At 45.8% G+C, this 144,179-nt stretch overlaps 2 protein-coding genes across 2 annotated transcripts; both read left to right on the top strand.

The window, feature by feature from the left end:
- Window positions 1–23,682: 23,682 nt before the first annotated feature.
- On the top strand, window positions 23,683–121,730 carry LOC142586223 (glutamate receptor ionotropic, kainate 2-like). The gene is made up of 14 exons (XM_075697474.1): window positions 23,683–23,776; window positions 63,978–64,193; window positions 75,763–76,026; window positions 82,052–82,236; window positions 82,937–82,990; window positions 87,182–87,358; window positions 88,561–88,725; window positions 98,727–98,831; window positions 102,932–103,045; window positions 104,503–104,706; window positions 105,726–106,249; window positions 114,519–114,717; window positions 118,223–118,436; window positions 121,333–121,730. Exons 1-14 carry the CDS (start codon window positions 23,683–23,685, stop codon window positions 121,611–121,613), a joined length of 2,796 nt encoding a protein of 931 aa, XP_075553589.1. The 3' UTR covers window positions 121,614–121,730.
- Window positions 121,731–129,025: 7,295 nt separating this feature from the next.
- LOC142586222 (uncharacterized) lies at window positions 129,026–130,303 on the top strand. The gene has a single exon (XM_075697473.1). It carries the CDS (start codon window positions 129,065–129,067, stop codon window positions 130,301–130,303), a length of 1,239 nt encoding a protein of 412 aa, XP_075553588.1. The 5' UTR covers window positions 129,026–129,064.
- The last annotated feature ends 13,876 nt before the right edge of the window (window positions 130,304–144,179 follow it).

Genomic DNA, 144,179 nt, shown 5'->3' with positions numbered 1-144,179 from the left:
ACACAGGGCGAGCGTTTCCTGTTATCATGATTGAACTAATTTCATTGCTCTCGTCATGAAGAATGGCAAAACAAGAAAGCCTAATGCTTAGAGACCAGCTATCAAATGTTCAGAACGGCGTTGATAAGAAGTTGCTTGTCTTACGCTGCATAAGCGAGTAAGAAAAAGATCGACACTAACAAACGCACCAATCGAGCGACCTACTATGGGGTGATTTATTTAATGGCCGTGGCTATTGATGGCCAACGAAAGCTGTTTCGAGCACTGCAAGTTCTCGCCGGCTTAAACGGCAGCACTTATTTATTTTTAAATGGTTATACTTTTAACCTTGCGGAAGGAAAGTTCAAGAATTCGAGAGTGCCCATTATTTTCCCTCATCGCAAAGGCCATACTGGAAATATTACGTACGCTGATAATTTCTTTTAATTAGGAGGAAAGCATGAAGTCGTTCTGGATAAAACACTTTGTTCTAATCCTTGGCCGCTTTAAAGCAATCATGTGCGTATTCATGCTGTAGCATCAACATAAAACAATCGACTCTTTTCTCCCGCATTTTTTAACTATACGCACTTCTGTGCTATTGGCCAGTCTCCCGAAATTCCTGGTTTCAATATTTATTTTACTGGTTGCCTGGGTAGACGGCAAAAGTTGTTTCCAAATGTGAAATTTTGAACGTAGACAGCAAGAAAAAAACTATTGTGGCCATCAGTGTTTATTCTAGCATAACAGAAACAAAGTGATAGAAATAGCAATTGCGTAAACGGCGTAAAACATTATTAAAACCGCAGTTCTCGTGACATCCCTGCGTGGACGCTCACACCGCGAATCGACATGAACTGGTGTTTAAATTTCGGCAGAGCTCGTGAGCTGAGCAATGCACATACCTGAACATTGCATCATATGAATGTAGTTTCATGTGCCGGCGCAACAATTTAGGATTTTTTCACCTCGAAGTGCAACAATCATTTGCCGTATCATCAGCGTCACCGTCATACTACTATCGTCACCTTGCTGCGGTCGTCGCGCTCACCCTCGAGTGACACACGTAACTGCTCGCCTTACGCAACCATGTTCGTTCATCTTCTAGCGTTTTGCACAGGCCCGAACAATCATGAATAGCGAGATAAATGCATGGTGCTTCGCATACAATTGATTCCCACACTGCACAAGATCTGCACATTACATGCGGTTGTATATGTATTGCGTATGATAACAACAGCAGTGACTGCAGAAAATAACTAGTATTGAAAGATTCTCACACCTCCCACCACATGACTGAAACACGCAAACACATCTGCGTTGAGCACACAAAAGAAAGCGCAAAGATTGACGGTGCAGCGTTTTAATAAGTTCGAGTAGACTGCAGTACTCCCGAAAACACCGCAGCCTATGCCGCGTGGAAATGAGCCCATATTGACATATAAAATAAACATACCTCTTTCGCCCACCGTGAAGCAATCGGCTCAAGAGACACATATCCTGTCGTCTCTCAGCAAAAAAAAAAAAATCCTATGGTCAGCAGTGTAACGATTCCGAGATAGTCTTTATTGCCGATGTTCAAAACTGTCAATTCTTTCATATCTGACCAATAAGAGAAAAGGACGTGACAGACAATCATCCATGCCGCTATTCTACTTCCCTGAAATGGGTTTTTCGGAAAAAATACGCTTGTTACTTATGGAATTTTCGGCTGGTCGTTTCTGAGCGCTCTAGAGCGCTCTGGCGAGCGGCGTTACCTTCGGCTAGTTCAAAGAGGGCGGACGCTCTGCGTTCAGCTGGTTCTTCTCGATCGCTCTCCTCCATCTCCTAGCGGTCTGAGACGTCCGATCCCTGTCATCGGAGCAGTCGCCGAGATATAAGCGTTTGCCACAACGTCATCTCAGCACAACGTCGCTGCTGCTGGCGACGGTCCACCTCAACCTGGACAACCTATGTCACTGCATGCTGGCGTCACGATGAACGCTCGCCCCACGACACGTCAGCCGGGAGTTTCGGATGAGCGAAACATTGGAGGTTGTCAGTAGTCACGTGGTTTTGCATCTGCCATTTCCTCCTCCGAGAGCGAGTAACACGTTCGGCTTGCGCGCTTGTCCTCTATCTCAGAGTTCGGGAAAGCCGGATCTCCCCGACTCTGCTTCAGGGGATGGAGGTGAGCAGCCGAAGATACCACTAGATTGTTTTAAAAGCGTTAGACTTATAATAACTGTAATGTCTCTTATACTATTCCAGTAATAAAAGAGTACCAATTTACGTCTAAAGTATGTCTAAGTTTCTCATGTATCTTTTTTATGAGTGACACGACGTCTTATTCAAATATGTGTGCTGGCGTTCGTCCATTTGGCAGCAAAGATTATTACGTGTTCAAAGTGTTTTATTCCTTTGGAAGTGTAAATGTTTCCAAGAGTTCCAACTCAGGCTGCCGCCTGTTACCAACCGGTTGCCGTAACAAACACAGGCGTCCCCAGTCCCTACATTTGGCTTCCATTACCGGATACCTGTCCGGGTAACTGAGTCCACGACATGAGATTCCGGCTGAACATTGCGAGCATTTAAAACCCGTGAACATTAACGTAATGTCATGCACAATCTCTAGCTGATTCTTTGTCTTTTGTGCAGAAGCATGTTCACGGCCAATCATGCCTTTCCTATTCCGTGGTTTTTGGTACATTTTGTGATTTCGTTCTGTTTGGCACACGACGAGTACAATAGGTAGCCCGATCAATACAGGCCTTCTTCCTTTTTAAATCACATCACTAAAATAAAAAAGAAAATCTTAGGCGGCTTGCGGGTGCCTATACCGGTAGTACAAATATGTCGTGAATGTTATGAACTCCTGTTGTAAGCGTGATGTCTAGAACGTTTTCCGCATGTGCGCAAATTCTTAGTAGCGTGACACTACTCAACCACAGCAACTGCACAACACGTTACCTCGAAAGTTATTTGAAATCGTGTTGACTTGTTGTTGCTCAATAAAGAACAAGGAGATTGAACTTTAAGGCTTAACAACCGAACCAGACCAAACATACTCTGTTTCCTTCAGCATTTTCTGTACGTTTGTTTTCGAAGAGAATCCTACCCGTGCCATATGAGTTTCGGTATCTTCGCGAAACTGCAATTTCCAAGATAGCTTGGTTTCTCTCCCCTCGCAGCCGCCCCTACGCCCCTCACCCTCTTCTCTTCTCAGGCAAACTATTCCACCGGCGCTAATGAACGCCACGCGGAAAGACAGTTTTCGTGACGGCATTTAATTAAAAGAGGCGCGTGTCACTGAAGCAGTGGGCCCTGCACATCCGAAAACAAGTCGCCGGCAGCCGTTCTCGCCAAGTCATTTGCGGCATTTACTCGAGCAGAGTACGTGAGACACGTGCATCGAAAGGCTCGTCGTTAATCGTTGCGGTCGCACAGAGGAACGAAGATGCACCCAGAGTGGATTCGTAGCACTTAAGCGAATGCTAGTCTAAGGTCGCGGTCGTCCCGGGCGACGCTATGTGACGGTCCCCTTGGTATCTTAGTTTAGGACGAAAAGAAAGTTTGTCGCACGGACACAACATCTCGTCTGTCGAGCCACCGCTCGTGTGAAAATGTTTTCCGGGCGCCTGGAAAGTACACTAACGTAATAATTAGGTTAGTCTCGATAATTATGTCTCACGCTTATGTCGTACCGTGTATGTGACTTTTCCCGAAATACATGGCAACAGCTGCCCGGGACGTGATAGTCGCATATTGTTATCTTATCGTTATTGTTCATGGCATGCCCCAAAGCAGGGCCGGAGCTATTGGAGAAGCCGTTGTTTAAGTCTACGGAATAACTTTGGCAACATGGTTTTTGAATTTAAACCTAAGTGCACGATGGTTTTTGCGTTTCGGTCCTATCAAAACGGAGCAGCTGTGGCCTGGAATCGAATAGCCATTGAGCCGTCATGGCGGGTGCGCCGATTGCGGGAATGCCTCTGGCCACGTATTTTTGCATATACGTATTTTTTCTTTTGTTTCTTCTGGACGAGTATGTTTCAACAAATGATAATTTTCATTGGAATTTTCAGCATATATTTCTTTAAGCATGGCTATTGCTTAAAAAGATATCTGCTCAAAACAAATGTCTTGCTTTCTCTCTTACGTTCCACACGATTGGCACCGTTTTTATTTCATTGGAAACGATTTAAAGTGCGTGCGATTTTCAAGTGAAATTATTTGGAATGGCTTGTATAACTGAAGGCAGAATTGCGCAACTAAAGGTAATTTTTAAGAAAAATGTCGAGTCAACTGGAATGTTACAGGGAATTTAGGAATTCGAAAGGCTCTGCTTTCAGCCTCGTGTAGCAGCATGCCTTGAAATTCGTAGCAGCATGCCTGGGTATTCGGTAGGAGTCCACTGCGCATTTCCGCATTTCCGCCTCTGCTGATTGGCCGGGGCTGCTCGTACAGCTACATCCAATCAGCAGCGGCCGAAATGGACAGTCCACTAGGTGGACTCTTATAGAATAACACTCCTCCCCCCCCCCCCCCCCCCAGGAAAGGTCTTACGAAATTGCTGTTTCGTAACCTACTCACAACAGGCAAACTGAGTTATATATCGCACGCCTAGATGTAAAGATAGCGTGTTCGCCCTTCCGTGATTGATCGAGTCTGTTGAAAGGAAATGAAACACGCTGATGGGGCGAGCATCAGCTCTGGAATTCAGTTTGGCACTCGGCGTACCACTGCTTAGCCATAATTCTGCTCGATTCACTGATTGGACTCACATAGTTGTCTACATCACTGCCTAAATCTTTGGGGCAATTTAGAATACTGCATACCTAATAGAGCACCGCATGGTGATAGAGCTGCCAGCGTTATTTAAGCGTGAATAGTCATTTTTCTCTAATAATTCACGATTGCTCGCTGTTCAAAGACATGATAGTAATCATTAGGAAGCGCTAATTGAGAAGATAACTAAGAGCAATTGTTAGCCGCTCGGTAGGATTACGTAACGCTAGGTTCTGCTGCACCGTTAAAATCGCAATGAAATCTTAAAGGAACTCCTGGTCGGCATTGAAAAATACAAATATTGGGAGCTCACATTTTTCTTCACTTGGTAGACTTCGTTAGCGCGGCAGAGTTATGCTGGTACAATTATTTGGGCTCCACGGAAATTTTACTGTGGGACGTAATGCGGGCGGGAAACCTCCGTCATGATTTTCTTTTACTTGGTCTACGTCTTTAAGAGGAAGCTATAGCTCGAGTGCTCCTACTTAAATACATGTAAAAGGAGAATTCGTTTTTCTCGGCAACCACGGTACCAATTTTGACGAGGTGTGCTGCATTCAAAAGAAAAACCTAAATCTAGTGACTGTTGGTTCAAAACTTTTCATTTAGGTAGTCAATTTTTTATTTAAGAGTGGCTAAAATCGAAAATTTTGAGACAACGAAACTATCATGTTTGCAACTCTGCAACTCAGCAATGAAAAACAATGTCACAATTAAATGAATCGAATCTAATAATGCATCTAAAGCAGACAGAATTTATAATGTGACACGTGAATGTAAAAAAATCTAGTAATATGAAAATAAAGCTTTTGCATAACACTTGTACACAACGTAACAAATTCGCGTAAGATATAGAAAGACATCAAATTTGTCCGCTTTCAATGTTCTAGTGGAAGCCGTTTACACAATTGCGATAACTGTTCTTGATTCAGCGCTATTAATTTGTAAACTTCGTGCTTCTATTCTTTTTCAACCTTACGAATTTTTGAAGATCTCTTTAACAAAATTCAGGCCCTAAATCGAAATTCCCCTTTCCACAGTCACTATAATTTAACTTTCTTTCTCGAATGCAACAAATTTAATTAAAATCGGTCCAGGGCTTATATTAGAAAAAGGTTTTTCCGTTTTACATGTACCTTAATAGGCCTTGTAGGAGTTGGGCCGGAGCTAAAGCTTCCTGCACGAGCGAATTTGGGACTATTAGTGAAGCTGCGCGTGGGCTTCTGGTCGCCATGAATGGCAACGTTCCTATCGACTAGGAGGTGCGAATTTTCTTTAAGCTAGAGTTTATTACGCGTCTTTACAATGTAGAAAGTTAGAAATGATTTACACCGACATGCTGCCATGCTTTCGCCCAGCGTAAAGAAAAACGAAAAACTGTAATAAAGAACCCCGAAACGAGCAGATGGTGAAATTTACTACATATAAATCACGCAGCCGCAATAGCCACCTAGTCCTACATTTCCCTCCTACGGGTGTACCTACATAAATGTTGCTATACTTTGGACGATGGAGGTGCTTTAGCGCAGGGAAGGTTCTCGGAGGAGTGCGCCGTATCTTTCCTCTCTTCTTTCGCTCTCCTAAAAGTATACGCCCGCATAGACAATGTGACTTAGTGGTTGAATATATCGCTGCGAACACAAATCGGCGCAGAGAGCAATTTTTGCGCAGTAGATTGCAGTGGCCCTAGTGGACCACTTGTCGTGGCGTATACAGTACTCACAGAATGAAATGGGACAGTCGTACAGTGTCGCCACCAATATGTTCAGTACCGTCCGTTATCGTATGTGGAAGCAAAGTGTTCCACGGCTGTATATCGCGAAGGGGAATGTGTTTTTGGAGCACGATTGCTATTACCGCTCGAGGGCGAGCGAATCTTATATTTACCACAAAACCGACTGCTGTGACTGTCGCAACTGTCCTAATTACCCCTTTGTCGCGTTCCATTCGGTGACTGCTGTACTCTATGTGCACAAGTAGGTTTTCACGTAAAAATAAAGATCACCATCTACAGCTATGCGGCTCATATTGGTGTAGGGTCCTCTGCTCGGAATAAGCAGAGCAGAGGACAGCAGAAGCCCCTACATCACGTTAGTAGTGTATGGCTGCGTTATAACCGTTTAGTGTATGACATGTCTTTATCATGCGGAAGCACACACACATATGCCATGCTGGTAAATGGATTATCGTGCGTTTAGGACATTACAATTTATCTTTTACCCATGATAGAAGACGCAGGAGCGGTAAGAAACGAGACGTCACGTCTTTTTCTCTTCCACGAGTTCATTTTGAGGGCGCTGCTCTCATTGTTAAGTTCGAACTCGTCCAATTTGCTAGCCTTGTGCCAATCATTCACTTTTAAATAAATAATAATGAATTGTCGATGCCCGTAAATTTCCGCACGTGCGGCTGCTATTACAAAGTACAATGAAACTATAATTCTGCTTCACAAAAAGACAATGCTGCCTGAATAATTAAAAAGAGTATTCCAGCTTTGCAAATTGTGAAAGACTTAAAAGCCCTTTATGTATTTTATTGCAGTACTGGAACATATAAAAGAGAATTGGGTAATTAAATAATAAATGTAGGCTGATGTTTTTTTCTTATTACGAAACGTAGTTGTAGAATAAAGTGCATTTATTTTGGCCTACTCTGCAGTATAACCACAACTTATGGCATCCAGTTTTTTTTACTGTAAAAAGTTTGTCTGCTGACATTGCAATATCCATATCGAGTGAGCACATGTGAACCTTACTCATAAATCTCACCCATCGCAGGACTATACAAAATTCACCATTAGGCCGCTAACATGAACCATCAAACGGGTGGATAAAATTTTTCCGCTTGCAGACACAAAAAGCGAGCGTCTTCAATATTTCGTCACAGACTCCCCACGAGTGGCCGAAATGGTGCATTCAGTAAATGAGCTTTGGCGCCCGCAATGATTGTGGCAGTCCGTGCAGTCCAGGACGACATTTCGAAGAGACTGCGTGACTCAGTGGCTATGGTGTGGGGCTGCTGAGCACGGAGGTCGCGGGATCGAATCCCGGCCACCGCGGCCGCATTTCGATAGGGGCGAAATGCGAAAACACCCGTGTGCTTAGATTTAGGCGCACGATAAAGAACCCCAGGTGGTCGAAAATTCCGGAGTCCTCCACTACGGCGTGCTTCATAATCAGAAAGTGGTTTTGGCGCGTAAAACGCCATAATTTTTTTTAGTGAGACCGAGTCACAATAGTCACTAAATTAGGCGCAGCGGTGTTCAAGCGACGATGGCCGTTGAGCAAGGCTTCTGTGAACATTCATCAGCTGGTATGGCAAGGATTGACAGAGGGTATAAAATAAAATCGTGCATGGCAATGGAGCTGTGGAGTGCCGTCAACAACTCGTTATGAGTGTTGTCATTTTATCGATTTTGTCGCTAGATTCATGAATTTTCTCGTAGGTTTAGACTTCTTTTTTTTCAATTGAAAGTCAGGCGACTTATTTATCAACGCTAGATTAGAATTGACGACATTTCAGCGATTTCAATGCTAACAATGTTGTTTCTTCACTGTCTTTTTAGAACACTATATAATATTCAAAAGCTAGATATGAGCAATTGAAGTAAGCTGGAGGAGAAGTAGGCTTTGTGACTATAATGAGGAAGTACTTGCCTTCACAAATTTTTGAAGTTGAAGTTTTTTTTTACCACATGCGTACACTGATGTATACAAAGGGGTGTTATGGCAGGATAAAAGCTGCATAACGGCACCTTGACTAGTCCCACCTCCCCGTGAACAGGAGGCAGCAACATGGCAACATATGCCTTGTACATACCTGGGGCACCGTTGATATATATATGCAAAGACACACACACACACACACACACACACATATATATATGTGTGTGTGTGTGTGTGTGTGTGTCTACGCCGATATCGGCCCACTTTGCTATCGCAGTCGCTTGCCAAAGTCACCCATGATAAAGGCGGCATCATGACGAATGCATGACGTTGACGCATTGATGATAGAATGATATCGATAGGAAGAGCAAAGGATGTGACTCTTGCAATCTTTAAAGCTTGTGGAAAGATACCCGTGTTCGGGGTAAGGTTAATAATGTGTACGAGAACATCGCATATTAACGGTGATATACACTTAATTTCTATGCGACCTGTGCCATTGATAACAGCTACCACATTGTTCTTTAATTTCTCAATAGCCTGTGCGATTGCTGCGGGGCCAGTCGGTTTTAAGAAAAGAGAAGATTTTATGGGAACAATATCCACTGCAGAACTGGTACACATATCATTATTGCCAACTGGATATACGCCCGAGCCGATGAAAAAGTCGTTCATACCGTCCGCCAAAGTCTGACCGTTTAAAATGAAACCGTCTGAAGTAGCTATGGTGAGTTCATTGCATTTTTGTTTGCTGTTTCTGGTCAGGGTGTTGACAACCTCCTAGACCTGTTTACGATTGTCTAGTATTTTTCAGAAATGTTTTGGAAATATTCTTTTTTGGTTCTCTTCAGATCGGAATTCAGGGTGTTTCTGTAGTTTTTACATTTGACAAGTAAGCCTGGATTTGGTGTCTGAAGGAATGTATGATACAAGGAGCTGTTCTCTTTGAGTCGTTTACGAAGTGCGGAATACATCCAGGGCTTTCGGTACATTTTGGTCTTGCGGTTATCTATTTGCTGTGATGGGAATTGCTAATGTTACCAACACAAAGTTTGTTCCTCGGCATGCCTCCAGTTTCATTCGTTTATCTAGATTGACTCTGCGTGGCTATCATCCCTTGGGCTTTACCTTATGCGTGCTCAACAAACTGAAGCTCATATTAGCATACCTTCGGTGCATGGTCGACACCTCCTTATTTGTCGTTTCACCGAGTGCAATGCATGCACAAGCAACTTATAAAATGAATGAATTTAGTACAGTACTATTACTCACTTTATTGTTCTCTATAAGCATTTTAAAGTTTACATGATGCACACTGAACGTGTATTAGACTAATTTGTAATTTATTGCATTTCACACTAAATCACAGGAAAACGCCCCCCCCCCCCCCCCCCCGCTTTCTTCCTCTGCATTGGATTGGCGTGGCTCGCTACGTGATTGCACTCGCATTTCCGAGCCCAAATTGGTATGCGGCTGGTTTTCACACTGGGCTTTCAATAGATGGCACGTTATTCGTACTAAGGCAAGGCTACGAGACGAAAAGAGCGCCGCTTAGCGCAGAATTGGTTTGCTGCGCGCTTACCATGCAAGCACGCCGGAATGTCCGAAAACCTTCATACGAGCAAAGGTCAGAAAACAGCGCTTTATTTTCCTTTACTTTGTGATGCACCTTCATACCGGGTGAGGTGACGAGGTGGCGCTTCACTTTTTGGCAATAACTTCTATTTGTTTAGGGTGAGCGCCCGTGATGGGGTCCACAAAGTTCACGCTGTGGTGGACCCTCTCCCATTGCAGATTGAGGCTCCCCCCGTTAGCATTCACTAAATCTGTGATACAGTTGTATGCGGCCCATTCGTTCTCGGTTGCACACTGGCAGCGGTAACGGGGCCTGGTATCGCGGCGCCTCGTCGGTCGACCTTGAAACGTCGCACCGCCCATGTGGTCACGCAGACCATGCCGAAGACCCGATGTCCACGATGTGCAACACCGCGGTAGTTTTGGCGGCTCGGTAGAACGTCGTCGCCCATCATTAGCCGGACTCGATTGTATTTTTGCTTGCCGCGAAGAAGGCACTCGTTAATTCGAACTATCTTCGAGGGGCTACTGAATGCAGGTCGCGCCAACAGCTCGCTCCTCAGGACCACATGAGCGTACTTCCTGCGGTCGGCGTGGCGGACTCCGACAGAACAAACAAGTCGCCTGTAATCTCCTTCGAAAGCCACACGTCTACGCTTTCACTCGCGCAGTATGTGAGCTAAATCACGTGCTGCCTGAAATAGCGGAACTTCGGTCAGCAAATGCGGTCCGTGGTGTAGAATTAACTTCCCTCGCCTCTCTGACCGTGCAGTGCAGCGGTACCATGTAACTGCAACAATTGCTTTTGGCACCTGTTGCTATGGAAGGCCGTCCGGCCTACCTTCTGAGTCTTCCCATATAATGTGACCCCTTCGCAGGCTGGTAGGTTCGGGTTGAACCCCGGGTCCTTGCAGGTGATCCAATACTACGATGACGTCGCCGGACCTGGCCTGGCGTTATAGGGAGCGGTGGACGCGCGGCGCTTGAAGCCAAAGCGAGCGCACAAACTCTTCTTCCGCAGCCCCGTCACGCCACTTTGTGCTCGGAAAGCGTAATTTGCTCAGGTTGAGGACTGGGCGTGTTGGTATAGCATATTAGAGGCTCGAGTGGGCAACATTTGGACGACACACACCACAGAAGCGCTCCGTGGTGTGTGTTTCTCTTCAGTGTGTCGTCGAAATGTTGCGCAATCGGGTCTCTAGTAATTTGCCCGCCACGCTGTCTCCGCAAACGATGGTCTCCGTCTAACTCGTCACATAGCCAGCACACTGACGATTTGGAAAGGCGAAAATGACGCTGAAATTCTATGGCAGTCATGCAGGTGAACGGGTCCAGGCAGTAATATTGACGCTTCCTTGCTGCTGGATGCAATAACCTAGGCTGCTGCTGCCGCCACCATATTACCGAGACAAACTCGGGGGAGGGGGGACTTTCGCGATTGTACGAGTTTGGCACGAGTTCGCCTTTCAATCAAAACCATAGGTCACGCCCCACGCGACCTATGGTTTTGTACGCGCAGCCGCCACGGTTGTACCACAGTTGTACCACCACTCTTGTACGCGCAGCCACCATGGTTGGGCCACACCCAACTTATATTCGGTGGCAGTGACGCGGTGCTTAGCTGAGAGGCATATCTTCACCGCCGGAATAAAGCACGCACAAGGCACTGTCATCCGCAATGTACTGAGTACCACTATCAAAAACAAAGCGTCGACAATCGCTGGCTTACGCATATATCTTCTCGGGCTCTGATGGCCCCACAACGCGGTTTTATTGCCTGCATTGTGGCAACGTAGAATACAGCAAATGATTATCGGCATGTCGCCGTTACTGCTTGCAAGACGTCGATGCAGCGTGGTGGACGACGATGCTGAGCGCATAGTGTTCTCGAACGACAACGTATCGCATCTGTCGTTTGAGAAGGTTGCTCTGTCATCGGCGATGTATTGGAGCCGCATTGTCGCAAACACGGTTACCACCGAGAATCGTTCGCTTTTCAAGACCCAGTGCGCTGGCATTTCTTCATCGCCAGCACTGTGCACTAAACACTTGCAACACCTTCCTCCGCTGGAAGCCTCATTTCAAAGCTGTACACAAGAGCACTCACCTGCCAAAATCAGTTTGCTTCGGCGTCGTTACCATATCCATGTGCAATCGCTGTTAGCTCCCGCAGAGGCAATCCGAATGCAGCTTGGAGTACAAAACACTAAAATACTGTGTACGTACATGCGCACACAGGCACCCTCACTGGTCAAGCGATGACAAGCGATGAATTGCGTCGCTAAGCAGCACGCCCTTATCCGCAATGAATCTCTGAGGCTTAGCGCACGCAAATAAACTGGTGAATTCTCACTGTGCTGCGTCACTACAGACCCAGAACGCGTGCCATACCGCCATCTTGCAGCGACAGCCGTTTCTCCCATCTATATGGATAGAGCATTGTTTTTAGTGCATAAAGCGGTGGCCTTAATAGCCTCAGTGAAGCGCCTGCGGTGAAATGCCATGCCGCGGCGCTGCGTTGCCATTCCCCTAATAAACATAGAATGAAGCTCTATTCTGGAGACGCTTGGCGGCTGCGCGGCCGCGATTATCCGCCATGTTGACTCTTTTACTGGCTTTCGAGAGCTCACGTGTCTTGAAGTTCGTGCCGGGAAACAGAAGTTTTGCAAAATGCAATTTTGCGTTTTCACCAAGATGACGAAACGTGGCGTACAGCTGCAAATTTTATCGACCGAAAAATTTCCTACTCCTTGGCAGCTATATTGCGACGTTAGCGCTTCAAAAAGAAAGTGAGCGGTAGCGTACACAAGCCAGTGCAATGCACCTGCCATTTCGCGAATATGTGGTGGCGATTGAAGATAGGCGCCATGTCAGCCTGCTCCTTGGCTGAAGGAATATGCAGTGGGGAGCGTCATAGGAAGGGCAGTTTCGTAAATATCAGTTTGACGTTGTGTGATGTTGCGCTGGGCCGCCATTGCAGAGATTTTCCGCCATAATTTGTGGTGCGACGAGCCGCGCGATGTATGCTAATCAGCAGCCATATGCAATGGCGACCGAGAAGAATGCACATCGCCACATTTTTCCCGTCGTTTGGGGCCATGAAAATCTTGTGTTCATAACGCGTGCTAATAGTATTTGCATCGATATCGGGTGGTGTTGGCATTTGTGCTTGGGACCATCACTCCTTTAAAAGAACGCGTTTATATGAAATAATATCGGTTGAAGATAAGTTTTCTGCAACGTTGTCCACTTTTCACTGCTGCGTTTGTATTGTAATCAAGATTAATTCCTTTTCGCACAATAAAAAGCTATGACAACGGCGTCTATTTAAATTATAAAAAGAAATGTACGTGATGCGGCGGCTTTGAAGTTTCTTCACGTGGTGCGAGTAACCAGCGAAGTGAACAAGAGAGGGCAGCGCCGGCGCTATAGCATCGCGCAAGCGGATATCTCTGGCGCGCGCAATTCTATCGGTGATATTCGGCCTTCGGCCTTTCTCAGCCAGCCGAGTCGAGCTGAGTACGACACGTTCATTTGAGCGATCGCCGCGTCGGGACGAACGCATACAACACGCGCTGAGAAAACTCCGTAGTGCGTAGGCAGAGTCATATATTCAAGGAGCAAAAGCCCCCTGATTTGCTCTCTCGCGCCCGCTCTTACTCGCGCCTGCGCACAAACCTCGGGCGATCCCTCAAATTAACGTCTCGTGGATTTAGTCACTTGCGTTTCACGAGATAGCGATAACGTGGCCTAGAACGTGCGCGCATCACCGCTGGTAGGCCGCATATGTTGTCTCAAGTTAGAAAACAAGCGCGTTGGTGCCATCATACGACGACTCATTCCGTTTCCCGGGGACACGCATCCTAGCTAATGAAGCAGACGACGGCTTTTTCGAAGCGTTTTTCACTGAATAATTACGCACTTTGAGCTAGCTGCCTTGTTTTTAGTGCGGAGGAGAACTATTTTGCTTTACCGAGAACTTTCGGTTCGGTGCCTTCATTTCAGTTTCTTAGGAAAAACGTCAAGTTTGCGTCGCTTTACGAAAGCAAAATGGAGCAATCAGCCCCATTTTGTCACGAATCGAAGACAATGGCGGAATGTCCAGAATAGAGCCCATCGTCAGATTATTGTCATGACAGACTTATCGAGAATTGCGCTGCAGCACCCCTTGCGAGTGCTGCATGTACGAGCTCCCTCGCGCGTACGATCCTCTAGAATGTATCCGGTTGTAAGCTGTCGCCTCAGTGCCGCCACTTGAGGAAAAAAGTTGCATAATTCAATAATTCGCTCGATCTCCATTTGTCATCAGCAATTTATAACATTCGAAACGAAAAACAGATACCTTAAGAAATGAGATGGTTATTATTTTATTTCTTGTATTTAAACGCATTCAATTCAGGGAAAGTGCGGGTACATGTTCTGCATGTGCCCTGTTCGCACTCGATGGAGGAAGCATGATGCCCGAAAGAGGAGGTGCGCCTCTGACGTGCCCGAGAAAGGCGTGGCAAGCGGCTCACGGCATTTGTGCAGACAGGTAGCCGGTCTGTCACGGAATCGTAAGTTGCGATAACACTTTGATAACAATACGTGGCGTTGGCACGTTTTGTTGCGCAGTCTTCTGTGCTTGAAACGCGGAAGCAGTGTGCCGTGCAGGGTGCGCTCATGTTATCATAGGCGACTTTTTCTCGCCATTTCTTTCGCCCTGCTTTCTTTTTGCGTTTTCCATGCTATCTCCGTTCCCTGAGTGCCGTCGAACAAACTCGGGCAAAACTCGTGCGAATGAGAAACTAGGCGTATCCTGCATAGCACACCTGATGTATGAGAAATTGCATTCATGACGTTCGGCGGCAGATTACTTATAGTGAGCCGGATTTGGAAATTACGAAAATTACGTAACTGATTTGCGAACATCGGTATCTTAATAAGGAGCATGTATCGTAGTTTATCTGACCACGTTGTAGCCTTTGTATTACTTCACATTTTTGTTGAGCATGTGCTCAAATAAAGAATAAGATCAACTCACACGTGAAATTGCGATGACAGTAACTCTGTAGGAATGGTGTGAAATGGGGCGTTTTGCTTTTTCTCACGCACGCAGCATTTGAAGACATCCATGGAATTTGAGCCAATAAAGAATATCACTTTTACAAGAAGGAAACGCAATTGAGGACAAAAGTGAAAACTCACTTTGGGCAACTGCCTCGCGTCTGTGCACACAAAACTTCAATTCACGGCACATTGCTTTCAAATTCTCAGGCACTACGAAAGCATTTGAATTCATGAAAGTTTTAGGAATATGTAAAATAATTCAAGGACATGTTAAAATGTCGCAGAATGCGAAAAACAGAAATCTACGTTGGGCTACATCGACAATAAACAGGCGCTGTAAGTGGCATGCTAAGCAGAAGAAAAAATAAGGAAAGAAAAGTACACATTGTAACTTTGTTTGCGGCATACGATTGTATATACGGTTAACTGCGGCTCTTCGGCACTGCCCTCGGGAAGTATAGCTGGTTGCAAGCATGAACAAATCCTGCGTTCGTTCATTTATGCACGATGTTATTATTGGAAAGCATAGAACGCTTCGCTCACTTTGGAATCCGCCGATGTCGAAAAGCAAATTGCTCCTTCTGAGAATTGGAAGCAATCAAGGCATTGATCAATGTTTGCTCTGCCGCGACTGAGTTTCGTTTTGTTGCTCAACAAAACCAGTGGCTGTTTTTTCAATGGCTGTTTAGACATGCCCGCGTGATTACCCCTCATATATATAGATACAAAAAATCGAAAACTCATCTCACACCCGAAAAAAGTAGGAGCCACCGCACAGTGTCGTAACTCATAGCCACCAAAATGTAAAAGAGGTACAGAAACAACGGTAGTAAATTTAGTCGCAGAGAATTTTTTGCACAAGGCATCTGAGTCCTCTATGTAGTGCATGAAAAAGAAATCAAAGATAACTTGCAGCAACCAGCTAGCAGTTAAGGAACTGAAAAATGCATTTATCTCGTTGGTGACTTCGACTTAACATGCAGACACCATCAGAATAAACGCATTGCTTCAGCATCTTAGAGCTTAGGCTGGTGAACCAAATAAATCTAAAAATAAGATAAACACCCAACATCGAAAGCTTTATGGTCATTACGAATAGCAGCATGTTGCGAAATGCTCTGACTTCTTCATGCTGTTAACTATAATCCCTTCGGGTATAATGTTGTTCGAGTTTTGATTGCATGCCCGCCAGAGTTAGGAGTCAAAGAAGCAATATCACCTCCATGGCATATATATGTTCCGATGTGTCCAAAATTTTGCTGTGGCTTTGTCCTTAGTGAAGGAGTTGTAGAAGTTTTATTACAGAGCAATCAGTGAATTTTTTCTACGCATGTGACCTACTTTTTTCAATAAATATAAATATCTTGCCACCGCTTTGCTACATATTTGTCAAGTTAGAAGAACCAGTTTTCTCGTTGAGTGAAGTTGCTGACACGCAAGACATACGTATCCTAATTTCGCTGTTATACCAAGACCTTTCTATGTTTTTGGCAGCCACTCAATAATGCTAAATATTAGCAACTCTTCTAACTAGTTGTCATATAAATTCGGCAGCTATGTCATCAAAACTTTGCGAATAAACGAACACCTGCAGCTGAGGCTCGTTTACAATATTTTAACATAGCCAGACTAGGTTATTGATTAGGTACACTACATAATTGTTACATTACACTTTATCTTAAGCGAGAAATGATATGCAATTGGTGTGAGTATTTCTCTAAGACATCAAGGCAAGAAAAAAAAGAAGGACATTTGCAGAGTAACGTAATACACATGACGTTTAAGATCGGTGAGATATCATGTGGGGATAATGAAATTTAAAGCTTTATATGTTAACTTATTTTTGCTAGGAAAGCTTGTCCAGTTTGGCGTGGGAAGGTGAAAATTGAATTTTGCAAAGTATGCAGAGAACTTGTAGGATAATACGGCATGAGACATTATTTCTGTTCGCATTCACGCTTCTACACAAGACTGGCACAAGTATTCTGCAATGAAGCTTTGAGGCAATGTGTTGCTACTTCATGTCAGTATTTCTGTTGCACCTGGTTCGCTATGGGGCACCATCTACATTTCCAGGTGATCTCTATCCTTGTGTTGATGGTAAGGGGTAACATACTTGTATAGATATGCTTTCCGTGGTACACACCAAATGTGATCCATTATTTGCGAAACATACTTGGCGATATGTCTCGAACCTTCATATCTGTCCTGATTTACCCGTTTGTTTAGGAAAAGCGTGGGCAAAAGAACTGCAGGAAAGGAACTGAAATGAATAGCAGTAAATTTTAGACATTTATGGTGCTTTATAGCAGCACTCTAACAGCGGAATAGGCGCTAACGTTAAAATGCACACGCATTAAACAACAGAAGACCACGTACCAAACATTACGTTATGGTTTATGCCCGTGTGTCTTTCACCTACGTGTCCCTTTCCGCCGTCACAGCCATTAGAATATAAATGCCTCTCCTGCACAGGGAGTGAATCCTTGAAATTTGAAACTTCCCAGGGCCTCTGCTAGTTCGTCAGCGAGATTTTTTTTCTCTTTAAACCTTCTTTTTTGGTCTGCGGTAATACTTCAGGTCTCTATGCAAAGGAAGTAAAAAGTAATCATAATACAAATATGCAGCATCAACACACCGCGCTGTTATAACTGTCTACAGACAGAAATCTAATGAGGGAACAATTAACCAGCGTAAAGTAAGTATAGCAAGCAATTCATTGCGCAGTGTGGGTCATGCGCAAACGACTACTTTTTTTCACGACAAAAGAACTAGCCGTCAACTAAAGATGAGAAAAACGAATCAGCAAAAAAAGGGAGGTGCTTTGCATTTCAGGGATATCGAAGTTCTCAAGACTCATAGAGCACGCGTAGCTAGTCAGCCAAATTCTTGAACGTGTCAAAAAAAAAAGAAAGAAAACACAAAAACTAAACACTGCGAGAAAAGTCAGCAGCTTTTACTCTGAAGCAAGCTGCACACTGCAGTTGGTGGCAAAATGACCATTGTATTCCGTTTCGGAACTTTGTAAACTCGTAAACTTGATCTGCCCGTGTTACATCACGTCTTTCATTTGACGAGCCACACGGAATGCGAAGAGCGAAAAAAAAAAAAATGATGCGCTGCGCAGTAACTCTCGCACGAAAGGGATCTTGGCCGAAACGCTGCCTTCCATCAGCTTTAGTATTCAGACAGTTTGCACGCTCTTGAAGCATTTTTATACCATTATTGCTTGCAGGCACTGTGTTTCTGAGAAATTCCTTTATTAACCGGCTTCAGCAATAAAGGGAACAAGTCGCATCCATATAAACCAATTATGTTAATATATCATTTTTTGACAGTGATGTAATAGTAGGAGCCATTCAAGAAGGCATAGGCGAAGCAGTAGTGCAGACGCCAAATTCGCGACGATTGTCGTTCGTAAAGGCTATTCTTCCGCATTGGCAGCATTGACAGGGCACCCTTGCAACTACTACGTAAATATATTAGCTAATGGCGTGTTCGGCATCAAGACCGGTTGAAACTTGCTCTCACGAAAAACCCGGCGTAAGAACTCTCTTTTAAGATGCATTGGAGCCCATGGGCTCAGTATTTTATAGATTATATTTGACTTGTAGCATAATAGTACTCCAAGAGCACTTCGGAGGTTGCATATGCCAACAGTGAAGCTCTACAGCAAACATAGAAAGTCGCCGTTAGAGATTAAAAAAAAAGCGAAAATTTCCCTTTGATAGACCGGCTAGATTTTCATATTACATTATTAAAGCTATCGTTGGCGGATTCTTTTTTTTTTTTGAACTCCCGGAGAGCAGAGAATCGAACAGATCAACATGCCGCAAGAAATTCCAAGCTTTTCTTGTATCCGCATGCAACCATGTCTCGTCGTATAATGTACACTATAGGTAAATTTAGGTATGCAATATATACAGACAGAGATTTCAAAGGCAAAAGCTGTAAAGGTGAGTCCTGTTCCTAAGCCTTACTATAAAACATAAAAATAATTGGTACCACAAACAGCCTATTGGTGCATACATGATAGTAAATTCCTTATTTGTGAATTTCTTCTAATATTAGTTTGAACTGGCACCATTGTTGCAACATAATCGCATAAGAAGAGGTGACCGAGTACCTAGATGTCAAAAGGTTTATTTTTTTGAACACTGAGTGAGGAACATACTTGAGTGTACTTCAAGGCTGAAAATTACAAAACTAAACAGTGCAAATCAAACTACCAAACAGCCGCCATAATTGAGCAGGAAAATAAGGACTAAATAAACAAATGAACAAGTAAAAGGCAAAAAGCAGTTCAAAAGATAATTTATTGAATTCCATGCGCATAAGTTCGTTCTGTGGAAATTTATTTAAAGCAGCAGAAGTAAAACTCGTTTTGTGTTTATACTTAGCATTTCCAAAAATGCATTGTGAATTGTGGGCTCCCGTAATTAGGACAAGGAAATTCCTATCTTCCCCATAAATAAATAAATAAATAAATAAATAAATAAAATAAATATATATATATATATATATATATATATATATATATATATATATATATATATATATATATACCAAGATAACCACATTGTGTGAGTAATGAGTCATTCCTTGATTTCTAGAAAAACTAAAAATGGGATCATTGATGCTCCTGACACTGAATACGCAGTATTGCCATCTTCTTACTGAGCCAGTCGTGAAATGGACAGATCAAGACACTCATATTTGGGCATGATGTTTCTTAACTGCCCAACACGCAAAATAATACTCACGATTACGTAAAGTTCCCTTAAAAACGAAAAAATTGCTAATTTTACGTAGGTGAAGAATTTACTGTGGCAACTTGGCTGACAGGCGCTTGCCTCTTTTCGGTTAAGCCGGGGCACTGATGGTGATAGTGCGCAAGAGTGAATTTCGGCACCAGGCAGACTAAAACTGTCTATACAGTTGTATAACATACACCCGCCAGTCCTGTGCACGGAGCCCCGCTGTGGGCCCAGGCACGCCTGGACGAAATGTTTGTTTCAGGCGAAATGACTTGATTTTTTTTCAGTAACCCGTAGGTTCGGCGGTGGCGGCCGGCCACGCATATTTTGGGATCACATTTAATCTACTTCCGCTAAGGCACCTGACTTATTACGTCACTACAACGACGCAATGGCCCACGGGTATAACTGTAGCTGTGTTGGTGCATGCAGCTTGCGAAGCGTCCAGCGCCGCACGCCGCGTGGACCCGGCGCCTCATTATCCGCCGCGCGAGTGGCCGGCAACGACGGGCGTCGGGGCGCCGGAGAGCGAACACGCGGAGTGTCTCCCTCGGGACTGGGTAGCTCAAGCCAGCAGAACATCGGAAGACACGCATGCGCAGCACAACCGGCGCGGCCAGCGCCACCACTTCCGGCGATTGAAAACATTGCGCAGCGTATCGGACAGCTGCAAGGCCGCGCTGCGACCGCGAAATTCGCTATTATCCGAGGAGTTTTACAATGACGACACACAAAATAGCCAAAAAGAAAAACTTGTACGATTACGCAAGAGACAGTGCTGGCTTTTTGAAGGCCCTGCTGGCCTTCTGAAAAAGAAACAAAGAATTTATGAGAGCAAATAAACTGGACAACAACAGGCGTATGTTTGCTACAGAAAAAAAAAAATTGGAGATGACATGGCACAACTTAGTAGGCGCTTGAACCATTCTGAAACGCTAAGTTTTAAAGTCGATGGGACCTTTTACTAGACGGCGATGGAGATGAGAAGATCGATGAGCAGATAGGATTAGCGTGTTGGTGAAAAAAAAAGAAGGAAGAGACGCCGACTACATCGTTACAACTATATAGAGGTAAATTTCTTTTGGATATATACAGGCTGTTCCAGCTAACATGAGCCGGAGTTTAAAAATATGCAACGACTAAAAATGTGCAAAGACTAATTATCTAATTCGGCGGAATGAAAAAAATATGTAATTTGACCATCTCCAAGTGACGGCAAACAACGTTAACTTTGTTCTGCCTAGCTATGTGGCATCTGAATTTTTTAAAACTCTGGCTGAAGTTATTTGGGACAACCTATATATACTGACCTTACGCCTCCCATCAAGCCTCTGCTCTCAGGAACGTTTACGTGAGTACACTGTAGAGCCCCGAAACGCTGGCATAGCTCAGGCCACGAGGTTCTGTCACCGTGCAGCACCGCAATATTTCCAACGCACACTTTAATTTAGAGGTGTGCTTTTCAAGGCACGCTGAGACCGTGAAATAAACCACCGCCCAGAGCGGTAAAAATTGTTACACAAAGGTGCTTGCACATGCTGTAGGGATGACCCTTGACTGTAAGTTTCCGCCGCCCTTAATCTTCTAAATGAAGGTACTTCGTTTTTCTCATCTCTTGGTTTAATAAAACTCGCCCTGGATAAAAAAGTTTCCCCTCGTGTGCCTACCGCAGGATTATCTTCAAGCCGCGCGTGCAAAAAGTTTTATTATTCTGAAATTTCATTAAAAAAAGGCACAGCGAAGCGTGAAACGGTGCAGGAGAATAAAGGTATTACGCTGGTGGTAGCCGTATATTACTTTTCTTGAAACCAGCAATATTGAGTCATAGATTTTTCGCGAATAAATTTGATGTTGCACTCGTAGTTGCGACAGAGACTTTGGCTCGCAGGTGCAAACTTTGAATGTGCCGCCATCTAGAAATCAGACACAGAACGTCTCGAACGAAATCGTGCAAAAAGTTTGTCCGGCCGCTGCACAAATATAACCACTCGTCATGATTATGTACAATGTTTCATCAGAGACCAGAACTGGAAGGCCGGTTCATTATTACCACGGCGATGAAAAACCAGCAACACATTTCATTCTGACCTAAAGATCGACGCGTTGGAAGGGGAAAAATAGCTAAAGAAGACTTGAGTGTTCGTTGAACGTGTTTAACAGCACAATGCTCATCATTACTATCCTATCTGATGCGGCGCTTTATGACAGCCACGACGTTTTCGCGCTAAATACGAGGACACCGGCTTCAATGCCTGCGGTGGCGTTTAGATTACCTATCGTGGCGCGTCAAATTGAAACAATCTCAAAGGACTTCCTTACAGAAAAAATTTTGAAGGATTTTGCTACGGCAAATCTAATATCGCTTGAATATAGTTGGCGACATGGGCTCCAATTAGTCGGCATAATGTAGTAAGTGAAATAGCCAATGTAAAGGCACTGCTAGAGAGCTATTAACGCCCAAGGGTGTCGTCCACACGACGTGGTGTCACTGAACTCTCAGGGGACTTTTTCCTTTTGTTCACGTAAATAACAGCGCCGAGAGAAAAAAAAAACTTTAAGGAACCTGGAAGTAAAGAACATCTCCTGTGCCCCCCCGTGAATGCGATGAAGTCAGCAAGACAACTCCGTTCTCTCCGGTACCTCGCTATAAGCAGCGCGTTCTCGCAACAACCGCTGGCGACAATAGAGGGCCAGAAAATGTAGCGAGCTCTCGAGTTCGCGAAGACCAGATTCGCCCTCTCCCACGTGAGCGCTCCAAGTCGCCATGATTCTCTGGCGACGCCATTTGCTGCGCCGGCCGTCATATATCACGCCTCCTGTCACGCTGTTATCCACTCGTGCTTTGTGCGCTTTTGACGCTGTTGTCAGCTTCAACTTTCGCGCGACATGTGCGCACCGATTTCCCGGGCAGGGAGAACACAATGGGAAATATTGCCGTCGCGTAAGGAGAAAAGAAACTTATATTAGAAACACCCGTTATTTTGATTTCGGCTTTAGTAGAACGTACACCGCACCCCATATCGCATAGGTGCGCCCGTAGTTTCATTTGCGTTTTGTCGGCTCTTCATCAGTGCCACGTGGTTATTTCTAAAACTTTGTTCTTTCTTTATATGTCCGAGGTGAATTTTTCTTTTTTTTAGAAATGAGTGGGAAATACTTTACCATAATGCCAAATAGTGAACATGTCATCAAGTTCTTGGTAGCTTCATGTATTGGCAAAATTCTTAGTTGTTAAAAAAATTGCATGAGTAGAAAGGGCCTCCGGTGTTTTATAAAGCTTGATATGCAGCCTGCTGTCTCTTGCTCTTTTGTTGTTTGTTGCGCTGTTGAATATTCCGTTATGAATTGAGCAAAGACTCACCGACGCAACTTTTCTACCTAATATGACCAAAATCTGTGAGGGTTCATGCAGACTGTATATTTCCTTACGAAACGTTTTATTGCGCTGAGCAGTTAGAAGCCGGAAAAAATGTGTCGTAGTTCCAATCCTTTGCGATATATGTTAAGCCTAGCCAGGGACAAAAAGTTACGCCTACAAATGTGCTTCCCATAAAAAAGTGCGCCAGCCAGATTTACATTAATGGTACTGACAAACCCAAGTACGTCAAAAGACAGCGAAAAACCAGGGGCACTGTTCGCTGCCTATGCCTTTTCACAATTTACGCACGCTGTGTTCGTAAATAATAGACCCCAACCTGCGCTTAATACCACATTGATGTACTGTGTCATTGAATGTACCTCTAGCAGAGTCGTAAACATAATCTAGGCAAAATATTTCTTGCGCCACGATCACAGCCTTGACATAACTGGTATATACGATTATGCTATTCCCACCTATGCATGCTATAAATAAGGGCGCCGGAAATTAACGCCGATATAAAGGACAAACGATGGCGCACTTATCAAACAACCGGCACAAGATGCTGCATCAGGGCGCAGGCTCCTTTCTCGAAGACTCTCACGACCACCTTGGCCAAGTCATTAGTGGGAACTAATAGGGCAGGCCGAATGCCCTTTGCACGGAAGGAAGGGACGATCGTTAATCGTTGAGGTGTCTCAGAAGAAAGAAGACGCAGGGCGGCGTAGAATCGACGTCGAAGCAGGGTTAGGAGTTACTATAGTGGTCTAGTACTACGAACATATGTGTGTTCTCCCGAGGCACAACCGGCATAGAGCCATCCGTATCTGGCCTTTGTGTCCGTAACATGCCTGTAAGCCTAATGGCTTACGTGAGCGCGAGGGCGACTAGTAATCGCCGTTTCCTCTTGTTAATTTTGCCTTAATGCTAGCTCCTTTGGAAATGATGGAGCTGTGCACGAATTGATGGTTATCCAGGGAAGCCCTGCCACATATGTATAGCTACGTAGAGTCAAGGCAGTTATCTGGTAGAATAGTTGCATATAATATTTTATTCCAGTCGTCGTTGCGTTGCGTCGAATTCCATTCACGTCTAGCACTTGTTCATCACCTCTAGTACTTGATCGTATTCTAGAAGCATTGGTAACTTCTCTGATTCTTTACTTAATTAATCATGCCGGATCACAAGTTGCAGTACATACCACTTCAGTGAACGTGCAGCTTCTCGTTTTTCTTCGCGTAATGACAGCGTTCGCGTAAAGTCGCCAAGGCTGCATCGAGAGTGTGTGTGGAAATTAGGGTATTGCGTTACGACGAAAGTAATTGTCCAGTACTGTGCTGCTGCTGCGCAGCTTTGTATAACATGTGCGGTGCGTCATACTTTTCTCCGTTACTTTGTGAGACAAACGTATCTACTAAATTTTAAAAGAGTGCTTGAAAAATCTCTTACTGCCCATTTATTTGGATTCGCCGATTTGAGGCAACTCGTATGTTTCATACTCCATGTAAAGCTGGATGGAACAGAAAAGGAAAAAGAAAACTAGAACAATTATCCCGAACCCACTGAGCACGCTAATCAAGCTACTATTTAATTATCACAAAAACCATATAGCACCTACTGTCATGAAAATTACAAAAGAATAGAAGATGTACAGTTGACTCTGTACCATAGAAACAAAGGAAATCCAACAATTCAGGCATGCATAACGGAAAGCGAAACTCATATTCCCAAATCGCTCAGCAAGAAATGAAACAACGAACTTTCTATTTTGGCTCAGCGACCTTAATAACCATTCACAAAGCCACTTAAATGAGTGATTCAACCCCAGTGACAGCGCAATCATAGAAGTTCCGTAAACAGGTATGAAGTGCCACTTTTGTGCAACTTATTCTTCACAGTGTGCTCTCATATGTCGGCCGCTATTTTCCCTTTGGAAGCGCATAATCGTAATGTATCAGATCTATGCACATGGAGGCGCACTCCTGATACAGAAATACGGAAATCTGTTCGATATTCAGCCGCGACCCTGGCACAAACCTCTGATCATATATCATAAATAAACTTGTGATGGCGGGCATCGTTGAAGAGGTCTGCTGCGACCGTTACTCCAAAATGCGGGCATCATGCGCATCTTCTTTCACCCTACATTATAAAGGTATATAGATCGTCGCCTATGCTCTTATAGACATTGCTTCCTACCGCCGGTAAAAAGAATGCCTTTTTTTTTTGCACTTCCAAGAACAAGGTGACATCTCGTCGACTTATAAGAAATCTGCTCGGTTGTTCTTTTTTTCTCTCAAGAGCAGTTACACTGGTGGAAAGACGGCGTCATCGTCATGCCATTACTTATTGTGCTTGCTTTTGTGATTTATTGGGATTTGCGATGCATTTATGTCTTTCACGGGAAAAGTAGTAGCCGCCTGCTTTTCTTAGCGGGGAATTTTTTTTATTTATTAGTGTTAAATATAGGGTGGGTTGGGGCTTGGTAGGAGGCATTACCTCAATTATTCCTTAGTAGCTGAACACGTTACAATAATTGTCATCCCTCTAATTGTTCCATATCCTGAGAGAGAGAGAGAGAGAGAGAGAGAGAGAGAACTTCATGTAGTCGCCTGCAGAGCGACACCATGACTAAATGGCGCCGTGACGCGGGCCCTGACGTCTTCTCAGCGGGGGGTCTCTACTGAACTCCAGCGCGTGTTACTCCCGCGGTCGGTCGCCCTGAGGGGCAACGTTCCGTCGGTTTCGCTCGGCTTTTGTCTTTCAAGAGCCGCCGAGACCTGCTGGACGGCCCAGGTTTGACTTTCGTGGTCGTAGCATTCCGCCGCAGCCGCGAGTCGCGGCGGAATCGTTGTACTTGTCGAAGCCTCATTGGGGAACTTGGTGCAATCCCATAGGATGTGCGTCAGGGTGGCCCTCTCCCGCTGGCACACGCGGCACACATCACTCACATATAATTTAGGGCATGGATGAGTCATTAACACTGGGGTGGGTAAAGAACCAGTTTGCAATTGTCTGAACAGCACCGCCTCCGCTCGGCTCAGCCCCGGGTGCGGGGGTGGGAAAGTCCTTCGAGCCAGGCGGTGGAACTGTGTAAGTTCAATGAACGTCGTCATGCGGTCGTTGGCACTACACCACGTTGGACGGTCGGTTGCAGCGGCGTGGTTGGTTAGCGCTGGCGCCACTGCGTGTGCCGTCTCGTTGTGGTTATCGTGCCTCTCGGACGCATCGTTGCCCGCGTGCGCCGGGAACCACTTGATTCTAACATACCGATTCTGTCGTTTCAGGTCAGCCGAGCACAGAACGCGCACAGCTTCACCACACACTTTACCCTTTGCATAATTCCGCACTGCGCTTCGCGAATCGCACAACACCGTCTGGCACCCGGGGTCGGCAATGGCCAGGGCAATGGCCTCCTCCTCCGCCTGACACGCCTCGCGGATCCGTAAGCTCGCCGCTGCCCTCGTCGCGCCGGACGACGCCTCGATGACGGTAGCTACGAACGCCGCGCAGTCTCCCTGGTATTCTGCCGCATCCACGAACCTTGCGTGCTCGTCCTTGGCCTGAGAAATTCGGCACCAGTTGTGGTCTCCACTTCTATGAGTCCCGCAGCACCATTGCGCTGTGCCAGCGCCCTGTTAAAGCACCCTGTTGTAGAATTTCTCTATTTCCGAGTAGATCACGAAATTTTCACAAAGATGATTTATTAAACAGGATATGAACATCAACCTGAAATTTTTTTGCTTTATCAGGGGACAAATATTTTGCAATATCATAATTTCTCATGCATTCAGCTTTGCTTCTATATGCAAAAATGGCGCAAAATTATAGAGTTCCTTCTTTATCGTACAGTCAGTGAAAACAATATGCATACGAACCCATATTTTCACATATTGTTTCCATGCACTGTACCTGTCAATATACGAATGCCTTCGGGAGCGTTGCATTCTAGGCCATTGGCGTTGCACTGTGTTGAAGCAGGTTCGTTCAAAAATGCATTGGAGTACGCTGGCTGAAGTAGCAAATGATCTTCCAAGAACGTTCGCAGCACTGTGACACTCAAAACATACACTTTTCACAATTTAGAAGAAATTTTGTCCATCCATTAATGTATTTAAAATAACGACAATCATATTTTAAAACGCACTATTACAGAATGTAGAAAGAGGTTTCTTTTTAGTAAATATTTCTTTTGCCATGCTCTAGTAATAGCACATCTCGTCTTCCTTCTTTTTATATTTTGTACGCGGACGGACAAATTGCAATGTCCGTCTTGGCGTTCCAAAGGTGGCATATTAAAACCGAGAACTACGCACACATGTACAAAGAATCGTGCCGGTAGTGGGCAACAAGATGTAATGATTGCAGGAGCATATTAAAGTACTGGTTGCCCCTCCCGCCTTTCTTCCCTTCTTCCATAAGGATTCCGACTTCTCCAGATCCCTCCACGTAAAACGGTATAGGCGCTGCAGCATTACTATGTACGGTGGCGCAATGTTTCGCATTTGGCGAACTTAGAACGCCGGTAAAATTCGCTGATCTGTCTAAGCGGCGGACACATTACGTTGTGCAATACTCATTATTCACGACTAAATGTCGGGCGTATGTAGCTGCCTCACCCCAAACGTGGGTGTCTTGTTCTTGTTTGCAAGCAGCGACACTTAATGCTCGGGACTGTATAAACGGCGAGACGTGCATGTACTCCCAACACTTCTTGCGAGAAACGTTTATGATTTATGCACGTGTGCTCAGCCACGTGTCGCAACGTTTTCTGTAGGATTATCGCATTCACGGCATTATCTAGAAGCTGTTCGGTGTGGTTCTTTGCAAGGCTGCAATTTTGTTGTAAGGACAGCGCGTTCGGCTTACATGACACGAGACAAGTTGCATCGGAAGCGGAACGTCAGCAGTTCATTGCTTTATTTTACTTTTAGTTTTGTTCCAGGTATTCTCCACAGCAAGCTATAAGACAATCTCAAAGGATGTTCACGCTAACGAATATTGACATACAGTGTACGAAGACATTCGCTCCCTTTATTCCCACGCTACAAATGTAGCAGTCATATATGTGCCGCATCAGCCGTACACAAACACGCGCGCACACTACTACCACGGACGCCTCATTGAAAGGCTACAACAGGAGTGATATCGCCATCTTTTGCGATTTCGCCTCATTAGTGAGTCCTAATGCCTGGAACTTTTTACCGTGCCAACCAACCAGAACATCTACTGAGAAATGCGAATAATATCATTTGCTTGAACCGGGAGACGTTTACCTTCTTCGAAAACAATATATAGCAATGTGTTGTTCACCGTAGTTACGCGACAACATGGTAAGACATGTGCTGTGCTCAAGATTTCGGTTCCTTTATCATACGTCTATGCTGGGTGCGCTGTTTTACGAAGCGGGGATAACTCGAAGGGCAAGATTCATCTACTGGAGTGTCAAGGACGTGCCGTAAGGAATAGCGTTTTTGTTTTACGCACATGTGAACACTGAGTCAATTTTGAACCTCCCACGTGGAAATCGAAGCTGAACTACTCGTCATTTGTAACTCTTATACTCTTGTAGAGCGTATTTTAAGGTGTGAACCGAGTACATGCTGCTTTCTGATGTCATACTTCTGCTGCCTTGGTTTTTCATTGGGAAGGGAAAATTATAGTACATTGGTCTTGGAACCCATTTGCGGGGATTTTGCGTGCAAAGCTCCCTTCAAGTGAGCCTCAATTCCTACACAAAGCTTCCCGACAGCTGCAATAGATGCCCAAGGCTACGCTATTTCCCCAAATACAATTTTAACCAACACCCAACAAACAGGTTTAAAAGAAGACCTGGAACACTCTGTACCCGTGCATTTAAGAACATAATACAGAGCCTAGAGTGAGGTGTTCATTTAGGTCGAGTACATTCAATGGAATGCAGTCACTTTCGCGAGAATTTACAAGAGTAGCGCGATACGCATTGTCGTCTGTTCGTGAACGCACTCGTGTAACTGTGGTAATAGCTTGGATGGGTTGGTTACCCCCATACACGCCGCCACGTCAGGTGCTGTACAGTCATGAAATTGCGGGAAAACGAATGTATCCTTTAATATGATCGACCAAAAATACCACTCCGGTTCACTGGCCCGCATCACACACCACGAGTAATTGTATTGCTAGTGACCCTCTGATCATATACGAAGCATTGCATGAGTTTTAAACCTTGTTTTCGCTACGCTTTTACCCCACGATAGCGTATAGCTACCACATTTTGTTGCACTAATATATTAAGAATACCTGAAGGAATATAACACTAGCGTTAACTTGAAGTGAGCGTTAGCGAGTTAGTCAAACTTGAGCACATGATTCAGAACCTACTGCAAGCACTTTAGCTTGAAAAGCACGCTTCCCTTGGCCTTACTGATGATTCGCTGGTGCCAGGTACTACATCACTAGTGTCACACACGCGTTAAACTAAACGATGCGTCTGTCGCTGCTGCGCTGCACCGTGCACCCCTGGTGATTCCTGAACTTTGCAAATTTGTCATCTATGCACGGCTGGACCTATCTCTCTGACGCCGTATCTAATCTGGGCATCCATACATTCGAGAGAAGTGTACACTCTACGGAAATATGGCTTCCTGTTTCGTATGCAAGAACTTTTGCATACAGTGCAGACTGTGAGGATTACAGAAGCGAGGAAAGACCATCGAACAAGTTTGTTGTTGTTGTTTCTTTTTTTGCCACTGTCCTCGCTACAGCACACGCACTACTCGCAACCCCACTAGCGCACCACTCTGACCGACCGCTTTCCGGGCTGCCGTTCGTGGAATTCCGTCCTACGCGGTCACCACTTCCGCTCCCTGTTTGCCCGCGCATGTGGGTTTTTCTCTCTGTCTCCGTCCATCTCTGCTTCAATTTCAATTTTTCAGTCTCGTATTACTCCTTCGTCAGAGTAGGGTGCAAAGGGGAAGTTTGACTTCTAATTAGCCTCCCTGCCTTTTCCCATCTCAATTACCTCTCTCTTTCTCTATGCATTGCGTACATTGGTCTCGTGATACAAAATTGCTAAGGACAGTGGATGCTGTTTAGCTTGAATTATCAGTACGGATCACTTGTAATAGTGATAGAGTCACCGAGACTGATATTTTTTTTTATTTTCTACCAGTTCATGCCTCCCTGTGAGCGTACATTTACACGCACCACTGGTATCCTCTGTGTCATTGTACTTTAACTTTAAGGAAATATGCAAGCTGAGTCACCGTAAAACACCGATGAAAAAAGATTCTCGTCAAAGTATTAGATTTACTTGTTCTTGTGGTTCTCTTTTTGTGCTGCCACGTCACTAGGCACTATTTGTGTGTATTGTATAAGCAATAAGTATGTTCATGAGAAGCTGAAATTATTTATTTATGCCATACAACTGTGATATATTTAATAGACGTGAATGCTTTCGTCAAAGTTCCCTATACCTTACGCCACACATTGATACATTTTCAACTATGTAGAAATGGCCGCCGTGAAAAGACACCTGGGAACTGCATCGCCTACAGAAAACGCGATCACGCACTGTCTCGAATGCCTTTGAGAGCAGAGCCAGCATTTACATCAGTGTCATAATGTTCACAATGTGAGACAGTGACTCCTAATGACCATTGGAATGGAATGGTAAGCAACTTTCTTTTCAAGGCGGGAGAGACTAATGAGCTGCGGAAGAGAGCAGTAAGAGAGAAGAAATGTACGGTATCGATGATACGGCACAGACTTCAACTTCATTCATTAATAGGCTATACTTTCGAATTAGAGATCGAGGTTTAATATTTTTTTGGCATGCAGACATGCCAATCAATATTGTTGAAGTGGAGGCGCAGTAGCTAATTCCTGCAACCTGAACCAGATTCTGCTCTGACGCATACTTCTATAGCATGCCTTTGATCTAAGAATGGCACTTAAGATATATGCGCTCGCAAAACGAAAATTTTTTTTCATAAGCTTCAGCAACACAGAAAGAGCGTACCCAGTTCTCGGTAATAATTTAATTACGTTTCAGTTTGCCAGTCTTGTAAGTTTCGGTAGTCTGCGGTTCCTGCAGCTACGTAGGCTTCCTTTAGAAATCTGCCCGTTTCAAATTAGGCAGACGAGCGTCGCGAAAAGGCACGTCGTTAAACCTGGTTTCGCGGTGGCCCCTTCTTTGTCAAAAGCGAGGCGCATCTAATGCTGTACAATGTTACTAGTGGCCACAAAAAAAAAGGCATTTCGCAAGCATGTTGGCGAAGTCATTAGCGCCAGCTAATAGGCGAGACACCGCCGCGCGTACAGAGAAACGGCGCTCGTTAATCGTCGGGTTCTCGGAAGCAAAGTAAGGCTCGGCCCCCTGTGTATTCACTATACCACTTCGTAGGCGCCAAGAGAAGTCAGCGGCCCCTGCAGCCCCAGTGGGCGTCTTGCACGGAGGCACCCGTGCAGTGGCCCCTATTTAGGCGGGGTAGCAGACGCCTATCAATTTAACGCGCAAAGCGAACATCCCACCCGCGACCAAATAGAGTGTGCTTCTTTTGTTTGAGATGACGAGCAAAAAGAAAAAAGAGGAACGTGCCGTTGAGTTATTTCCTTTTTTAGATTTCACACCGTAAGAAAATTAAAAAAGAAAGAAAGGAACAGCTTTCAAATGAAGAAGACCATGAGGACTGAGATAAAAATTTCAGTCTTTTCGGTGTTTTTTTATTGCACTGCAGTTTGCGATTATCTCTTTCTTAATTTCCCTAGCCCCGTAGCATTGGCCAAAACGCCAGTCGTTCCGATAAATAAGTCATTCACAGTTTTTTCATCAACGTTCTGCAACAGAGGAGCTTGGTGCCTTTAGGTGGCCCCGGTTGTTTGTCTCGCTTGGCAAAAAAAAAGAACTATTGTCAGATAATTTGTAACAAATGTAGCAAAAAAGCAATGTAGCCATGCTTCTCCGTTTTTTTTGCTGTCAAGATCCCACTGTCGCATGACTGAAAAAATGAAGGAAGACACATAGACGGCCACGACGTGTGTTTTTTTTTAATTCCTTTTATCACAACTGGTACACCTGGACGAAGAGGGCGCCTAATGTTTTATGATGATTATGACCTTCGTGGGTTGTATAGGCAATGTGACCAGCGACTATTCGCTTAAAACATAGCTTTATATTCATTAGCTGCCGTTTACAGCACTGTTGCTCAATAAAAAAAAATTACCGACGATTACGTTACTTCCTAATGCGAAATTTGAGCGCAGCAAATAAGCTGTTTCACCTTTTGGATAGATTGAGGCAAAGAAATCGAGCAACACATGTATGCGCTATCACATAATTTTTTTTTATTTTTCACACGTATTCCTTTAACAAAGACTCCACTAACAGTTCTTGACAGTCATGAAGGAAGCTTTGTGGTCGGAGAAATAGACTGATATATGTTCGACTTGGTACACCAATGCTTGATTCTCAAAGACGAGATCTATACAAGTGCCTCGCGAGGTTGTCACAGCCGTGGGGGAAGCAGAGGCTAAGCGCCGCCGCCGAGAAGACCCTGCCGTTCGCGCCGCCGAAGCGGAGGCTCATCGCCGCCGTCGAGAGCAACCAGCAGTAAGCGAGGCTGAAGCAGAAGCTCATCGCCGCCGCCGAGAAGACCCTGCAGTTCGCGCCGCCGAAGCGGAGGCTCATCGCCGCCGTCGAGAGCAACCAGCAGTAAGCGGAAGCGGAGGGGGGCGGCGTGTACACCCAGCGGCAAACGATGGGGGCAGAAGCGCGCGCAGCAAGCGGACAACACGATAAAGGGAGGAGGGAAGAGATAGCAGCGACTGACTGATGCCGCTGACGGCGATAGTGAGTCAACCCCAGCTATCCGCCACACAAGAACAGGGGGGGGGGACCCTTTCCTCCTCTTTCTGCATGGCGGCGACGGTGTTCTATGCAGTCACGTTATCTTGACTCTCTAGCGGCGTCAGCGGCATCCAGCGGTATCAGTCGGTCGCTGCTAGCGCTGGGGGGATGAAAGGGGGGCGGAGCTGGTTACGAGGCCGACGCCGACGACGACGCCGACGACGACGCGAAACCCAGGAACGGACGCCGAAGAGCTGCGCTCTAAAAGAGATTCCGTAATTCAACTTTCGCACGACTTGAAGGATTATGTACTCGCCATATACTTTATTATTTTGTAACAGTTCATTTCACACTAGAAAGTTGATGAGCTGACTTTATTCCTAACAATGTTCCTTACAATACATATATTGACTCTGCGACGTACGTACAGCCGCTGCAGGTGATATATGCGTACTCCTACGTTGTGTGTGCTTGAGACTGTAGGTTCGCAATATTTGCCTGAATTTTGTCGTAGTTCTTCCGCGTTCAAGAAAAGTTGTCGAGGGAGCGCCTTAATGATGGCGTAATCGAGTTAGTACATGGACAACTATACGAAAAACTAGCGAACACAGCTAATGCATAACAACCAGTAAGCAGAACAAATGTTGCTCTTTTTTATATATGTAGCTTTTGTAACCAATAGACTTACTACTAGATGATTTACTATTGATTTTGTACTTTTATCGCAGATGTTCGCCCCTCCTCATCCACGTGGTCACAAGTGGATTGTGAGCTGTCTGCATGCCAAATTATTTGCAGAAAAATTTTGCGCTGGCTTAAACGTACCGCATACTGTTTACAGGGTCGTGGTGTCATCCACTGGGCGCGGAATAATCAGTTGAAGCCAAGGGATCATATAAAAAAATTGGGCTGCGGCTTAGCTCAGCTAGCCCTGGACATGCAAAGCGGAAGCTTCGTTTAGCCTGGTTAAGTCTTGATTTTACTTGGTTAACCATAGATTTAGCTGTAATAACTATACTTATGGACACAACCACCTTTAAGCCAGGTATGACGGCTGTGCCTAGGTTGGTGACTAGGCACGACTGTGATTAGGCTTGGATAGGCACGCATCGTTCGACGATGCGACGCCTGTCGTGCCACAGGGAAACACCTCTGCTAGACAGGCAAAGAGACGCCTCGAACATATGCAGCGTCGAAGCACAAACGGGCGGGGCGCGAACGCGGTCGCTACATTGATCGCGACAGTGCGACGCCTGTTGCATTCCGGAGCCTCTCCAGTGAAGTAGCTCGCCGAGCGATCTCCACAGTGTGGTCAGACGCAGCTTTGCGACGACGGCTCAAAGCCTCCCGCTTCCGCGCAACTCTCAGAGAATAGGACCCGGTCTCGTTCTCATCCATGGCCAAGCTCGCACTGACAATGCGAGCGCGGCGATAAAGTGCATGCGCAAAGCCGGCGGGGGTGGCAGAAATCGGCGCGGCGAGCCACGTGATGCATTGGCAAGGCTACGGCGCAGCTGCGGTGAAATGAAGATCCAATTCTTGACGACGACGAAACTCACCTCGAAACGGTTAGTAAAGCTTTCACTTTATTAAATCTGAAAAGCCTGTGTGCTCCGACACCTTCGGTTTAGGGAATTTCGGTTTCACGTCCGGCGTCTGGAGACCACGAGCTGTCTCGGTATGCCATCGGAGGCTGCAGGTAAATTAAACATTGAATCATGTTGCGCAAAGACACTAGCAGGAGACCAGACGCTTTCGAGGGGAACAGACGCGCTCGTGAGTGGCTCCTGCCATGCAGTCATGTATACCAACAATAATAAATAGTTACACAATTGTATGCGACCGTATAATTATCGTCTGCATAACTGATGACTCGAAGATTCGAAAAGCGAGCGCTACAGCGTTCGAAAAATCTCGGACGGCTAGCCAGCTCATAACAAAACTGCAACGATGAGCGTAATGGCGTCCACCTTCGACGCCTTCTCCCCCGAGAGCCGGTGCATGCGGTGTAGTAACTGCGACGGTTTGCGGTTGCCCAGCTCTTGCGCCGGTAGGAGCTGTTGCAGGCGCTTCTGCTCGGAGAGGGTGGTGCGGCGGACAAGCTCACGTTTCAGCGCGTCGTATGGCGGCTCGGTGGGGAGAGGGGGGGGGGGGGCGATGACGTCGCGTACCTCCTTTGCATCGCGTGGTGCTAAAGCCACACAACATGATGAAACTTTGTTTCTTAGGACACGATTCTACTGGTTGAAAATCGGTTTTCCATTTGTGCGAACCAATGAGCAGCATCTGCTGGCCAGAAACACGGGGGCTTCAGAGCGCTGGCTGAGACGGCAGAATATTGCTCGGCTTCGTGCGGTTTTTCCTTCGGGGGAGCGTCGGTGGTCGCCAGGTGCCGGAGGTGAAACCGAAGCTCACTGAACCGAAAGTGCGTGCTCCCCCATAGCTAAAATTTTGATCACATAATTTATCTGCAACTGTAGCTGGAGTCCGCTCTAATATGTCGCATGTTTAAGCTTTCGACGTAGGGAGTGTTCTTGCGATATCCTGCCGAGATCCCTTGAGCATGAAAATGCAGATTGCTTCGTTTCAACGCTTTTGAATATTAACTTCGAAGCAGCTAAATCGCTTCTATCGTGTCTATCCAAGATCCCAAAATGTTCAAGCAATTTGTCATCGCTATTACTAAGCAATTTGCTGTTATTACTTTTTGATTTTTGCTTATTTTTGTTGCTTTTTCACTCCTTTGTAACAACTCAATTACTTTGAAAGTAAAAGGAAATGAAGTTAAAAGAACTAAAATTAAATAAATTGTTAATCCGGATGTGAACTCAGACGTATCCGAAACTGTGTGCTAGTTATTCGCCCACATAGCTGTTACTTTGTTGTCTCTTAAAAGGGCCCTGAAAAGCTTTCTTGTGGAAGTAGAGAAATGCATTTGACGTTAAACTACAATATTTCAGAAATACTTCGTAGCAAAAAGTACCTCAATGGCTTCAGCAAAAGTGGAGTTATTGGCAATCAAGGATGACCTGTGATCCCCTTCGCAGTGCTACCGCTTCTGCTTCAAATGTCTTGCACCGCGAAGGCTACGACGGAGTGGGGCGTGCCCACAAAGCTCCACCCAATCAACGTCACTATGGCGCGCAGTTTAATTGTGGATGCTCACCTTGACGCCACAATCTACGTTCCCACCGCTCGTCAAACGCGGTTGCCTTCAATGACCCACAGCTCTCTCAGCGAAAAAGCTTGTCGTGGTTCGCCGCGGTGGCCGCGGTATATGTGCTAGATAAAAGACTACAGCTACATACAACTGTAGTGGCTATGCCCGGCGTTTTCTTTCTGCAGGACAATGTTGGAGCGCGAGCTCGCGCTCATGTGCTTCAATCGGGTATAGTACTACGTGGTGGGGGCCGGCTTTTTTCTGCAACAACTTGATCGATGGATAGTAGCCACATACAACTTGCGCATTATTGAAGTGCTGTCAATAGCTCAAAAGTGCAAACGTCTGACCTCAAGCGTCGCGCGCATAGGAGCTATTTGAGTGCTCAAAAGCAATGGAAATTAGAGGGCCACAACGGCTACGACTGTGTTTACGGGGTAGCCAAAGTTTAACCCCCGGACAGCTGTGCAGACGTCACAATCATCACAAACTAAGCATGCTGTCGCATGCCTATAGACAGTTAGCGAAACTAAGTTCTGGTGTAGTTTTTATGTTATTGAAGTATACTCGGTATTCGTGCGGCTGTAGTGCTACCATTTTATAGTAGTAACACTTCTATGGATTGCTTCAATGACAAAACTCTCTCGAACACTAATAGATCGTATGCTTTGCATGGTCTCTCTGCTTGCTACGAAACCTCCTGCAACAAAGTAAATCAGTGTGCGCTCTTCATATATATATATAGGTGTGGCGACACAGACGGAGAATCAGAGACAGTTACACGTCAGTGGCACTTCTTTTTATATTTAACAGATGAAATTACAAATCACAAATGACAAACCATTAGGAACTGGTGAACTGCAATAATTTATCCTGACCTGTCCGCCGGCCCTGTGTTATAAATTTTCCCGCCACTTTTGGGCTTTTAATCTTTGTAAGACGGCCCCAAGAAACTCGGAATGATGCAGGCGGCAGAAGTGGAAACTTCTGTCGGTGAAAATTTCTCTATGGCAGCCTCCTGGTACATGCAGGTGTGCAAGACGCGTCGGTGTGAGGCCCGATAGACAGTGCTCGCTGCTCAAGGAGGAGCCACGTTATGTAAAAATAAGTAGATTGCCTACAGAAGTGACCTTGTGAAGGAAAATTAGAATGATCGCACTTGATTTTGCAAAGCTTTCATTTTTCATGCGACACACCGAACATCATATTGCATGTAACTGTAATATGTGTTCACAGCTTTATAGCTTTTATTAGCCCTCTATCTCTCTCTTAGGGCCTTACCATCCCTCATTCTCTCCTCTACGCAGAGAAGCTTGCAAGCGACTCTACACACCTTAGCAGACGACCTCTCTACATTCCAATAATGAGCTCTCTCCGCAATCTGCCAGTAACACACAAGCATTCTCTATAGCAAACAGATCGGGAAACGCGTGGAGATGCGTAAGCGAAGGCACGTACAACTTAGAGGCAGCAATATAACAAGCTCACCAAACACCATAATCTTATGTTATGAGAAACATGCGTGATGACAGAGTAAGATGAATTTAGAAAAACTGTAGTTGCAAGTTTTTCTGGTTGTATTAGAAAGCTCAAGCAACAGTGAAATAGAATGCAATGATAATACTAGTTCGGCTCGTAAGTGCAGACGTGTGTGAATTCATGCAAATAATAGGTGACTTGAGTATACTTGGCTGTTTTCAAGAATCTTCCCTGAACTCTGCTTCTGCCACCCACCTTGTAGCTAATGCTGTTATTATTTACCGTAATCTCTATACCTATAGCGCAAGTAGAGTTAAGACTATCATCACGGGCGATGAGTGAAAAAAAAAAAACATTCACTTGCCATCCCGGCCCTGCGACAGTGGATGTACAGTGGTGAAGTTGCAAAAGCAGCACTACAACTGCGGAAGATGGTATGCAATGCATTATTGATGATTCAGATGCTTGTCTTGAACTTGTTCTCTATTGAAACGTATGATTTTCTGTGTATTGTATGGGCAATTTCATGAATGTATGCGCTGTTCGCTTCACTTTGCTGGGCTCTTGTAGCCTCTGCATTACGAAGGGCGATGAATCATTGCATTTTTTGCTTGCCTAGGGAGAATATGAGCCATTGATGATAACGATAACTTTTGTTCATGGACGGAGACTCAAAATGCCGACCGCCGACATGCTAACAGCTTCGCTATAAAAATGTGATGCTGGAGCTGGAAGCGCCACGCACGCGCTTTGTGGAAGGTGATTTCGTTTAAGGCTGCTGTTGCTGCCTAGGGACAATCGTAGGCTTAAATGTGTTTTCGCTTCCGTGCTGTCTGGGACAGCTGCCGCTGCGTGCGCCGGCGCTACGGAAGGAAGATCATGTGCTGTTCAAGCATAGACGACCGGATTCCTCTGTTGCTTTGTTCTATGTAATAGTAAAGTCGCCCTGAGAAAACATGCTTCAGAATATATAAGCACGCAGCACGCACGCTTCTGCAGAAGAATAAAGTGATGCGGGCATACTGTAAACACTAGACCGTTGTAAAATGCTAGAGCTACCGAGAAAGGAATTTTCGTTTGCAGATAATACAGCACCGGTGTAGTAGTAGGGTTTGTAAGCTTTCTTGAAAGGTTCCGTAATGGCGCGTCGCAAACGCCGTTTCAAAGGAAACACGACGATGACAACTTAGAAAATACTGTGCTTGCCGTGTTTTAGATTGTTGAGAAGGTCTCAGTTTAAAAGTCTATCCTTGATCTTGATATTTCACGAAATGTACAGGAAAATATCTCGGAAGCCGTTTTCTTGTTTGGTGCTACTTCAATATTCAGAAAGAGTAGTAAGTAAGGCGCCGGTAAAGCTGAGTAGTAAAGAGAAGAAACTAAATATCATGGAAACACAAATAAGCTTACCGCGATCTTTGTTGAAGAACTACTTCGCCCACCAGCTAGAAAAGGAATTTTAAGGATGAATTGTTCAGAATCATTGAGCTGAGCTGAGTTGAGCTGCTTTGCGTAAATTTCCATTCACTATAGGACAGGACAAAACTTGCCTTGTGGAGGATTTTAAGTGCACATGCCATCAAAGAAAGCTTCTGCAGTTCGTATTCGTCGCGGCGAGCAGTATTAAACAAGAAAACTTTGAAATGTATCCTGCGGCGTTTATTATTATGATGCGCGCTCCAAATTGCGTACACAATGCGGGAAGAACGTGCCTGAAACAATAAGGCCTAAAAGTATATGAAGGCAGTCTCTACAGGACGTAGTCTGGAGAAAGGTTGCAATTTTGGGCTTCAGCCAAGGTAATTCGCAGAAAATGCAGAAAGCTCCAAATACTACATCTTGGAATGCCATAGACTAAATACACCATACGGCCATTTCGTATGAACCAAGCAGTGTTCATATTAGCAAAAGGGTTGTCAGAGCAATTGACTTTCAAATATCGGAATTCACGTAGATGGTTAAATGTTTGCAGCCGCTCTAAGCCGCTCTTATGGATTCTCAAAGTTTTGAAGGCTTGCTTTTCTTCGGCACTTTCGTGTTCGTTCCACGGGATAGGTGAACAGGGCCTTGTATCGCTGTTCCCGCGGTCGCCCTTTCTATGCGCAAAGATGTTGCAAAACAAGTTTAGCTTGTAATAATAATTTTTTTCAGAAAGTTATCAGAACATTACATGCAAATCGGACTTCTCAATGTCAAATTACACAAAATCTTTGGCCACACCAGTGCTGAAAGTAGCTTCCGCACTTGCTAATGACATATATGTAATAAATTAATATTTCCTTCCTTTTCCTCTCTGAATCCTAATCATGTTAATATTTACCCAATTACAAAGCGGAGATTCGCTTCTGTACAGTTTTAGCACAGGCAGAGAGATATCTCCAAATTGAAAGCAGAGTGTCTAACTGACGCTCATTTGCCTATACGCTCCTCTGCAGTGACTAGACGAAGGCAAAGAAGGACTCTAAAAAAAGCGCGCAGAAGATTTAAAAAAAAATGTTGAAAAGAAGCTACAGGTCTTGTTTTCTTATCGGTGGCAGAGTGACTCTCTAATAGGCTATAAAGGCCATAATATTTCGTGAACTATGACAGTTAAAGCCCAAAAACGCCGTGCTTTGAAGAGATAAAATGGTTGGCATAGCTCCACGTAATATTTTCCGCTCGAGTGTACATTTTGAAAGGATGCAAGGGAATCTTGAGCTAGACGGCTATTCGAACATCCCAATTTCGCAGGTGTATCAAGGTTAGCCTGTGTTAAAGCGAAGCTTTCTTTGCGAACCAATCTGGACTTTCCTGACCGTGGCTACCGCCTGCTGCTGTTGCTGCTGCTGCTCATGCTTCGTCGACGATTAGCTGACATTGGGGATAGATAGATGGGTGTTATGAACGCCCCTTTGGAACGGGGAGGTGGGTTGCGCCACCAAGCTCTTGTTATTATACTGCCTAATGTCCTACCTAGGTTAAATAATAAAGAAATTAAGAAAACCACTATGAAATCTCACAACCAAATTTTCTGATCCCCTATTGCAAACTGTGCTTCTGTACGTCTCCGTTTCTTGTCGTTTCCGTACTTTTCTACCACCAATCCTCTAATCGCCTCTTACTAATCCCTATTGAGGACATTTTTACTTTTCCACAGCTCTCGCTGAACCCAAGGGCTTCAAGGAGGCCAGTGGTGCCTAAATCGACCGCTGGGTAGACGTCTTCACATTCTAGTAAAACATGCTCCATAGTTTCCCTAGTTTTACCGCAGCAATCATATGCTTCTTCCTTCTTATATATCGCTTTATAGGTGCGTGTTCTAAGACATCCCGATCTCGCTTCGAAAAGTAATGAGCTTCCCTTTGAGTTATCATAAATTGTTTCTTTCTGATTTCGTTTTTCCTCTTAAGTAGTTACACATTGCCGGTTTCTTTTCCATTGCCGCCACCCATGATATTCTTTCAACCTCTCTGCCTTTCCGCTTGACGTTCTTTGTTGCTCTGTTGGCCACCCTATAGGCCGCATACTTGCTGGTAAGCGTCCTAGTTCTTTTCCTCCACTGTGAATCAATGTTTTTCCTGTACAGGTACCTCAACACTCTCCCAGCCTATTTACTTTCTTCCATATTCCACAGTCGTTCTTCATACTCAATTTCACTGCGAGCTTCTCTCACTTCAAATATAGTCCAGCCCATACCACCCTGCACAGCTTCATTTGTAGTCCTCCCGTGAGCGCCCAGTGGAAGGCGACCCACTGACACTGATTTGGCTGTGGGATGCCAGTACCATCTATGAGCGATGGCTCACACTTCTTCGCCCGCAGCACTGGCAGGTAGAGGGGGCAAGCGGACCTGCGCCGGTGGGTCGTTTGCCATGATGAAAAAGGAGAGAGGGCACCGGTGCTGTTTCGCATGCGTTTCGCTGCCTCGCAACCGCGTGGACGGTCGCATCTGCGCCTCCAAGGGGAGGTCGGGTACCTCAAACAAATGAGCCAGAAAGCCACCTTGCCTCTTCTAACCCCTATAGTGTCGTTTGCGTTCAATAATGCGTTGCACTGCAGAGCTTCTCGTTCGAGGCATCCTTCAGCCAGATGACAAAATGCGCGTGAACAGTGGCTCGCAAGCTTCCCTGTATATAGGTTCCAGCAGGTCACATTCGTTCTGTTGCATTCTCTTTCACTTTTAAGCGTATTTAATAGCCCGAGAGGCGGATCTTGAGATTTTAACACAAAATGGTTTGATTCCTAGCCCTACAGAAAATTTGTTCGATGACGACTTGCCACGCAATCAACATCGCGGAAACCCACGAGATGGTGAAAGAGCCGTTTTGTGCCTACGTAAAGATTAAGAAACTAGACATGGAAAAGATAGAATAGTTCGCTTTATTAAAGAAAATTGTGCTGTTGGTGACGCGTATTTATTGCAATAAGGCTATGTCGACATAATTTGAATTATTTTGGAGCAATTGGGTAGAAAATATGACTGAATGCTTGGGCACCCTAAAGGTTAACAATGATGGCAGTACTTGAAAGTTTGGCTTGATGTTCGCTCGCTCAGCGTGTGCGGGCTTTGCTGGAGCTTTTGTATCGCCGACAACGGTCATCGCTTGGTGGCGCTACCGTGGCTCACATTTAAACGCGATAGAATTAGTAGTATTGCAGAAAATCTGGTGTCGGAGCTCGCGTCGGTGGGGCTGACCGTGACCAAAAATTTCCGTTTATATTGAGGTGTATGTATACGTTACGCTTTGCTATATGACGATGAGCAAAACGTGAGCAAGGTGAATGCAGGAGCCAACGTTTCAACAAGTGGACTTGTCTTCTTCAAGGCGACGTATGCTTTGCTCGCCACAGTATATATAGGTGGGGTTCTTCTAAGGGGAGAGGGAGTGAGGCGGGAGGATGCGGAAACGAGGGAAATTGTGTTAGCGTGTCCAATTGAGAGTAAAGGAACGCTGTGTACAACGTCAACGCGAGGGCACCTCCCCCTACCCCCCCCCCCCCCCCCCCGGCTACCCCGGTCTGTCAACGCACACGCGTTAGCCGGTGTGTCAAGGGCGTCTGACACGCCGGCTGACAAAAAAAAAAAGAAGAAAAGGAAAGGAAAAAAAAGGGGGGGGGGATACGCCAAGAAATCAAACTAAGTGTTGTTGCCTATAGCTTGAAGTTTAGCATAGCGAATAGATTCTAAAGCTCCCTTTGAAACGTTTATGCCTATTGGTTGCAATGTGTCGAACTTATGGATAAGGTATGATTCTCTGTATTTTCTTTCTCGCTCAGAACGAAAATTTGACTGTAAGATGTAGAGTTTAAGCTCATCAAAGTTATGACCTGGTTGGTTGAAATGCTCGGCGACGGCTTTGGGAAGCTTTTTAGCTGTGTCCGCGCGATGTCCGTTTAATCTGACGCTGATTGATTGTACTGTTTCACCGATATATTATTTCTTACAGAAGGAACATTCAAGCATATAAATCACATTCGAACTTCTACAAGTGAAGCTAGACTGACTTCATGTGTTTAACTATTTGCGGTGCTTTTAATTTTAATGTCACTTTGAAGGTGCCTGCAGGTTTTGCACCTAGGGCGACAACGTGCTTTTATTACGGGGAAATGCTGTTGGCTGACTTTTGAGTGCACTAACATGTCCTTAAAGTTCTTGTTTCGGTGATAGGTAACCCTGGGTATATCCGGGAACGCTTTTCGCAGACGCTCGTTACTTGATAATACTGGGTGGTATTTTCCTAGGATGTTGTTTATGTTTGGGAGTGCATTGGAATATTTTGTTATAAAGGCCGGCGGTCTGTCAGATTCTAATGTGGGCTGTCTCTTCGCCAATTCCGACTGTCTCTGCAATCTTGACGCGGCATCATAAGCTCCATCGAGAGCAACTTGGGGATAGTTCCTTTCTGCTAGCGTTGATTTAAGGTCATTTAGGTGGTGGATATAATCGTGGTCTTCGCTGCAGATTCATCTTATACGTTTCGCTTGTCCGACAAAAATTCCTTGCTTGCAATGTAGCGGGTGATGACTGTTGTAGTCTAAATATTGCTGGCTATCTGTAGGCTTCCCGTAAAGTGTCGTTCTCAATTTTCCGCTTTCTATATAGACAGTCGTGTCCAGGAAGTTGATCTGACTAGGAGAGTGGTGAGCAGTAAATTTAATACTCGGGTGAAAGCGATTGAAATGGTTAATTAAGTCGGTTAAGGCGCTTGTGCCGTGTTCCCATATTATAAATATGTCGTCAATGTAACGAAGATAGGTGCGGGGTTTTAAAGGGTAGGATTTCAGCAGGTCTGCTTCAAGCTGCCCCATGAAAATGTTCGCATACGTGGCAGCGAATGGCGTACCCATGCTAGTGCCGAAACTTTGCAGGTAGTGTATAGAAACGAATTCGAAATAGTTGAGCGTGAGAAGTAACCTCAGGAGCGATAAGTAAACTTCAGGAGCGTGCGCTTGGGGATTGATTGCGAGGGATCTAGAAACAGCTTCACTCCTGGGAATGTTGGTGTAAAGGGCAGAAACATCCAAAGTGACTAGAATAGCGCGGTCGGAAAGGATTTGGTTGGCGTTGATGCCGTCGATAATTCGAAGGAAGTGCGGCGTGTCTTGAACGAAAGATGGCAGGGTGGTGGGCATGTTTGACAGGTGGTGATTTAAGAATTTAGACAGTGACTCAGTAGGTGTGTTGTTATTAGACACAATAGGCCCGACCTAGGATTTCTGCTGTAAATATTTCTTCGACTGGAACTTTATGTATTTTAGGAAGAAGATAAAAGCGGCCTGCTGTTTTGTTCATGGGCATCATGAAGCGATATTCAGATTGCGTGATTAGTTCCCTGGGCAGGAGCTCCGCTATTGTGCTTATCACAATATTGCTGTAATCTGAAGTTGGGTTAGAGGCGAGTTTTCTGTAATGGGTGTGGTTGCTCAGTTGTTTAGAAGCCTCATTCTTGTACTTTTCTGTAGGCTAGATTACGAAACTGCCGCCTTTGTCTGCTGGTTTTATTACAATATCATTCCTTTTCGCAAGTTTTTTAAGGATTTGGTGTTGAGCGGGGGTCAAATTTTGGCGTTTCCGGCAATGCCGCGTTGACTCTAGAATTTCCTTTGATATCAGTTTTAAGTATAAATCGAGGTCTGGGGACTGTTCGGTTTCCGGTGTCCATGTGTTAGGTTGTCTAAGAGTCTCTATCTTCTTTTCCTACATCTGGTCTACCGAAAAAGAACTCCTTGATGAGCATGCGTCGTGAAAACTCTGTTATATCTTTGTGGAGTTCGTATTCGTTTACTGCGTTGTTCGTCGGACAAAACGTTAGACCACGTTTCAGGAGATCAACTTCTTCGGGGCTTAGACTCTGGAATATGTTGTCTACTACATTGCTGCAGTGCTCTGGATGCTTGCCTGCAGGGCTGTCGGTAGAGCTACATGCTGCAGGGGTTACATTAGTTTCTTTGGGTGGATCTGCAGCTCTGATATCTTTGCGCTGGTATTTATCTCGTAATTTTTCCTCCTTAGTTTGGACGAATTGTTTAAGTTCTCTTCTTTCCGGTTCAGTTAACTTTATGCTGTCGAGTTGGTCAGAGATTATCATAAGTTGTTCTTTGCAGTGTTCTTCAAGAATGTCAATAAGGGAGAGCGATGCATTTCCTAGGACAGCATTCCACTTTGTGGAATGCGGTTGAAAAATAAGGTGTTGACTGAATGAAATAGGGTATTGAATAAAGTGGTGAATAAGGTGCTGACTGAATGACTGAATGAAAAATAAGGTGTTGACTTATTTTTTTCGATCGTCATGGGGCCATTTCTCATAGAATTTGCTAAATCTAGAGAGAATATCAATTGTTTGCGATATTGTGAAACGCTGGACCGGCTGGGTGTCGCAATCAAGAACAAACTACGTCGATAATTTACGAATAGGGTCATCTTGTTCTACGACAATGCCCGTCCCCACGTCGCTGATGTGGTTAATACAAAACTGGCAAAGTTCAAGCGGAAACGCTGCAACATCCGCCAGACATCTCAGACCTGTCGCCTTGCGACTTCTGCATTCTATGGCAAGCGAAAAACAGCTGATGGGAGCCATATTTGTGTCGGACGATGGCGTGAAAGAGTCAGTTGCAGATTTTTTGAAGCGGCAACCCAAGGAGCTTTATGAGACGGGAGCCACGCGACACGTTAGCCAATGGGGCAAATGTCTCAATACTCATGGAGGCTACATTTAAAGAAAGTACCCCGTTTGTCATATATTCGCATTGGCTCACTTTCATTTGACTCGCCCTCGCATATTTTGCAGAACTCATGCTTTTTATACGTGCTCTTTGTTGCTACTATAATTTCGATGGAATTACTGACCATACACGACCGCTGACAGCTGCTCCTGCGTAATACATTGGAACAAATGAAAGCGTCATTGAGATTTTTCGCTGGCAGTTGCAAATGTACAAGAATGTAAACAAGGATTTTGAATTACAAAGTTTCATTAACATATTCGTCCTCAACTTGGTCGTTTCATGCCCTTTACATTTTTCATTCAGCGGCATGCACTGCTTTGCTGATTTCGAACTGATAGAGTTCTAAAGTTCGTGTGAAATTTTCTTTACTTATTAAGTAGACAAAAAACATGGAAGCATTGATATCAGTTATTTTGGGCACAATTTTTGGCACAGATGAGTACATTCTTTTATGAAAAAAATACATATTTTACTTGTGTTGACAGTGCGTAGGCGTTCAAGAATTCGTTTGCAGCATGTTTGGCAATGGAAATGCTGTTATTATCCATGTATTTGGTTCCTAGACAAATTGTTTAAGAGAAAGCTTTAGCTCAGGCTCAAATCAGATGCGCCTATTCATATACACGTAAAACGCCGAAACGCCTTTTTGCGATAACCCCTCGATTGCTTTAATGAAATTTGTTGCATTTGAGAGAAAAAGTTAAATTATAGTGTCTGTTGGAAGCGGAATTTTGATTTAGGGCCTCAACTTTGTTTAAAGTATATGGAAAAATTCGAAAATTCGAAAAAATAAAAGCACGAAGTTTACAAATTAATAGCTCTGCATCAAGAATAGATATCGCGATTCTGTAAAGGGCATCCATTAGACGATTCAAAGCGGACAAATTCGATATGTCAATTTGTATCTTACGTGAATTGGTGAAGTTATGTAGAAGGGTTCTGAAAAAGTCGTATTTCCATAATTCTTGATTTTTTTTTAGATTCATGTGTAACATATCAATTTTTCCCGCTGTAGATATACTGTTATATGCATTTCACAGAGTTACGATATAATTTTTCGTTGTTGAGTTACCGAGTGTTAAACTCGAAAGTCTCGTTTTCCGAAAATATGAGTTTGTTGTCAATCTTTAATAAAGAAGTGAAAACCTGAATGAAAAATCGAAACCAACAGTCACTAGAATTTGTTTTTCTTTTAAATGCAGCAAACCTGGCCAAATTTGGTGCAGTGGTTGCCAAAAAAAAACGAATTTTTTTTCTGCATGTATTTATATAGGAGCACCCGAGCGAAAGCTTCCTCTTGAGGAGGCCGAGCTGCAACGTGAGCCCGCCCCCCCCCCCCCCTCCGCCCTCGCCCCGAACAAAATTTCTGGCTACTCCACTGCTTACGTGATATAACAAATCCCTCTGAAACAGTGATCTCTGAGTTTCTTTTTTTGCATCTATACTTCTTGAAATTGCTTGGATGGTCTGCGTTTGGTTTGCTTCCTTGTTGTCTCCAATTTACCATAATCCTCACAATGTGTTTTCGACTTTGTTGCACCCGTCTTGCCTAATGCATCAATTTCTTAAAAAACTTTATCGCGTAGACAAAAACTGGGCAATGGCAAAAAATTCAAAACTGAAGCTTGATGAAGCCTAGCCCCCTTCAATATTTCTACCATGAGCAACAATGACACATTATCGAGCCAGTTGAACGAATGGACCCATCACAGTGGCCACTGATTCACATACCGCCTGCCGGACTCTGGCATAAGGGATGGGCACGCATTACATTTCACACAAACATCCTTACATCATTACAACCCACAGCGTTACACAGGGTGCGCTTCGTCTGGACACCTGAGCACACCTCTTTCTGTGGTAATGAACATGCTGACGCGGTAGCCCGAGACCTCGTTAACCGGGCGCCATTGGAAGAGCTGTCCAATCGTAGCGACGCTGCTACAGAACTACTGAACTACACTGAAACTCCACAACATTACAGCGATAGCCGAAGGCACTTCTTCACGCCCTCCACATAATTCCCTTAACGAGGAAGATGCCGTCGCGTGACGACAACTTCAACTTGCTCTATTTCCCTGTCTATTTTATCTTCACCCTTTCCACCCCACACAGTATCCCTCACACTGTCCCTACTGCGGTGCAAATCCAACTGTATATCATTGCACCTAGGAATGCCCACACTCTCCGGGTTACTCCCCTATTCATTGACCTTAACTATCCTCCTGGGTGACTGCGCTGGCCAGCTTAGACCCGCCAGTGCAGCGACCGCTGATCCGGTACGTGAAGTGGCGCGAGTCAATGGGGACCTCAACTAAGGGCTGCACCCTACGAGGAAGTCTCCCCACTTCAGTGCAAATATGTTTTCTCGCTCTCTCAAAGCGTTTCATTAAAGGGTTGCATATACCTAAGTAGGCGTCAAAAAAGTTAATTAGAGAGCGACCCATATCCGGTGTCACCTACGCAGTATTCATGTTGATCCACCGGTTGATTTCTAACACGGATTCCTCGGCATAGCAGCATGATGGTATACCCATGAGGCCCTCGACTAACCAGTCAACAAATTTGGCGGGAAAACCGTTTCGGACATAGAAACATATACACATACCGGAAAGGGCGTGAAGTATCCTAAGAAGGCCAATCGCTATGATGCAACTGTAAAAATTGGCAGTTCATGTATCCTTTAGATGATTAGGGAATGTAATGATGTTAGAAATATTTATAATGGCTCGTACGTAATTGTAGATGAGATGCTCTATATACGAATTGGTATGTAAGCTGGCATATAAGGGTCCTTATTGAAGAGCGATACATACCCAGTGGCAAATACCCTGTGACCCAAACTGGCGTCAGAAAGGTTCTTTGAAGAGTCTCACAAACACAGTGGCACCTACTGTGTGCCCCAATTTTCCCTAAATATGGACAATTAAACCGCAACACATACCCAGTAAACAACTAGGCGTCAACGAGGTTCCCTTAAGAACACCATATATCCAAAGTTACATACCACGTGACCCAACTTGTGAAAGAGGCACACTGAAGCTCGCCACATACCCTGTAGCACACATTCAGTCACTAATGCTTGTGTCAATGCACTTGATTGAAGACCACCGCATGCCGAGATTTCTATACCCAGTCACCAAAGAATGCGAATATAATTAATAAAGAAATGCAACAGAAAATCTGACAATTGTCTACAAATGCGTAAACATTCTTTGGTTCGGCTGTTACTCCAATTTTGCTTACAAGCTTTTCCCTTATGTATGTCTACCCATCGCTCCGCAGTAGCGGACAATTCTCAGAATTACTGTAACATTTTGTTGCTTATCACTCCTACCCTGCTTAGACCATATCATGACGTTCTAAACACAGTTCCATTCTATACAATCACGGGATTACAAACTTCTTCTATAGATGCCTTCTGTACAATTTTGTTTTTGTGAGTAATACAACCTGCATTGCTTCTGTGGAGGCTGCGAACCAGCTTCTCCTCCTCTTTGAATGTCTCGCCGTTCCTGTGTCGCCGTGGCTGCGTCATCTTCTTTGTTTTTCTTCTGTGCAGGTTAGAGTATAGAATATTTCCTTTTTATTTTATTTTTGTGCTACGACGTTTGTTTTCATTTCATTTGACGTGCCTTCTTTATCGCTCTAAATCTACCAATCATTCATTTTTATAATAATATAAACATTTTATTTCTCAATGTCGCCAATTATGCATTTATCTTGCCGATAAACGGTGTGACAGTGTTCGCGTTGCGGACAGATCTTGCTGGCTAGCTCGCCAAAAAATGCTTGCGCAATAAAATTTTATAAGCAATAATTAGAAATCGGTTTCGTCATTCACACTGCAGAAATAAAATAACGAGAAGCACATATCAGCAATCACAGAGAGACAGAGAGAGAGGAATGGCTTATTATAGCCACTCAACTTTCGGAGGGAAAGAGTAAACAAGAAATATCACCGGCGGCTTTCGTCTGCTATGTATCTGTTAGGAAGTGCAGACGCAGGTTTCGGGTTGAGACCAATAGAAGGAAAGATGTCTAACAGAGGAACAATGCAGTCCCACACTGACTCGCAGACGCATGTTGTACGATCGAGACATTCCAACCCAAGAACTATACATATGTCTTGTATTATATAAGAGTTCCTAATGAATCACACGTCTTTCTTTTCACTAAGAGTATAAGCTCCCCAGCTAAAAAAAAAATCCCCTGGGGCATGCTACAACAAGCTCACTGTTTTAGGGCTGAAACAACTTGTGAAAGACTTTATTATGCCTCATAGCACTGTTGAAAAGTCAGGGACAGAATTGTTTGTACGAAGCCTCGTTCTTTCACTGAGCTCCATGGCACATTCTCATCGCATGTTCACTTGTTCTCGTCTTTATGTAGGCAGCAATTTTCTCGTTTTGGCACAATGTTCACAAATTGCTTACAGTTCCGACACAGACCAATAACACCAACGGTGAGCAAATGCTTGAGGTTGCTTCTATCCCAACCAAATTCAAGGGCCATTTTCTAGCATATTATGGAGAAAAGCTGCACACACCCTATAAACACTTGTGAAGGCGCATTTAAAATAATTCATTTGTCCCTTGCGTGTCAGCCTCTTTTGTAATAACATTTGTTGTTCCAGGTGTGGCGACAGCTCGTTGCTTTTTTCAATGGCAAAGACCCCGCTGTATCAACGTTTGCAGAACAAAGAAAAGTGTTTTCACCAGCAGTTCTAGAAAGCTTCCTCACGATCTGATATTTCACTGTGTCTAGCTTTGTGTCTACGGCATCGCTAGTGTAACTCGTTCCAAGATGACCAAGATAACACTATTCAGTTGTGTTCGTGGTTATCTTTCGGCACACTGGCGCGAGTTTTAGTTATGTCCGTGCGACTTTCTAGCCTCTAGGTCCCCTAATGTGGCGGCGCAGCCGGACAAAATTTGCTCATTACGTTGACATGCATTGTTTGCAGGCACCACTTACTTGTCAAGCCAAAGGTTGCGTGGCGCGTTAACTATGACACCTTCACATGCATACCTGATGTTTAGCTAGTAGCTGGAAATAAACGGTGATTTTACGTCGACACTTACTACATCAAGTCATCTGAACGTTGAAATGGCGGAACGTTGCAAGAAACAGCGGCGACAAGCTTGCGTAAATTAAGTTAACCATGGCATTACCGTTAAATTAACTCAGCGTTTCAGAACATTCTGTTACAGCCTAGGAGTGCACAAACAAATCCATGTTGTTGGCTAGTCTAACGAGCACGTCAGACTATTTTGGGTGCTCTGCTTACTTGCACAAATTAATGACAATTTATTAGCCAACCTCGCAAGAATGTTATAACTTTGCACTAAGACTAACAAAAAAGAAGATTGCCGCACCTTCTAGAAAATTTCCGACGTAGAAACTTGCAACTTCGTACTAGTTACGTAATACTTTTTTAGGCGTCGTAAAAGAGACCGCGAAATAATGCGAAAAGAAAGAAGCAGTTGACATGCCTATGTATACTTGCGCGCCGCGTTTGCAGTGATCCAAACCTTGTCAAATATCAACGAACAGCGCATCTAGCCTCGTGTAAACAAAGGCAGAAACGGCCGCATTGGTGGCGTGATTCACGCCATTTATGTGCTTCCCTCACGGTGGTTCACAATAGCGATACACACACCTGGAAGCCGACGAGGTTCAAACACCTTTACACACGTTTGCGCCGACCCGGTGAGTTACCACCAAACCACCCTTTTCCTTCGCGCTACTCCCTCACTCGTTTCCTAAGCTTCCGACGCCAAGCTGAACCTGCGTTATCTCGGCTTCCGGTTCTCCGCGGAATGGACGTCTCCGACGTGTGCTCTCTGCGGCTACAGTGAAAAGCACTTTAAAACAATGGGTACAATACGGAGGGCGTGGCACAACGTCCCCGTCTATTCAAGCGCTTCATGCATGTTACAATTATCTACCAAACAAAGCCGAAGCTCAACTTCTGTGAAGTAATGCTGCTAGCCATCTTACTGTAGCGTACAATTAGAAGTGCGTGTACAGTGAAACCAGAAACTGCTGACGCAATAAGGGGCACATAAAGTACTGGTGTTACTCAGCAAATGCGACGCTCGCGCGGGGACCGAGGGTCTTTAGACGAGGCCAGGTGGGCCAGGTGGTTCGTTCATCCCCGGAACGTTTGAGAGAGCAGTGCCATCGCGGCGTAAAAAAGGGTATGTCAAGTGGTCTTTCTTTAATGTTTCGCGGGCTTTTACAGGACGCAGAAAAATGACTGCGCAACAAGTTAGACACTGCTGAGGTGTATGTTTCCTAGAATGCTATACATCGTTCTCTCATTTGAAGCTTTGCCCTATAGTGTGTGCATCAGAAGTGGGTTGCTTATTATTGACTCATTGTGAAATTTACGTAATGTAAGAATGGCTTGATTTCCTCCATAAGCAACTACACCTATTTGGTTGCGTATTTCTAAAGTGCGACGGCATATGATTAAAGGAACTGTCCACCGCTTGAATCATACCTTAACAGCATGGTGAGAATGAGAACGCTTTGTGTCATATTATTATAGGTAAATAAATGTATTTTTAACTTCGCTTTGAAAGTGGAGCAAGAATGTTATGTGGTGCCGCGCGGCGGGGAAACAGCGCAAACAATCCGTTTACCCTCACGCCACCAAAAAGTCGCACCGAGAGAGGTATTTTGCTTGTATACAATATTGTCTTGCCTCAAATTCTATCTGATGCCTTTCTGTTAACGTTTCTTAAGGAGGACAGTAATTTCTTTAGTTTTAAGCTTGCGCGTGTTGAAGTTTTGGCACCGTCTTGGATAAAGGAATGGAGTCTCTGTGGCCGGAAAAGTGCGTTGATGCATGACCTCAGAGATTGCGACCACGTCCAGTAATTAGTGTTCTTGTTTTCTGTACACAGCTTCAAAAGACACTACGAAGATAAAGAAATAAGTTTTAAAAAATTTCCCCTCGCCTTTTTAGAGATATCACAGCACTATTAAGCACTGAAAATGGTAGGCTTTCTTTTGCGCTGCAAAATAAAAGGAAATTAAAAAATGGTACCCATTCCCTTCTAACCATGGCTAATGTTAGCAAGGCCACTCTGAATATCGTTCCCATACTGGGCCCATATTGAAAGCTTCCGGTCAAAGCCGACAGTAGAAGCGACATGTTTTTTTCGTTCCTGTGGCTATACAAGCTCGAAGAAAAAAAAAATGAAAGATGAAGTTCTTAACATTCCAATAGCAATTGCTTGTTTCAGCATCGGTCACCTCCCGAATTAAAACGCTTATTCAGCATCATTGCCACCAGTAGCATGCACTTAGCGTTCGCATATTGTGGCATAATCAGCGAACGCCAACCCAGGGGACCTTTCCAGAAATAACGGGGCACCGTCGGCGGCGGCCGCAAGGCAATATGGGGAAGTCGGAGCGCCCGTCGCCGTGGTCGCCGGATCTCTTCGCTTTGCATTCAGCGAGCGATCGGAGTGCAACCCGGCGCTTCCTTCTCCCACAATGCTTTGCGCCCAGCCACCAGCGGAGAGAGCGCTTGCAGCGGCCGCCGCTGACGGTGCGCGCGCGCTTCTGGAGAGGTCAAAGGGTAACATATGCCACCCCAAAATGTATTAGTAATGACAACAAAAGCATACGCTCATAGATTTTTTCTAGATTAATATGCGTATGTTTGCTAAAAAAAACTTCAGCTTTCTGTTGAGCCACGAAGCTGGTGAGATAACAATCGTTTGGTCTAAAAATACGGCTGCCACACATTTGCCCCTCAATTTTCAGAATAATTTTTGCCTGTTAGATAAACAAAGTGCAAACTTCTTCTGGAGAATTGCTGCCAACACGTAAAAGTTTTCAGCAGCACCACTGGTTCCACTCGGTGTGCTGGGTTGTGCGCATAGTTTCACTGCAACACAATGCAAATAAATAAATAAATAAATAAATATTCGTTTGAAATAATCTGTAACGTTCATATTAAGTGCCTGAAATATTCAACTTTCCTAACCTCGTTGCAACAATCATAACTTTTCTCTGAGCAACAGCTCACGCAACAAAAACACATATAAAGAAAACAAAGAAGTAGAGCACTTTCAGAGATTTCTCCAGGACACGTTTACGTACTGTGTACTTTGTTTTGACATTACTGTCTCAATTTTTTCAGCGCTCACTCTGCTTCGCTGAACAACTTCAAGGACTGCAATATTTGTAGAGAAATTCCGATCCTCTTTTCGAGAATATACGGGCGGTACCCAAGTCCGCCCGCTTTCGACGTATCCGTATTACAGTTCAGCGTATGGGTGGGGAGTAAGGAATGAATTTGATTCCTTGTCGAGACGAGACTCGATTGAAACGCATGAACGCTACTCAAATACCACATTAAAAAGAAGACAATTGAACCAATGACAATCGCATCATACCGAGCCACGAGTACTTCAAAACGTGAGCGAATGGATTCCAATCGTGTTTATCTAACACCGTTAAAAGCGAGCGAAATAGCGTGTGCGCGCGCTCAAACACTAACACATTACTAAAGCCTTTCGTCGACTGTGCCAAGATTGAGACCTGCTTGAGCTCGCGACCAGCCGGCAGCTGCTGCTGCCGCTTGGCTGCGAGTACGAAAGTGAAAACTCGCACAGGATTGCCGCCAGAAGCTGATGGCCTTAATCGATTTCTTGCCTTTGTAGCACGTCAGTATGAAGGAGGGACGGATGAACAAATAAACGAAGAGTCAGGCCACGCCAGAAGTCTCTTTGACTCACGCAGTCTAAAAGTAAACATTCAGGCTTTCGAAAGATATTTCCGCTTGACCCCAGCTCTTGTATAATAAATTCAGTTTGATCTTCCTTTTTCTGAGCAAGAAAGCAGTAAATGGGCAGGCGTTTTGAGGAGATGGCACTTATTTCAACAACAGCAGGCGGTGCGGGCCGCTTGCAAAGCCTTAAAAATTCTTACTTGAGTGTAAGACGAATTGCTGAGATTGAGCACTTACCTGCGTGTAGTATTTCGGAAGTCGCAGAACTTTTAAATGCTCAACCATTTCTACGCCGGCCCAACGAAAAAAGCCGCCCGGCCGTCCGGCACGTAAGATAAATCACTATAAAGAAATTAATGTGCAAAACAAAATAAATTCGAAAGGAACCATGTTGAAGGCCGTGTTTCGACCCACGGCCCCACGCTCAGATGCCGAGGGCCTTAACGACTGGGCTAAAAGCACTTGATTTTTTTCTTTATTGCGTGTAACTTTCAGTAGGGTCATGCGAAAGTTAGTTACATTACATTTAAACGCAGATTAAAAGCAAATGTACAGATGCTACGCAGTCTAATGAAAGTTAAAACATCGGGAAAACAAACACAGGTGTCCAGATGCGAAATCCACTGAGGAACGGAATGAAAGGTTCCAACTACACTACGCACTTGGGCAGCTTCTCACGAAAGAGAGACATTCACGCGTGCAGGGCGTGAATATATCTGACCCATATGACTTTGTTTCACCGACGGTGCCAAAATGTTAGAGAACAGTTTCTCTGAAGACACTGTTGAACGAGTTCGTAATGGTGGAATTAAAGCCACCTCGAGAACCACGGGCCGTATAAAGTAAAACTATTCCAATATGTTTTTATTCCAATCTCCTGACGTCAAATTTGCGTAACCGCCGACGCAACCGTCGGGCGGTCACCCGCCGGGTTGTCTGAACAGACCAATCAAATGCTCCCCTTGTTCACAGGAGGTCACTTGTGTTTGCTTGAAAAACGAATAACATTGCCTGCAGTGAGCGGCTTGTCTTATCTAATTGGCTCACAAGAGGCGAGGAGCATGCTCAAGTGGAGAGGGATTCAATGGGGAAGAGCCACTGCACTGAATATCGATAACCGGAGTAAGAGGGTGGTGCCGGCGTCTGTGATTCGTCCGCTTTCTCTTACTTAGCTTGCGGTGGCTCGTAGACTATCGCGACGGCATGCAACGGAAGCTTAAAAATGACGCTAAAACGGATCCTCAGCAAAGAAGAGTTGGCAGAACGAGGTCGTACACGCGCGGAAATTTCTGGAAAACGTTGCACGGCCATGCAAAAAGTTTTATTACACGCAAATACACCCATGCTATCCGGCAGGAGCGAGTAGCCAGTTTCGGAGCGATCGGCGGCAGCCATCTTTTATTCCTTTCGGGACGGGGCAGACTGCGCCTATTCAGTAGAAAATTCAGTTTTCTTCGGCATATTAATGCCTCTGTAACGCGTACGCGCCGCTTTGACGTGGTAAGTTTTTGCGGTTTTGTGACGTCGCGTGAGAGGCAGGTGAAGTGGGTGCAGCCCGAAAACATTTGACCAATAGCCGAGGGCTTATGGCAAAAAGGCGTCGAATCAGAAATAACTATTTTTGTTTTGCTCGGTCAAATTATGCATAATCATTGTGTGCACGTCATATCAGATGGGGAGCTATCGCGGTTTTCGTGACCTTGCGTGACAGACAGGTAAAGTGGGGGTGGTGCAAAAACGTTTTCTACTAATCGCGGTAGGCTGATTGCAGAATTGGAATCGAAAAGTTTGGAATAGTTTTACGGTATAGCGCCCCATATGTAGAGCAAACTTGAAGCATTGTAGATATCGCGAAAATTCGGAATTTGCAAAAATATAATGCCAAGTGCGCCACATTCCCCATGCGTTTCTTTAGTACTGGGATGCAGTTTCCACTGGTGCCTTTCTTCACTAAATTCCACCGATCTCTGATGAGAGGAGCAAGTGGCATTATGCTTACGCTTACTTAGAGAACTCCAGTGAAGTTTCTGCTTGAATTTTTTTAATGTGAGCTTTGTCAGGCAAGAACAATGGTTATTACAAACGTACCGGCTTATTATTGGCCTCCTAATCTCTAAAGTGAGCAAAATAAAGATAAAATGACAAAGCAATGATCTTGAACAAGGTATGTACTATCCTGCTCCAAGAGGTGACACTACTAATCAACCTGTCAAACCAGTGCATCTCAAAACAATTCGGTAGATAGACTTAAGACTGCTTACGTTTGAGAACGCGAAATCATTACAATTCGATTAGTGAAATGCTTTCTTTCCTACGCGTTCCTTGTTTGCGCAACCTCTCGCCTGCGATTTAACTGTGCCTCGGTCAGCCCAAATGAAAACGCGGTCGCTTGCCCTCCAGGAGTTCCCATTCGAAGGACCCCTCCGCGGCGTTCAAGTGGCCTATATTTCTTTTTATTTTGTACATTCATTCTATACACTCATTACGTGGTGCCTCCTCCTACCCATTGGCTGCACCGTGACGTGTCCAACGACACACGCACGAGGCCACACGTTTAGTAAGCGAGATAGCTGCGACCTGACGTGCGCAACGGCGAACGCATTAGGCACACATTGAGTCAGTCAGAACCGCGGAGGCGCCGTGGCGACGGAGAAGCGGGCTCGTCTCGCACCCCTGAGGCCCGGGTTCGATGCCTACCCAGACAGAAATTTTCCTAATATTGTTTTTCAAATCCATTAGTTTACTTTGTTTACAGGTACACCTCCCTGAGAAATTTAATGTCAATTTAAGTATTTTTGGACGTGTTTTTACGCTTTGCCGTCGGTCATTTCTGCGGCCATCATTCCGCCACGCCGCCGACTAGAGCGCTAGATTTTCGCGTAATGGGACATATAAGTATTTCGCATTAAAAGCTGAATAGCTTTTTGCATCGCTTCGAGTTGGTTTCATGCCTTGAAAAAGAGATGGAGTTGTCACGCTGAGGGCAGGTAAACAGGGCACCGAAAGTAAAAAAGAAGGCACCCCATTGGTCGCTATCACTTGCTAGCACTAGGATTTGCAGCAGTCACAAATGCAACAACCTATCATTGTAGCAGCTTCTTATTTTCAGAAGTTGCTAAAGAGGCCAAAATTTGGTGGGTAACGAAACTTGCCCTCACTTCTGCGAAAGACGCACATCGTTCTGGGTTTACAATTTCTGGGGTGGGCGAACATAAAACAAATATAAATTGTGGGGTTATACGTGCTAAAAGCACGCTCTGATCATGAGCCACGCAGTAGTGGGGGTCTCCGTAAATTTGGATCACCTGGGATTGTTTAACGTGCACCTAAATCTAAGTACACGGGTGTTTTCGCATTTCGCCGCCATCAAAATGCGGCCGCCGTGGGCGGGATTCGATCCCACGACCTCGCGCCCAGCAGCCCCACACCAATGCCTCCTTTACAAGATGCCTGCCGCGTTGTCCGGTAGCTCGGTTCTGGGCCCTCTCCCTTTTCTCTCCTCCGCGAAAAGGCAACGAGCGACTCTCATGGCGAACGCCTACAACTTGCAATCACGTGCTGCGGTCTCTGAGATTAACATGGCATCTGTCACCGTCTCGGAGGCCCGCGATAACGCTCGCTAACAGACGCCCGCGCATATAACGCGCCGGCGGACGCATTCAGCCGCCGCTGCCACATCCGCCGGAAGTTGAAAAGGCAACGAGCGCCGCCTCACGGAATTTATGGTGAACTAACTTCAGCTAAGGGAACCGCCTCTACAATGGGAAAGCGAGCAACGCGGCGGGCATCCAGTAAATGCGGCATTGCCCACACCATAGCCACTAAGCAACCACGTTGGGCGGGCGGGCGATTATAGTTCGCTCCTACTTTTATGTGCGGCTGACGTCGAGGGCTCCTATTTTTTATCGCGATAGCAATTGTATAGCCATTCAAGCCACATTTCTGCCATCGAAATCAGCATAGGCGGGATGTTCCGTAAAAAGTCCACGTGCGATATTGTAGCGGCCGCGCACCGTATATGCTATGGATGCATGCGACGTATGCTATGGATACAAGCGCCGTATGCTATCGATGCAAGCGCCGTATGCCATCGATGCAAGCGCAAGTGTGCGAGAGTGGGTGGCTCCATCTCGCGCGTGCAAGAAAGGAAGGCGGGAGGATACGCGCTGCCACGGTGGAAAAATATAAGAGGTGTACGAACTATAAGAACTGCACGGTGGAGCCGTGGAGCGATCGTCTCCGCAACTCGGTAACGTTTCTGTTGCTCAGCCGATAGATGGCGCGAAATAGCTCGGGGCGCACAGAAAAATGCGGGGATGAGATTGATATTACCGGATGACTAACAGGGATAGGTACAAGAGTACAAGGTAGATAGAGAAATCTTGAGGAAGAGAACAGAAAAGTTATTAAGGAGTTGTATACAAAAATGCTAGAATAAGAAGCATTTGTAGGATACCTGATTAATTCAAGCAGGCTAGGTGACAATTTTTCACCGCTCCGTTTAATGAGAAATGCCAATAAATCATCATCATCATCACCACCACGGGTAGTAAATTGAGTTAATGTGTAAATGAGAACATGCGGTCGTTTTGCGTGCGCTTCCCCAGAATTGCACCCAACTATTTAACTCCTAATGGCGAAAAAACAGCATTTCGCCGCCTTTTAACATGGGGTGCAAGTCATGCAAAGAAAAGTCGATGATCGTCTGAACAGTCTATGCGCTAGCGAGGAAGACAGCCTGCCTGCAAAACACATCTTGCGCACCAAAGCGTGTGCAATTAATTGACAGCATGACACAATCTAGTATACCGTTACAATGCATGAGGGTATTTTCTTATGTTTTATTTATTTATTCATTTATTTATTTCGTGTACCCTCAGGGCCAGAGGCATTAAAGAGGGGAGTGGTTACATCAAATATAGAGAGAAAAAATTACAGTGCAGCAAAATGGTTAATAGTACAGAAATAGATGATTCTCGGTTATACAACGTTATCTGAGTGTTCTGGAGTGCTGGTCAATAAAATTAAATACGGTGCATGCAGTGCAGTAATACAGTGTTCCGATAATACGAAAACAGTGATACAATTGGTAGTACAAAAACAGGAATGAAATGCTCCTGTTTATGCAATGTTATCTAATACTGCCGTGAAGTGCTGATGGTGAACAATAGTAGCGGTTGAGGCTGGTAGGCGATTCCACTCGGCAGATGTACGCGGAAGGAATGAATGAGACATGACATTGGTTTGGCATAATGAAATTACAACTTTGTTATTGTGATCTAACCTTGATGAAATGTATTGAGGAGGGGAGATAAGTTCATCGCGAAGTGAAGGATGATGAAATATCTTATGAAAAAGTGAAAGTCTAAGGCCTTTACGGCGAGAGGCTAAAATGGCAAATCAAGGTTTAATTTCATTACAGAAGTGCTGGCAGTTCGGTTATAATTAGAAAAAACGAAACGAGCAGAGTTATATTGTACCATTTCTAAAGAGTGAATTAGGTTTTTCTGAAAGGGATCCCAAACTGCTCCGGCGTGCTCAAGTTTAGAGCGGACTAGTGACTTGTATAACATTAATTTTAGGGAAGACGGTGCCTTAGTGAAATTGCGTTTTAGGTATCCCAGCATGCGGTTAGCATTTTTAATTACGTAAGAAGCGTTCATGGACCACGAGAGGTTTCTAGTAATATGGACACCAAGATATTTGTAGGAGGAAACAGGGTCTAAGGGGAGATTATTAACGCAGTGAGAAGGAAGCTGGTTAGAAGTTCTGGACACGCCCATAAATTTACATTTTTTAATATTTAATTCCACTGACCATGATTGGCACCAAGTATAGAAATAGCGTTAAGGTCGGATTGAAGAGAAGATATATCAGTGTCAGATATTATTTCCCTGAAGATTACGCAACCATCGGCGAATAAGTGAATGTTAGAGGAAACACAAGGGGGTAGATCATTAATGTAATATAAAAAAAGGAGGGGACCAAGTACCGACCCTTGAGGTACACCGGACTGTACTCTGCTCGGTTGAGAGTTTGAGTCATTAGCAAAGACAAACTGTGAACGGTTAGAAAGAAAGCACTCAAGCCATGCAAGCAGTCTGGGATCATGATCGCACGAATAAAACGCTCTTATTGTATGTTCTACAGCTTTCTCTGCAGCGTCCGCAGGCTGGGTGCTTCTGCAAACAGTCATGTTATCTCTGTTCAATAAACGCCTGCACTCTGATAAATGCCCCTAAGACAAACATGTGATTTATCGGTTTTAGGTCGTCGCAGCGAATCACCTAAATTCAATCGAACACTATTGATACTACTTCCCTTATCGTTAATGCACACCCTATGGCGTGGATTGGGAATATATGCCTTAACAGGCTAATTTCATTGTAACGTGCGCACAACTTCGTAACTACAGGCTTACCCTCCTAAAAGCTGCGTGAGTAACGATGCAGGAATAATTAGGTTGGACACGATGGTGGCTCGCGAAAATAAACATTCACTGCTTGGTTGTTGGTGTGCCCTAAATTATTCATAAATAAAACAAATTTCAACCCGTTTCTCGTGCAACAGCAAACACGGGCTTCGCAGCATGTGGGCGTTAAAATATACCGAACAATACGTGATAGTGTACGGTCGTAAAATTAAAATCAAATCAATAAATGCCAACCAGGCTCTTTTGACGTATTTAATCAACGTGCGGCGCTACTAAATGCAAGAAGTGAAAGTGCCATGGATTTGGCTTTTAAGATCGCTCCAAAAAAGAAAGGACACCTTCGGGTAAACATTTCCACAAAGTCTCTTTGCTTCGTCTAGCAGCAGTACAGATGGACTGCAGACGTGGTGTACGTGTGGCATCTACGTGTTACACTCATATGTGCAAGAATTTGTCTTCTCGCGCGATTCCCCGCAATGTCATTTCACTAACAGTCTAACGCAGACGTATGGCTGTTTCAAATTTGTGTTTCTAGCTTTATTTCTTGCTTGGGATTATTACAAGAGGGGTAATTTAAGGAAGGAAGGAAAAAGGGGCGAAGGAAAGGCACGGAGGTTAACCAGTTTACCTTAATCGGTCTGCTACCCTACACATGGGAGAGGGCTAATTTAACTTACTACAAACTGCCGTGTAGAACAGCCGCCTGGATACCGACGTGTTTACCTTCCTTATGGGGGGGGGGGGGGGGGGTCGTGTTCATAAGCGTCTACATTCGCTTCAGGGGTTTTTCTCAGCATAAACAGGCTATACCCGGTACTGGAAAAAAAAAGTAAATGCAGGAAAATAAGCTTAGGAGCGCGTTACTTTATTTATTATACTTGAGCGTGCTTTCCCTAACGCACATATGCCAAGGCGGCGGCCCCCTTACGGATGGCCTTCGCATATCCCGCGCCATGTGTCCTACATAGCGCACGACGTTAGCGAGTCCTCTCTCACTTGGAGGTCAGCTAGTACACTTTGAATTTGAATTGAAGTTTGGGTTTATTTCCAAAAATGAGTACAGGGCATATAGGAGGCGTCGTGAGGAAGACGGCATAAAAGCTGCGTCGAAGACAGCTAGACTGGCCCCGACTCATAGTGCTCCACTGTGCACGCCATGTTCCCTGGCGCGCAAGTTAGCAAGCGGTTCTACAGTGGCTGTGGCTGCGCATGGCGCCACTCAGCGCAGCTTTGCGGGCTCTGCCTTGAAATCACTCTGCGGTGGGTAGATAATCTAGGCGCACGAAGGCAGCCGAGGGCTGATGGTTTCGTGCGCAGTGTGTTCTTGCCACTTAGTTGGCTTAGTTCGCGCTGAAGCGAGAGGCAGCACAAATGGCGATTCGCTCGCTGCTGTTCTTCCCGCTCTCCCTCACGCCAGCGTTTTGACCGTGAGTGTCTCCGAATGAGAGGTGTCCACGTTTGCCTCTACGAGTCTGGCATCATGCTCGCAAGCGAATGTTTACTAGTTTAGACGACCTTACTACTACTACTATCCTACCACTACTACTACTAACCTTACTTCATGAAGCTGTCTAATAATCTTCATTGGTGCTTCGCCTTTCGGGTGAAACTGCGACGCTTTTTTTTTGCAGAATACTCAGGTCGTACGATTCCGCTCGCAATATTTCCACGTGCATTTTGAAGCCGCCGCTGCAGTTTAAAGATTTCTGTGTATGAGCTTTTCAGTGTATAATAAAAAACTCGGCTCTTAAACAGGAATTGTCAGTCCCTCTAAAGGGGTTAGGGGCGGAGGGGGGGGGGAAGAAAGATTGGGAATTTGTTGTAACACCTAACATTGGCATTTGTGCTGCTGCTACCGCTTTTTGCAATCTAAAATTGGCTGCACCGGTAAACCATGTTTCACAATACGTACAAACATGCAGGTCACCTTCCCTGCCTGATTATTATTTGGTTATCTGGGACTGTCCAATCACATTGCAACCGACTTCGTTTATCGTTTCGTGTGACCGACACAGTTTGTAACCTTTCACCAAACCACTCCGAACAATGCAGCCAAACTTTTCATGCCGCTCCATATATCGAGATTGCTTTTATTATTTCCCTGTTCTCGCTTGGACGTGCCCACTCTATTTCTCATTTTCCGTTAATCCATTAGTTGTGGAGACACTTTGAACTTAGAAATAGCCGTATAATTCTTGTTGCCATTCTTGCCGTGTTTAATACGGAGCAGGGAAATGGTCACGTAAATGAAAAATGACTACTAAGGAAAATATAAACAGGGATGTTAGGTACCTGCAAAATTAGATTCAGAAATTGCTAACAGTGCTCATCTAGCATTTGTTGGAGGCATGATATGCCAAGCAAGATATAAAAAAAGAAGAAGTCTCGTGGCAATCCTCGTGGCGTCAATTGATTTGCACAGAGTCTACACTGAATCAGTTAGGAGTTTATCTGTCAGAAAAAATACGTCGCTCACTAAACAATGTGATGACTCACCTGAGCAAGTTTTGATTAAGTTGGAGGCTGCCAGAATATACGAAAAATAACATTGAAATTGATGACATGATACTGATGTACCGGTGGAAATTTTTTTTGTTGGGTATTTTAAAGGAAGCAAAGGTCGTTTTTTTTTCTCAATATTGTTGTTTTAATTGGGCAAGTTATCCAGTTGAAATAAAATCTATCGTGTGTCAGAAAAAGAGCCCCATGTAATACCCCATAATGCCTTTTAGCGTCTTTCAGCATAAACGTGCGCTAGCACATAATAACAGTTTCGCTAAGATAACACGCTTGAACGCGATTCTACATTTATTATTCTATCTTCTACGGTGTCACATTTTTTTCGCAATGTATACGTGGTCGTAATTTCATTGTAAACAAAGATATCTACGTGTTGTCGTTATGAGCGAATGTTTTTACGCTTTTTCTTTTTCATCCCATAATAAACGGCACCGTTGCTTCCTGAATAGGTGTTGTGTACGACCACGCCGGCTCATCCGAGGAAGAGAAGCTGTTGTGGCAAGCGCTCGACCGAGCCAACCTAAACGCCAGCGACGACGGCGAGGCGCCAACGGCAACGGCAGGCGGCACAGGGAGCGCGGCTCCGGCTTCAAGCAGGGCACCGCATGTCAGTCTTGCCATCGAAAGGCTGGATCCGGAAGACACCTTCCGATCGGCCAAGAAAGGTGACTGCTGCCGTTACACTACGTTTGCTACTTCTTATCTACCATTGTCTAAAAAGAAAATACGCGTAGAACGAGCAACAGTGTGAAACCAGTGAACCGAGCGAGTGCGAGCGTATGTCTCATCTACTTTCTTCGCCCTCTCAATAGTTCGGCGAGCCTTTTCCATAACTCAGCATTACCAAGTCACCAAGTTTTCTGCCATTCTCAATTTTACATGGGTTTTAAGCGCAATATGCCGGATGTCTTGCGCTTACTCGAGCTTTATTATATACGCCATGCCTTAAAAGAAAGTACGCGGTTATTTAGTTACTCACAAGTGTTCAGATATCTCTCTGCAGCATGCCAGTGCCGGCGGAGTTTCGCGCCTATTATTTCCACTTCCTTTTTCTTACTTCTGATTGACCGTTCTTACATTGGATTACTTGTTAGCCTGTATTTCCTGTACAAATGAGCATATCTTTTGTGGAAGAAATACATCTTAAATTGAACATAAACTGCCCACAGACTCGGGAAACCTACGCCTAGCTCAGACTTGATAAAAATGTGCACTATAATATTTCCTAGTGTAATGCACTGACGGTTTACACACGCTACACATTTTTATACTAACAAAAATATTCAAAAAAATGGAAAAGGGAGAGAAAGCACTCGTGCTCGGTCAGGTTGATTAAAGGAAACGCACGCGCGCTCTTATATATGCAAATAACAATGAGTGATTTGGTAATTAACTGTAACATCATATGAAATTACCACAATATATTCCGGGGCATATATTTCAATCTTTAAATTTGGGTTTCAAGATATCTGCGCATAAACAGAGCCCCAGGACACTAAAATTTGTACACCTAGCTTTCCTTGCTTTTCTCTCAGAAACCCTCGTTGCAAAGCAAAGTGTGAAGCTATGCGTAACCACTTTCTTGTTAGGTGGCCGATATTGCAATGCGTTGCCGATCGTTCCGAATTCATAAGTGCAGTACAGATTTGCCTAAACTCTACAATTAAAATATACGACGTGACCATTTCTAAGTTTTACGAACTTTTCTAAAGATCAACTGTGGCAAATAGAGAAATTCTTTTCCTTGAGCTCGATTGCTCGAAGAGACTGACATTACTAGCATGAACATTCGAAACACATATTTAAAGAATTAGGCAAATTCACAATTTAACTTATTATTTCATTACTTGAGGGCACATATTGCAATTTGTGAATTGCAGCCGGCGAGCTTGCACTTGAAATGAATTCGCACGATGACACCAGTTTCAAAATAGTATTTACCAAATTGTGAGACTGAATGAAACGGCGTTCCAGTTGCTTTTGTGCTTCAATGCATAAAAGAGAGTTTTGTTTAAAACGTAAGTGGAAAAAAGCGCATTTTTACGGCAAGTGTGAGGGCGCCTATCCCAAAACTGGCGCCATTCTTGAAGTTCATTCCAAGTGAATACGCCGTGCAATCTCACGCCTGGCTTCCATTCGTAAGTTGCAATATGTGCTGCCAATTAATTAATTCAGCATATAATTAATGCTCTCGTTAATTAGATGAATATGCGTTTCCATTTCTTGTGTAAGCAATGTCCGCCTTTCCGAATAGTCCAGCTGAAGGACTAGAATTACGTTTACTGTAACAGGCTATTTAAAAAAGATATTCCCTGCAACTTAAGATTTATCCCCGTATATATTCAAATTATGCAAAAAATGATATAAGTGGAGTCTTGTTCAGCAGTTAATTGTCCACCCTTCATCATAATACAAGTAACAGCAAAATAACGCAATAATTTTGTGGAAAAGAGGCGCCTGCCGAATATTTGAATGACAAAATGTTTAATATGCAGCAAAAATTTTTAACCTACGCATAAAGTTTCGCAAGTTTTTGATAAATCACGGTAATTGGATTACTCGCCATGAGAAAATTTTCTTCCCTTAACGCACTGAGTAGAGTTTTCTTAACTCATGAGATGTATATTGTTCAAAGAATGAAAGGAAGGCTAGGCTATGGAACATTTATATGGCGGTGCTGTCATGCTGCATTACTTGTCTATAGGTCAAAGGTATTGGCCTAAAGAAATGCCTTTATAGCGGCATGAAACGTGAAAAGCAGAGAAAAAGCAAACCATTCTAATCTAGGATTTGTGTAAATCTACAAAGTTGTGTAAGAGGCCATTGCTTTAGCGAATAAAATGTGATAATTCGTTGTCACAAAAATCTAACTACTTGGCGCCATTTGACCCAGGTGCCCTTGTAAGCGAAAACGTTATGAATAATCGCGGTTGAAAAGGTGTGTGATAAAAACAAATAACTTAAAACAAAAAAAGGAATTTCAACAGATTGCTTGTGCCAAATAACGGAGCATGCAAGTTTTTTTTCATGGGACGCATTTACTGCTTCTTACTAAACACTGACGATCGCATTTCGCCGTATCCGAACACCGTTACATTATTACCTTGTGCAGTAAAATCATGCACAACTAAAACAAGAGCCAAGTGTCTCGCGGTTATTGACGTGACCTTAACAGTCAGTAGCAATGTCAATCAAAATGATCGAGCTTTGTTCTACTTAAGCGCAATCTCTTGCCGAACAGGTTTAATAACTTTGTAATCCGAGACTATCAACCGCGACGCCGAAGACGCTGGGCAAACATGCGGCGAGGCGTTGGAACATTGTTTACCCCTTTTGTTGGTACAGCTTTCCCTTTTAAGGACGTCTGAGCGTCAAGAGGGACTGCTAGTTTGTTTCTAAGAAACCTAAGAGGTCACTTGCTTTGAAATAAAGAAAACGCCGCAACTAGACCCAAACTGAGACACGTCAGCTCTTGCAAGAAGGTTCACTGCACTGGATAGTAGTTTGGAGAAGTCAAAGTACCGCTAAAGGAACTGTTTCGTTTAGTTTACTGTTCACCAACCGCGCCTTTTCCTTTTAGTTTCCGTTGAGGCGTGATGCTAAGACTGTCTTTCGACCGAGTGCTTAGGAGAGCGTAAGTGATAAGAGAAGGAGGTTGGCGCCAGCTCTGTTCTAAACAGTTCCACTCGAGTGCGCTGACCTGCCAGGGAGGGAGCGCTGAGGGCGGGAATTCTCTGTAGCACCTGACACCGCTGTCTCTTCGAGAGCGTGCCTTGGACCGGGTGCCGACAAGTCTGTTTTCTCAGTGGTACAAGCGAAGTGTTCGTGCTATTAGTCTGCGCCAGGAGCTCTCCGGGTAACAGAGACCCACGGGTGCCACCGTAAATCTGATACAGTTCTCTCACTGGAACTTGCACTTCTCCCTACCATTTCCTTTTGTTTTTGTATTGTTGACGTTGAGAAAAGGTAGAAGAGGAAAACAATACGTTGCAATCCCAATGACAGGGAACGTTAAAGTAAGAGTGGGAGTTAAAGTAAGGGTGAGCATATAAATGAGGAAGTAGGGTTCAGTTGAGTTGTTATACGCCCTCCGCCTCCCCCCCCCCTCTATAGAGTTTTCTAATAGAAATGGCTTCAGGGAACGCAAACGCTAGTGTCTGCAGGTGCTGCAAAAGCTTCGCAAATTGGCAAATTATGCTTTTTCAACAAAATGTCGCGTTATAAATGCAGGAATTCGCAATAATTACGCGCATGCATGTATATCCATGATACTACCGTCTTTAGAAACTTGTGATTGCTTGTAAACGTTGAAAGATTAAGGAGACAATTTAACTCCAAAGAACATGTGAAGCGGCAAGCACGAAGATTAGAGAAATCCGCTAACCAGCCATCCGCAAATAAATGATCGCACCGCCAGAGTCTTGTGTAGTAAATTTTGTAAGAAATTCTCTGCTGTGCCATCAGGCATAGAGAGTAATATTCTGCACGAAAGGAAAGGCCTACACGGGGATCTCCCTTGAAGGGGTAAAGTAAGGCATTTCCTTCCAGTCCTGGCGAAGACAAAAAGGTTTGAATCCAAGGTTGTACGATCCGCTGTAAGCTCTGCCTATCAGTCAAATATTAGCCAGCAATATATAAGGGGTGTTCTTTAGATCACACAGAATGCTTAAAAATCGCCTGAGGCAGAAAGTGTAATTTCAGGTCTTGCGCAACATTACTCGACGCGGCGGACGTTACCCACACGAGTAGTCGAAATGCACAATTGACTAATTAACAGATATTCACTAAATAAATTTATAATGAGTTGCTTAACTGAGCTTATTCAAATATGTGAATTATAGCCGGTGAGTTTGAAATGTATACAAGGTGTCCCAGGTAACGTTAGCCGAGCTCTTAAAGATGAAATATAGAATGTGCGAAGACGCAACCGATATTGTTCTGTCAGCAGTGACGTACCTCCACCTGGAGGATTCTTCGAATATAATTGAAATATTGGCAATTAAACGATACTAATTAGGGAACTTTATTAGGTTACTAATTGAGGGCGCAAATTTTCACAGAAATCCATTGATTGTGTACCCGATTCAGTTGTTTTCCGTGTGCTATGTTTCGCGGAATTATTTTCTCCATGTTTCAAAGGCAGCGCGCGAAATATGAATGCAGCCGCCTGACTACGAGTCAGCGCGCCACGACGACAGCGGTCCCAGGCGTCACTCGTAAGAGTTCACTCTGCTGAAGGCCTGGTTCGGCGGCCACGTGAAAGTGGTGAGGCATCGGTGTAGGCGTTAGTCACCGCAAACTCCAAGCTGCCTTTTCGACGTGAAACGCAAAGCCGATTCAGTGCGTATCGGCAAAATTGAAGACAAAGTCAATGAGCAAATTTCTTTCTCCCGATTAACGTGTAGGTCCGCTGCTGTCGGGGTGCGCCGACGCGTAATCATGTGGTTATTTTCATATTTCTCGCATTTTCTTAATAACGCCGAAAAAATAACTACGCGAGACGTAGCCCACTGAAATTAACGGAATCGAGTGTTTTAAAACACAACGATTACTTTTTCATCAAAATTCGCGCTCTAAATTCAGTAATTAGGAAGTTGTTTAATTATTTTAATCTAATTTTCGGTAGTTGCATTATGAAGAAGTCACTCTTCGTGCGGTACGTCACTGCTGATAGAATATGATTGATCTCCATCCTCGTATATACTATACTCAATTTTCAAGAGCTTGGCTGACGTTAGCTGGGACATCCGGTATGTACGAAGTATAGTGACTAAGATACGCACTACTCTACGTACCATGCATATGCTATTTTTCCACATAATCCCCTTACCGGTTCGGACCATTTGTCCCATTGCCGCACTATATTTGAGGTGCCTGTGATAGATTTCGTCCGGCTCGCTGTAGAACCACCGTCGTACGGCTGTATTGGCTTCATCACGACTTTTTGTAAACACACAAAACCACCACCAGACATTTCTTAAAGCGAGACACCTTTCACCATTGGTGAGCCGCATCTCCCTGTGGATTTCGATCGACGTACGTCACTTGCTCCAGAGAAAACGAATCGCATTTCGTTGCCCGTGGGCCGTGGACGGGTGAAGCACAACCGTCATTTTCAACAACTGACAACAGCGCCGTGCCGCGGAGCTAGCAGCAGATAAAGCCGGGCCGGCCCAAGAAAGATCGACCGCTGGGAATGGATATGTTGACTTCGCATTTCCAGCCATAATTTGGCTAAAAAAATTGGGGCAATGACTTTCTGATTCGCCTTCGTATATACGAACGTGAAAATGTGCCCGTGCAATGCTCTCTCACCGACAAGAACCATTACGATTTCCTCTCATTTCCTTGAGCAGCGGGGATATAATGCAGTGTTTGCTTATCCAAATTGAAATTTCGAAAGCAGCGTGGCGTCGATAGGTGCTATTGTGTCTACTATTATCACGTTTGGCTTAACGTAGCATACACTAGAGATACCCATATAAAGGCCAGCAGTTCATTCAGCCGTCTAAACACCCGCACGTGCAGATTTCGCGAGGACATTGTCTAATAAATATGGATTTTATGATAAACGCAGCAGCGCTGTTGCGTTCAGTTTTAGGTGAATAAAATACAGTTGACCAAAGCACGAGCGCAACTTTTGGAGGAACATCAAAAACAAATGTTTAAGTACCAGCAAACGTGCGCTTCTAACTTGCCAGAGCGTGTGCGTACAACCTGGCCATGAGCACCTGTAACAATGCAAATTCTTACGCCCATGTATGCAGAAGAATAAGGTTGCAATTACAAAATATTATTCTCTGTGCGCTTGTACGCAGGGGCAAACGTCAAAACGAGCAACGCTTGCTAGCGGCTGCGCTCTACGAACTAAAAACGACGATATGTTGCCTTTCAGCCTTTTTTATTGGTATTCCTTGACGCCCAGAAGTAAACTTATACATATAAAAGAACGATACTTCCTAAGGAACAGACCTTTAATGACCGCAAATATGTATATGAAAGTGTACACATTATGAAACAGATCTTCAAAAGCAAAAAAAGAAAAAAATGTTGGGAATCCGAGGCATTAGGTGTCGTTGTTGTTTTGCATGAATGAAATTTTACTGCCTGTCTTGAGAAACGCTTCTGACCGCGGGCATTGCGGACGGCATGTCGCATACGGTGTATGGTTAAACAATTTAATGACAAAAGATGAAACTGGTATTTGCAGAGGCAAAATACAAGAGATGTCTATGAGAGGAGGCCTTATACTAGCAATGATCGTCCCGACGGTGGGTTCCATTGGTGCAGCCGCATACCTCTTGCGAAAGCATTCAACGTACGCAGACTCTGCTTCTTCCTAGCGTTCTCCGTTCTCACTTCCCAACCGCGTTTCGCGCGTCTTCACCCGTGTTTACTGCTACGCCACGAACAATGTCTACAAAAGTCACGTTTTCATCATTAGAAACGTTTGTCAAGACGAGTGCCCTGTTTTTTTACAAACAAAATCAGTTACACGGGGTATTTTTACTTTATGCATTTCTTTCTGACTTTCTCCTTTTAGCACTCGCTTCCGGCACGACGGAAGTAATAACTTTGATCTCATCCTGGAGCGTGTTCATTGCAACATTAAAAACAGCCTCTAGAAGAAAGCACTGAACAGGACGAAAGAGAAGAACACACACGATAGGAGGCTGTACTATGAATGAAACGTTCAATATTCCATTGGACGCGTAATGCAGCAGAAAAGAGCAAAAAAATGCAGTGCTATTTCTCGCTCGTCCCTTCGATGGGACATTCCTGAAGCTGAGAGATTACTTTTGGCTGAGAAAGCCTCTTCCTGTTTTTCAGTTTACAAGATTGACGTTCCGCTGATACGTGGCAGCGTTCTCTCATCCGCTTTTAGTTGCTGGCAGAGAAGTGCGCCGCGTGTTTTCGTCCTATAGCTGCCCATGTCAGATTTATCTGCTAGAAACGTACTTGCAGTAACGTCGTGTTTTATGCATTGTGATTTTTCATGAGACTATAGATGTGGCAGCAGTGAAATGTTTATAGCCTTACAGGATATTTTTCTACCTTCGTTATTTTTTCTCGTACGCGATGAAATTTATTCACAATACAGAAGATTTAGCTTCTCTCCGTGTATCATTTAGTTCAATTTTCTTTTTTACCTAAAATAGGAAAAATACATGGAGGGCAGGCGCTTTGCGGCGTGTTTATTATAATTTTTGTACAAGTCGTAAGTAACTTGTAATAATTACACTTCGTGAGTATTGTAAGAATGTGCGCTTCTTCAAAGCTCATTCACCGTTAACACCACTTCATTAATAATGTGCTCATAGGAGCTTAAATTTGGCATTTGAGTACCTAATTATTTATTTAAGCTACTCTCTAGGTAACAAAATACTACAGAACGCATTTCCTACGCAGCAATGTATCTTGTAAACTTCTTTAAACAATGAAAAAGTCGTAGTTTCGTCCGAAAGCCGATTCATCGGTAGCGATCGCACATTATTGGATAATCACAAGAAGTAAGTTACGCATAGTTTCACAGGCCGTATGAATTGCAGTAAACATTCTCTTGCTAAAGAAAGAGGAATGGTGTCGCACGCGCTGAAAAGAAACATCAAGAGGATTTGCTCGACGACAACGAGCCCTCACTGTCATAGAGCTGGTGTGAAAGGAGTATCGGCAGCGGGTCGCATGCGTGCTTGTTCCAAAGTGACCCTGTCATGCTGCTGCTGCTGACTTCATCGTTGCAATCTGCTCCGCGTCCCCACAACTCTGATTAGGCTACCTCGTACAAAAGGAACGCGAGAAGAGAGCGCACGTGAAGCCACCAGGCATCTCGAGTGCTCATCCTCAAGTGCTCGCCTTTCACCCTTTCGCCCTCATCACAAGACATGTGACACAGAGTGCGCAGGCCGGGATTGCGCTGAGCAGGACGGACCGCTGCATGATGGCTGAAGGAGGGGAGGGCGTGCCCTCCTCTTCTAGCTAGGCCGCAGGGCATCGACGGGCTCTACCACGTGACCTCCAACATTGGCTCCCACGGAGGAAGGAAACTCAGGAGAGGCCCTGACGTCACTCTTTGTGAAGCTAAAATGAAGCCGGAAGTTGGCGTTGCTCCACCTATCGGGCCAGCTCTCCTCTCTTCTTTACATTTCTCGCGAAATCACGCCGCGCTGCGCGCTCCGCAGCAATACTAAACAATATTTAGCACGTTAGCATAATTCCGCCAAAGAGGGCAATATTTCCCGCGGATATTCCTTCGTCCGTTGCCATTGCCGTGGTGCGGTAGATTGCGTACAGCGTTGCATGCGCGTTCATATCACGAAGTTTAGTTCCTCGTGTCCCACCTGGCCGCAGCAAAATCCGGGAGAGCACGGTCCAGCTAACGCAGCGCAACAAAACACGGAGACCAACGCGAACCTGCCCGCACGGCGCCTTTGCCACAGTACGAAACCTACGGAGCAACACGTGTGAGCGCACAGGACCAAAACAAAGCCGCCATTGTGGCCCGAAAGGCGTGGCCTCCACGGCAAAGAAATAAAAAAATCAGCAAGAAAGAGGAGAACCTACTACGTCATTTCCTCCACACTTTTCTCCTAGCGCGCAGAGGGGTAGGGCCTCTCCTCAGTTTCCTTCCTCCATATTGGGTCCCCAGTTAGACGGCCCTAAGCCAACGTGGCCTCCGAGATCTGGCGGTGCGTGCTGCCTCCTAGCGAGCTGATCATGAATGAGCGAATTCGGGACTAACTACACCAAGCATGAAGGAACCCTTCTTTTCAGCTTGCCCTCACACCTTGCCCTCAAAGTCGCCACGTGGTCCGCTCACTCTTCTCAGACTTGGACTTTATTCGGGACTGCATGACGGTGGCGACGGCGACGATGACGAAGAAAATGCGCCACCAATGTTCGCATATTTTCTAACGCACCTAAATATTTCACTTGATGTCAATGAGAGTTGCTTAAGAAGACAATGTAAACATAATTTGAAAAGCACAGGACAAGCCTAAGAATTGAAGAAAAATCCTTTTAATGAACAAACGCGCTTTGTGCCATGTGCAAAAAAGATTATTTACAAAGATAATATTTTCGTAAGTGTATTTGGTATGCAAGGAAGCTGTGTGACGCGGGAAGGTATTTTGACTAGTTGGATCTAAATTTCAGATATGAAAGGAGAAATTAAGTCGTCCTACAATGTGGAACACTGATGTCATGAACGTAATGTGTACAATGTACTATGCAAGAAGAATTACTTGCTTCCGCGAGTGATGGTCAGAAAAACCTCTGACAAACTTTCAACATGTTTTACCGTGATTCTAAAATGAAATTTGTTCCTTTGGATTTATGACATTTCGGCCTCATTTGATTGTCGTTGTAGCAGCGTAGGCAATAATTAAGCAGTATGATCCTAACATCTAGAATTATTCAAGGCGATTTCAAGTAATAAGATTAAATTTGCTTGGCATGGACCCTTACTGAAGCATTGCACTCACGTATATATGTGTTTACGGGCTGTAAGTTATCTACAATAGTTTCGGCCTCATCTACCTGAGCCGGCAGTTAGCGCTTTAAGGGCATGTTATATATAAATATTCTAAAACAGCTTCAATAGTGTGTCAACAACGAGCTACATGTAAGCGTTGAGATAAATTCTCTCTTTCACGGTTGCATACAGGAAAGATCTCGGCCAATCGAATTTACGAGATTTAAACGAATGTTGAAGTACTGTCTCACTGAATACTTATACAATACATCGAAAACCTCTAGCAGTGCCTACATGTGTATACCAACGTTCTCTAGTGAGTACTACACATTGTCACATTGTAGTTACGGTGAAGAACGCAGTCGATAACTGTTACTAACCTAACTCTGCATTGGGCGAACTTGTGCCCACCAAAACAAGTAACACTAAGGCGCATCGTCGACAATGTGATCTGCGGGTCAAGCGCACCGGCTTTTATACATGAATCGTCGAAGATTCCAGTGAATTTGCGAACGCCCGCATGTCCTCGAGAAAATACTGCACCATTCGAGTACCGCGCATACATTCAGAGCACACAAGGTTCGGTTACAAGAGACAGAGGAAATAGAACCAATGAGAACATTCGAGTAAGTTCCAAGTCATGCAGGCGCGTCTTGCGCTAAACCGTAATTTAGTTTGTTAGGGATGAAGTGCCGTCCGCGTGAAACAAATAAATAGGTACATGAGTCAATATAGCTCTGTGTACCCAAAAACTAAACGTCCTTTGTACACCTTCTGTATTCCATGAGCACCATGTGCGTTCTTTCGTACGCCTGGCTGACAGCGTCCCCGAACTTCGAGTTCCTTGTCTCTTAAGCGTCCTGTTATTTATTGTGCGCCATACCAACAAAATAGGGAATATTCCTTTAGGCGACTGCGCATCTATCATTGAGTATTTCGCACGAGAAAAGGAGCTTCCTTGAGACTGAACAGCATCTGTGTGTATATCAACCGCACTGCGGTAAAACAAATGAACTATAGTCAACCATACCGACATTATTCCAAGAAAACACCACCTGATTTTCTTAACTTGGGTGTTAATGATGCAAACCACAAGACTTCACTCACGGTAGCATTTATCTTCTCTCAGCTACTTTCGTACAGTGTAGTGTATGAACATTTTTTTTTATCTCTGAATAGCGCGCAATGCAGAATAAAACGTTTCTCTACAAGACACAGGCGAAAATTTGCATGCAATCTCGTAACAGTAATGTAGTTTAAGGATCAGTGTTCTGTCGATGGCTAACTGCAGACATTTAACATCTAATTTTTTTTTTACAGAACAAGCGTGTTACGTATGACTATTGCGTTCAAATGGAACTTTTTATTGGGCGGTTACTGTTTCTTTCCTTGAGAACAACTAAATCAGAAAAAATGAGAATAGAAACCACCATAAATAGAAGATATAGTTATTTTAACTTTGTTCGTGCGCAAGAACTTCCATTGATAGTGTTACTGCAATTTATCTTTGCATATAGTCTGACAAAAGGAAACTGCAAATAATAGAGTGATTACCTAGACGCTTTCATTTATTTTTGAAGTTTAAACATGTGGGACGTTCAGTGAATGTGGAGACAGGTAGTGGTCAACGCGAGCATGAAAATCAAAGGGCTGCTATGGACAACGTCCCTCCGCATTGCTTGATGCTTGGTTACCACGGTTTTAAGGTTTGCCCGCTGCAAATGTGTACCCGATACTGCCTCTTATTTGGTTTCTACGAACAGTGTGCAGACTCCTTGAGCAAGGTGTTCTAGCAGTGCTGGGACCTCGGCAGCCAGACGCGGCATCGCTGGTCGGCAGCGCTTGCACGCGACACCGAGTCCCGCACGTTTACTTGTCCCAAGAAGGCGGGGCTCACGCAGGCGTCTATGCGGGTTCGGCGTCTCTTAACCTTGCACCTTCTACCCACGAACTGGAGCAAGCTCTCAGGGATTTGGTGGAAGCTCAGCGATGGAAGGGCTTCACGATTGTGTACGAAAAACCCGAAGGTGAGTGCGGCGAAGCAGGCGTTTATTCTCTATTTTTGCCCTAGGTGACTTTGAGATAAAAACAGTTGAAATCGACTGTGCTTTCTAATACTCTCTCAAACAGTGCTGTGTGTTGAGATGCCAATGCTCTCATTTGGAAATTTATTTTATTTTATTTATTTCTCATCATAAAATTCTATCAGTGTGAATATGTATTGAGAATTTGTGTTGTTATCGAAGAGAATGAACTGTTCCTGTAACCAATCCTACATAGGTCGTGTGAGCCTGTGGTGGGTTGAAATAGAAAAAAAAATTAAGAGGAAGAATAGATAACCAGTCCCCATAAGCTTTGCCAATATTGCATTGTGTCTCTCTACGTGTATCTTTGAAGACACCACTCACTGTTTGCACTTGATCCAAGGCCGTGATAAAAATTTTTCTGCTAGCGTTACCATGGTGATGAAATTCCTCTTAATTGGCAGCTATCCGGAAATAGGGAACTTGCACGTGAGACAAAAAATAATTCCGCATTTTCATGGGTGTATTGCAGGCCCGACAACGAAAAGTCTACTGCAACATCTCTGTAGAAAATGTGGAAATGGCTGTGGACGTATACTGACTGTGCGCAGCAGAATATTGATCAAGAAAGCAACGTACTATCACTCAAGTACCATAACCACTTGTCATATAAACAGCACCACGTTATCTTCCGTACCTACAAGCATATTTAACTTGCATCTAATGACTTCTTGTTCAAGAATATGCAGGACAGTGTACCTGGTGACTCACGTGTGATGACCCTAATATGGGGCAAAGGTTCGTGTGCTCAATGGTTCGGTTAGTTCTCTTAGGCGGAGCCTCCGAGTACCCAATTGAGGACAAAGCCGTTGGTTTGAACACACACACAAAGATTTTTAATCAAACTAAAAAGAGGCATAAAGCAAATAGAAGTAAATGGAAAGCATGCCTAAAATAAACACCCAAGAAGACATTGCTGCAAAGAACACACATAGGGCTTGCATGAGGTTAACGGGTGCGCGAGTCCGGGCTTGCCTCGAGGGCGGGGACGCGTAACATTCGCGACGCGGCGACAAGCTGGCGAAAGGAGGGGCGCCGGTCTCACCAGAGGTCGCGGTGTACGTTGACCGACCGGGCGACCGGAGCGCGCCAGCTCTGGCTAGGCGAGGTAAAGCTGGCGGCTGGGTGGCAGGAGTAGACGGCGGAGGCGTTCCGCGCAGCTGGATGTAGAGCTTGGGCCCGTAGCCCGACTGCTCTTGCCCTGCCCACGGGTACACGCCGGCCTCAGGCAGCAGGCGGCACGACAGATGGGGGTGGCGTTCTGGCCGGGCAGCTGGCTTAGAACTCGGGCCCGAAGCCCGACTGTTCTCGTCCTGCCCACTGGCGCAGAAGCTCGAACGCCGGCCTTGAGGAGCTGGCGGCACGCTCAGGTAGACAGGCGACGCACAGGAACAGGTTGGCAGGAGGCCCCGGTCGGGTGAAGTCCTGGTGGGCTCGGGTCCGGAACCCGACGGCCCGTCTTCAACAGCCGCTCCGGTGGTTGACCTCCTCCTGCCGTCGCTTCCTGGGACTCTCCTGGCGTCTCCCCGGCGTCTCCCTGCGTGTCCTCGAGTGTCCCGCTCTTTCTGCCAGCGCACCACGCTTTTTAACGCGATAGCGTTAAGGAGCTCGTGTCGCAGAAAAGCCGGTGTCGTCGGCGTCGTTGTCGGCGTCGGCGTCCGCGGCGTTGGCCGTGAGCGATAAATCATGGCAGGCACTTCATAAATAAAAAACAACTTCCAAGATGGGCTGGGTGGGAATCGAACCAGGGTCTCCGGAGTGTGAGACGGAGACGTTACCACTGAGCCACGAGTTCGATGCTTCAAAGCGGTACAAAAGCGTCTCTAGTGAACGCGGTGTTGCCTTAGAAACGAGCTGTTTCTAAGGCTCAGGCGTGCGTCGCTTGCTCAGGCGCACATTTCGTTGTCGCGCCGAACGCTGCGTTGCTCGACGCTCACCGCGCCCGATGCGGGGCGCGTAGTCGCTGCGCCGTAGCCCATTGTCTTACACCCCTTGGCGGGTAGACGGGAACGCTGTCGCGTTCCACTCTTGAAAGCGAAGCTTAAGCGTCCTCCAATTTTTTCTTCTCGTCTGGCCGATTCGGCATTCTCGGATTGGCTGCCTGACTCCCCGTGGTCTTTTCCGATTGGTTGCTTTACTTCTTTTTCTTGTTTCATGCGCCGCGCATTCTCGTGCCGGACGCTCTTCGGCGTCGTTGTTTTCCTCCTTCCACCTCGGCGCGCGTGCACTCAGTGTCGTCTGCTCCTGACCGTCCCGAACACCGCACCGTGTCGCGCACCACACATCACATCACGTATGCGTAGGCGGCGAGTAAGGGCAAGAATTCATGTCATGCTTGATAACGTCATGCCTGCGCGTAAAGTTATCATGCCAAGGAGCCCAAAATAAGATTAACGCATATTTATTTAGGACAAGGAGGAGCCCAATTTTGTAGTTCGTCAATTTCATTACCAATCTCTGAGCAAATATAGATAATTTATCGCGTGTTACCAAATTAACTCTTTCTCTCTGGCATAACATTGTTCTTGTGTGCCCCTGGATTTGACGACATTTTCACTTCGGCGAAAGAACCTGTAAGGCAACATTCTACCGGTTCATTAGCGAACAATAGGTATCCGCACCTTCAGAACAATATCTGTGGCTTTCAGGGTTGCGTTAAGAGAGCGTACTTGAAATACCTTTGAGAAAGTACCCCACTTTGTAAGCGAAAGGTAAAAAAAAAAGCAGAATACGAACTTTTAACTAGAGCTGCTATGAATATTTCGCTGATGTTCTTTTTGAACGCATTCAGTGATTTCATGGATAGCTCTGTCGCGTTATAACCTGAAGTCATTTTAATCTGAGTTCATTTCGAATCTACTTACGTCAAATTTTCGCAACTCCTAAATGCACGGAAGGTGACCGGCAATATTTTTTTTGCCCTGCTATATTGACCCGCAATATTGTTATTGCCTAGCCAAGTTCTGTCCATGGCCATACGGGTTGCGAGAAGTGCATACGTTGCTACGTTCTAGTATTTCGGTGCCCAGACAGGTCAGAAGGTGGACACATGTGCTCTAAATAAGCGGTGAAATTGCTGATCCAAAATCATAGCAAGTTTCCCTGTAAACTGTGTCAACAGCGCGCTACGCTGTGTGTTACGGCGCTGCTGTTCTCACGCGAAGTTTCAGCGCTGGTTGCCCATACGAACCGAGAGAGTTTAGCAACTTCACGCAACGACGCAAATTTTTCTTATACGCAAGGAAATTTTGTTGTCGCTGGCAGCTTCGAGTATCTCCGTAGCGATCAATGAATAGCCACCTTCTATTCCTTTCGGAACGGGTCACTCTCTAGCTATCTAAAAAAAAGATAATCAGCTTTGTTGAGCATATATGCATCTTTAGTGTGTACACATCAATTTGCCATAATAATTTTCCGTGGTTTTGTGACGTCGTTTGACAGAAAGAAAAGTAGGCGGGTCCCGAAAACATTTTTACCGACCGTGGACGGCTAATGGTGACAAAGGTCTGCAATCGGAAAGAAATGCTTTCCTTCTATTTGGCCTATTCATGCTTAATCAGTGTGTACGCGTTATTTTCAGATGGGAAGTTTTCGAGGTTTTGGTGACGTCCACTGGTAGACAGGCGAAACGAGCGTGGTTCCAAAAATGTTTGACCAGTGGCGGCGAGCTGACGTATGTAACAGAATTACTAACAGATTGGAAAAGTTTACGATATAGCGTGCGTGCAATCTAATCTACATTTTCAGCATGCAAGATCTTGGTTGCTCCACCCTCAAGTACAACTTGTAAGCCTTCGTGAGCAACCATAGTTAATTCGTAAAGCAACTACGACATTCTCAACCACCTACTGCATAATGACCATCGTAATCAGCAGCAGCCTATGTGACGTTCACTTGAGAACCAAAGCCTCTCCCAGCCATCTCCAAATACCGACAAGCTGCGTCGCCCAGCATCGTAGTATGTAGGAAAATTTCCCAATCTATCAAACCGCGTTATCTTCCACTGTCCTCGGCTGCTTTTTGCTATCTCAAAAACTCAGTTTCTTACTCTACTGGACCATAATTACTTTATCGCGGCCATAAATAACTCGCTGTACTCATTTGCTTTTAATCTCAACTGAAGCATGTCCTCTACAAAAGCCCTCTCTTTTACCCACACCGTCATAGTCCGAACTAACGTAACACGGACCAATTTCTACGTCATAACTCGTTGCGCCATCCTACACTACGCGAGTTTCTTTGTTGTCCTGCAAATTTCTGTCCAACGTAAACAGGGTATGTTGCTACACCATACAGATTTTTAAAATTTAAAACATGTATAAGTTCCTATAGGCAATACCGACGTAATTTACGGCTGTTAACATGTGCTTGGAATATAAACACACACACACACACACACACACACACACACACACACACACACACACACACACACACACACACACACACACACACACACACACACACACACACACACACACACACACACACAAACGCGCGCGCGCAGACACAAACACAAGCACACAAGCACGCACACACAAGCACGCACGCACACACGTACACAAAAAAATCAGTTTTTTTCCTTAATGCCTTGGTGACAGTCACTTACATGAAAAATCGAGAGGCAGTGACTTTTTAATGGACACTATTTTTTGAAGTAGTAAAGATTCTTTCTTATTCGATATATTGAACACGATATATTTAATTTCAAGGATTAACTGCGGCAATATGGAAAGCGAGCGCGCCCTGCTGCTCCGTCTGATGGAAACGCCCCGTATATAAGTGTGCGACGATGCTTCAATAACTCGCAGCAAATCGAGGCACAGAATCTGCCGCACATACGTCACAGGTGAACCGCGCGGTATCGGTACCTGCCGCCTCCCATTTCATGGCGCGTTTTCCTTTGACTCGATAGTGGGGCGGCCCTTTCTGTGCTCCCGATATGTTCGATTCCGTTACTTCCGGATTTATTGATTATTATTATCTCGAATTATGGGCGAGTTTCCAGTTTACAAAAGAAAGGAAGCTGCCATAAATTGTGACTGCCTCCAAATTTGCAACTTGAGAAACTGCTCCCAAGGCACTGATAGAAAAAGTTAATCGTTGCTTTTTGTATACTTAGTCTTGTAACACTTGCGTTATTAGAGAGTTTTAGCTCAGCGGGTTTACGTTTCGCTCCACTCGCGGTCTCCACCGTTGCGCCAGCGGAGCGGCTCGCGAAAAAAGAATTTTAGCCCGGCGGATCACTCACCTGCTCGAGCGGAGAGAGCGGGGCGCTCTGCTTCCCCACCTAGTGGTCCGAATAGGAGTTACTGAGAAATGAATTTGAATTACGCTAGCTTTTATAATGCAACAAATGTTGAATAAAGATATATTACATGTTCTCAGTACATTATTTGTTAATAATATACTGAGTACTAATGTACGGGTCAGCGCCGCAGTCGCCGTCGTCGATGCAGAACTGCCGGCGTTCATGTTCGCGGCTGCCATCTTGCATTTCCCATACACGCCCGCGCGCGCTTACGCACGCTCGCGCGCTGCGTATACCCTCCGCTGGGGAGTGCTTTCCAGCGGGCGTAAACGCTGCTCCGTAAAACCGCTGGCCGCTTCAGCGTTGTACGTATGCGCAGTCGTGTCTCCGCTCGCCCGCTCCGCTCCGCTGGCCGTAAACCCGCTGGGCTAAAACTCTCTATTAGCGCCAACGTATGTATTCCTTTTCAAACAACTACTGTGCATAACCGCCACGTTCTCTGCGCCTACAGTCTTTTATCAAATATATGTACGATCTAAAAATACGCTGTATGTTCTATTGGTAGAACACATTGATCGTACACTTTTCAAGGATTCCGGTAAGCTGGTGGTCCTGGCTTGGAAGCAGCTGCTTTTAACTTTCTTGCAAACCATTTACCTAAGACCTGCCAACTCAATAGCGCATTCCGGATTTTATTTTCGTTTGTCAAATGCTCAGCGCTGGTCCGGCTGCGTGGCCTCCTGCACATGCCGCAGCCTGGCGGTCTTCCACTTCCGGTGTCGCTGCGGCTACTTCCGGAGAAAACGGATCCCCGGATTGTCCTGCGGGAGATTGCTAAGGCCGGGGAGAGCAACATCCTTCTCGACGTGGCTACACACAGGCTTGGCGATCTGTTAAGACATGTAGGGGAAACTTTTTATGTTTTTCATAGAAACTTATTGGTGTGAGATTAAACGCACCGAAAATTTACAAATGAAATGACTCCATTCCGGCAAAGCATCAGGCTAGAAGCCAGAAGATAAAGACTGGAACGATTTAAGGTGACAGTTACAATGACTGGCAAAATAAAAGTGTAATTTTTCGAAATTTACAGTTTTGAAGAATACTCTCCTCCAAACAAAACGCTTCCTTCTTTCGGGCCATGTTATGTCTCTTTCTTTAATATAATTTTTGCACGCATCATATTAGCTAGGGCTGTAGTTCGCACTCACTTTCTGTAACGTACTGCAACTCCAAAAATTCATAAAGATGGAGCATGTATATGTTCGTAATTATAATCCCTTCGCAATGATTTGCTTATGCTACTTTTGGGAAGCTGCATGTAGAGTAAAATATACGTGCTTTCTTTTTTTTATTTTAGTGCGTGGATTTCTTTTTGATTTCAGTATTAACATTAAGGTTGGAAATTTTCCTTATAGTTACGTGCATTAAGTCCCATGTATTTATGAGCGAAGTTTGAGTGTGGCATAAATGGTATACTTTGAACCAATTGCGCGCACAATTTTAAAATAATATTCCTAGCGGACTTACAAATCTGTTTTGTTATTATCTTTCTTGAAAACAGAAATTCTGAGTGCTAACGACGCGCTAATCTATTTTCAGGCCCAAAGAATTGGAATCGTCAACGAGTATCACAACTTCATTGTCACTACACTGGTAAGCTCGAACGCCTGTGCCTTGTTTGGGATGGTGTCGACCTCCGTGTTAAGCACTTCGAGAGGTGTTTGCATTTACAAACGTTTCGGCTTTCAGCAGCGACACATTTTAAACGCATGTTTCATCTTTTTCATGTAGATTTAGTTTTCAAGCACCAAGTCCTTCCTTTGAAAAAAATACAGCTGTCCGCCTATGAGTGGCCCAGAAGATTTTTTTCAAGTTACGGTTCGAGAGTAGATCCTCAGAGAATTTCATATTTTCTATTCTAATGTAACTGGCGAGTTTCGTTCTACACGCAGGCATTCTTATTGCAAGACATAGCGTTTTCTCTATCAACGCAGTATCCACACTGGCTGCAGCGATGCAAGTTTCTGACTACACTCGTTGCCCACGACAACCCTTCTTATTTGCCTCAAATGATCTCCGTAGATGCTCGCTTTTGCCTGAGGGGCGTATAGTGTTGGCGATCTACACTCTAAAAGAAATTGACCCCCTTTGGGGCATATCTTGTCCGCAAACAATAATCGTCATCTTCCTTGCTTGCGTTTTCTCTCTTGAAAACTCGGCGCTCGCTACTCTCCTGTCGAGAATGCTGTGTCATGCTGATAACGCGCAAGCCGTTCGTGACTAAGAACTGCCGGGCTCACAGCGTTAAAGAAACGAAATGCGGGCAAGACAGATGAGGATTATTGTTTGCGAACAAAACACAACCCGAAAGGTGTAAACTTCCTTTACAGTGTGATTTCGCTCTTGCTACCGGCTCTGCGTCGTGACAGCTTGAAATAAGCATTCACATTAGCCTTCGCTTTGCCTTATCTCATGCTAAAGACAAAAATGTATTGACGATGATTTGTCGTCTTTATTGAGATCGGCCGCGGGTTTACGAACTGTTAGGCCTAATACGCCTCTGACAGTCATGAAACTGCTTGTGCTTAGGATACGGCGCCACACCATTTAACGCTGCACAGTGGAAAGCTATTTATTTATTTGTTTGTTTATTTATTTATTTCACTACCCTAAGGGCCAGTTAGGACATTATACAGGTGAGGGAGGATGACGTATTATGGTGATTTCTGCTGGCGATGTCGGCATATTACATTGGTCTCACAGCACGTTTGCAATTTCTTCACGGGCGCCAGGTTGTAAAACGACTGTATTTATTTTTACCATAAAACATTATTGCTACTTCCCGATTTCATGTGCATGTGGTTGTCTCTTACAGCAGGGCGGAGAATACATACATACATACATACATACATACATACATACATACATACATACATACATACATACATACATACATACATACATACATACATACAAACATACATACATACATACATACATACATACATACATACATACATACATACATACATACATACATACATACATACATACATACATACATACATACATACATACATACATACATACATAGAAATATAAACACCTGGGGCTATTCTGCATGTGCCTACCTAGTAGACATGTGCATTTCGTCTAGGCTGAAGTGCTGATTGGCTGGGGGCACGAGCTCCTCATGACGCATACACCGCCCAGCCAATCAGAACTCCAGCAGCAGACAAGATAGACATGTCCACTAGGTGGACACTTGCAGAATACCCCCCGCCCTCCCTTTCTCAATTGTTCGTTTGGGCGTTATTACACCTCCGCAATCCCAAGCAGTACCGTTCAGCAGGCTCGCACATATCCTCTTTAACAACTTATATACTTCATATGAATTTGTTCGGGCGCGGCAGCCGCAAACTGAAATTCCATTTAAAAGCTAACCTACGCAAATTAAGAGGGGCATTCAATTAGGCGTATAAAACTTCGGTGCCACCGTTCCTAATCACTTAATTATTTAGGCAATCTGAACCAACCGTAACATACGGTCGTCATGATAAATCCCAAGGTATTAACCGAAAATGATAGCGGTACAAAGACGCAAGAACAACCTGAGCACTCGACACTGCGTAAGTAAATAGATTGGTCCAGCTTAAGAATGGTAAGAGGGTTTCTAAAGCAGTCAGAAAAACATTTTTTTTTGTTTAAACCATAATTCGGCAAAAAAAGGTGGATGCACATTCGTACTCACACTCCGATATGTTCACAGGCTCTCTACTCATTCACGCTGACGTGAATGAGTAGAGCTCGCACTTCTCCATATACTCGCTCGTGCTCATAACGCCTTCCGTTAGCACTCACCTGCGCCCACTCACGCTCATACTCGCATCCACTCCCACTCACCGGCACTCACATGCACACGTCAACTCACACTCGTCACGTTCGTGTGCTCACGCGACCAAAAAACCACGGTCGGTGACTTTCGTACTAACGAGAACCGCTCCTCACTTCCTGCTCCCTACGCAGACTCGTTTATACTGACGCCCACTGATGCCTTTATTCACTCACTGACGCTCTATGCCAAGCCTGCGTAGTGATTTCAAAGCAAGCATGAGTCAGAGGAGGGGGATGTTCATGTGTGAGTTTGCCCACCGGTTGTTTATTTATTTATTGATGTACTTATTTATTTTTCTTAAAGTTCTCCAAGAACAGTTTTACGCCTTAATAGTGGTGAACTTGTGTTACACAAAGAACATGAAACCGAATAACAAAACAGATTATCTCAAATAACAGTGGTACAAAGTGCCACAAAAAATGGAACTATTCAGAGACACAAGTCAGATAATGAGCAAGTAGTAGAAATGAATATATCAAGATCATCACGCAAGTTATTTTGTTGCGTTACAAGAAATGTTATAGCGTTAGAGGTGCAAAAGCAATTCACGAAGAAAATGTAGGAGTACGCAGGTTCGGGAGAGGCACACAGAACGTTACGGCTAACAGTAACCACGGACAGGACAAGTGGTTGTGAATTAGTTTATAGAAAAATAGGTAATCACGGTAATTCCGCCTTATCTCTAGGGTTCTAATATTAAAAACATGCGTAGTACACGCCCACAGGCATAAAACACACGGCGTACGAGAAATAGATCGTACAGGATACGAATGAAACGTCGCTGAACATATTCAATTTTCGCAACATTGGTAAAATTAATACAGTTCCATACAGTTTTTTAAAAGCATGTGAATACCATTTGACCAATCAACTGCACAATTCCCATATCTTTAGACTCATTTTACTGCAACAGATTATGATTGCAATCAGCGCAGTGTCAACCGCACACTGAAATATTTTAGCATTCGGCCGTAGTGTTCGCAATATCATTGATATAACTGCTAGAAAAGGGCACCAGAAGCGACTTTTGATGTTCACCATATCTAAATGGCACACATTCAATCTATGTGTTATCTGAGAGACTACGTGTGAACAGTTAGGAAGGTTATTGCAAAAATAGTATCATTAAGGAAGTCGGAGTCTAATATTCTCTAATTTGTGCAAAGTGACGTTATGTTATGTAATTTCTAAAGTTATTGTCGAATCAAGGAAAAATCCAAGCACAGTATTATTTTGCTCGCGTTAAACTAATTTCCCAATTGATTAGAGGCATTCACGCGATATGTAGAAATTTATTGCTGCGCAGTCAAAGTTTTTGAATAATGTTTTCACTCACTCACGAAAAGTTTCTGAATAACCCAACTATGTTTCGCTCCTCTATGATGTGTCCCATTTGGTTTAGATTATGTTGAGTAGACGTAGCAGGCGTGACACATAAAGTTGAAAAATGATCTCCCGCCACATTTTCGTGCAAGACTGCTGCGCATGTTCAAAGTATAAGCACCTAGATGCTATATGACGAATACACGACCACGTGAGCCTCGAGGCTACATTTTCCTCACGAGTAAAATTATGTTAGATAATATGCCTTCCGTTTAATTTCAAGTGTATATAATTGGCACGTGATCCCAGGTAAACCACTAAATTTGCATACTTAGATGGAGTGGCAAAGCTTTCCCGGGAAGAACTCGACGCATCCTGACAGATTGAGCCATGCCTATAAGTAAAAGAAAAGGTGGACGAAATACTGTAACCAAGTTGTGAGCGAGCCATCAATCAAATATTCCGTATAAGCAGGACTTTAGCGAACAATTCCGAGTAGTCTGTCTGAAAAAGAGATTTAAAAAAGCTTCCTTCGTTGACGATTTGAAGAGAGAAAGAACATGAAAATAATTTTTCGATGGTTTTCCATTTGCAACGCTATAAGTGATGGTGATCAAACTGCGCAGGACTTGCACACGGTGGACCTCTCTGATCTGCAGAACTCGGGAACCAATTTGACCGGTTTCCTGCTTCTGAAGAGAGAGCTCTGGGAGCAGGACATCGGTGCTGTACGCGAGAAGTACACTCAAACTGGCGTGTACCCATTGTTTCTCGCGCATCGAGCCTCCTGGAAGCAATTAAGGGTGAGTTCTTAAAGCCGCCTATGTTGTCTTAAATAGGGCTTGCTGAATCGTTGGCCCATTCAAAAGATAAAAATTCAGGGTGCCAACTTTGATGATATTATTGTGAATATAGTGCCCTCATTCGTTTTTGCGTTTTCATTCGTGTTCTTGGAGTCAACATATATATATATATATATATATATATATATATATATATATATATATGTAGGCTGATTCAGCGACCACTCAATAATTTTGAATGGATGCCCGTGGAAGATAGCTGAATTCCAGATTATGAGCCGGAAGTGGCGGACATTACTTGCAGAAAAAATTGAAATGCAAAATTGACCAATTAACAATTCAATAATTTATTTTATAGCTAATTACCTTATGAACAATATTGCGATTTACAAATTCTAGCAGCGGAGTTCGCAAGGCGGATCCACATGGAACGAATTCTCAGGAGGACACCAGTTTCGAAATATTAATTCGCGAATTTTGCGGAAAAATGCATTGGTGTTCCAGTTACTTGTGTGCTTCAGTGCATAAAACGACGTTTTGTTAACAAATTAACTAGTTAATTAGCGCGTTAGTTAAAACCTTAATTAGTGAGTTTTAATTAATTATTCAATTTTAGATCTCAATTTTTTGTGCAAGTATTGTCCGCCGCTTCCAGTAGACCAGCTCATGAACCAGAATTGCAATATATGCCACCGGAAACCTTTAAAGATTTTCGAAAGTGTTCGCTGAAACACCCTGTATACGCTTAGATAGATATTGATCCATAGATAGATAGATAATGATCTCAAGAAAAAAAAACAGTGAGATTTTAGGGTATCGGCGTACATAGGCGATAAAGAATTAGTACTGACTGCTTTTATCATTCATGAAATTGAGAAGACCCAAATTTTAGAAGTGAAATGTTGGAGAACAACACAATGCATACTTAAGACATTCTTTTGGCGGGTTCAATGTTTATGTGGATAGTTTCGTTAGGCGGGTTTTGAAAGCGTAGTACATTGGCGCTTTTTCCATTGGCGTTCATCGTAATGGCATGAAACAGCCGCTGAGCCAGCGCTATATCTATAGGTTAGAAGCAAATGATGGACGACCAGATACTCGAAACATTCAGGTGGTAAACCAATTGCAAATGGCAAGTGCACGCATGCTAGAGGCGCTTCGTCACCGGTGCACTACTTCGTAAACCCCGTGTTTTCGTCCAGACAGACGCGGCTCTCACTCAAGACGCGCTGAACATACTCGTGCGAGCCATCCAGAGCCTAGCGAAGGCCGGTACACTGGAAACGCCACCCAGAGTGAGCTGCCGTGCCAACTCCGCGCCGGGCAACTGGGCGCCGTCCGACTCGCTCGTCGATGCTGTCAAGAAGGTAAGCTACAAGCGGCCCCAACGCGGCTGTCAACAACAGTGGCTATTAGCCAATGTAGCCGTGCTCACTGAAGAAGATAACAGCGGTGCCGACTTGTCTGTAAGGCCACCCGTCGGAGAACCTGTTGATCCAAGAATTTGTGATGTGGCATTGAAATGCGGTGCACCAACTTTATTTAGATTTCTAGATTAGGCAGGGATAAAATACGCTTAATATGATGCCATAACGATCCCATGCTCCAAGATGTGCTTGGTAGATATTTTAACAGACTTAAGGGTGCTAAAAGGATGTTTTCGGTCTTTAAAGGGATACTAAAGGTTACTATGAAGTCAAGTTAAAGTGATAAAGCAATGCTCTAGAACGTCTAAGGTGTCAATATAATCGCGATCAGAGCTTTAGTAACGGAGAAATTGAAGTAACTGCATGACACGATTTGAGCCTCCTCAGCGACATTCCGGTACTTCCGGTACAAGTATTCAACAACTCGTGTTATAAGGATAATTTCATTAGATTATAAGACGGCAGAAAATGCTACTTGCCTACTTCTATTAGATTCTAAGAAAAAAAAAATGACATTTTGATGTTACCCTTGAGTAGTATGAGTGATCGAAAGGTTTCGTTTTCGCTCGACTCTGCGCGCTCGACTGCACCGCGCGCGCTTTGGAGTTTCAGTTGTTTCGTTATCGCGTCATGCTGCGGTGGTCCTACTGGCTCGCGAAACTTGCAGTTGGAACAAGCAGCGAGAATGCCGAGTCCATGTGATGTCATGTGCTGCGCGAATGGTTCGCGGAACTCGGCCAAGAGCAGTTGCAGCGGCAAATCCAACGTTACTTATCACTGTGTGCCAACGAGTGGACCTCTCCGTTCGAAGTGGTTATGTCCCGTACCTTTGCCACAGCGCGCTGGCAAAGAGCCGAAAAATCACGTAGTGTTCTCGCTGCACTTTCGTCCAGAGGACTACGAGTTCAACGCCGACTTACTGAAGTAGTGTGGAGTGCCTTTCAAAGCAGGCCGCCGCTGGCACAAATAAAGAACCAGCGTATCGTCGCGCGCTTTCCCTTTTGCTAGCCACCATGGTTCTGCTTTCGCGCTGCTGTTGGCTCTGTCTTGGCTCTGTTTCTGGCCGCGCGTTTGCGTTTCGCGCAGTCTGCTGGCGCCGTTTTACTCACCGACGGCGTAACACACCACTATGAGACAATGACGTCCCCACTCCATTGGAGGGCGGGCGATTTGAACTGCGCTAGAGATACGCGGACGCTTCAGAATGCATTTTCTCTTAAAATAAGTATTTTCTTCGCACGAAACAAGCGCTTCGAAGTTTGAGGGATGGTATTTCAACAGTCCACGTTTCATTTATTTATTTATTTATTTATCTATTTATTTATCTATTTATTTATACATACATACTGCAGCGCAATTTTCGCTATAGCAGGAGTGAGTTGAGAAAAGGCACAGAAAATGCATTGGATTATACAGCGGTAAACACAAGTGAACACTTTTACAAAAGAATACTGATGAAAGGAAAATACACAAGTAAACACACGTTGACTTATTATTAACCTTTAGTGTCCCTTTAAAAGGTTAGATTCCATCTTTTTACACCCCTTGCATTCTCATTGGAACCAATAATGAAAGAGCGCATGAAAACATGACCTATACGCTAGGTATTTTCTCCGCTTGCAGCGATGCTTACGATACTGACAGTCGCACAGATCAGTGCCTATGCATTTTCGCAATCACCTAAATACTGCTGATATCAGTGCTGCAGGGGGGTTCGTGCGCCTTTGAAAGACTTGTGCTTCTGTCCCTCGGAATCTCTCGTCGGTTTCTTTGCGACCAATTCAGGCCGCTGTGCATTTGAAATCGTGAAATGCACACTGAGGCGTTATCTTTTCTATACGAACTTAGGCACATTTACAACCCTGTCACAGCGTTTCCTCACTATTTCAAGCGTTCAGTGCGCATTTACTCTAGTAGCGAAATAACTATTCCAGCCTTTGGGCTGTCCTCGGCGGTCGCAAGCGCACCAACTTTTCTGTCATATATTTTTTGAACACGCAAACTCGATATCGGTCTACGTGCATAGGAACTTTTCTCCTGTCACCTATCAGGCCGGCGTAATCTGCAGAAATGACTTGCTTGTCTCAGTGGACCTTTGTACTTTCCACGACGGTATATGACGCGACGACACGTCGCATACTCTGTAGGCGCCTTTTTGTTTTTGTTTTTTTTTTGTTGGGGGGGGGGGGGCGGGAGGGGGGTTCCAATCTCAGCTGCCTACGCGTATGTTGCCTTGCACGACACCGGTACGTGCCGCTGCTAGCCTCCGATATTGAACTCTTAGCCACGCAGATACCGGCATCAAGTAAGAGGCGGATGCTTTAGAAGAAACGTTTCTTCAAAATATGTACATATTTCCTGACCCTCGCAGGAGCCTCGTAATTAGTGTTCTTGGAGGACCTTATTCTTTGTCAGAGCAACCAAGGCTGGTGACAGGAGTGGTTCTTCAATGAAAAAGTGGATGTTGGTGCCACACATCTGTGACCTGACGAGTCTCGCGAACGACGACATTGCAACTTGTGTGTATTCGCTAGAAGGCATTCTGATATCCTAGCACATTAACGCGCAATCACTATGTCATTGCGGAACGCTATGAGGTTCAGTAGACTGAGCGTTTTGTGTTTTTCAGTAGGAATAGACGCGCTACTCTGACAAAACTATACGCCGAGAAAATTTTGCTGAGCTTACCATGCAATGTGATCCGCTCAGGGTAAGCCGTGTTGCCAGGCTGCTTGACCATGAAAGCAAGTGGATGGAAAGCGCAACGCCAGAAGAGTAGCATGCATTTAAGTGATGAATTGTAATTTAATACGAAAGCATTGTGCATGCGCTATCGAGTGGAAATGTAGGGCAAAGTGATACAGGCAATGTTTAATTCTTTGGCCATCTAGAAAATGCTCATAGCGACATCACAGCTGGTACATGTATCAGCAGAGGAAAGAAATAAATCTTGCCATGGCAGTACCTCTCTCGAATCGATATAATATACGGATCTTTGTCAATAAGGAGTTATGGAACGTTTTCTTCATTATTACACGGCTCTAACAATAACAACAAGTTTAAACCTTAAGGTTTTCTTAGGTCCTTGCTTCCTTTAACCGAGTTGGTGCCGTTCGCAGGCACAGAGCTTTGCTGCGCGCCTGAAGGTGCTTCCATTCGTTGAAGCGCATGCGAGGATACATCCGCTTCCACCATTGAAAGGTGACAGTTTGATAACTACGATGGTAAAGCTTAGTTGACTGATTCCCCGTACCAGCACCAGATGTTGTTGCCCTCCGTGAACACGGCTTGTAAAACCCACCAAATTCACCTATCTTGCTTTCATCGACGTCATTCCGTCATTTTCATTCCAACGGAATCGTACTGTCGTCATTAAATTGTGAATACCTTCATCGTTTCGTCGTTGTATTGAAGTCGTTGTCATGCATTTCTTGTCATATCTTCGCCGTGATGCCCTTATGGTCATTCTGTCATCGTCATTACAGCTTCATCACTCAATTTTCATCATGCTCTCGTCGTCACACCATCCTCCACATGATGCCGTCGTCAAGTCATCTTCGTTATACAGTCGTCGTCGCGTCATCATCGCCATCCCATGCGCTCATGCCGTCTTCGTGACGCTATGCTCGCTATGCCATCATCATAAATTCAGAACTGTGTACCGATGTCATGTACTCTTTATTCGAGTCTCGTCATGCCGTCTTCACCAAGCTTTCGACATCATGCAGTCGTCGTCATACACTTTTCGTCATCCCCTTTGTCCTTGTGCCGTGGTTGTCACGCCATCTCACGCCGCCATCTTCATTCAGCTGCCGTCATACAGTCGTCGTCTCGCCATAGTTGGCGTATATCCGTCATCTCATTTTATTCATACCATCGTCATCACGCTGTCTTCGTGATACCATTGTCATCATTTCAAAGTGGTCATATCATTGTCGCCATGCCGTCGTTCTCATACAGCATACTCAATGTCATACAGCATAGACTGGCGCAGCAGTCTATGCAGAGAAAGCCGGCGAGCACTCGAGCATCGGAGAGGAGCATAGGAGTTTAAACAGGCAAGTTAAAGATGCATCCTTTATACTGACATGTGATGTACGAGGCAGGACCTTCAAACGCCAGTTGATTCGTCTAGCCCGAAGGGGGTAACGAAAGCGCCAAGCCCGCATCACAACTACGGCCTAAACATTCCTTTTACGCGCTTGTAACCGTGCTGTGAGTTCGTACTAAAACGAAGCTTTCTTTGCCTCGTATCCCGACTTTTCTGGCGCTGCCGCTGTGATGGTCTTGCCGCACGTGCCACCAGGTTTCCTGCGACACCACCAGATGGCACTCGCCTCCGCGCATCCCGGCCAGCACCGCCGCATCCCACAGTTTGTGCTTATGGTACATGTTGTGCTTTCTGTCCTATGCGACAAAAATGGAAGCGCTGGGCTGTGGAGGTCGCGTGGTCTATGGAGCGCTGTGACAGTGTAAACATTACAGCCGTCCATAGCCTGAAGAGAGCACTTGGAGCTGGCGTCTCAACATGGCCAAGGGCGATAATTAGACGTTTACCACGCGACAAACCCACCCATTCATCTGCGCCTATCCAGAAGTCAACGCAGCGTTGACGCCGACTATTGACAGGTTAACAAAAGACCCTTCTACATGGACCAGACAACCTGATCTAACTGATGAATAGGGCCAACGTCGAATGGTACCGCGGGAACGGCTTTGACCTTGGTTTCCGAGGTTGCTAAAAGTGCGGCGGCAAAGGTACAAATACTGAGACGCAGTTTGGCGAAACAGTGCGATATTATGGGCGGGATATTGACACCGATTCGGCGATTGTGATTGGCAGCGGTGCAGTCATCAGGTTCCCTAGTTTAGTTGTCTAGTGAAGACGACAGTAATAAAAGCGGAGACTTTTCGTGCAGTGTGCTTGTGCTGACGTGTCCTGATATGAACTCGGACATTTAATGTGCTCCTGCATAGAGCGGCTTTCCTTATCTGGAGTCAGTGTAAATAATGCAAAATACACTCCGTTTCCTTCATTCCCACTACCGGCTGTACTGGTCAATAGGCTGGGCGGATTGCTAGCCCAAACGCTACCTCGTGTCATAACAATATCCAGGCCCGGAAAAAGTGTCCCGCGAAGAAGGATCATCTTCGCTACGCAGCGAAAAGCGGTGCATGCCGCGAATGTTTGCATACAACTGTAATAATGGCATTGCCCACAGTCCCATAAATAAGTGTTTAACGCTTTTGCCACGATGCGATGTGCCATATGAAGGAATGCTAATTAATGTTCAACGCTCTCACAGACATTATAAACAATGATGCGTATGAACGCCTCAAGGAAACACGTGTCCCTGTGCATTCTGACGACCACGCAGACAAACTCCAGAGGTCAACGCAAGGTAAAATGTTACATCAGCTCACCAGTGTTGTATTGGACTAAACGCTGAAGAAATTACACATTTGAAGCCAACATCACCGCTAATTATCGTCAAGCAAATCAAACAGGACAAAGCTTCGCTTACATGGACTCCCACCATGCGTGGGATCCGCCGATGTTTTTGGTAACTGTATTTAGTGAGAGGTTGGTGCATATGTTTGGCTCCGTCTACTCTTCTGTCAGGGGTAGTTTTGCTTATAATTTTTAAAACAGAAAGGACAGTTCAGAAAAGGCACAGAAACATTCACGTGCACAAGCAGCTTCCTGAATGGGCGCGAGGCGACAGTCAAGATCGACGGGGCCCCACCACGAACGGTCCGCATGGGTGGTGCGGGAACGCCGCAGGGCTCCGTACTTTCCCCCATGCTTTTCAACCTCGTCATGATCGGCCTGCCGGAGCGTCTTGACGCGATAGAGGGCATCAATCATACGATATACGCAGATGACGTGACGGTGCGGACCACGGAGAACACGAGCGTCGGAGAAATGGAAGACCGACTGCAGCGGGCTGTACGGGAGGTGGAGCGGCGCCTCGAAGACACGGGACTCGTCTGCTCAACCGACAAGTCGGAGATCCTGCTCCACAGGCCGCGCAAGAAAGGGCCCCTTCCGCAGGCCGTGCTGGACGCTCGTCGCTTGGGCGTCCGCGTCACGACGAGAGAGGGGACCCGAATACCGACGGTGTCCAAGTTGCGAGTGCTCGGCCTGTGGCTGGAAGAGAACGGTGCCAACCGCGAGCTGGTTGCCCGACTGCAGAAGAAAGTGGCCGCCGCCACACACCTCGTGCGGCGGGTCGCGAACAAGAGGAAGGGAATGAAGGAACACAACGTAACGAGGCTGATACAGGCATACGCGCTGAGCCACATAGCGTACGTCGCCGCATACGCCGACTGGAACAGGAGCGAAACCGACAAGCTGAACGTGGCGATCCGCAGGGCGTTCAAGACCGCCCTGGGAGTGCCCCAGTACACGCCAACCCACAGGCTCCTCGAGTTGGGCGTACACAACACGCTCGAGGAGATCGCCGAGGCGCAGAGAATCGCGCAGCTGGAGAGGCTGTCGAGCACCGTAACGGGAAGACGAATACTAGACTTGCTCGGGATTCGATATCACGAGGCGCGTGGACTGAAAGAATCACTGCTACCGGAAGTTAGGGACGCCATACAGACGGAAAACATGCCGAAGAATATGCACCCGCTGCATGACGTGCAAAGACGTATACGCAGGGCGGTAGCAATTCTCGAGAAGCATGGAAGACAAGAAGGCGTTCTCTTCGTCGATGCAGCCAGGTACCCGCGGCCAGTCGGTGACTCTGATGGCGACGAGGAACGTCGACCACCACCGCCGCAACAAGGGAATGTGCGAGACGAACCGCAGTTACCAGCACCACCACCACTACTGCTACTACGACAAAAACGGCAGCAGCAACAAGGGCAACATCGACACGGCCGGCCGACGGCGGCGGCGCCCGCCTTCTCCATGGCAGTCGTAGATACAAAGGGAACGATCCGAGTCACGGCATCAGCGAGGCTGCCGTCGGCCGAAGCAGCGGAAGAGATGGCCATAGCCCTCGCGGTACTCCACGGAGGTGCGGAGGATAACCTGATCATCAGCGACTCCAAATCAGCGATTCGGAATTACACCAAAGGTTGGGTGTCCGCGGATGTGGCACGCATGCTCAACGCCCGGGCCGGGGACTTCGGATCCGGCACGATTACAAACAAGTCCCTCAAGTGGTTCCCCGCGCACGTCGGGGAGCTTGGCAGTACCAACAACAGCCACGACAATAATGACACCAACAATGCTAACGGCCGAAGACGCAACGACACTCCACCCAACCACAACGAGCGAGCCCACCTCGTCGCGAGGCAGCTTACCCGCCGCGACGCGGTCACCCAGAGGGCAGCCGCTGCCGTTGTTGTGCGGGACCCCAGCGGAGGAGTGACGGCGACGGCGGCTGCCACCCCGTCTGGCGCGGCCGCTATTGTTACCAATACAACACAAATCGCGGCGGACGGAGCTGGGGATCACGAGGACGCCGACTGCGCTGTCAAGGAGTTTCCGGCAACGTACCGGGAGGTGCTTGGCCACTACAGGAAAGAACGTAGAAAATATCCACAACCCCACGGGCGCCTAGACAGGTCCCAGGCGGTCGACCTGAGACGGTTGCAGACGGGCACTTTCACCAACCCCTACCACCTGCACCGCCTGTGGCCCGCGCTGCACCCGTCGCCCGGCTGCCCGTGGTGCGAGCACGAACGGGCCGATATGGCCCATGTGCTTTGGGAATGCCGACGCCACGTGGAACAAGGACAAAGAGGAAGGGGGAATACAACAGCAGAACCCTCTGAAGCGGGGCGCCTCGCTGAGAGATGGCAAGCCGCCCTCCTCAGCGAGGCACCCGAAGACCAGGAGTGGGCCGTCCAGCGGGCCAGGGCCGTTGCCGAGGATCTCGAAAGATTTTCCTCGGGCGATGGAACTCTGGCAGCCTAGCCCCGGGCACCAACATCAACAACCGTTGGACAAATAAAGTTTATTCCCATCCTATCCTATGAAGTTTCGCACAACAATCGTGTTCGCAAAATATGAATGTTCGTGCATGCTTCCCATTAAGGTCTAGGTGAAACATTCCGAACACAACACTCGCGCACCCGAACGCACACGTCAGAGAGACATGAGGCATGACAGTACTAGTAAATATCTAAAAAAGAATCTCTCTTATTTAAAAAAAGGTACCAATACCATCAAAAATATGAAACAACAGATGAAAAGAATCGCTATGATATTGTAGCTTTTTGGTATTCATCATTAACATAATTATGGAGCTTTTCTGGGTGCAGCGATTTGTTGCATGTTTTAGAGACCCACATTTTTTTTAATCATAGTCGTCACCTATCCAAAGGCTGCAGCGTTACCAAATCGCTTCTTACGGGAGATGTCAGAATTTATGTCTTTGTACTTCCGTGGAAGATTTGCGCAGCAAACTTACTGTATGGTTCTCAAAGACTATGTATAGGCTTCTCTATCCTGCTGGCTACGCTCCAATCACCAGTTTATTGTGACTGATGAAATTCACTGAAGCCGGAGTGAGGCTCCGAACACGGTGGCAAAGTGAACTAGCTTATTTTATATACATGGCACAGACCTCAGTAAAAAAAGTAGAAGCAATGTATTTTACAGTGCAGAGACAGCTTACACATTACGCTTACCTTATAATACACTTACACAGCTTGTCGTCATTCATGCAAGGAATGGGTTGAAACTGCGGAAAGAAAAACTGCAGTTAGCACCCAAGAAGAAATTTTTTTGCAATTGCACTTGTTTATCACACGACTAACAATTCTCTGTAGTTAAAGCACTGATAGTACATCGATTTGGCTGCTTTTCTTTGCTTCCACACCTTCTTTAACGAAATTGGATTTGGCGAACAATTAAGGCGCTTCCGCAAAACAAAAAAAGAAACAGGTGAAAAAGGAAACAATACACATAAAGCATACGTTCAACGTGCTTTCACAGCCTTCAGGTGGTTCTGTAGCTCAGTGTGGGAAGCCCCCAGCAGGGTGCATAATATAAACAGAACACTAGATAGCCGCGCTAGAACACAACACTGGATAACAGACAGCTCTGTAAAATCAGCAGGCTCTGTCCGGTTCAGCGATAACGCACAATTGAATTTCGTGAGTGTAAGGACACCACGCTAATTTCCCGGCAGTGTGAACGAGCTCCAAATTGATCATTACACTAAGCGGGCGCCGGGACAGCCGGTAACCCGATAACCAAACTGATTTCCATTACAATACATGATCAAAGTTTGTTTTGACGCGGCGGAGAATCGCATTCACCGACCAGCATATTAAGCAGGATCAACAGAGACAGCGAGTGGAGATAATCCTACACAGGCGCCCTAATAAGCAGCCCGTAACTTTTCCTCCGCGCCTAAGTCGCACGAGCAATTAACGATGGCGTGTACGCGGAACCAACTAACGATGTTATCTCAAGCTACAGCGGCGTTTGGGGAAGCAACACAAGGTAGTGCGTGCGCTCACGAGTACTCCGATGGCATAGAAACGCTTGCGGAGTGGAGCAATTCGGTTAATTTTATGCTGCCTGTTTTTCAGAGGAAATGTTCACTAACCGGCATATTTTAAGCGCCTCGCACAGCTGATTAGGCAAAGCGATCTGTATACATTAATGCCCATCAGCGGTAATATGAGGACATTGATGACATGAAACAGCTTTTATGTTAAGTACAGCATGCAAATGTGAAAGTTCAATGGAAATTCGTAGCCCCATAATACATAGGGAAAACATTTCGTGGGAGCTTCCACGTGAGATGTATGCAGTAAGCGCCCTTGTTTCCGTCTTAGGCCAGTATGGCCATAATGAAATTTGGCTTATCGGTTCCTACCGCGTGAGAGACTGTTAACCGTATGCATCCGCCAACTTAAAAGGAGGCCAACAGAGGTTCTTGATTTCGCTATCATTTTCAATTTCGCAACAGGCACGCTTTTCGGGCTTAACTGGACCCGTTTGGCTCGATGGTACGGGCCACCGAAGAAACCTGTCCCTTCACGTGGTGCAGCTGAAGCGTGTGGGGCTGACGTCGGTAAGTTTGATGCCCATCTTTGAAGACTAACATGGCTGATTTTAGACAGTGTACGCCACCGACCGGGACGGGTTGTCTTTGTCGCAATTGAATACAAGTATGCCGCGATTTTCCGAGTGTGAAAGAAGCTTTTCCGAGCGTGAAAGAAACCCGCGAATGAAAGAAGCCCGTAAAAGAAGCCCGTGCGACAGGCCGCTCGAGCGCAAGCTAAGTGTAAATGTAAGCTAAGCGCAAGAATGAGTGCGATTTTTATGGTGGTATCGGCGCAATATTCCGCTTGTATACGAGTACATAGATGTTGCCTGCTTTACTAGAGGAATAATGTCGCAAGACTGAAAAGCATGGGGCACGTTGCTTCATCTTACCAATACCGTGATTTTTCTGGCAGTTATATGCACCACTAGGACATGTAGGCAAAAATAAGCTGCATTGTTTGATTGTGTATTTGTTGTGTGCGTGTGAGGGTGTGTGAGGATGTGCGTGTGTGTGTATGCGTGCCTGCATGCGCTCATGCGATTATGTGACATTAAGCTTCTACGTCATCATCATCATCATCATCCTGGTTACGCCCACTGCAGGGCAAAGGCCTCTCCCATACTTTTCCAACTATCCCGGTCATGTACTAATTGTGGCCATGTTGTCCCTGCAAACTTCTTAATATCATCCGCCCACCTAACTTTCTGTCGCCCCCTGCTACGCTTCCCTTCCCTTGGAATCCAGTCCGTAACCCTCAAAAACCATCGATTATCTTCCCTCATCATTGCAAGTCCTGCCCATGCCCAATTATTTTTCTTGATTTCAACTAAGATATCATTCCCTCGCGTTTGCTCCCTCAACCAATCTGCTCTTTTCTTATCCCTTAACTTCTACGTCAAGCTTATATGTCAATAGTAGGCAAAATCAACCACGTTTCCTTTACCGCTTTCCATTACAAGCGCGCGATCGTGACTTTGTTGCTTTACTGAAGCGCACCGGTCTTATTTCGAAAGCCACCGCTGATTGAAAACAAAATTAATTGACCGACGATTACGATACTCCTTAATGCGAAATCTGAGCGCAGCTTTACTCGTGTTTCCAATTCGCGATATACTGGCTCGCGCGGACGATCTGTGAGGTGGGGCACGTTGCATTGAGCCAAAGGTGGCGCGACTGCCTCGCTAATTTGCAGATTGCGAGAGGCAGCGCGTGGATGACGCGCAGAGGCGATTCGCAGCAGCCGCCGCAGACAGACCGACGTTTATGCAGCGCTTTGTTACCGTACAGACGACCCGCGCTACTCTTGCACCATTTCGTAGCCATCGTCATTGCGAAACGTGTCTTGAGCGACACTAAGCTTTTATTCTTGCGCTTTCGCCGTACACGCCTCCTCCACTTTCCGCCTCATGCGTTCGCTGAAGTAGCCTCCTTTGCTTTTCTCCTCACGTTCTCTTCGCTATTCACGCCTCACTGCGCTCTGCGTTAGCTCTTTCATCCCTCGCTCTGCTCGTTCACCCAATTACGCCGACGACGCCGATGCCGAGGCACGCCGACGCTCAACGCAGAAACATGCGCTTAAGATCTGCACTCTAATGAAAATTTCAAAGCATCAGTCTCAGTGTCTCAATGTGCTCCACGTTTGCTTATATCCTTATTAATCCTCGCGAGAACTGCAGAAGACACCGAGGTAGAACGACACAATACGAGCGCTGGCTAACAACGTTCGCTGCAGGAAGGGGCGCCCAGGAGCTGTGCGCCAAAGAAACTCTGAAAGTAGCACCAAAGTGTGCGTCAATTCTCTTGGACGCGACAGTGTGGGTAGGTCGCTTGCTTGCTGGATGCTTTGACTTGAAGTGTCTTTATTTGCGTGTATGTACTGCTTGTAGGTATACAATATGGGATTACGCTCTAACATGGCCAACCACTTCTGCAAGATACCGCACTCTTTAAAATGTACCGAAACATCAATATACTTATGGTCTGTCATTGATAAACCATTACTCACGGGCTGCTAGCTAGACTATAAGCGAAACCATACTGCAAGACACAATGCGTAAGTTGAAAATACTTACTTTAAAAGGGCGGAGGGCTATTGTACGCTTCGGCGTTATTGTAGGTTGGGCGCTCTGCACAGGTGCTTATACGGCATGGCGGCCTCGTGCGAGAAAAGCGAGGGACTGGTTCGGTAGCACACGACAGGCTGCATGAGCCGCCGCTGTATCGTTTCGCATACGCGTTTGATTTTCGCTGCTTCATGATGTACACGGCGCTGCCTGGAGCACAAGCCACGCGGTCCCGTGTTCCCCCTAACAGTGGACCCACCTGTATATTTACAATTCTTATTAGGCGCCTATTAAAACCATCAGATAAAACGGGTTCGTACATTTCCTCAATCTTGAAGCAATGTACACACCCAGATTTTGATATCGTATACAAAAGAAAGGCCATGGGAACGATGTGTACAGTGTAACAAGCCGCAATCTTCTGTTGATATCTCCATCAAGGGCCCACAATTTGACAAATAGGGACGGGCCCGTTGTGCCCCGTCTTGTCGTCCTAATTCGGCCTACCGGCCTGTAAAAATATTCAGTCTCCTTCCTTAAAAAAAAAAGGAGAAAATGTAAAAGTCTTGCGCCATTTTTTATGTACAGAGTTGTCAATAGCTCCTTGCGAAGAATACTATTCTTTTGATGGAGCTTCTATCACACGGTAACATATATATATGATCATAAGGCTGTCGGGGTTAGTGACAGTTGATACTCTTTGCTGTGAACTTAAGTGCTTCATTATGAGTATAAACGACTCATGCTTGCCACAGAAAGCTCTGATTCTGGATTACGCGTTATACCTATATATTAGCAAATTGCTGCCATGTTTTCAATATACACTGAGTCTTTTATTTTAAGCGGTTGTGAAAGGTTTTGATCGCATAATTTTCGCACTGATGGCGCTCTGACATAGAGCGTGCTTCTTTAAGTGCAATTTTAGGATCGCGCACTTTTCAGTAAAAAAATTGATGAACTTTCCCTGCATCGCCATCCGCCATTTCTGCCCTGAGGAATAAGCATAATTGTCTCCTAAAAATCCAGTTTAGTAAGCGTCGCTTGATTTCATTGCTTCAATTTACTTGTCAAATAACTTTAAAACTTTCATTTCAGACTGATGCTTTCGAAAACGATAGAAAAACGGCTAGATAACCCTTCTTGAATTTAAGCTTCATAGTGAGTTTCCTATGGTTGCAACGCAAAGAACAAATTTTGTCTTGTGTTCCGTTCTGTTACTTAGTGGCGCATTCTCTGGCGTTATCAATTCATTTCGACATTGTGCAGCGTGGTGATTGGGCAGGTAAAAAAAAAAGCTCCTCTATGTTTTCACGCTAACAAGGAATACATTTGCATGTTTTTATTTTTGTCGAATAAACAAAATTTTACTTGCTTTAGATGCACAGATGAAGTAGGAATTCTCGTCTTTGGTACTAGGCGCGAAAACACACACGACACAAGGAAGGAGACGGGACAGAGCGCCACTTACAACTGCTTTTATTTTGAGGCACACCACACACTTATATACCCGTCTTAGACGTAAGGACCACAATCACATCATGATTGATATGGAAGCGAAGTGGTTAAATATTTCTTTTCAGCCATATATAAAGATATTGACAGGTCGCTGACGCACATGCTTCCTTTCTTTCCGATAAAGAAAGCTTCTATTACTTCCCGAGCTTTTTGATCTTTACTTTTTGCCAGAATTCGCGCCCCTGCAAAACATGGCTCACAGGATCGTGAGGGGCAGGACTTAATGTACTTGGGAATGTTTGGCCCTTCTTTATCTTGTTCTACATTTCTTTCATGTTCCCTAATGCGGTCGTTAAAGCTGCGCCCAGTTTGCCCTATGTAGGAGCGGCCGCATGAGAGGGAGATTTCGTACACGACATCTTCGGAGCACTTCATCAACGGTCGCGCTCTGTCCCGTCTCCTTCCTTGTGTCATGTGTGTTTTCGCGCCTATTACCCAAGATGAATTGTGACCAACTCGCCCAACAAGACGTCCTTTTAACGAATTCTCGTCATTGTTAATTTGTACAGCGTGATCTGTATTTTCCTTATATATATATATCATTAGGTCGGAACCTGGAGTGCATCGTCTGGGCTCAACATCACTCACGCAGAAAAGATGTTCCAAGAAGAAATACTCAATGTATTGAAGAACAAGACCTTGAGAATTACGACAATATTGGTGAGCGGGTACTATTACGTTTTAATAGTCAAGGCCAGTTGTGCTCTCGAATTACTAATTATGGATTGTCATAGTTGTATACTGATTTGTGAAGTGATGTTCTGCATGATGTATTGCCTGATCACTTATCAAATGTTATGGAACCAGCCGGCACTGATATAACCTGGACAATTAGGCAATCAGACTCAAACAGCGGAATTAAACAGCGTAAGCTGCTTGGCACTTTGCGTGTGGCAGGAAACAAACAGGAATGTTTGATGTTTGATTTCTCTTGATTTTTTTACGGCCTTAGATCGTAATGAAACGCAGTATTGTAGTGGGAATAATTGGATAAAAGCTGTGTTTTCGCAGCTTGACTAGGCCCGCCAATTGCAGGTAGGGTCGGACACAGAGTCACAGTAAGGGTGAAAGTTCGGGAGGGGGGGGGGTGGGTGATTGTCATAAGAAATATAATACCACGGGCAGAAGGAGGGGTGAGCCTCACTGCGCGCTCTGTATGGGATCAGCGTAGAAGGGCCCGCATGCTACCGAGGAGAGGAATTCCGTCGGCTATTCTCGTTAATTCAGTGCTCCCGGGTCACAAAGGGAAAAGCAAAATAGGCTGTGCAGAATAATTGTTGTACTGCGTGAAATGAAATGTTTAAGTATGAATAGAAATGTTTCTTAGCCCTAATTCGAAAACCAAGCATCAGAAATCATTCGAGACGCACTTCCTTACAAAACTTTATTGTGTAAGAGATGCAAGATCTCATGCGTTCGAAGTTACTGAAAACAAAAACAAAAAAAAAACTGTGTAGACAATATTTCAACGGTTATCCTTATTCTTTATTTTCAAGCACAAAACATATAACTGCAATGTTTCATCAGCCTATCAAAGGATTCATGCTTTTACCCGCCGTGGTTGCTCAGTGGCTATGGTGTTGGGCTGCTGAGCACGAGGTCGCGGGATCGAATCCCGGCCACGGCGGCCGCATTTCGATGGGGGCGAAATGCGAAAACACCCGTGTGCTTAGATTTAGGTGCACGTTAAAGAACCCCAGGTGGTCAAAATTTCCGGAGTCCTCCACTACGGCGTGCCTCATAATCAGAAAGTGCTTTTGGCACGTAAAACCCCAAATATTATTCATACTTTTGAGCGGGACTGGGCTGTTTCATGACCTCAATGACGCAACCCATTTTGGCACTGGTACTAACAATAAGAAACAATAGAACAACACTAAAAACAGCCAGACCAGGAAAATAAAATATTGTGACTGGTCTTTGTGGCGAGAAAAAGCAAACTCATCTCCGCAGAAACATCGATGCTTCTATCTAGACCATTACGTATTCTCTCTCAAAATATCACGGCGCAATGTTTAATTATTTTTTTTCTTTTCATTTCTTTTGTACCTTATTTGCAGACCATGTACTACAAACTAGTACAGCTTTCACGTGTTTACTGCTCAATGCTCCCGCAGAATGCACCTTACGTCATGCTCAAGAAATCTGCGCACAAGCTTGAAGGAAACGACCGCTTCGAAGGATTCTGCGTGGACTTGCTCCGAGAAATATCCGTCCTTCTGGGCTTCCGCTACCAGCTCAGGCTTGTCAGGGATGCTGCTTACGGAGCCCTGGACTCCGAAGGCCAGTGGAACGGCATGATGCGCGAACTCGTCGACAAGGTAAGTTGTGTGACAAAACATAACCAAAGTTGCGATTGGAATGTGCGTCATTACGTCATACCGCTTAAGGACACAAACGTATCGACGTTAAGAAGCCGTGTCGAGATAACTTAAATAATGCTTGTTCTAAAGTATAAATGTGGTACCAGAAATTTGCATTCCGGTTTAGGAGAAGCTGCCTGCTAGTCGGCGCAGATTTTCGTAGAGACTCGGAAAGAATGTCCTCGACGGTTCAGAAGGTTCCACCAGTTACAGGTTGCCTTTCTTGCAAATGCCTTGTATGTCCCATGAGGCAGAAGATCCGGCGTGATCAATCGATAGTACAAAAAATGGCCGACGGCGCAGAATATATTCGGATAGACGTCACATTTCTCAGGGAGGTTCCTGTAAAAATAGCAGAGTTAAAGTAAAGTGAATAAGGCTGAAGTGAATGAAGGGGAATAAAGTGGATTAGGATGAATTAAAGTAGATTAAGGTGGATGGCGTGCATTAAAATCACGTAAGGACACTTAAAAGTCGGCGTCCATTTTATTGAACAAACTTTGCGCGATATGCAAAAACAAGTGCGACGTGCAGAATAAACCACAAAATTTAAACGTAGGAGGAATTGTGAAATCCGAACCTTTTGCGCTGGCTTGTATGAGGGATATTCTGGTCAGCTGTAGTTGGTGACTTCGATTATTTCGTACACAAAGAAAATTTTATGAAAGGTTCTCGTGTTGCCTCTTCGATATTTTATTGGCAGTTTTTCATTTTTCATTCTAATGACAAATTTTGTCAGCAATGAGAACTCTCCGACGTGAAAACGCTTGCATGGATTGTTATGCAGACGATACTTTTGAGTGTTTGAAAAAAAAATGCCGCTGCATTTTACTGCCTCAGTGTTATGAATTCCCAGTGCTTTCTTTTTGAAGGAAGTGACATGACATACCTTGTTCCTGCTGCTTCTAGACTCCGCGTGAAGTTCTACAATATACAGTGCCTGCGTGAATGTTCTCTTGCCTGCGCTTTCATTCTAGGAGGCTGACCTGGCGGTCGGCGATCTGACCATCACATCAGAGCGCGAGCAGGCCGTTGACTTTACTACGCCGTTCATGACCTTGGGCGTCAGCATACTCTATAAGAAGACGGAACAGAAACGTTCGCTTCTATTCTTCCTGTCTCCGCTCTCATCGGATGTGTGGCTGTGCGTGGCAGCGGCGTGCATAGTTGTCAGTGTCGTGCTGTGCTGCGTTGCGCGTGCTCAGAGTGCGGAGAGGACCGCAAGTCGCGCGGTATCGCGGTGTTCTAGCTGCTGCTGCCGAAACAGCGTAGAGCGCAGTGGCGGCAACTGGTACACCAGAACGGACAGTGGCCATGCTGGGCTCGACATCATCAAGGGACAGGAAGTAACGGATTCTCCAGAACCCCAAGAAGAGAGGACATTCCGTGATGGCAAGGGAGGCAGCTCTCTACAAACGATGAAAAGTGACTTTACCCTGCTAAACAGCTTGTGGTTCACAATAAGCGCCATCATGCGACAGGGGTGCAATAATTCGCCAAGGTCAGTCGAGAAACGTTCATTTCTTTTTTACAACTTATATCCATGCTTTTACTTACAGCTGAACGCGGTGTTTGTTCGTTTCGTAATCTAACTTATTGCTCTTGCGTATAAGATAGCAAAATAAAACCGAAGGAAAGGCAAGGAGGTCAAGCAGATGCGCGTCCCGTATGCTACCTTACGCTGTAAAAAGGGGTTAAGAGACGAAAGAGAAGAAGCGAAAACGCTGAAGGTGTGTCTTCGTCCGGATGTGCGCCTCCAAGTTACAGTCACTAACTGAAGTAGGGCGTGTATCGCTTTCTGAGCGTGTGATGCGAGTGGCCATAGTCCAATTAATTGTGAAGGTGACTGGTATTGCATGCAGATCATCTAACGTGGTGCCGAGTACAAGGCATTGGTTGTCACAGTGAAGAAAGATGAAAACGTATTGTTCGATAACATTCTCACACCTGCAGCTGCCGCACAAAGGTGTGTCTGTGATCGCAATTAGTAATCAGAAGCTATTTGTAAATGCCAGTTATAATCACACAAGTGGCATAGAAATGTTGCATCGCAGCTAGAGAGACCTTGTCGTAGCTCAAACTTCATGCAAGTGTCGGCAATTCATACCTGACGATTCGAGAAACGGGGAGAGTTCCATCCAGCCAGAGTGGCATTAAAAACCCGTGATTCGACTTTGCTAGATGGTTGGTTATAGGGCAGCCTATGGTCGAGCACTCTTTATAAAATTTTTGAATGGACGGCACAACACAACATGAGGCACAAAATCATGACGTCTTCCTGACTTTTCTTTCAGGTATTGTCCAGCTACTTATAACAGCAAGAAGAAAAAACGCTTTATTGATGAAAGGGAAACTGATGCGTAGTCAGACATCTTTCTTCGACACATGCCTAGTATATGCATCGAAGACGCCTAGTAAATGTATGCCTAGTATGCCTAGTACTAGAAGATACCTAGCACATTTATCGAAGACAGTTGTCAAAGAATGTCTCTAACACAAGTAATAAACATGTAGGGGACACTAAACGCAAATATTAAGTCAAGCATAAGTGGTTGATTAGTGCTTGAGAATCTCTCAGGCGACGATACTATCGTGAACCAAGCCTTAATTATCGATACATTGAGGCAAATGGAGGACATGATTGGAGACACCCCCGGAAAACTCAAGTACTTGCCCGATGACAAAAGCACTCCTCAGTTAAATTCTCCCACTAGCATTCTACCACTCGTTGCCAAAAAACGTCATTATATCTTATTATGCGACGAAATAAAATGGTACTTTTTTTTTGTATTTGATTTTTCGAAAAAAGAACTCAATTTAATTACCCTCGACTACTACACCGGCTGTCGAAAGGGTTCGTTTTCGCTCTATTCCCCGCCGGCCATGCTCTCGCATTTCAACAGTTTCGTTACCGTGTAGTGCTGCTCTGGTTTTGCTGGCTCGCGATACTCGCACAAACTGCAAATAGCAGAAAATTCAACTTCGATATTATGTCCCAGGATGCCCGAACAGTCTACGCCACTTGACCAAAAAGTAGCGGCAGTGGCGAATCCACCACTCTGTCTTCGCTCGGATCTGTCGGGCGCCGTTTTACTCACCGACGGCAGCAAATGGTGGTGATGGCGTATGCAAAGCTGCTACTACAGTGTACTAGGAAATCCTCGAGTGGGACGAACGGCGCTCCCCCGCTGAGGCGTCACGTGAGTAAAAATATTGCGAGGGCGCTGCGAGCCAAGTGGATTGGGGTGGAGACATGCTTCGTGACATTTTCGACGTAATTTCGCTTCGGGTGCCGAGATGAATTGCGCGCGTATTCTGTTGTAATGGTGCTTCATTTCAAGTGCAAAGTTACGTTGCCACCTTTTTATTACGTATACATAGTTGACGCCTGGGTTATACAACATGACGTCTTCCATTTTGCTCTCGTCAAGTGCGTCGTCTGCCGGCGAGCGCACGTTCGTTGCCGGGACACCCAGTTGTGACGCAAGAGCTTTGTGGAACCCGTGTCCCAGGACATACCGCGTCAACGTCCGACGTCCTCCCAGCAATAAGATGTTTTGCACCACCCATACCCAGGCCATCCATGTGGTGCAAGGAATGTACTAAACTAATTGAATTTGTCAAGCTAAAATATGTGGAAAAATTGTAAACTACGACATACCCACAACCTGCAGAGATGATAGCTCTCTAGTAGTAATTTGAATACGCGAGAGAACAATTATTTTACGCGAAAATTCAAATAAACCACTTTTCCAGCGTTTCCACAATTCACGGACCGACCGCGTCGTCCGCAATTTGCGCACGCTAGCGCCTGGGTGTCTCGGAGGTCACGATACGGCGCGCCCGGTTACTTGCATTACCTCCAGCTGGCGCTTGCCCCCGCCGCATCGCGGCCCACGCAAGAGGTCGTGTTTCAACCACAAAGCCCTCCTGCTCTGTGCATAGCGTTCGCGGCCAGCATTTCCTGGTAAACATTACGGCTACATACGCTCCATTAGAAGGGAAGCGTGAGAAGCAGTCAGGGATCTTTGAATGCTATCGCGTTCAAATCTTAAAGGCGAAGCTTAAGCGCCCTGCAAATGTTTTCTCGCAGGAAGTCTGGGCAGTAAAATTTTTTATGGTTTTATTTGCTTTGGTGCGCCCATGACTCTTGTCGGCCAGTATCAGTTGTAATTTTAGCCAGGTGAACTGCTATATTTAACTATGTTTTCTAAAAGTAATATGTAATTTTTGCCAGCGAAGGTGAATCTCTGCAACATGAAGCTACGAAACAAAATTTTATTGATTTTGTGCCATTTTACGCGCTCCTCCTTTTAGTGGAATATTGATGAGAGACAATGATTAGAGAAAAAAATATTATAGTGAAATGAACCGGGTTTACTGAAGCATGGAGCGAAGAGATGGAGACGACCAATGTACTTCTAGGAAAAGCTAAGGGTATATAGACATAAATATCAAAGACACACATTTAAGAGAAAAATTATCAAATATTCTAAATGCACTGATTGAAAAAGTGAAAACTTCCACCCGGAATAAGCGTGTTTCTTTTAAAAGCTGCACCAGCCCCAGGTGAATCAATCGATTTCCGAGAGAAGTAATACAGGCTATTATTGGACGTTAATATGAACGACACTGTAAGGGAAATTATATTGCATATGCACTCAGACTCAGACCGGGATGCCCTTACGATGTAATCTCCGTGGCTTGTCTGGCGATCTCCTTCAACGTGCGAGCAAGCGAAGTGAAGTAGGAACATACATAGTCTAATCGAATAGTGATTGCTATTCAGTATTCGACTTCAGAATTCAGTATTAAAAATGATCGAATAGCCGTTTCCGTTCGAATGTAACGCATAATCGCACTTTCGAAGTCTCGGAGGACAGAGGCCTATGCAAGTGAGGACTCTTATTCCGAATGATTTTGCTGCTGGAGAGTTGTGGCTGTTCCGCAGAGGCGCACTAATTCCTTAGAGAACTAACGTACGGGTGCTAATCGGTTCTACTGAACAAATTCGCAGCTTTCATTCAACATAAATGCCCTGTTTTGGGGCAACCTGTAAATCTAACTTGATTCAGGCAAGGAAAAGATTTTTTTGACACCATCACCATGTCTGCAAGCCATTAAAACTGGGTGCCCAATGTGGTATCACACTTACCTTCAACGAACACAGCAGATCTACAAATATCTCTACTTGAATGTGTGGCATGCCGTTCCTTTAATTGCTTCATTATTGCCCTCATGATAGTGAACCAGATCACTGAAAGCAGCCCTTTATAATGCAGAAGCTGCTTAACTGAGCGGACGTACAGTTGGAAATGGCATTAAATTTAGGCATGAAATATAAGATAAACGCAACAAGCTTTTTCTCAGAAATCACACTCGAAAATGATTTCTTTTACACCCCTCAAGAAAGCCGAAGGAGACAGTTACTTTCTTTTCTTTGTATTGTTTAATTTAAGAAATTCTGGTGTTTTACATCTGGCGATATTATTATGAAGCACCCTGTTCAGTTCTCATCACCTGGGGTTCTTTAACGTGCACCCAAACAGAAGTACACGAGTGTTTTTCCATTTCGTTCCCAACTAATTCTGCGACTTGGTTTCAACTGGTACGTGAGCTCGAGTTTAGCAGTCCAACGCCATATCAATTATGTAGCCACTAATTAGGCTACCGCACCGGCTTTTATTTTTCTTGTTAAGCATGGACTCGACAAAAATTTCACGCGGCTTACGGGCCAGATTAGCATATATAATGGCTACCTACGACTGTCTTCGGCATCCGAGGTCCGACCACAATACAAGAACCTGTACCAATTACTCCGCATTCTGTTACGCGAGGAAGATGGAGACATGAATAGAATAGTGCACGGGGGGGGGGGGGGGGAGAGCAGCTATCTTTTTTTTCCATAATAATACTTTCCGTAAACCTGAGTACAGGGCACCACACGGGGCAGATGTATTTCATTTGTCTGAAGCGGCAAGAAGGGAGTTTACATATGTTTTTCCGTCTGCGTTTCGCAAGACCTACTGACGGAAAACTATATGCGCAAAAATGCACACGAAGGGTACATGCTGCTTGAAAATCACGCAAAATATTTGTTCTCCAAAGGGAACCGTACAATAACATAGTACAATGAAAGCCGACAATGCGGCCACAATGCACGGGCAATCACCGAGTGGCATTAAAAAATAAATAAAATGAAATAAAAAGAGAAATAAACGCATCTATTCCTATATCAACAGATGCCTTTCTTTCCTATAACGTGTAGATACATGTCATATCCAATTATAAACATCATTTGAGCGGCCTGAACGCGTATACCAGCGCGCAAGTACCACGAATAGCTCTTCTAAGAAGTATCGCCAGCAGTATCCAACGGCGCGATCTTGACGCGGCCCAATCCACTTCGATCGCAGCGCCGCCACAGTATTTTTCGTCGTCGCGCGCCTCACTGCAAAACATGCGCCACACCAGCCGCTCGGCCCACTTCAACCGTACGTATTCTAGTACACTCTAGTCACCACTGAACCCCTTAAACTTCGTAAAGTAGCGCCACGCTTTGAAGAATGCCGCCTCCTCCTCGCGCGTTCTCGCCGAGGCCGATGCCGAGTCGGTAAACCTAATGGCATCACGTGAGCCCTCGCATCGGCTTCGTTTGTTTACATTCGCGCTTCAGCGCCATTTTTGTTTTAGAAGCGTCTACGGAGTGGCTAGGAGTGCATGTTGGCGCCGTTGCTTTTCTGTATCGTTGTTGTTGCGGGCCATAACGTGGTAAGTATTGCGCAGTTCACCGAGCACGCCATTTGTCTGCACGCTGTAACACCATTCCTGCGTGACGTGTACTTTGTTTATTGAGCACTACCTGGTCGTTAATCGTATTTCGTGCGCTTAATCCTTTTGGACGCCAACCACATTACATTCGCGGGCACGCGAGGCTGTGTGCGATAACGTGATTGCGAAACTTGTAAGATTCAGCGCAGTCTTTAGGCAAAATTTCAGGCGGAATCACGAAATCTCCTCTAAGGAAAGCTACTCTCTGCCTTTTGTGGTTACTTACTACCCTTCTTTAGATAGAATAGCTTTGCTTGCCTCATTTGTTCGTGTTCGCCGTTGGCGGTCGCCTGGTGGATTTGCGATACAGAGGCACCGATGAAAAGCGTGCGTGTTCTCCCGAAACCTTACGCGGTGCGTTCGTCGCTGCGCGACAGCATCATAGGTCATGAACACGTGCGTGCCAATTCGCGTGTTAATTAAAGTGTGCGAAGGTTAAGATGCGGCGGCGGAGCGCTCGCAACGGAAACGTGCGGTCGCCCGCTTGTTCCCTGGTTTGTTTAGTCTTTCTTCATGCTTGTTCGTTTAGTCGTTTGCTCGTTCGTTTAGTTGGCACGCTCGTTTAGTCGTTCGCTTGCTCGTTCGTTCCACTATTAGTTTCTACAGCCACTATGTCTCTAAGGCGCTCTTGCTGTGACTTGTGACTACAAAAGTAAACCTGTAATGCATCTATGCTAAAAATAAACTACGAACTTGCAACTCGAATGCTGTTTCATGTCATTTTGTCCTCTAGAAAACATAATTTCACTTACCGCTGTTTCGAACGCGTCATAGCGCGGCAATTCTTTCCGCGGTCATCACTTCACTGTATAAAGTCACATCTCGCAAATGTTACTTGGGAACGAGCGCAACCGTCCTCAATGTATGCGCCTTAGTGCAATTCGGTTTGCGACAAGTACGTCACTGTATGAACGGAGGAGCTAACGCACCAAGAAATGTTATTCGTGATGATTTATTCGTGACCAGATAATTTACTCAATGTACACTTGCTATTGCTTGAGGCTGAATGAAGCGCTCTCACCGCGTTCCCACTTCGCGAACGAGTGCTAAAAAAACTGATTTCATTTTCTATGTACGCAGAGTACCGATTAGATGATCGGCCGAGCATATTTCTGTCGTTCTTCAGGCACGAGAAACTCAATAGCAGCAGCGCCCACCTCTGAGCCTTTGTGTGTGCTTAGAAGATTGGCAAGCACGTACGCTGGGGGCACTGTAGTTTGTAACAGTCGATCGAACCTTCAGAGCAGTGATCCTTCGTGCCCTCATCAGCCTTTGCACGTCATAGCTGACACGAGCCGCGAATTCTCATTGTAAGGACGGCGAGGATTATTTAGGCTACTGAGGGCTTGCTGGAGGTTAGGATTTTGGCATTTGATCGTAAACGTTTTATTTACAATCATTCACGACAAGGTCTTGGGACATGCGCTTGACAAATGTTGCGTACCCAATTGTAGCGCACGCGATACAATCTGAGTCGTCATGGCACAGCGTAGGCGCTCGTTCAGATACTCTTCAAAAAAGTTAGTTATCGAAGAAGAAAGCTGCCGTGTCTGAATTTTTATAACCGTCCGTCCGTCACTGTCCGTGCCGCGGTGGGTTAGTGTTCGCGCGGCTCGGTGGGCGTTGTCGTAGAGGTTGGGAGGGCCATTCGTGGTTACTTCTCCCATATATGCCGGTATTTATTTGAGGTATTTAGGTGTAATTTTGCCGTTCTTAAAGTCTTCTGCTCTGTGGTTCAGGATTTTGGCCGCCTCGGTGGAGACCCAGCCATTTGTGAAGTTCCTAATAGCCGTCTTTGAATCGCTGATTATTGTTCTGCATTGTTGCCTACCGTTGATTACAACCAATGCGATTGCCCCTTCAGGTGAAATTTTAGCGTAAACTAAGTACTTTCTTCGCACGACTCAAGCGTTGCGATGTTTCTGCAACGGTATTTAAACAGTCCATATTGACCTATTATTTGCTCTTTATGTACATTTAAGTGCAGCGTGCAAACACGGACACCCCACGCCGTAAACCTTTTCTTTGTGTTCGCACGTGCTAGGGTAACGGTTAGAATGTTGAGCCTTGAGAGCAGCTTTGTGTATGCATAGATCGAAATTGTATGCACTGAGAAGTGGTGACATGTCTTTTGTTCTTTACTTTCTCGCATAGTTGACGAAAGGGAATATTTTTTTTTCGCTATACTTCCCGAATCCTGACTGACATGCAAGAAAAGGAAGGTATCGGAGGCTGCCATGTCGCCCGCTAGACAACAAAACATTGTTCGGTGATCAATGTTCAGCGTCATAATCTTCATCGGGAATCATCAGCAGTCATCATGGTGTCGCGAATCTCACGGAGTTCGAGTCACGAGCAGTACACACGTTTTCTTTCTGGACCAGGCTGGGGCCCCGCAGGCGCCACTCTACCTTCTGAAGTAAACGCAGGAATGACGGCGCGCCTCGTCGGCCCCCGTCGCGTCGTCTTGCTATGCAAAAAAATCGTGATGTTACTAAAAAGAATTGTGTGGCTAAATGCTTCAGGTTAGATAAGAACAATATGAAAAGAAAAAAATGGCTCCCATAATTACCTAATCCACCCATAATAATTCAAAATTTTAATTGCTCAAGCACGTTAGCGTTGGCTAGATTACGCCTATAGTTCCGGAAAAAAATGCACGAAGAACAACGCGAATAGGCCATGGTGACTTTGCTGTTGAAAAACGTAACACCCCCGAGGTTTTTTTTAATTAGTAATTACTTACAGCGAAAGAAAGGGGAAGCAGAGGAGAGTATTTAGGTAAACTTTCCGACTTGTGTCAAGGCATAGTTAGGATGTTCCACAATAGTAACAGTCCTGTAAATATAGATATACCACAAATTTTCACGCATTCTATCCCATGTTCTCTTGGCTTTGCTTGGTCAGGATAATTTTCAATGACATAGCAAATACTGCAGGTCACCTTCGACACGCATCATCACGGCGACTTGGTGGATGTTCTCGTTCGTGCTGGTATCTTCGTACACGGCGAACATGGCGTCTTTCCTGACCCGAGAGAGGCTCCAGTCGCCCATCGAGAGCGCCGAGGACTTGGCCAAGCAATCTGCCGTGCGCTACGGGTGCGTGCGATCTGGGTCTACGCACACTTTGTTCAAGGTATGACGCAGCCTTTATTGAGTTGCTGAAACCTGTTCTGAGCCTGGAGTGACATTTTCCGGGAAACGATACGCAACCGAGTTAAAAGCACCCGCAGCCACTGTTATCATAACCACCATTACCGAAGCCGTTAGCATTCGTCATACCATTTTACGACGAAGCTGTATACCTCTGCCGCTTAAGGAAATTTCCGTCTCGTAAGCAAAAAACTCCGTATACGTGCGCCGATCCCGGAGATGGTGCAATGCAGGTCCGACCGGCGCCGAAGGTGAAGCAGGCATTAGGCGCCCCCATACGTGGGCCGATCCCGAACATAGTGCAATGCCGGCCCGACCTGCGGCGGAGGTGAAGCAGGCTTTAAGCACTCCCCCGTACGAGGGCCAATCCCGAAGATAGTGCAATGCCGGCCCGACATGCTGCGGAGGTGAAGCAGGCTTAAAAAGCACTCCCCATACGTGGGCTGATCCCGAAGTTAGTGCAATGCCGGGCTGCCCCACGGCGGAGGTGAAGCAGGCGCTACGCACTCCCTATACGTAGACCGATCCCGAAGATAGTGCAATAATAGTTCCTTAATACTAACAAAGTTATTTCAGCAGACTCTCGATAGTTCCACTCTGCCAACACAATGGAAAGTCGGGAAGGTGGTTCCATTATTCAAGTCAGGAAGTAGAACATCCCCTATAAATTATCGCCCCATCTCGCTCACTAGTACTTGTTGCAAACTATTAGAACATGTAATCTTCACTAACCTTGTGAACTTTCTCGAGTCTAATTCATTTTTTACACCCGCACAGCATGGTTTTCGTAGGTCATTTTCTTGCGAAACACAACTTGCCAGTTTCACTATCAAACTTCACCATATTTTAGATCGCGCATCAGAAGCTGACTGCATTTTCCTAGATTACTCGAAAGCATTCGACAAGGTATGTCACCGCTTATTATTTTTAAAGCTAACCCAACTGAATATCGACTACAATGTTCTGAAATGGATTGAATACTTTCTTCTTAACCGATCGCAGTTCGTTTACGCTAATAATTTTAACTCCCCTTTCAGCGAAGTTTACTCGGGCGTGCCACAAGGGTCAGTGCTTGGACCCCTTTTATTTCTTATTTACATCAATGATCTCCCTTCCATTGTATCATCTAACATTCTTTTGTTTGCTGATGACTGTGTTATTTTCCGCGAAATAAAATCCCCCGACGATGCTAACATTCTTCAGCGTGACCTCTCTAACATTTCTCTTTGGAGTAATGAATGGCTTATGGAACTTAATACTAATAAGTGCAAAATTATGCGAATATCAAGAAGTGCCAACTCTCCGCCTGTATACTACCTAAATAACGTTGCGTTAGAAGCGGTTACTTCATATAAATACCTGGGTGTTCATATTTCTGCTGATCTTAACTGGACGCGCCATATTGAATACATTACTAACAAAGCTAACCGCATGTTGGGCTACGTGCGCCGTAACTTTTCCAAAACTCTATCTTCTTTGAAATTACTGCTTTATAAAACACTAATACGTTCTAATTTGGAATATGCCGCCGCGATATGGGATCCGCATCATGAAAAACTGATAACTTTACTTGAGCTGGTTCAAAATAACGCTGCTCGTTTTATCCTGTCCAACTTTAACCGTACCGCAAGTGTAACAAGCATGAAAGCTAATCTTTCTTTACCTCTTCTAGCATCCCGCCGGCAGACAATTCGTTTGAGCCTTTTTCATAAACTATACCATCACCCCATGCATGCTACGCGATTCTCTCATTTCGTCCCCCAGATACGTGTCAAACCGCATTGACCATCGTCACAAAGTTGGCATTGAAACATGTAACACTAAAACTGCATTTCAGTCTTTCTTGCCTCGCACATCACGCGAATGGAACCGCCTTCCCGCAGATATAGTCAACATAATTGATAACCAGCATTTTCGTTCTGCACTAGCTAACATTGTATAACAGGAAGATGATAATACTTGTTCTGTAATATGCATTGTATTTATTTTTGTATTTCTGTTTTGTAACCACTCCCCTCTTTAATGCCTTTGGCCCTGAGGGTTCAATAAATGAAAAATGAAATGAAATACAGGGCACAACCGCGACGGAGGTGAAGCAGGCGGGAAGCACTCCCCATACGTGGGCTGATCCCGAAAATTGTGAAGTGCCGGGCTGACCCGCGGCGGAGGTGAAGCAGGCGCTACGCACTCCCTTTACGTAGACCGATCCCGAAGATAGTGCAATACAGGGCACACCCGCGATGGAGGGGAAGCAGGCGGGAAGCACTCCCCATACTTGGGCTGATCGCGAAGATAGTGCAATGCCGGGCTGACCCGCGGCGGAGGTGAAGCAGGCGTTACGCACTCCCTATACGTAGACTAATCCCGAAGATAGTACAACACAGGGCACACCCGCGATGGTGGTGAAGCAGGCGTGAAGCACTCCCCATACATGGGCTGATCCCGAAGATAGTGCAATGCCGGGCTGACGCGCGACGGAGGTGAAGCAGGCGTTACACACTCCCCATACGTAGACCGATCCCGAAGTTAGTACAATACAGGGCGCACGCGCTACGGTGGTGAAGCAGGCGTTACGCAGTCCCTATACGTAGACCGATCCCGAAGATAGTGCAATACAGGGCACACCCGCGACGGAGGTGAAGCAGGCATGAAGCACTCTCCATGCGTGGACCGATCCCGAAGATAGTACAACACGGGTCGGACCCTCGGCGGAGATGCAGTTCGCCATTAAGAGGACCACATACACAGCTTCGCTGGTCATTATTCTTCACATAGTGGAAGGGCACTGAGTTTTTTTAATGTCCGCTGTACCAAACTATGCGTCTCCCTACCATCTCATCTTTGCTGCAACTCCGCGAGCCGTGTTGCAAAGTTTCCGTAGGAGAGAGCCGATGCCGTCTTTTAATGAAAACCTAGGCTTCGTATCCCACTCCATGCGTTGGGTGAAAAAGATTGTACTATATACAGTGAGGACAAGTAAGCATGAATGCTACAGACATGCGCAACCTTGCGCACACACCTATGAAATGTTACTAACGCCCTGAAGCAGTGTCGTTAGGGCACGATTGCACATCTCAAGAACGCCATATGGCATGAGCGGCTTATGTTGTTCAGTCTTGCTTTATGGCATAGAGAGAACTGGAAATCCTAGCGCCCACAAATGCAAATTAAAACTGCAAATATTATAAAACAATTTACTTCTCTGCGCGATCTTTAGCTAGAGCATATTTGAGCATGTTTAGCCCAGGTGCATATTATGACGAATGAAAACTTCGAAGTTTATCGCTTTGCATAAGGCTTTTTGAAATAACTTGCAGGATAGCGTTAAAGCGATGTCAACATTACCGAGGTACAAAATGCTTTCTAGGCGAATGACAGCCTAAGACAATCCTGCTTTCTTATTTAAAAAAAAAAGAAAACGAGCAGATTGATGGTAGTCAGGCTAGCTTTTTTATATTTTTATGTTCTCCCGCAACCTTGCGCCCCAGGACTCTAGACACGAGACCTACGAGATGATGTGGCACGCCATGAAGGATGACCTGGTGTCTTCCAACGCCGAGGGCATTGATCGCGTGGAAAGCGGCGGCTACGCCTTCCTCATGGAGTCTACCAGCGTCGAGTACGTGGTGCGGAGACGTTGCCAACTCAAGCAGATTGGGGGTCTGCTGGAGCCCAAAGGCTACGGCATCGCCACGCCGACCGGTGAGTATTAACTTACACTGTAAGGCTCATGGTCTTGCTGTGCTATGTGTCTACCAACAGGGGAAACCCGGAATTTTCAGGAAATTTGAATAGTCTAGAAATACTCAGGGAAAACTCAGGGAATTTCTGCTTCTATCAGGTAAAATTAGCTGTAATGTTACTGAAAGGAAACGAAAGTCGTGTGAATGCTGGCTCCAGAACATAGGCATCGCAACGAATCGTCACTGACGCCGTGTCAACGGCACGAAGTGTTGCCAGAGTAGTTAACGACCGATTTTCCAGACGCCCGATTTTTCGGACATCCGATAATTCGCACGGCTTCGCGGCACCACCACATACTTCATAGAGTCAATGTATATTGCCCTGACTGCAGGTCGAAAATGGCATTATTAAAAGCCACCACCGCCGTCATTTTTATTATCTCGCCGCCTCGAACCGGCACTCTCGCACGCAGATCCGCTGGCAGCCGTATCCACCACCGCGGAAACGTTAGCCTAGCTGCTTCTACGTTCGCGCTTAAGCTTCTTGTCGTACGGTGCCGTGTTTTTCATCGAAAGAATTCGCTGCTGTCAGCAATAGCACCGACTTCGCCTTTGTATTCCTCGCGATTGGCTTCGAAGCTCGCAAAGCACAGCGTGTTGCGTAATGCCAGTCTCCGAAAGTTAGCTTTGCCTCGGTGTAGCAGTGGTAGGCAGTGAAGCATAACAAGCGTGGGAAGGGGAATCGTCACGGGACACATTATGTATTCCTTAATTATAGACGCTTGCACCCCCGTCTCTTGTCACAGTACGAGCACCGATATGCCTAATAACTGTACTGACAGGCCTTAAGAGCTTCTTCAGACGTGCCTGTGGCAATTTGAGCCCTTAAGGGCAGGTAAAGACATGCATTCATGTGTTTTTTTTACTGCCCGATTTTTCGGATGTTTTTGCGGCCCCTAGGGAGTCCGAAAATTGGAGGTTGACTGTACAACTGACCAAGAGGATGCTTCAAATGGTCCATGGGGCGAACGCATGGCGGAAGGAGGATGACAACAGAAAGGACCGACAAACTGAGGCATTAACGAGAAAGGAAGCGTGCGGCCGCCTCTTTGAAAGAGCTTGAGCTCAAAAAACAAAGTGCTGGCTGCCGCCGAGATGCAGGTGTCCCTCATCCAAACCAAAATAAATATTTTAAAGCAGTGAAACCCAGCATGAGAGATTGTTGTGCACGGGCTGAGAGTATGTCAGGACAGTTGAGGTTGACTTCACCGCTGCTGAGGGAGAATCTTAGTTGTGACAAAGTTCAGGCTTCATACCGATGAGCTTGCTATCACTTGATAGAAATAGCTTGTATTCGAAAATATTTACTTTTGTATGGATCTCCTTTTCATTCGTGTGTGAAAGTGTTCGACTCGATTTGCAATGGGTTTTACCATTGTTTTGGCTGTGCATTTTACTTACACCTTCCTTATGTCTTATTTTTGAATAAAATAGATATTACTCCTTACTATTCAAACTGCATTAAGTGATTTTTTTTGTTTTAACATGCTTACTTGGGAGTGACAGCATCGGGCATCATGGTGTCAGCCCGTGTTGACATAAAACAAAGTTCTGGCATATTCAGGAAATTTTGCAATGGTGCTCAGGAACAACCTGGAAAACTCGGGGAACTTGGAATTGTCCGCTTGGTAGACACCCTGTATGATAGGTTATTATAAAGTCGAAGTGGATAGGGACACACAGGTGTCGCAAGAACGCTAGTGCACCTATCAAGGAGATGTTAACGTATGTTCTTTGTTTGGGGTGCTAAAGGTGTAACCTGTGTAATGCAACACTTTTGCTCGGGTCGAAAGTGTGCATTATCTGAAAGAGTTGCGCACTGTAGAGCTGAATAAGCTCACGAGCAATAATTTTCATCCATATTGCTTGCTTAACCTTCTTTTGACACTCCGCTCCCGGAGCAGTCAGGCCACTAACGGCATGACGGGGTAAGCATGAAACGCGTTCTTGAGATTAAAGATGTGCGCTCGCCGTGCCTTACGAAGGAAGTGCACGGATGACAGATGACTAATATTTCAAGATAAGCACTTAATTTTACTAGATTTTTTTTTATTTGAAGTGTAATAGCAAAAACTGTTGTGCAATCCTCCACATGAGAAATAACAGGCATAATAACAGAAATTCTTCGGCAGAGAGAAATTAGAATTTGTGAGGATTCTAAGCCAACTTCACATAATATAACTACGGGTTCTAAATTGCCGGAAACACCTAAACATTAAATTCCATCACTATAGATATCTGTTTTGGACGGTAGCCGGCACTCAACAGCCGACAACTACACAATATTGGGTTGCTTATAAAGCATAGTTTCAGTTATATTGTAGAGCAGCCTTAAAACAGAATTTCGTGTTTTAAGTGAAACTGAATGCATAACAAAAGACTCCCAACAGTAGATGTTTTCGATACCAAAACATTAAAAAAAAGGATGTTGCTATTACCTCTCGCTGGAAGCTAGACAAGACAGAGATATGGCAATCATTGGCATGACATCTGACATTGGGGGGTGTCTGCAGTGCGCTAAAAGATTTCGGTGACAACGTGCTAGAATAGCGTTATAACTGCATCCCACCATGCGCATGTTTCACCTGCTTAAGTGCTGCATAAAGACTGTAAACGAGAAAATTAGACAAAAATCAGTCCTGCAGTTTTGGCGCGACTGCATCAGCTGTATAATGCAATTTTCATCTATTCCCAACATTAGCGCAATATAAACTTCTTTGGCTGGACCATTAGCTAATTATAACGTGTCCTGTTATAGGACACGTTATTGAACGTTGGTACCAATATGTTGGTACATTCGTGTCAATAAAAACAAAAAAGAACAAAAGACGACACGCAATGTTTTATTCTCGCAGGATCTCCGTACCGCAACCTTCTTTCGTCGACCATACTGCGGCTGCAAGAGCTTGGTACCCTTCAAACACTCAAGGACCGTTGGTGGAAAGTACGGGATCCGACGAAGCGCTGTGCCGAGGAGACGAGCCAATCTAGGACAGGTGCAGCTAGCGAGCTGGGTTTGCCAAAAGTGGGCGGCGTGTTCGTCGTCCTTCTAGCAGGTCTCGGCCTGGCCTGCCTCATCGCTTTCGCTGAGCTCTTCTGCAAAGCACGACTGGGACGAAGTTCCAGGAGTGTATGAGGCTTATAGGCTGCCACCAGTGACTATAGGCAAACAAGACATGTTAATCGTCAGCACTTCGATTAGCTCGTATACAGGTTTCTCTGAATGCGCAGGTTGTATCGCCAATAAAATGTGTTCTATACTAAAATATTATACAATTATGTTTTCAATGTAACATGTGTGTGGCGTTTTCGCAGCATACGGCGTGTATTTGGAAGGGTGCACTTCTGTTATGTGTGCTTGTGAAATGACTTGTGTTGTGAAACACAGACGTATTACTGCAGTCAACAAGTGTATTATATTTCCCTAATAGTGTCAATTTTCGTCAGCGGCCTAATCGTGCATATGAGTACGCCACTGTCGAAAATGTTACGCTTTTACAAACGCGCCTTGACCTGACGCACCCCTTAAGATTTTAAGAATGGCTAGACAATGTTACTGCCTGCTTTTAAATGGGAAGGAGTTATGTGCTAGATACCTTTCACAAAGACTTACGTATATTAATTGTTCGACCAAGCAGTTTTTTTTTCTTGATATACAGGGTGCCCCAGCAAATGTTACCTAAGGTATAAAAAATAAGCTATTCAAAAAGCCACTGCACAATATACTATTGTGAAACCTACAGTGTTCAGTTTCAGAGGTATGATGGACTGAACACCGTAAGGGGTCAAATGGTACCTTCCGCCGTGATTTCATAATTTTTCCTAATTTCCTATTTGGGAGACAAGCTTCGAGACACAGTATAGTGTACGACAGCGGCATCACCACCGGAAACAGCCTTTGTTTTCCAGCACTCATATTTCACTCCTGCAATGCGAAGCTTGTGTACTTGTGGTTCTTTGCTTGTGTTGCTTTGCGCCGCTGAACACTGCAATACCATGCAACATCGCCTCCCTAACTAGTAAACTGTAATGTCCACAAGAGGCACGAGACTGGTCTGTCTGGGCTTGAAAAATTGGAGGACGCTTAAGCTTCTCCTTCAAGAGTGGTGGTGGTGGTACAAACTTTATTTAGTGAAGGCCAAAAAAAAAAGGAAATTAAGATACCGCCGTTCCGTGGGTGGCCTTCAGGCTGCCAGTCGTGGCCACCAGATCATGCCTGGCGGCGACTTCCGCTGCCCAGATCGTTAGCCGTAGCTGGACATCCGGCTCCGAGCTGGCCAAAGCAGCCTCCCACAGCTGCGGACTAGATACATGCCAAGAGGCAGGGGGTGAGTGTTTAGGGCACGAATACAGAATATGAGCATAGTCTGCTCGTGGGTGACTGCAGAGCGTGCATTCAGGTGAGAAGGCACCGGGGTGAATAAGGGCAAGTCGGGCAGGAGAGAGGAAAGTGTGGGCCTGTAAATGGCGCCACGTGCTCTGTTGGAGCTTAGACAGGGATTTGTGAGTGGGAGGGAGGGATAGGCGAGAGTTGCGGTAATGAAGGGTGATGTCATGGAATGTGAGGAGGGAGTCACGCGTGTCCATCCCGGAGTGGAGGAGGCCAGCTCGGTCTGTCATCTCGCGAGCGATGGAATTTGCCGCCTCGTTGCCAGGGTGCCCCGCGTGAGCCGGAACCCAGAGGAGTTGGATACGACGAGAAGGGGGAGGGGAGTGCTCAAGGATGCTGAGCGCGGAGGAGGAGATGCGACCCTTCGCAAAGTTGTGGACTGCAGCTTTGGAGTCGCTGAATATGAAATGGGCTGGGGTAGTGGCAATGACGAGCGCAATAGCTGCTTCCTCTGCGGCAGTGGAAGTGGGGGCAGGTATAGTGGCAACGGTCAGGGGAGAAAGTGTATGGGAAATGGTGGCAAGGGCGTAGGCGGGGTGGGAATTGTATGGCGCCGCATCGACATACACAGCGTTAGACTGTGTGCCGTATTGGCGCCAGAGGGTAGAGGCACGGGCAAAGCGGCGGGCGGCGTGATGCTCAGGGTGCATGTTCTTGGGAAGAGGGTTGACAGTGAGCATGGAAGATACAGAGGAGGGTAATGGGTGGGTTACACAGACAGGGGACACAGGGGTCAAGCGGAGGGAACAGAGAAGGGCTCTACCAGATGGGGTGCGAGAAAGGCGGTCGAGTTGTGCCGTGCGATGGGCCTCCACAAGCTCTGAAAGAGTATTGTGGACGCCCATTGCAAGCAGACGAGATGTGGGGGTGTAGGTGGGGAGCGCAAGGGCTGACTTGTAGGCTTGGCGGATGAGGCAGTTCACCTTGTCTTCCTCGGCGCGAGAGAGAAAGAGATAGGGAAGGGAGTAGACAAAGCGGCTGAGAACGAACGCCTGGACAAGACGACGGAGGTCGTGCTCACGCATGCCGTGGTGCCGGTTAGCGACACGTCGAATAAGTCTGACGGTCTGGTGGACGGTGGTAGTTAGGCGGGAAAGGACGGCAGTGTGTTTGCCGTTGGATTGGAGAAGGAGACCTAGAATGCGGAGGCAGGAGACAGAAGGGACGGGGTGCGCGTCAATAATGATGCTAAGGGTGGGGGAAGAGGTGGGGGGCATGCCTCGAGCCGGGAGGAGCAGAAGCTCCGACTTTGACGGGGAGCAGGCCAGTCCGACTGCGCGAGCATGACCGGCAACCACGTCTGCACCCGCCTGGAGGACAGCCTCCATCTCTCCAATATTTCCGGTGGTTACCCAGAGGGTGATATCATCGGCGTAGAAAGCATGGGACAGGTTTGGAATGGCAGCGAGACTGCGTGCCATGGGGAATAGAGTGATGTTAAAGAGAAGGGGGGAGAGGACGGAACCCTGGGGGGTGCCCTGATTTCCAAGAGTGAAATTTGGAGAAGTCAGAGGGTCGAATGAAATCTCAGCGGTGCGACGGGCAAGGAAAGCCGTGATATAACCGTGGATACGAGGACCCACGTTAAGGGTGGAAAGAGCATCTAGGATGGCGGAATGAAGGACGTTATCAAATGCTTTCGTCATGTCCAGTGCCAAGACCGCACGAGTGCGCTTGGCGTGAAGAGGGTGAAGAACTTCTTCGGAGAGCTGGAGCATGACGTCATGGGTAGAAAGGGAAGGGCGAAAGCCAAACATCGAATCGGGGTAAAGGTGGTTGTCTTCTAGAAAGTTCTGCAAGCGGTCGAGAACAACGTGCTCCAAGAGCTTACCGAGACAAGAGGTGAGGGAAATAGGGCGGAGATTTTGGATGTCTATTGGTTTGCCAGGTTTGGGGATGAAAGTTACCTTAGCGTGGGTCCACTCGGAAGGCAGAGTGCTTTCATGCCAATGTTTGTTAAAGAGGTCAGTGATGGCCTCGAGAGATGGGGTGTCCAGATTACGGAGGGCCTTGTTAGAGATTTGGTCGGCCCCCGGTGTGGAGGTGGTGCGGAGCTTATGCAGTGCGGCACGAACCTCACCCAGGGTGATATCTGCGTCGAGCGCAGAATTAGGGTTGCCGGCGTAGGAAGGGAGAGAGGAAGGGGGGTTGGTGCAGAGATAGCGATCACGAAGAGCAAGAAGAAAGTCGGAATCAGAGAGTGGAGACGAGTGAAGGAGGCGCGTCACGTCCCTGCGGTGCGTGGCCTTGGAATGCGACGGGTCGAGGAGGACACGTAGGAGAACCCACGTATCCCTCAGCCCGAGGTTACCGGCCATGCGCTCGCAGGTCTGGCCCCACTGCTGTCTGGTGAGAGAGGAGCAGTGCTCCTCCATGTCCATTGCCAGGCGAGCAAGGCGGAGGCGCAGCGAGCGATTGTGTTTCTGGGAAAGCCAGCGGCGGTGCAGGGAGTGATACGCCTCCCAGAGGTGCAGGAGGCGACTATCAGCCGTGTAGGAGTGAGGAGGGGTGGGGACGGTGGAGGTGGCAGAGGAAACATCCTGAAGCAAGTTAGTGGTCCACTGAGAAAGGTCTGAGATGGAGGTGGAGGCTTGTTGCCGCGACTGGCGGAAGCGATCCCAGTCCACCACCTGCACCAGACGCTTGCGGGAGGAAGATAGGGTGGGAAAGGAGAAAGAGACGGACAGGATATTGTGGTCGCTACCGAGAGAGACCCAGGTGTTCGTCCACACCGCGTCCGGGATATTTTTGCAGATGGAAAGGTCCGGATTAGTGTTCCGTTGTACGCTGGAGCCAATGCGGGTGGGTTCCGAGAAATCGTTAAGGACGGTCAACTGTTCGTTCTGCAAGAAGGTCCATAGTGCCAGGCCCTTCCTGCAGTTCTTGGGGTAGCCCCAACTTACGTGATGAGCGTTGAAATCCCCAAGAATTAGGAGCGCGTTCCGGCTCGCGCGTGAGATGGAGTTGCGGAGAAGGAGGAGGAGGGGAGCTGCAGGTGTGCGGGGAGGGCTGTATACATTAAGGACAAAGAGGCTGGCATCTTGCCACCGCCGGGGAAGGAGTTCCAAGAAGAGGTGAGTGCACTCCGGAACGTCGAGCGGATGCTCGATTGCCATGTAGGCGCGATGAACTAGCGTGGCTACGTTCGGAGGTGAAGGGGAAGCAGGGTGGAAAGCTGTGTAGTCCCGTTGTTTTACTGGGGAGAAGGTTTCTTGAAGGGCGATGATAGCGGGGAGGTCGGAGGGAGGGATGTTCTGGAGGTGGAGCTGCAGCGTGTTCCGCTTTGCGCGGAAGCCGCGGCAGTTCCACTGCCAGAAATTAAGGCGCGGGGGGTGTCTGGCCATCTTGAGGCCTGGGTACCCCTGCTGGTGCAGGGTGTTTGGGAGATGAAGATGAGGGGAGGAGGGATGAGACATTAATGGTCATCTGGGCAAGATCGGCCTCGATGGAACTCTGGCGGGCCTCAATTTTGGCTATGCGGTTGTTAATTTGAGCCATCCAGCTCTGCGTGTCCGTACGCAGAGCTGTAATGGCGGCCATGATGCGTCGTTCATGTGCCTCGAGGAACGAGGCCGTGTGGCGGATGACAGCCTCCATCTCCGGGGTGGCGGCAGGTTCGGTAGAGGAGCGCCTCTTATGTGGAGGGCTGCGGGAGGGGGAGGCGGCACGAGAAGACGCGGCCGAAGAGGAGGCGGACATAGGGGCGGGAGGTGGCGGCGGTGGGGTCTGGAGAGCGATGGGTTGTGAGGTTTGGTGAGGGGATGAGGTGGGGAGGTGGGGGCGCGCGAGCAGCGCCTGCAGCTGTTCTTTCAGTAGGGCAATCTCGTTGCTCTGGGCTGCGATTTGAGCTTTGAGCTTTTCTTTTTCGGGGTCGTGTGTGGGAGGCTGCGATCGCCAGCTCACCTGGGAAGCAGTCGATGGGTTGTCTTGCCCCGGTAGCGGTGGAAATGAGACGGAGCGGTGGCGGGGGCTGCGGTCCCGGCTTGATCGGGAGCTGGATCGTTGACGGGGACGCGATGAGCGGTTGTCTTTGGCGGATGGTGTTGACTGCGCTGAGTTGGATGGCGTTGACTTGGGACTGGGTGCGAGTGGGGAGGGACCCCCCGTACGAAGCGGAGCTTACACGGGCGGGACCCCGTGACATGTGTGCCGCTGCACAAGATGCATTTAGGAGTGCAGTCAGGGGGGTCCCGAGCCGCGTGCACAGCTCCGCAGCGTGAGCAGCGTCCGGACCTGGACTTGGTACATACGTCGGAGCGGTGACCATGGCTCCAACAATTGAAACAAGCTTCAGCCTTGGGGCGGAAGGGGTGACAGATGAACAGGCCGCAGTTGAACACCACGGTGCGAGGGAGTTCTTTCGTGCCGACGAAGGTGATCAGGATGGACCGGGTGCGACCCATCTGCCTTGCGTCGGCGATGGCGTAAGTGCTGCTGGGATTCATAGCCTGCAGGTCCTCGATTATCTCCTCTTGGTTTTGATTGTCCACGGCGTTGTAGATTATGCCGCGGAGGGCGTTGTCAGGTGCGGTCACATAAGCGCGCAGTGGGTACAGCTGGGTGGCGAGATGCAACTCAGAGCTTCGCACATACTGTCGGGTGCGTTGCTCCGAGGGTGTACTGACGGTGAAAGAGTTGTTGTACGGGTTTATGCGTACGCGGTCCTCGACACGGGCGTCGCCGTACTCAACGCTGGCGCTAGAACAGAGTGAGGCAAGGAGGGCCCCATTGGTGGTTGTGCGGAGGTCGAGGCCACCTCCAGGGCGGAAGACGATCTTGTAGTCTTCCGCTGGGAGTCGAGGCAGCGGGACGTGGCGGCGTAGGCGGTGAGTCTTCAACGACGGCGGGGGTGCCATGGTGGACTTGAGGTGGGCGTTCGGGGTTGAAACGGCTTCCTTTGGATGGGCCGCACGGTGGGCTTGGAGTATTCGGGACCAGCGAGGGTCGTCATCAAATTCTTGTTGGGAGATGAGTGTACCGTCGACTATACTTTTCATATCGGCGGCTTCGAGACAAGGGGAGCGAGTGCCGGCGCAGCGGACGCCGGTGCGACGCTAGGTGCAGCTGCGCGCTGCAGGCGAGGTGGCGTTGCGCCGAGCGTTGGGCTTAGCTCGGCGGCCCCCTGGCTGGTCAAAGATGAGGTCCTGGTGAAACGTTGGTCGGCGGGTCCGGGCAGATGAGGTGTCAGGAAGGTCCTTACACCTCCGGGTGCTCGGTAGCAGAAACTGGAGAGTATCCCGGGCGAAATGCTAAAACCAGGAGCAGAAATCGCGGAGCCCATGCGAGGCACGTCCGAAGAACGCCGGGCGTGGGTTGCGTCTCTCAAGAGTGGAACGCGACAGCGTTCCCGTCGACCCGCCAAGGGGTGTAAGACAATGGGCTACGGCGCAGCGACTACGCGCCCCGCATCGGACGCGGTGAGCGTCGAGCAACGCAGCATTCGGCGCGACAACGATATGTGCGCCTGAGCAAGCGACGCACGCCTGAGCCTTAGAAACAGCTAGTTTCTAAGGCAACACCGCGTTCACTAGAGGCGCTTTTGTACCGCTTTGAAGCATGGAACTCGTGGTCTTACTGTCTTACTGCCAAAGAAGCATTCAAGGCAAGTGCCGACAGTGAGCGATTTCCGCCCCGTTAGTCTTTTCACGACTGATTACAAAATACTTGCTAAAATTATAGTCAGACGGCTGGACTTTGCCCACGGATCAGTTATAGGCAACCATCAATCTTATGGCATCAAAGGACGTCGCATCAGTGATAACCTGCATGCTATGAGGATACTGTGCGAAGCTACCTCCGTTGGTGGATCCAGGGCAGCGGTTTTGCAAGTGGATCTGAGCAAGGCTTTCGATAGAGTAACACATGACTTTCTCTTCAACTTGCTTAAGGCCTGCAACATTGGGGACCGACTTCTAAAATATATTGGTGTCTGCTACAGACAAGTGACGACGCGACTGGTAATCAACGGACAAACAACTCCCACCATACAGCTCAACAGATCCGTTAGGCAAGGATGCCCCATGTCACCAGTTCTTTTTGCTCTGTACTTAGAACCCTTGTGCCGAACAATTCTGAACGACAGCAACATAACAGGCTTCAGTTTCGCAGATACTTCTCTGAAAGTCCTCGCCTACGCCGACGACCTTACGCTAGTGGGTGCCTCCAGAGAGGAAATCCGCCAAGGAGTGCAGCATGTCATGGACTTTTGTAAAGTTTCTGGTGCTAAAGTGAATCGAGAAAAGTGCGCGGGTGCATGGCTAGGTGCCTGGGACTTAAAACCAACCACCTTCCTAGAGGTGAAGTGGACGTCTGAAATCATCAGCTACCTCGGTGTGTGTTTTAATACTGCCAACCTACAGAATGGACAAAATACAATTCGAAGTGGTGCCCTCGCGGAAAAAGTGCAACAGTGGCATGGGAGAACGGTCCCGGTTATGAACAGAGCCTTTGTGTGTAACACTGTGTTCTTTCCAGCTATATGGTACTCAGCGCAGGTGGTGCCCTGTTTGCCGGCTCAGGTGAATCGAGTGCATAGATTTTGCGCAACATATATTTGGGAGTCACGGTTTGAGCGCATGAGGCGCAGTAATTTATTCTTAAGTAAGGCAAAAGGAGGCCTAGGGCTGGTAAACGTAGAGGTAAAACTCAAAGTTCACAGGTACCTTTTTTTCAAAAACCAAACCCATCATATTATACGTCATTCTTTCAAGCAATTAGGAGGGGGATACTTAAGCGAGTGGATCGAAGGTGCCCCAGGAGTCCCACGAGCCCGCACCCTAAAATTCTACAGGGAGGTGGAGCAGGCAGCTCGCTTCTTCGAGCAGCGTTTTTCTCAAGAGTACCTAAAAAATGTAAAACGGAAGAGTCTGTACTGGAACACTATAGATATGCTATTCCCACCACCCCTATATCGGTCTCGAGTTGGAAGCCAGCTGGAGTCTGACGTTTTCAGGCGTCTACCAAAATATCCTGTCAAAACAGCGATTAAGGATTTCTTTGTAAGGTTACATGTCGAAGTTCTACCTGTAAAAACATGGCTACGTAACAAGGGTTTCTTCGTGCCGTGGTCGACGGACTGCCCGCTCTGTCCCTATCCAGAATCATTGCAGCACGTATTTTTGTTTTGTACAAATGCAGTACTATTTTGGCACAACATACGAATTGTGTTTGATGTGCAGATATACCCAAATTGGGATAACGTAAAATATCTGACACTGGAAGATGACAAAAATAACAACAGTGTTGAAACCCTGTTATTGCTAGGTTTGTATGCAATTTGGAGATCCCGAACTGATTACGTCCTAGCACTAGAAAACGCAAAACCTGCGTGGACGCACTTTTGTGATGCTTTTGCGTATACAAGTTCGCTGCTGGGCGGCGAAGATGAGTTTAGCAAGCAATGGCAGGTGTGGCAGAAGCGCCTGCAGCAAAGATGAACACTTATATAGATGTGCAATTCTCTGTGTATGTGTGTGTGTGTGTTAGAAAAACTGTGAAGAAAAAAAAACTCGTGGCTCAGTGGTAACGTCTCCGTCTCACACTCCGGAGACCCTGGTTCGATTCCCACCCAGCCCATCTTGGAAGTTGCTTTTTATTTATTAAGTGCCTGCCGTGATTTATCGCTCACGGCCAACGCCGCGGACGCCGACACCGACACCGACGCCGACGACACCGGCTTTTCTGCGACACGAGCTCCTTAACGCTATCGCGTTAAAACGTATATGCCCTGCATCGTTCCCTCAACTTTTTTTCAGGTTTACAGCACACTTCCCATACAAGCCAGATAAAAAATAATAAAGAACTGATAAGTTTTATTACCGAGTGCTTTCAACAGCCATGCCGGGCACACCTGTACGAATGCATGGCCAATGCTGTTACTTGAAAAAGTGGCTGTTTCACTGCTGAAGCTAACCCATGTAATGTAAGTAAAGTAAGCTTCGGTGCGTTCTCGTTATCGAATGTTCTCGGTGATCTTCTAAGCGCAATGCCTCACCGAAATCTCGACAACCCATGCTCATCGCTATAGACCCCTGACGCCCACTGCGAAAGCCGTGGAATCTGCGTGGTTGCCTACGCACAACCCAGCTCCTCGGCTTCCAAGTTACTCTTTTGACAACCACCGTAACAGCGACTTCATCAAAGGAGTAGTACAACACCACAGCAAAGCAGGTTTCAGACAGATGGGTTCCAGACAAGCCTTACGTCACGCTTCCACGAAGTGGTCGAACGTGACGTCCAGGAGATGGGTTTCGACATAAGGGGCAGAATTCACAAAGCTTTTTCTTCGCAAGTGTCCCTTTGCATAGCCTGCTTACATTAGATAAGCTCACAATGAGGATTGGCTAATATACCTCTTAGGAATGACTGCAGCGTTATCGCTGTTAGCGAACTCGGGGTCCTTGCCTTAGTAACTGGGGGGAGGGGGGGAGACAAAGTGGAGGGAAGACAGGGAGGTTAGCCAGTGTAAGCACCGGCTGGCTACCCTCTACCGGGGAAAGGGGCAAAGGGAATAAAAGGAGAAAGAAGAAGAATAGGAAAAAAAGGAAACCGGAAAATTCACACAGTAACGCGATACTACGCGCTAGAACACTCAAAGACGGTTGCACAGTTCGCATGTCCTTAAAAACTTCAGCAAAGCCCTTAAGGCCTTGAGTGCTGAAGCCCGTCTGGACCAGTGTCCTAGAGCTTTTTCCTCTGTGGCGATTGTCCCGTTTTTCAAGCGCGGTCACGAGCACTTTTCATGGCACTTTGTAACGGGGACAGTCACAAAGGAGGTGCTCAATCGTCTCCTCGCAGCCGCAGTTTCCGCAAGTACGGCTGTCGGCCATACCAATGCTGAAGGAATAGGAGTTATTGAATGCCACGCCGAGCCACAGGTGGCACAGTGTTGCTTCCCCTCGTGGTAAACCTGGTGGAAGACGGAGTTGCAGACGTGGATCCAATCTGTGGAGACGTGCGTTCCTGAATTCACTGGTGTTCCACAGATTCTGCGTGAGCTCGCGGGCGAGGGAGCGAAGACTCGTGGCTGAATCTGTTTGTGACAGTAGTATTGGTATAGCATGGGCCCCATCGTGGGTCGACCGGGTGGCGTCATCAGCACTGTGATTTCCCGAAATTCCTCAGTGACCCGGTATCCACTGGTAGATGATGTTATGCCCCTTGTTGATTGCGTGATGGTGGAGTAGTCGGATGTCTGCGACTAGTTGCACATTTGGTATGTGATTGAAAGGGGACATCAGAGACTGGAGAGCTACCTTCGAGTCACATAAGATGGACCATGAATATGATTATTTGTGAACAATAAACTTCAGAGCAGCACGGATAGCTGCGAGTTCTGCAGCCGTCGATGATGTAATGTGAGGCGTCTTGAACTTGAGGGTGACAGACTCTGCGGGAATTACCACAGCTCCAGCTGAACTTTTAGAGGAGGCAGAGGCATCCGTGTAAACGTGGATGTGTTCTTTGTGCTTGTCATGTAGATATGAAAGCACGGCTTGTTTGAGCGCGGAAGATGACATCTCCGTTTTCTTTTTGATACCGAGAATAAGAAGAAGAGCCTGGAGTGGATGGAGGCACCACAGCGCTAGAGATGGTCGTGCTGTAGGCGTGAAGTTCGCCGGTAAAGTTCCACGCTTGGCGGCAATAATCCTGCTAAACGCTGAGCGAGGTCGAGCGGCAGGAAGGGAGGCGAGATGATGTGATGGCAGTCGGGCGAAGAGCCTGATATGCATCCTTAAAGCGTCGACTTGAAGATACCTATTAATGGGTTGGTGATGCGCGATGGCTATTGTTGCTGCCGTGTATGCGCATCTGGGAAGACCAAGGCACATTCGAAGAACTTGAGCTCGTAGAAACTGGAGGGCACTGAGGTCGGTAAGACCGACCTCCGTGCCCTACAGCGCTGCTATAGCACAGCTATAGCGCAGAAGACCGAGGAACATGGGGTTATAGAGTTCGGGCATCGCACTCGCAGACGCACCCCATGACTTTCCCGCAATAAATCTGAGCACGTGATATACCATGACTAATTTCATTGTCATGTAGGAGATATCAGGACTCCAGGAGATGTTTTTCGATGGATATCCAGCTTCTTGAAGGACAGGTCATCCTTTGTGCAAACAGAGGCAAGTGCGTCGTCACAATACAACACCTACCGTGGCGTACCACATGGCGGAGTCTGAGCCCCACTCTTTTTAACCTCGTGCTCATCGACCTGGTTCACACCCTACCGCAATCCGTCCATGTGTCAATCTATGCAGACGATATATGCATTTCGTCATCAGGAGCGACGCGTCCTCAGGTGCGCATCCGACTTCAAAAAGCGGCCACACTAACATCACTTTATCTTCGAGCGCGAGGTTTAGTAACTGGGGCGAGTACTTATTCTAATTTGGAAAGGATTTCGTGGCACAGGGTATTTCTGTAGCGTGCCATGGGTATGCAGTTATATACTGATGCTGAAAAACCATGAGACACTATGTGAAGTCACCGCCTCCAAAATTTAAGAAGTTGTTCTTGTCAATAAATACTGTTACTGTGATGACACGTTCCTCCAGTACGAGTTATTCAACTGAGCCAGAGCCGTAGTCCATGAAAGAGAAACTATTCTTCCCCAAAACAAACTTAATATTTATTACGAGATAAAAAGAAAAGAATAACAAGAAGCACACAAAAAGTACAGAATAACAAAAGTACAATTCGCCACGTTAGTCCATGCAATGAGTTCAAATCACTCAGGGTCCTAACAAAAGTTGGAGGGCGCTTAAGCTAACATAAGCTAAGATAACGCGATAGCGTTATCGCGCCCCGTTCGCACCCACCCACTCATTCGCTGGGAATGCTTTTGAGCCACACAAACACGAAGCGTGCACCTGAGCAAGCGGAACGAACTCGGTGTCTGGGAGGGAGATACGATCTAAGCGAACAAAACGTCGTGATCGGCACGGACAGCCGGGCCGCGGCGCGCCATGAAGGAAGACGCGATCATGGGGCTGACGCCTCGATGGGATCGTCCTCTGTCTCGCTTGGGAGCACTACGCAAACGCATGACTCCTTGCCAGCAGCACGGCACACATCGCAGGAGACGCTTTCCCACCATACGCGCTACCGCACAGCGATCACGTCAGAGGCATCCCGCATCGGACACTGCACCTAGGAATTGCGCTATGAGCGGAAAGAGGAGCCGCGTCGCCTAAACACGAGGGTTCGAGTGACGCACGCTGGAAGTTGGAAGGGGAGAGAGCGATTAAACGCAAGAATATTGGGGCATCCTCGCACTGGTCTCCTCACGGCCCCAACGCGCTCAAACGAGACGAAGAGGAGAAGCGGGCGAGTAGCACGCCACCTGTCGGTGCAGAGCCGTACATTGCGAGGAGGGTGTCTTCTGTGTTTACCGCAAGATGGATCTGCGTGTGCACTAAGCGCGGTAGAAATGTAGCGGAAACGTACTTCGCTACGCGTTTAAGTGCGACTTCTGTAATTTACATGCTCATACCGATTTACACCGCAGTATACCTTTCTAAGACAGCACCACATTCACTAGAGGCGCTTTGATCCCGCTTTTAACTATCGATCTCATGGCTGAGTGGTAGCGTCTCCGTCTCACACTCCGGAGACCCTGGTTCGATTCCCACGCAGCCCACCTCTGCTCTCCACACCGCGGCTCAGTACCAGGATCAGCAGCAGCAGGCGCAACCGGAACAGCTGAGCCCTACGCTCGGCGCATCTCTCCAGGAACAGCCGGGGTCGTCCCGGTTCTGTCAAGGCTCTCGGGTTCGGGTCTGGACCCCTACGTGCCTCGACACTGGCAACCATCGCGCCTCGTTCCCGAGCGATCTCGTTTTCGCTGCTTCCAGTATTTTCTCCTTCTCTCTCCTGGTTCCTCACCCTGCTTGTTTCGTGCCACCCCCTGATTGGGTGATGTTCTTTCTCCCTCGTCCGACTGCTCATACCACCACGCGCCAACATCTCTTTATCGGCCACTCGAGGGTATTTGCAGCTGCCGCTGTTTCGCCGTGTATTGTCACGGAGTTTTTTATCAGTCTTCAGCAGTCGCCACATAGTCCACCACGACGCTTTCCGCTCACTCGCAACAGTTACGTTTCTGAAGCGCAAACATGCGGCGTTCCTTAGTGTTCCGGGATATGCCACAAAGCCGTCATGATTTCAGATTGGAGATTCATTTTATCTCTGCAAGACAAACAGGCCCAAGGCAACAGCTGCCTTCAAGCTGCTTGACGTGGTTCGGGGCTCGTCAAAACGGCAGCAGGGAGGAAAAAGGACAAGCGCGTACAGTTTTTCAAGTACCCTATGATTCAGCGAACAGTACCCAATGCAACATTACAATAAACGAGAATCGGGAAACAAAAGTAAAAATTAAAATACACAATACACTGATAACTAAAAACAGTGCTTTAGCAGAAGCAGAAGAACTTCAAAATGTGTTTTTTAACACTAAGATATAGTAAAATAATGTTCAAGCAATGTAGGAATGTACACTGTATTCCAGTTACTTCAGCGGCGAACAAAGAAATGCGTGGAATACGCAATTCGAGACCTGTGCTTCTTTGAAAACTACAGCGCGTTCTCTGCCCAACCCATCCTATGCTGCTCTTTCGGTACGAACAGAGATATTGCAGTTTGCGTCAATGGCAAAATGGTTAGAAAAAGTGTAACTAATGTCGGACGAATCAACTCCCTGTCAACAGACTCTTGCCAATGCAAAGCTGTGCCATCATACTACCCCAAGGCCTAAGTGGCCTGTTAACACTTCATTACACCTTTTCTCCTAAGCGTGTGGGGGCTCCACCGCCACGCCGCGCACGTGCTTTTGCTAGCTACCTGTACGATGCTTGACTCGGCTGGTCATCCACTCCTAGTCGAGTTTTGAAAGTCTCGTTCGTATTCCAATTATCACTACAAGATATGATATACGGGGGGACCTTTTTTGAGATTCACGAAATGTTTAAAAAGTGTGCCCATTGGAGATAACTCAGTTGTAGTCCATCTGGAATAATACAAAATGGCGACATTACTTGTACGAGAAATCAGAACACCTAGTCCACTAATTAAGGGTGACTCACTAATCAACTTCATAACCAAATAATTTACGTCACATATTGCAATTTAAATATTGTAGCCGGTTAGTGTTCGAGGTACTGTTGGAATGAGTTCCCAGAATGACACCAGGCTGGATATATGCGCCCTCAAGCTTACCGCAACAATGCACCATTGTTGAAGAAACTTTTTTAACAAAACACCCTTCTGCTCACAGAACAACAAAATCTACTGGAAGGCCCACGTCTTTCGTCCCACACGTTGTGAAATAATATACTATCTCGAAACAGGTGTCATTCTGGAAATTCAAGTGGATACCTCTTGCAAATTCACCGGCCACAATTAATAGATTTCAATATGGGCCGTAAGGTAAATTATAAGAAATTAATAAGCAATTTTTCTTCAATTGTTTGAATATGTGTTTCAATTTCTCCTACTAGTAAAGACCGCCTCATGAAATATTACAGCTAAACCAGAAAAATTATTCTGTCTCCCATAATCATTTTTTAGAAATTCCGTAAATCCTAAAAATTGACACTCCGTATGTATACTGCGATACTCGCAGCAATATCAAGCGGCCGGAATTGCCTTCTTGCACGCTGTCGGAAGTATGAATCACTTGTCAAGTTCTGCGCTAGCCATAAGTGTGCATATTTGCGTGTACGGCTTGTCTATTTTTCAATGACTTTGTTCCTTGATTGTGTGTGCGCACATGCAACAGCTTGTTTTTTTTATTTTTCGACGACCTTGGGTATTAAGAGTGGCAATTTTTCTGCCTAATGCACTATGCATGCTTAGTGGCATGCTTTGTTATTCCTAAAAATGTCATTTCTGTTGTCTCCCAGCTAAAGGCGTTTTATACCGTTCCTAGAAAGGTTAAGAAGTTGATGTGACGCAGTATATAGCTGCATTCTAGTGACAATGTAGCAAAACGTGGCATGAGCAGTAAAATGTGGCTTTAGGTAAGTGACTGACGGATGATCAGTGCGAAATCGTCAAGTATGCTGTAAGCAGATCATATTAAAAAAAACAAACGAAGGAGAAAATTGTGTGACTGTAGAAAAATTGCGTATCTTTTATTTTCAAAAGCAGAAAATTAACCTAACACTGGCGGATCATTTCGATGCCTGCAACGTGTCTCTAGTTTATAGGAGTTCATCAAATGTTTGGAACATAGAATAAAAGCGCGAGCAAAAAATAGTGCGATGTGTTACAAAGTCATAATGAAAACTTGCACAAAGATACGTAACAAAGCCAAATTTAAAGTGCTCTATGCTTATAGATCACGGTTCATAAAAGCTGCATGTCCTGAAGGGTTCCGCTTGGCTCCGGCACGTTAGTCTGTTTGGTGACCGTCTAAGAAACGCAGAGTGAAATGAACAATCGACTTTTTATACAGAGTTTATTCATTCATTCTGTCTCGGGCAAGACCAAGGTCCCTATAACGAAAAACTATTCCAATATGTTTCCATTCCAATCTCCTGACGTCAAATTTGCGTAACCACCAACGCAAGCACCGGGCGTTCACCCGCAGGGTTGTCTGAACAGACCAATCAAACGCCCTCCTCGTTCATAGGAAGTCACTTTTGTTTGCTTGAAAAACGAATAACATTGCGTACACTGATCGGCGTGTCGTATCTAATTGGCTGAGAAGAGGCGAGGAGAACGTTCAAGTGAAGAGGGATTCGATGGGGCCGAGCCACTGCACTGAAAGTCGATAACCGGATGAAGAGGGTGGTGCCGGCGTCTACGATTGGTCGGCTTTCCCTTACTTAGCTTGCGGTGGCTGGTCGAAAATCGCGCCGGCATGCAACGGAAGCTCAAGAATGACGCTAAAACGGACCCTCAGCAAAGAAGAGTTGGCAGAATGAGGGGGTGAACGTGCCGAAAGTGCTCGAAAACGTTACACGGCCACGCAAGAAGCTTTATTATACGCAAATACACCCATGCTCTCCGGCAGGTGCGAGTAGCCAGCCTCTGAACGATCGGCGGCAGCCATCTTCTATTCCTTTTGGAACGGGGCAGCCTGCGGCTATTCCGAAGAAAATTCAGTTTTGTTCGGCATATTAATGCATCTTTATCGCGTACACGTCACTTTGACGCGGTGAGTTCTTGCGGTTTTGTGATGTCGCGTGACAGGCAGGGGAAGTGGGTGCAGCCCGAAAACTTTTTACCAATAGCCGAGGGCTAATGGCGGAAAGGGGTCGAATCAGAAATAACTGTTTTTCTTTTTTTCTGTTAAATCATGCATAATCAGTGTGTACACATCATATCAGATGGGGAGGTATCGCGGTTTTCGTGACGTCGCGTGACAGACATGTGAAGTGGGGGTGGGCGAAAAAAGTTTTTGACCAATCGTGGAGGGCTGACAGCAGAATTGGAATAGAAAAGTTTGGAATAGTTTTAAGTTATAGCGCCCCAAGAGTACATAGTTAATATTTGTACAACGATGAAAATAGGTGCTATCGTGTAGCGAAATTAGGCGGGAACATTGGCCAAATACTTTTTCTCTTGCACTGAACTGATTAGTTAAGCTGCCATGTTTATTTCGAAACAAAAGCACTGCAATAGAAAAGAGAATTCCGGGCTTGTTGAAGAAGTAAGTAACTAAAGCGCTAGAAATACCAGCACTACCAAAAGGACGCACCACAGCTGTCATAACACGCTTTCAAACGTACATTTTCAATCTATTTTTATTCTTATATTGATGAAGGGATCTCGTGCACATAGTTTCTTGTTTTGTAAATGTGCATTCGAGAGAAATACTTACATCACGCTAAGCAAAGTTAACACTGAATTCTTGCATTGAAGAGTGAAATAATGGGCGAAATATAACATTTGCCTTAAAATACCCTGCGACTCTGTTTTAGTGCCAGTTTTTGATTGAACTGTAATAGAAACCTTTAGCTCGGGAAGTATTATCTAAGAACAATTCTCATGTTGTATTGTTTTTATTGCAGTTTCTTGAATTTGAACACAAATAATAAATCGTGCATACCGAAGGAAGAAATGTTGAAAAACGTTCAAGAAATATACTTCCAAATCGCTAAATTTCCGATACTAAAGTACAAGTTTAAAATGCAATAGACGTGTAAGTAAAACGATACCATGATTCTGCACTTAATACATGCACTCATTGCAACTAAAGCGCACACAATTTATTTATTATGAATTGCTCTGATAAATACTATTATTTGTGAGTGAAGATTTTCCAAGACTCTCGTATTTATTATTGCAACTTCACGTAAACTTTAAATTTCATAAAAGAAATTTTCTACCTTTAGGTACGCTAGCAAACTTGGTTAATCCGCGATATCTGTTTCTAGTGCAGAATTCAGATTTCTAAACTCCACGCTTAGTTGTTTGGACAGCTACAAGTATTCAATTTTTTTGTGTACAGATATCCACACAATAGGTAACAATTTTATTTCTTATAATCACTATAATTTAACTTTCTCTCTCAATTCCAAAAAAAATCATTTAAATTGGTTCATTGGCTGTCTCATCAAAGCATTTCAGCGTTTTAAGTGCCTTCGTGCACTAGCTAAAGCTTCCTTTTAACATAGTTCTTCAGTTGCACAACTGCCTTGACCCTTGTTTACTTACTTGGCCTGATGCTTTGCGACAGAACCACAAGATAGTGTCCGTAGCCTCTACAGCTGTGGTTTTATGGAAGGCACACAAAAAGGTATGATATTTCTTTCACTCGAAATGCTGACATATATCAAATGATCAGGAGGAGTTGGAGTTGGAGAGTGCCATACGGCGCGAACACACACAGCCGGAGCATACTTTTCCCACGTTTTCCTTCTTCCTAGAATGGGTGCAAACAAATGAAACCTCAATTAATTCAATCAGAGTCCGCAAGGCGACATAGCTATTAACCCAGTTGAAACGTCGCCAGAATACCGTTCGCGCCAATACCATTGGTTGCGGAAGAGACCTGACGTATGCCTAAGCCAATGAAGAAATAATTACAACATGTTTAGCTACGGGAACTTCCAAATAAACTACCTTATTTCTGTGGTAACATAAAAGTCTTTAGTTGGTGGTGTCATGACTAAGCGACCTGTATCAGAGGCATATCTGTAAGTAGGTTATTGCGTGAGTAACATAATCGACAATACACACCCAAGCACGATCTAAAGAAAATAATATTGAGGTTAGGGACCCCACTTAAACATCAGTATTGAAGTTAACGTGAGGTTGAAGGCGGCTTCTTAAAGTTGAGGTTTAGTCTCCCAAATGCATCTCAAGCTCCTAGAATGAGGTTGAGGTTGAGAGAAGTGAAATCTAATTGGAGGTTAAGTTAAGATCAAGCATTTCGGCGTCGTTTGCTCATCTTTGTGTGTGAACCAACTGAAACAGTAGTAAGAAGGATACACAAGTTAAGTAATCCATCCTAACTTATACGAAAGCGACCCGTCGACGTCAAGTTTTGTTGGTTAAATAAACATACAATGCATACATTGTTTAAGAAGAGCCCTCTCTTCGCTTCTTCTTATTCTGAATAAGATGTTTTAGGTCTTGTCATTAGGTGTGTCTGGTCATCTCGCATATACTTGAATTAAGGGAAATTTTTGTGACGATATTTGGACTATCTGGGGTCTAACGTGCACCTAAATCTAAGTACACGGGCGTTTCGCCATTTCGGCCCCATCAATATGCGGCCGCCGTGGCCAGGATTTGATCCCACGACCTCGTGCTCAGCAGCCCAACACCATAGCCGCCAAGAAATTGCGGTGAGTTATGCATCTTCTATAAAACTAGGCGCATTTTCACTTGTGGTGTTTATTTATATTTGCATCAACATTCCAAATGTTTCTAAACAATTTTTCCGGCAGAGTCACATCAGAAAATTTATGCAGAAATATTTAACAGCGCGACGTATGACAGGATGAAAACCAAAGAGCATGCCAAGACAGCGGTTGTCTTTCCTTCTTATTTGCTCTTCGGCGTCCTTGGCTGTCGTGCCATGTTGTTAGATCTTGCAATATTTAGAACCACCTTTCCCAATTTGGCACGCTTCTATGTTTATTTGGGCTTCTTTTTTTACAGTTGCAGTTGAAGGGGTATGCGAGTACAGTTGTCGCTGTAACTTTTTGCTCAGTCAAGTCATAAACAAATGTAAGGCATAGAGGACCTTCGAAGTGCCATTAAATGATCTGTAAACTTACCTGGCAATACGCCTAAGAAGCAGGAGCAGCACATGTGCAACTTTAAATAACTGCATGCTTTTTGAATATTGCTGCACGGGCTCATCGTAGAACACAGTCTCCATGCCGTATTGTGGCACAACGCATCCTGGTAGCAAATAATCTTTCCTTCTCACAATTTTTTTGGTAATGTTTTCAAATGCTCACGAATCTTGAAATATCTCGTTACATTCACCTCGGTTACTGAAGCAATAAATTTACAATGTTTCGACTGCATTTTTTATAAACTTAAGATGTTGTGCAGAACAGCGACATTGTTTACGATATGCATGAAACTATTTCTGCAGGCTGCTGCTCAGTGACTGATATAAGCAACAATTTCGGACTTACGCGATGTGCAATAAACATCAACACTGAATAGTCTCATTGGCAAGCGGCAAGTTCTTTTACCAATGCGTGCTTACTTTGTTAGCGGTCATAATAAAAACTTGCAGCACTATAAACGTACAGGACGTAGAGAAGCAACACACATCACACGTGGCCTAAAAAAGTGGTTTTAGGTGTCGCGTCAGCGCACTCAAAAATTGTAAAACGCGGAATCGTTCTGGCGTGCTTACGCGCGGCCTGTTGTAAAAAAATCAAAGCCTTTTTCCTAAAGAAAGATGGTTCAACGTGAAGCCTTCCCCCAATGCAAACTCAATGGAAGTGCGAAGCCAACGACCACACAACGAACCCAAGAAATGCTGAGCGACCGGATGCTTCGCATATGTGATTTGATTGCTTGCTTAGGATTGCATTTTCTAGAACCTAAGACAAACCCATGTTCACGCGCACTTGGTGTCTCCGATAAGCAGGGAAGCTCAGTTAATCGCGACAGCAGTGGTGTCATTCCTAGCAGACGCAAGTTGTGCTTCCAGTGAACTTTGCGAGCATGCGCTACTCTTGGTGACCTCGTCGCATTGCGCCCCTATCAGGCATTGACTGGCCAGCCAGTCAACGCTGGCGCCGTTCAGCGAGTGTAAACTGTAGTGTTCTATGCAGATGTGTAAGTTGACCTTCCTCCAGTGCATTTTGGCGCTGACGGACGAATCAGTGAGACACAGAAATTTTCGCTTTAAAACTTGCCGGCACAAACTCAGCGCGCGTTCCCGAATGCAAGTGGAACGCCCGAAGGCCGCAGGTTACCCTTTGCACCTCATCAGGTCAGTTTGTAAAAAGCTCGTATGCATTTCGAAGCAAGGAAAATGCGGTCATCGTCTTTCTGCTCAAAATGGAGAAAGCGAAAAATTGGCAGTTGTTCCCTGTGTACATAAACCTTCACATGGTCAAAAACATGTCCAAAAGCGTTATGACGTTCGGGTTGCATTTTCTGCACCTCACAGGCTTAGTTGCATTTGTTCACTTGTGCATAGAAGGCTAGTGGCCACATCATTGGGCGACAGAAAATGCCGCCAGAAACATGTTAGTTGTTTTGTAGAATATGTCTCAAGAGCAGTATGCGAAATTCCCCTAAACTGTGGAACACGGCGCGCCATCCTGTCATCGTGCCTCGCATTCTAAATCGTGCCCGTGTAAACAAGTCTTCGAAAACGCCGTCATATTGTTTCGTCACCCTAACCAAACCACACGTGAAATCCCGGAAGCCAATCATCCCACCAAGGACGCCGCGTTGTGTGTAAGCCAACCATCCTTATTGCTGCATGACAAAGAATTCACTTTTATTAATTGATGTTATGACGTGCCTTGGATGTATGCTTGTTGTGTACCTTGACTTGACAGGCGCGATGCGCCCGTTTTCTGTACATGTATTACACAAACACAAACACACACGCCCGTACACGTGTGTCTTTCTCTACGTCCTGTGTGTTTAAGTGTCCTGTGTCTTGTGCGCTCTAAGTCCTTATAATAATGCATCCACAACTAGCCCGCCTATCCATCATTATGCAATGTGTGGAGTTTACTGAACTGGTTGTGATTTTGCGGACTGCCAAGAGCTTAGGTGGAATACCCAAACTCTTTTGTTCGTAAATGCTTCGTGTCGCTTTCGCTAGTAAAACACCGATTATCAGGACTGGCTGAAATCGTCTCCTACGAACATTGACAGCGCTGTGGGATTTTTTGAATGCGGGCCCGGGTCATCCCATAACCAATTCGAGAACGTAAAGTTACTTGAAACAGACCGCTGTTTACGCACACATTCATGGTGCTACAGCCACTCGCAATTCGTGCTTCGGGTGTCTTGCGTATTATATTCTGTTGCTAGGCGCTGTCCAAATGGACCAGAACGTGGGCTATAAATATTTAGAGGTAGCGGTTCCTGATGGTGCGACCTTCATGAACGTTACAAGGCTCGCTATAATATAATAACGATTTGTAGAGAATAATATGAAGTTTATTGAGGCCCATGTAAGAGCAAACAGACAGGTTGTAAAGATGCACCATATTGTCGACGAAGAAACGTGACCGTGAGTAAACAAAGAAAAAAGGAAAAAGAACCTGCATGCTACAGTGATCTCTGCAGTTCTGACCTCAGTCACGGTGGCAGTAGCAACTTCTCGCAGCGAAGACTGCTGTTTCCTCAAGAACACCGTCTCCTGTGCAGTGAGCAAATGTAGTGTCGCTAAAACTAAGGAGTTCGGGGTGGCCTAAAGACTGTGATGAGAGTCTAACATAAATAATAACGCAGAGTACACACCGGAAGAGACCAGGAAACCCCTTATTTTATTCCTTAGATGCCGTGACAGAAAAAAACAGTCATGAAAGGTACACCTCCCTTCGCCCCCCCCCCTAAGAAAACGTTAACCTTAACTCCGTCGTATAAAGTTCTGCGTAAAGCGAACTGCTTTACTCAAAGATTCCAAGCGCCCATAATAACTTACTATAGTCGGATACAACTTTAGAAAAAAGGAGAGGCCCCGCCCAGATGACAGACGCACGACAGCCAATTGCCTCCGCGACTAAAATAATCGCACACAAAAAATCGTGCTTCATAAGAGCGCAATTGGCGGTATAAATAAATTCTTTTGTATATTGATGACTGGTTTAGTAGAGCTCTTGTCTGCCACTGCACATGCCGGATCGCGACAGAAATGTAACCCCG

The sequence above is a fragment of the Dermacentor variabilis genome, chromosome 6 (assembly GCF_050947875.1).
Source record: "Dermacentor variabilis isolate Ectoservices chromosome 6, ASM5094787v1, whole genome shotgun sequence".
In the NCBI taxonomy this organism is placed as follows: Eukaryota; Metazoa; Arthropoda; class Arachnida; order Ixodida; family Ixodidae; genus Dermacentor; species Dermacentor variabilis.
This window is presented reverse-complemented; position numbering and strand designations above follow the sequence as displayed.

Bases quoted from the DNA above. Each gene is read 5' to 3' on its own strand.
- LOC142586223 (XM_075697474.1), top strand. From the start codon at position 23,683: ATGGCGCACTTATCAAACAACCGGCACAAGATGCTGCATCAGGGCGCA. The intron at 82,991-87,181 runs GTAAGCTCGAAC...CAAACTGCGCAG, and splicing joins ACTTCATTGTCACTACACTG to GACTTGCACACGGTGGACCT. The intron at 98,832-102,931 runs GTAAGTTTGATG...ATATATCATTAG, and splicing joins AGCGTGTGGGGCTGACGTCG to GTCGGAACCTGGAGTGCATC.
- LOC142586222 (XM_075697473.1), top strand. From the start codon at position 129,065: ATGGACTTTTGTAAAGTTTCTGGTGCTAAAGTGAATCGAGAAAAGTGC.